The sequence below is a fragment of the Pyrus communis genome, chromosome 7 (genome assembly GCF_041283825.1).
Source record: "Pyrus communis isolate YQ-2024b chromosome 7, ASM4128382v1, whole genome shotgun sequence".
NCBI classification, from domain to species: Eukaryota; Viridiplantae; Streptophyta; class Magnoliopsida; order Rosales; family Rosaceae; genus Pyrus; species Pyrus communis.
The window spans coordinates 21,555,676-21,677,635 of record NC_142571.1 but is presented as its reverse complement, the minus strand read 5'-3'; the positions used below and the strand labels follow the sequence as shown (position 1 = coordinate 21,677,635).

The following is a 121,960-nucleotide window of genomic DNA, read 5'->3' as shown; positions in this document are numbered from 1 at the left end:
TTTCAGTGTTTGTGTGTGGGCGCATTGTTATATCTAGCCAATAGATTCACAGCGAAGGAGATGTCGGGTCTAGTGCATTGAGTCAAGTACAAGAAAGCCCTAATTGCACTTAGGTAAGGAAGTTCGGGTTCCAAAATCTCTTCATCATCTTCCTTTAGATGGAAGGGATCTCGTTTATCATCTAGAGTCCGAACGACCATGGGTGTACTCGAAGGCTTCGCTTTATCCTCATTAAAACGACGTAACATCTTTTGGGTGTAGTTCGATTGATGTACCAGGATTCCATCCGAACAATGCTCGATCTCTAGGCTGAGACAATATCGAGTTTTCCCAAGATCCTTCATCTCAAATTCCGATTTCAGGTGTGCAGCAATTTCCTCAAGCTCTGTGGAAGTTCCAATGAGGTTCATATCATCGACATAAACTGCAACGATTGCAAATCCGGAATGTGGCTTCTTTATAAACATGCATGGGCATAGTTCATTGTTCACATAACCTTGACTTGTCAAATATTGACTCAGACGGTTATACCACATTCACCCAGGTTATTTCAATCCGTAGAGTGACGTCCTCAACCTAATTAATAGAAAGTTCCGTGGTCTATAACTATTTGAGCCAGTCAATGGAAGTCATTCTGGAACTTTCATATAGATTTTCGTATCTAGATCCCCATAGAGATACGTAGTTACCATGTCCATAAGTTGCATATTCAGTTTTTCAGAAACTACCAAACTAATTAGGTAGTGGAACGTTATAACGTCCATTACGGGGGAATACGTCTCCTCGTAATCAATCTCAGGGCGTTGAGAGAAGCCTTGCGCTACGAGGCATGCTTTGTATCGCACTATTTCATTCTTCTCATTACGCTTCCTCATGAAAACCCATTTGTAGCCAATAGGCTTTACGCGTGGTGATGTAGGGACGATAGGTCTAAACACTTTACATTTCACGAGCGAATCGAGTTCGACCTAGATTGCTTGTTTCCAATTTGACCAATCGGTTCTACGTCGGCACTCATCGACGGAACGTGGTTCAATGTCATCGCTAAGCATGATGTCAGTAGCTACTGAGTATGAGAATGCATCGTCGACGATCATCTCATTCCTATTCCAAACCTCATCTAATACTGTGTAGTGGACCGAAATCACATGATTTTTTGGAGGTCGGCATGTTTCTTTTGAAGCATCACCGTAATCTAGAATAACCTCATGCGTTGGAACAAATAAGTGAATGATGGTCGGATTCAAACTAGGGTTACTAGTTTGTGCCATTTTCCTCTTCCGGGGTTGTGAATTCTTTGAACCAAGGGGTCTCCCACGCTTCAGGGTTGGAGCAGATGATTGGCTAGTCGCCAATATACCTTACCGCGTGGAAGGTGTGGCCTCCCCACCTTCGGGGATGGTCCAGCCTTCCCAGGCAGGTTGTTGACGTACGCGGGGTATATCTATCCTTGCATGTGTGTTTGCAGCGAGTATATGTGATCTTGTCACCTTTGCTAGATTATTAAAAGCATCCGGCATGCTTTGAACAATGCTCTAAAGATCTATAATTCATCGTACCTCAGTTTCATACTGGGCAGTGCGGGGATCTAAATGAGACATAATGGGAGCATAACACGACAATTCACAGCGTTCTACGAGAACGTTAGCATGCTTATCTCCCCCTAACAATAGGAAGACTGTCTCATCAAAGTGACAATCCGCAAAACGTATGGTAAAGAGATCTCCTGTCAAGGGTTCTAAGTATCGAACAATTGATGACGTATCATAACCGACATAGATTCCCATTTTTCTCTGAGTACCCATTTTGGTACGTAAACACCCTTATACCCGTAAATGCGCACCCAAACACCCGTAAATGCGAGACGTCAAGCTTGTATCCAGTGACCAACTGTAACGGTGAATGTGGTTGGGTAGCGGTGGGCTTCAGGCGGACTAACATAGCTGCGTGCAATATTGCATAACCCCAAGCAGATACCGGCAGTTTGGTTCTTAAAACCAAAGTCCGAGCTATCAATTGAATGCACTTTATGAAAGGTTCTGCCAGGCCGTTTTGGGTGTGAACATGGGGCACATGATGTTCCACATTAATCCCTACTGACATGCAATAATCGTCAAAATTCTGTGATGTAAACTCTCCGGAGTTATCCAGTCGAATCGACTTAATCGGATAATCAGGATGGTGAGCCCTTAGCTAAATGATTTGAGCCAGGAGTTTAGCAAATACAACATTACCTATGGACAACAAGCAAACATGTGACCATCTTGTCGATGCATCAACCAACACCATAAAATATTTAAATGGCTCGCAGGTTGGTTAGATAGGTCCACAAATGTCCCCTTGAATGCTCTAAAGAAATTTAGGGGGGTCGTGAATAATCTTTGTATGGGAGGGTTGAATATTCAACTTCCCTAAAGAACACACTTTGCATGGCGGAACTCCAACATAGGGATGTAACTTATACCCGTGAGAATATTTGAGGATACGACGCATTATGTCACGTCCAGGATGTCCCAAACGGTCATGCCAAAGCAACAAAGTGTCCTGGAACTCAGGCATAGGGCCGACCACACTGTGGGCTTCTATGCCGCGAATGGTTGTGATGTACAACCCACTTGGCAATCATTCCAACTTCTCGTGAATATGCTTCTAGCCATATTTGTATGAAGTGATACAAAGAAATTATGAACCATGATCTTCAGTGGTTTGAAAATGATATTTATTATCTCGAATATCTCTAAAAATCAGCAATGTGCTTCCAAAACGTGGAGAATATAGTGCCTCCTTAATGGTCAGAATTATACCATTAGACAACATGATACGTGCCTTTTCGTATCATTCAATCAGGTTGGATGAGCCTGAGAGAGTTGTCAAATAGCTTTCTTGGGTATTAAGTTAGTAAAATAGTGTCGTTCACGCAAAATGGTGTGTGTAATTGCACTATCTGCCAGACAACTAACTTCCCCACTAGACATACCTAGAAATAAATTGATTGAATTTGTCACATGCATAAGTATAAGTCTATTCATTCAATTAAGCAATTCGAGAGAATAATATCCATTCAAATAACAATCCATAATTCAAAACAAACCAAAACCAAACAAATTATTCCAAATACTTAGAAAAGTTGTTCAAAATTAAACCATAAACCTAGCAAATTAGGGAGGTAGGGCTGGCCACTCCTAGTGGGTTTAGCCACTAGGGGTAAACACCCTAAAAACATGTCTAATTTATTCATCCATAGGCGATAATGCCTCCTGAAAGTCCAATATCTCCATGGATATAGTTGCATCTTCCGGATGATCCACATGTGCAAAGTTAGACTCGCGACGGGAATGATACTTGGCAATGGCCTCAGGGGAAGTTCGGCATACGCGTGACCAATAATCCTTTGATCCACAACGATAGCACATGTCCAGTTCAGTAGAAGCAACCTGAACGGGAGCTTTGCCCATGTTCTTGAAGTTCGGGACCTTAGGGGCAAGTGGTGGACGCTGCTAGGTCGCAATTATTCCCTTAAGTGTGGCACTTTGTTGACCTTGGGCCCGTGGTTGGGCTTGCCGCCCATTGCCACGGCCACGATGGTTCTTTCGTTGTTTATGGCTGTTAGAATTGGTCATATGCGCTTTAGGTGCAGCGTTCAAGCCACTAGGTCAAGCTTGATGATTCTTCATCAAAAGCTGGTTCTGCTTTTTAGCAAGAAGTAAAACAGATATTAAATCCAAAAACTTGGTGAATTTATGTGCCCTATATTGTTGTTGCAGGACAATATTGGTGGCATGGAGGGTCAAATAGGTTTTCTCTAAGAGATCTGATTCGGTGAGTTCCACTTTGCAAAATTTTAACAAAGAACGGATTTTACAAACTTCAGAGTTGTATTCATTCACGGACTTAAAGTCTTGGAAGCGAAGATATTGCCAGTCGTGTCTTGCTTTAGGCAAGTATATGTCTTTCTGGTGATCGAAACGATCGACCAGAGCAAGCCAGAAGGTGTGTGGATTCTCCTCAGCGAGATACTCAGTCTGCAGTGCATCATGGATGTGTCTTTAAATGAAGATCATTGCAGTAGCATTCTGAGATTTGTTAACAGGTTTGTCGGCGATAGGTGTCTTGATGGTGGCTTTAATGCCCTTTGCAGTGAGATGGAGCTTCACGTCTTGAACCCACTTCAGATAGTTTCTTCCGGATACTTCTAGAGCGAAGAAATCGAGCTTGTTCAAGTTCGACATGTCCTTAAAATGGAGGGAGAAAACATGATTAGTCATATGGTAAGTCATAGACATATATCGTAGAATATATAGGTTCTATAGACATGTAGTGGTTTAATTTATGCATGAAAACTACGGGTTTCATGTGGTATTTTTTGAATGAAAATTTCAAGTTTCAAAGGCACTAAATTTGAAACTATAGGTTCAATTTAGTTTTTATGAACAATTAGTTCATAATGAGAGGTTCCTGCAAGAAACACAGAATGCAATATGCTGATTTAAGTATAGTGGATTTGAGTTTCTTTAGGAACTCAATTGTGAGAGTTTTGTTACTACGAAAGTATGTGATGGTTCAAAGTATAAAAATAAATTATTGAATCATTAATGTCCAAAAGTGATCTTCAGGTCAATAATTTTGGATTCATTATTAGATTAATGGATTGCAGGTCACTTGTAATTAATTCAATAAATCTGGCCATACAGGGTCGATTGTAGAAGCTAAATAATATTAAAATAATATTATTGGATCGAAAGTAGAGCCCTAAAAATAATATGGGCTTAGTGCCGTGGGTAATGGGGCACGGGTTGGGTGCCTTAAATATAAGGCAAGGTCCAAAAATAGGACCTTGGCGTGGTTTGCAGGCCACGGTGAAGGGAAGAAACCCCAGCCGCAAGCTGGGTTTCGAAATTGGACCGTGAGGGGGGCATGGAAATAAGCCCAGCACACACTGGCTTGTGGGTGAGCACGTGGAAAGGCCCAGCGAAGGCTGGGACCTGGGTCTTGGGCACGGGAAGCTAAGCCCAACGCATGGGCTGGCTGCTGATGATGAAGGCCGTGACACAGGGGGCCCATCAAGCTAGACTTACGGGCTGTGGACCAGAAACTAAGGCTGCAGCCCGTGGTTGTGAAGCAACAAGCCTTACAGGGGCTGCGCAGGTAGTCCAAGGGCATCAAGGTGATGCCATCCCACGGTGAGAGTAAAAACATACCCAATTTTCAAACCTAGGGTTTCAAAAAAACCCAAATTTGCTTCTAATTTAATTTTATATTTTGACTCACAAATTCCACATAACAATTTAATTGTGCGATGCATGAAACAAATATATATATTGGAAAATATATGAACATATACAATATATTTATCGAAAGGAAAAATATAAACATAGAGGGGTTTATGCCTTATGGGGAATGTTTTCATGCTTCGTGGACGTTTCAAATATCTTCCCTTATTTTAAGCGTACCTGATTAGCAGAAAACTAATAAGCCTTTGAATGTGGTGGATGATAGTCTCCTCCTATGATGCGTCAATTCCTTAGCTTCTGGCAAGAACGTGCTGATAACGTGTTGTAGGCCTATTTGATTGAGCGATCTATGGTTAGAGAGAGAGGGGTGCGGTAAGCTTTAGGGAGAAGAGAGATTGATTTAATTGTGAAGTGTGTTTAATTCATCCCATTGTGCCTTTATTTATAGTAGTAGAAAGGGTAAAACCTTTCCCTTTAGGATTACAACATTTAATAGGTAATCTAATCCTAATAGGAATATAAGATACATTCCCAGATTCCCCAGGATTTACACAATCACATTCTTATTCTAAATATGATTGCAACACTATTTTATATTTTACATATTTATTCAAAATTTTATATTATTATATCTTTATTTTAATATTTATTATTTTAATAATTTATTTTGGCCCTTGGGGTCCACACATTACAAACCCTCCACTCCTCCATTGCCGTGTGTTCTTTCTCATACTCCCTATTCTCTCGAACTCTTTCTTCCCTTAGCACTCTCATCTCTCTCTCATTTCTCGTTTTCCCTTGCTACAACGCTGCATCATCTCCAACCTTACTCGTCGTCCCAGCGAGCAACTTCGCCAACCATCACTACCTTAAGACCCTCCCTGTCATAATCTCAGACCAAGCTGAGGCCTTTCCCCTTCCTTCTCTCTGTAAGCAGTGGTACCCCCTCCCCCAACTGTTTCAAGTTTTGCTCCAGCAAGTTCTCGCCGTCTCCGACGAGATAAGTTCAAAAACAACTCCAAATCTTTGTAGATCGTGTTTTGGGACTATGGTTAGGTTGTTTTTGAGACAGTTTGATGGTGTTTAGATGCAGAAACAACTCGGGAAATATTATCCCCAGTTTTCTGGCAAACTAGCGAGGTTTTTTTTGGCCATGGCTGAGAACCAAAATGGTATAATTCAAATCCTTACTCTCTTAGCTTCATGTTAGTATTTAAATGGCGAATTTTGGGTGAGTTTCAAAGCTAAAAGGAGCCGGGGAAGTTTCCCTGCCACAATTCTGGTGTTCTTCTTCACTGGGTTCGGTAAGTGTAACCTGAGAGGTTCCCAGGTTGACCCACCCCAGTTAAAAAAAAGGGCCTAAGCCTAAACCCAGTCCAAACCATTGGGCCATTATTCCAACTTAGCCCAATTCTGAAATGGGCTTAAGAATATTCCTTGTGTTAACTTTTTCGAAATTTTCTCGGAAACCTCATAGGCTAATTTGACGTTCTGAGTCCATTTTTGACATTCATTTAGTGAAAATTCCAAAGTTTTAACGTATTAACTGGCTCGGCATCTCGGTTAAGTTTTTCGGGTTATCCGTTAACTTTTTTATAAAATTTGCCCGGGACCATTCTTAACGTATTTCGACGCACCGATTCTGAATCCGTCGTTCGTTTCTCCAAATTCAAACATTTTAATTAAGTTTTACTAATGGGTCTCTATTATGCTTAGATACAATTAGCATCGAAGATCCGTATTTACTTGTCCGAACGACTACGACTTCGCAAGTATCTGTGAATGGGTCTTTTCTTTTTATATAGTATCTATATTATTTGAGTTTCCATACATTGATTAATAATGCATTTTATAAGTGATGCCATAATTAAATTGACGTTATTAGAATTGTCGCGATGATGAAAATTGTGATATTATTATGAATCCCATGGGATGCACATGTATGCATATTATTATGAGATACCTTATTTATATTTACAGCAGTGAATAGTATTATGTCGACGTAAATTATTGATTTACCGATGTTATGATTTTATTTACGTTATCTACTCATCGTTGTTGCACCGGTGTTAGTACTTGCCCAGGTCAGGACCAGTCTTTCTCGTGTATGTTCACATCGCACCGTACGCTGACTTTGGATCCATTGTAGGTGCCAGTCATGTCCTAGATTGTCATAGGCAATTAGGACTTGTATGTGATGCGCATAACGCTAGTCTTCACGTGATTGTAGAACTACATGGTATATCATTATCACACCCAGCCCTGTTCATGTCAGAATATCTCTGCATGAACTCGTGTGTCAACATATGTTGATGAGCACTCGATATGATATGTTGTTTATGTGAGATTATGTGATTACCGGACGTTAGATGTTTATTTACGAAATATTGTGATGCATTGGATTCTTGAGATATTGGAGGCTACGATAAGTATTTTCTTACTATACGTAGTATATATATTTGGAAACTATACTTATTTTATGGTGAGGGGTTATACGTTTTGAAAAGGTTTTACAAAACTTTATTTTCAGGACCACTCACGCTTATTTTTTGCCCTTCTAGGTTTTATTAGCAAAGCTTTCACGTCGGCGAGGACATTTTGGCAAAACATTGTTATGGAAATACTCTTGACGGTATAAATCTTATCCTACCTTACTGTAATTTACTTATGCTCTGACATCACGTGAGAAATGGGTTCATTCTCGCTCACATGTGCACATTATGGCTTCGTCACCTTCCGGTGTTGGCCAATACAACTCGATTTGGAGTCTAAGTGGACATTTCAAGTTGGGATGTGTCAGTCCAACTTGATACCTTCAATTAAGCAGAGGGCCCATGCATTTATACGATAATTTATTTAGCGGGCCTATTTGGAAATATTTGTATGTACCACTTTTAGTCATGATGTAGCATTTCATTTCACCCAAAGCGTGTCACATATTATACAATTATTTATTTAGATGACCCATTTGGAAATACTTCTTTAAAAAGCACTTATACTTAGGAGCGGTTTCTATATATTTGGAGTACATTAAAATTTTTAAGAAAAATACAAGTACTTCTTGAAGAAAGTACATAACAACTCTTCCTCTTTAGAAAGAACTTCAAGTATTTTTTTCAACACAAAAGCACCTTCAACTTTTTTTTTACCAAATGCTATTAGAAGCACTTTTGGTGAATACAAAAGCATTTTTAGTTGTTTTAAAAATACTTCCAAACTCGTACAATTATAATATCATAGAATATTAACTCTATAATTAATTTCCGCGTGGTACTTAAGTGGAGTGATAATGTTATACCGTTGTTAAATGCGGTAAATAAAATTGGAGTCCTTGTACTATACATTAATGTTCCGTCTACATTGCCTTTTAAATTCAACCGACATCTGATTGTTAAATTCAGCACTAGCACTGTATGCATGTGCTCTAGAATTTCTTATGAAGTCTGTTTTGGAAAAAAAAAAAAGAACTCTAGCCAGTGGCTCCAAATTTATATTCACACATAAGCACCTTACCATTTGGTTTAACGACGGCATTCAAAATCTTATGAATTACATGAGAAAAAATAAAATTCCCGATATATATGCATATAGGAAAGCATATATAAGTGACAAATTCAGGTAAAGAAAAACATACACAATTTCACTAATTCTTCACTAGTAGTTATTTTGACATGTGATATGAGGACCTCTTGCACTAGCTGGGTAGATAGCCCATTAAAACCCAGCTACGATTACTGCTTAAATGGTATTTTAATGTTACATTGCTACTAAATACATGTGGATCCCAAATGGATGAGAAAAGTGTATGTTATGATGATTCTAATGAAAATAGAGCCTAGGACTCTGGTGTAAGAACTTAATTAAAGTAAGCAGCACCTGTAAGGAATAAGATCAAAACATGGAAGATTGCCACATGCTGAATGTCAAACTTTTAAAGAGAGAGTTCATCGAATCACTACTAATGGGACAACGCGTTGTCCTTAACTTAATCATCACGTTGTCCTTAACTTAATCATCTGCTACATATGCCAGCACGTGTGAGGTAATTTTATCAACAAAAGAAAAAGACTTCAGTGCAATTACAAGTAAAACCACTCCGTCAAGTGTTCGATGTGGACTTTTTATGTTCTTCAACATATAAGGAACTAGGGTAAGAAGTTAATTTAAAAAGGTAAGGAAAACTAATGAAAATGACTTGAAAATTTTGAGTTTTAACGATAAGGACAAAATAAAGGGTAAAGTGAATAGTACTAGGATTGACTTTTTAGTGTAAAAATATGAATTTTCGTTAAAATGAACAATACTGAAAACTTTTCGTTAAAATTCCCTTTAAAGTAACTAGCACATGTAGGGAACAAGATCAGAATATGGAAGATCACCACCTGCTCGATCATATTCCTCACAAAGCTAGTCACTAATTAGCATTTCTTTAAAAACACAAACACCTTAAAGGTTGATTTTTGAGTACTCGAATTGCAGATGGAAAGGGAAACTCAATTTGTATACTTGCTGGTTGTGACTGTTATTTGTGCATGTGGGAACGAAAGCGTGATCCACATGCAGCAGGGAATTTTGAAAAGTGGGTTGGGAAGGGGTGTTTGGTGGAAGCCTTTGGCAGTACGTAATAAATAATGCGTACTTAATTTGCACCAAAGTCGACTTCTCATTGCATCTCCAAGTTCCTTTTGAACCAGAAATTAAACCCAAGTAAGTAGAAACCGGAATAGGGTTCCAAAACCACCGACCAATGTATACCCAACTTCTGTTTTTCTTCTCTTTGTATCATTTTTTTTGGGTATGTTTGCTTGCCCTTTAGACGAAATATTTAATAAATGTAATTTAAAAATAAAAACTTGGGCACAGACGGTGGAATCGGCTCTACACTTGGATAGGCTCTAACTCAGTGCAAATGTTTAACATGCTAATCTCATTATTATCAATAAATTTGGTAGAGGAGGGACGGCCGGAGGATTTTTGGGTGTAATGGTCTTTAACCCTCCGGATGAGAGCAGGTGCCTCACACACGACCATTTCTGAAGCGCTAATTCGCCTAATCTTTCTTCATTTGACCGGATGAGAGCAGGTGCCTCACACACGACCATTTCTGAAGCGCTAATTCGCCTAATCTTTCTTCATTTGAGAAAAAAAAAAAAAAAAAAAGCTAATATGATCGTACAAAAATGAAAATGATAGCTTGCCATTGGAGCAACCGCTATTCAAACACTCATCACTTGTCAGGAAAAGCTTTTCTCATTACTGAGGGTGCCAAAGAAATATAGATATTGGGTCTTTTAGGCATTGTTTGGCAGCTCAGATTGTATTGACTATTTCAGTCAGATAAGATAAATAGTCACCAGATAATACTGACTAAATTAGTCGGGCATTTGGTGTAATATCGAACTAAATACTAACTATTTAATACTGTGTTTGATATTGTACCAGATAAAGGGGAAAAGAAATTGATAGAATAATTCTCAGAAGAGGTCGTTTTGAACCTTGTTTGTGCAGATTTCGCCATAATTGAAAACCCAGATTTCGATTGGCTGTTCTTCCTTCTTGGGCTCCTCTGTCACCGGAGCCTTTGCTGGCGGTTGGGATGCAGGGAGGGAGAAAGAGCGGCAATACCTTGGTTGTGGTTGATAACGAGCTCATAGTGCGTTGGAGCCCAGGGGGTTGGTGAAAAGTGAAAGCCCGACTAATTATCCCAACCTATAGGAGAGGATAACTAAGCGGGTATAGGCTGTATTAAATTGGTGGGACTAAATTGTTTTATCTGGTGACTCTTTAATACAAATAGACACCAAACACTGTATTCCGTATTATTAGTACTATCCAGTGCCTTATACGGTGTGCCAAACGAGGTCTAAGACTTGGAAGAAATGAAAAGAAAAGAAAATGTAGGGGTGGTGGAAACTTGGAAGAAATGAAAAGAAAATGAGAAAAAGTAGGGGTGCGAAAATCATTCCTAATAAGACTTTTTGTTGTTGCGTTACCCTTTTCTTAATACCCTTATTCTCCTTTCATTTGGAGCTGGCCTAACTTGGGCTCATCATTCGAGTGTGTTTTCATCTTGTCTTGTTTACATAAAGTTTGTGAAAACAAAAGTACCTTAATGTTCATAGAGAAATATGTGGAGGGCCTCCTCTAATGCACATGCCTATATACACATTTAAATTAGAACCGTTAGTTTGATCTAGACGGTTATTATATAGAACAGTGGTTAATTTACAACCGATTAGATCCAATTGAAAAATAAAAATCCGAGAGTTACCTTTAATCTCTATTCGACTCAAACTTAGGCATAGTTTTCAAAATAAACACCCGGTTAGTTTTCAAAATAAACACCCGGTTGTAACTCAATCATTCATTCTTCTATTGACCGTCTAGATTGATCCAACGATTTCTATTCAAATGTGCATGCAGGCATGTGCACCACAGAAAAATGGGTAATATGTGTAAGATTACATTTATATTTCATGTTAGGCCCATTACCGAAACACTTAGCAAAGGGCTTAGGAAATAGTTTTCTTCTCAAAAGAAAATTTTTAGGGCCAGTCCATATAGCTATTAGCCGACCCATGTGAATAGACTGGTGTTCTTTTTCTTTTTCTCTTTGGTTGTTGTTGTTGTGGTAAATTATGTGAATAGGGTGAATGGAGAAAGCATTGTGTGTAGTGTACCAATAACCATGAGGAATAAGCGTATTTTTGCTCATCATTATGAGAGATTTTTCAGTGTGACCAGCACACGAGATGGTACATCACGTGTCATTATATAAATGGTGAGATATGTGTGTTAAAAAGTTAATAACTTATAAGGTAAATTTCCCACCACTTACATAAAAACTCGTGGTGTACCACATATGTTCCCATCACAATAAAAATTTCTCCATCACTATAGTTATGGTGTATGGTGTACGTTCACCATACATTTAAAAACAGAGGTCCTTTTTAAAAGTTATAATAATTTTAGTCATCTAATGAAATTTTAAAGGTTCGGATCACTTGATCCGGTGACCTTAGTGGAAGAGATCCGGAAATGATATCTTTCCTTCCCTTGATTGCACATAATTAGATTTTATCAGTTGTTTAATAACCATTCAATTTGAGTTGTTTTTATTTTTAGTTTTTAACCAAAAAAATCAAAGTTATTTTTTTGAGTTCTCAAAATTTAGAACTGAAAACTAAAAAATAAAAATAAAATATCAAACGAGTACTTATTTAGTTTAAGCTAATCAATCTACTCCTCCACATCAAACATTGACTAGAAAATACCATCAAGCACCATATGCATCCAAAAGAAAACCTCAGTAACGACAAGTCTCATTTGGAGGCCCCACAATTCCAAATCTGATCAAATAAAATATCAACCTGATCTCGCCCATTACTCCCATCTCGTTCACTGTCTCCGATCCGACGTTCGGGAGGTCCCGTTGACTTCGCGACGAACAATGCGGTTGCTCTGTCATTCCCCCCTAGATCACCGGGTGGGATTCCACAATCCACAGGGACTCCACACTCAAACAGCCTATCGGAAAGTACAAAGCCAGTGGAAATGAAGGTTGTCCGAAATCCGAATGTTGTTGTCCTACAATTTGTCACGTTCAAACAGTGTTAAAAATCGCCAACGAAATCAGAAAAAGGTCCAACGCCCTATGGGCTGAGGCTGATTGGCACTTTACATAATCCTGTCATGTAGCTTTACTGTTTTAGGCTATAATATGCGTTTATGTTATTTTATTTCTATACTTATCACTTAGTATTACTGTTTAGTGATATTTCTTTTTGTTTGTGATAAGAGGTCTTACGTTCGAATATTACCAAAGACGAATTTAAATCACATTATTGCTAACTCATTGTGCAATTTAGCCCACCCCATTTCTAATGTAAATAATGTCGTTTTTCAAAATAAATAAAGTAATATTTTAAGGGTGCGTTTGATATGTAGAAAATATTCTCCTAAAATTTTGTAATTAATGTCAAGGTCTGCAAGAAATGATGGAATATAGGGAGACATGTAAACCTTCCATCCATTGAAAGAGTTTTCAATGTGCTCTGAATACGACTCGGCACATCAAGTGTCACAATATAAATAGTTGAATACTTGAAGTTTTTTTTTAACCGTTTATATTATAATACTTAGTGTATCAGACCGTGTTTTCGACACACTGAGATATTTTTTCCATCTATCATAGATTTGGTATAATTACCTTATTTTCCGACGGTAATTACATATTTATTAATATTTCTTTTTTTAAACTTAATTTATCAAACATAGGAAAGGAAGTGATTTTCCATCTCGAAACTTCTTTTCTCGCACTCAACACAGCCTGAAAGTGTAATATATCATTCGTTTGTATTATAAGACATAGAATACTAACGTGTAGTTTGGATGTATCGAAAAATCTCAAGAGGGGCAAAAGAGGGAATTTATCAACATGGATAAAAAAGGGGAAAATGGTAGAAAGGGAATGTCAAAAGTATGATACGGGAAAGGTATCAGAGTTTTTGCCCTTCTCCCTCTCTCCTCTCTCCTCTCTCCTCTCACTGCCCTGTTTCTCTCTCTAAAAATCTGAAAGCAGAGAGCAAGGGAATCAAGAGTGAGAGAGCACGGAGGAAGCAGTGTGGGTCCGGTCACAGAAGAAGAAGAAGAGAGATAGAGAGCAGAATAGGCGTAGATAGACCGTGGGATTCTCAGAAAAAAGAAATAAAATCTCAAAAAATAAGAAAAAAAAAAAGGAAGAAAAGTTATGGTCTTTAATTAGGGTATCTTCTTGAAAGACCACCATTGTTCTTCAATCATTCATTCATTCTGCGTATCCGTACGGTCTATCCACTCCTCTCTTTCTCTCTCTCTCTCTCTAACACTCTTCGCCTTTCGTTTTCGATTTAATTATTGTTGTTGTTTGGTTGGATTCAGCTGAATTTTAGATTTTTATACAATTATTTTAGTTATATAGATTGTTATACATATTATTTATAAAGATATAGTCTGAAATATATACTGGAGTTTAGCAATGGAGGAGGCTAGGGTTTCAGGGTACACTGGGAATGGTGCTCCCAGTGAGGGGGCTGTTCGGCCCTCGTACTGGTTGGATGCTTGTGAGGACATACCGTGTGATGTAATTGGTGATTTCGTGGAGTTCTGTGAACCTCCAGTTTGTGGTCCTCCTCCTGTGGTGGCGGCGGCCAATGGCAATGGCTGCAGCCAGGAGGAGGATGGGTTGGTGGGCGATTTTTTCGGGGGGATTGATCACTTTCTCGACAGTTTCAAGAGTGGAGCTGGCCTCCCTGGTGTGACTGATCCGAACTTGGATGTGAATGCCAATGGTGTTATTGGCAATGCTGCTGTTGAGGGTTGTGCTAAGATTGAGCCACCTGTGGTTGTGCAGTGGGGGAATGTTGATGACACGGTTGGACACAATGTTTGGAGTGGAGGGAGGAATTTGGAGGGTGATAATGGAGAGAGTAAGGATGATCGGAGTGGTTATCACAGGTATGAGAAGAGGAAGTGCAATGGGGTTGTGAGGAAGAGAGATATGGATGGTGAGGAGAGGTTCTTTAAGAGGGTTGCTTTGGATAATGGTAGGAATGAGAGGTATAGTTCCGGTAGAGGGCAATATAACATGAGGGACAAAAGTTTTAGTAGGAAGAGGCCTCGTGATTCTGAGGATATTGATTGGAGGGATAGAGATAGAGATAGAGATCGGATTAGGAGAAGAGAGAATTATGGTAGTTATAATAGGAGGGAGTTTGGTAGAGATAGGGAGGCAAAGGGTTATTGGGAGAGGGATAAGTTGGGAACCAATGAGCTTGTTTTCCGATTAGGAACTTACAAACCTGATCATAACAAAGAGGGTAGGATAGCCGATGTCAAAAACAAGGAATGCAATGGGAAGGCTGACAAGAAACCCGAAGAGGTTAAAGAAAAACCTCCCGAGGAACAAGTCAGAAAGTATCAATTGGATGTGCTCGAACAGGCAAAGAAGAGAAATACAATAGCTTTTCTTGAAACTGGGGCCGGAAAGACACTCATTGCTGTTCTCCTCATGCAAAGTGTTTGCAATGATATGCAGCAAAAGCAGAACAAAAAGATGCTCTCTGTATTTCTCGTTCCTAAAGTTCCCCTTGTTTATCAGGTAATGCATGCACAAGTTTAAGTGCTTGTTTTTTGCTTAGAAGTACTTTATGTGGCGTCCATCCATTGCAATTTGCACCTTTAGAGTTTATGATACGTTTGTCTTGTTCATATTCAGCAAGCAGAAGTTATTCGTGAGCGAACTGGTTTCCAAGTGGGCCATTATTGTGGTGAGATGGGCCAAGATTTCTGGGACGCCCGAAGATGGCAGCATGAATTCGACACAAAACAGGTAGGTCTTACCATTTTAGTTATTAGAACATATCCTGTATATTTTGTTACTCGTCTTATGTTCTGAGCACTTTTACTTTCAAATGATATTTTTCTGTAAAACATTGTGGTATCATTTCATTCACTATTACTTTGGTCTGTTTCGCTTATGAATTTTTAATGTATATTTATTTGTTGTACGCTGTTCGTAGTGTTGGCTTTCGTCATCTAATTTCCGTCCGCATAGTTGCCCCTCTAATGTGTCTAGTGCACATTAGCAATTAAGTGATAGTATTATAGGGGGAAAAGTGAGAAAGAGTGCAAAAAGTACACTGGCAGTGTACACTAACAAACTTAATTTTGAAAATACAAGGAAATGAAATCTAAACCGAAAAGGGAGAAGAGCAAGAATTTATCCAGAAGAATAACTATCCCTGAAGTGTAGCATTAATTTCTAAAACTGAATGCTCTGTTCCCTTGAAGAATCCTATGGGTTTTTAGCTAAAACTTTTTGCATCCAATGGCAATACATTACTGTATCAAGAATAGAATGTCGCTAGCTCCACTCCCATCATTGATTCTGTAGCTTAAGATGGTTCCTGCTCGGTCCTTGGTTCCTTGATTACAATTTGACATTTTCCCCTGCAGGTTCTGTTAATGACAGCTCAAATTCTGTTGAACATTCTGAGGCACAGCATCATAAAAATGGAAGCAATCAATCTCTTGATTCTGGATGAGTGTCATCACGCTGTGAAGAAACATCCATATTCTTTAGTGATGTCTGAGTTCTATCATACAACCCCAAAGGAGAAAAGGCCGTCTGTATTTGGAATGACTGCTTCTCCTGTTAATTTAAAAGGTACTTTTGTTTTGTCGAGTTACGACATCAAAAATTCAACTCTTGTTTTTTCATTGCAATGTTTTAAATCACTGTATATTGATGCTTCTTATAACTATGTCCCATTCAGGTGTTTCCAGCCAAATAGATTGTGCAATAAAGATTCGTAATCTTGAAAGTAAACTAGATTCCATAGTTTGTACCATAAAGGACCGCAAGGAGCTTGAAAAGCATGTTCCAATGCCCTCCGAAACAGTGGTGCAGTATGATAAAGGAGCTAGCTTATGGTCCCTTCATGAGCAGCTAAAAAAAATGGAAGCGGAAGTTGAAGAAGCTGCAAAGTTCAGCTCTAGGAAAAGTAAATGGCAGTTTATGGGAGCCAGAGATGCTGGGGCTAAGGAAGAGCTGCGCCAAGTGTATGGTGTTTCCGAAAGAACAGAAAGTGATGGGGCTGTTAACTTAACTCAAAAGTTGAGGGCTATTAATTATGCGCTCGGTGAACTGGGTCAGTGGTGTGCTTACAAGGTACAAATTAATAATTTTTCTGCCTAAGTCAGTTATATAATCATTTTATGAAACTATTGCTCATTCGGTTTCTTTCCTAGGTTGCACAATCTTTCTTGACAGCTTTACAGAATGACGAGAGGGTGAGCTACCAGCTTGATGTCAGGTTTCAGGAATCCTACCTGAGCAAAGTTGTAAATCTCTTACAATGTCAACTATCAGAGGGAGCTGTTTTGGACAAGGAAAAGAAAGTAGCAGATTCAGAGAATGGTGTTTCTTGTGATGGAAATGATCCTGATGAGATGGAGGAAGGAGAGCTACTTGATACTCATGGTTAGTTGGGTGGTTTACTTTTTCGAGCATGCATTCATTCCCTGAGTTAATGTGTCCATTTGATCGACATTTTTTCTAAAGTTATATCTTTGTGATGTGTAGTTGCCTCTGGTGGGGAGCATGTAGATGTGATAATAGGAGCTGCTGTAGCTGATGGGAAGGTGACTCCAAAAGTGCAGTCACTGGTAAAGGTACTTCTCAAGTATCAGCATACAAAAGATTTTCGCGCAATCATCTTTGTGGAGCGAGTTGTGTCTGCTTTAGTCCTTCCCAAGGTTGTATTTGTTAATAGATATTGTTCTTTTCGAAAAAAAATAATGCATAGATATTATTTGCCTTTTTTGATTATTTCTTGTTTCTGAGTTCCTCACCCAATAATGTTCTTCCAAACATGCAGGTCTTAAAGGAACTTCCTTCTTTAGGTTTTATAGAGTGTGCTAGCCTTATTGGCCACAACAATAGTCAGGAATTGAGAAGCTGCCAAATGCAGGACACTATTGCCAAATTCAAGGATGGCCGTGTATGTATAAACACCATGCTTTTGTACTAAAGTTGAATAGAGGACGGTCTTCATGATTCAATCTTCTCCGGTCTAAAACTTTCTTTTACTTCTTTGTAGGTGACATTGTTAGTTGCAACTAGTGTTGCCGAGGAAGGACTTGATATTCGGCAGTGCAATGTTGTCATTCGGTTTGACCTTGCAAAAACTGTTTTGGCTTACATACAGTCCAGGGGTCGTGCTAGAAAACCCGGGTCTGATTACATCTTGATGGTGGAGAGGTACTTAGTTGCCTGGGTTCCATATTACCATTAATATCAGTAATGGTCACCACTATAGTTTTTCACATAACAATGGCTAATATTACTTGAACTCAAGTGTTTTCTCTTTTCTGTGTGAACAATTTGTCACTTTGTAATTTAATCTGGTCATTATCTTTTTTGTATGATAACTGACATCAAATTCTCTCTTCTTCTTTCGGGTGCCCTGTAGAGGAAATCTGGCACATGAAGCATTCTTAAGGAATGCCAGGAAAAGCGAGGAGACTTTACGGAAGGAAGCAATAGAGAGAACTGACCTGAGTCATCTGAAGGATAGTGCTAGGTTAATTTCAGCGGATACAACGCCAGAGACAGTGTACCAGGTGGAGTCAACTGGTGCTGTTGTGAGCTTAAATTCTGCTGTTGGACTCACCCATTTCTACTGCTCTCAGCTTCCCAGCGACAGGTTCTTCTTTCATCAGAGTAATTTTTTTGCCACAACAACTATAATAGGTCCATATTACTGATTTTGCCTTAAATCTGTTGTTCAGGTACTCAATTCTTCGTCCTGAGTTTGTTATGGTGAGGCATGAGAAGCAAGGAGGTCACACTGAATATTCATGCAAACTTCAACTCCCATGTAACGCACCATTTGAGGCACTTGAGGGTCCTCTGTCCAGTTCAATGCACCTTGCACGGCAGGCATACTTTTGTTTTTTACGATCATGATGCCTTTGCTTCACATTATCCAAGGATTTGGCTTATCTTTTCCTTATCATGCAGGCTGTTTGCTTGGCTGCTTGCAAGAAACTCCATGAGATGGGAGCATTTACCGACATGCTCTTGCCAGACAAGGGAGTTGGGGAAGAAAAAGAGCAGGTTGACCAGAATGATGGCGGAGATCCACTTCCTGGAACTGCTAGGCACAGAGAGTTCTATCCCGAAGGTGTAGCTAATATCCTCAAGGTAAGTTCATCCTGCATGTCATATGCTTTAGATTTATCTTTGCTGATATTTGGTTGAAGGTTCGTGCTTCTTACATAGATTTGTAACAGAATTCATAGTTTACTCTCTGGCATTTCAGGGAGAATGGATCTTATCTGGAAGAGATTTGGGTCGTGACTTGGAATTAATTCATGTTTACATGTATGGCGTGAAGTATGTATACTCTGGCTCTTCAAAAGATCCTTTCTTGACTCAAGTTTCGGATTTTGCAGTTCTAGTAGGAAATGAACTGGATGCAGAGGTACCTTATTGCCGTTTTAGGTGTGATGGTATCTGTTTTTAATTCCCCGTTCTTTGCTAACTCGTTTTCTGTTAATAGGTGTTATCGATGTCGGTGGATCTATTTATCGCTCGAACCATGACTATAGATGCATCCCTTGTTTTCAGGGGTTCAATATATATTACTGAAAGTCAGGTTAATAGTTTACTACCCTACTTGAATGTGATTAATTTTGAAACGATTAACTGTTTAGATATTAGCTACAGACTTTTAATCAAATTTTCAATTTCTTGTGTACAGTTGGTGTCCCTTAAAAGTTTTCATGTAAGATTAATGAGTATTGTACTGGACGTGGATGTCGAACCTTCCACCACCCCTTGGGACCATGCAAAGGCTTATTTATTTGTCCCTGTGGTTAGCGATAAGTTGGTGGATCCTATGAAAGAAATAGATTGGGATCTGGTTGAAAATATAAATGGTGCAGAGGCTTGGGACAATCCCCTTCAAAGAGCTCGACCTGATGTTTGCCTTGGCACAAATGAGCGTACGCTAGGTGGAGACAGAAGGGAGTATGGTTTCACGAAATTGCGTCATGGCATGGCCTTTGGGCAAAAATCCCATCCAACCTATGGTATCAGAGGAGCCGTGGCACAGTTTGATGTTGTTAAAGCTTCTGGATTGATTCCTGATCGGAATGCCCTAGAAATTAGAAAGAAGGTGGATTTGCCCAAAGACAAGTTATTTATGGCAGATACTACATGTGTCAGTGTCGAAGGCTTGGTCGGGAAGATTGTGACAGCTGCTCACTCAGGGAAGAGGTTTTATGTGGATTCAATATGCTATGATATGACGGCAAAAAACTCTTTCCCCCGGAAAGAAGGCTACCTTGGCCCTGTGGAGTACAGCTCATATGCTGATTATTACAAGCAAAAGTATGATACACTTTTCCATTCCAGATTGTCTGATATTGTTTTAGTTATTTTAATATGCCTTTTTAGATTTATTATGGTAACCTAGAAATGAGTCGATTCCTAATGGATGGCTGATGTGCCCGAGTTTACGTGCTTGAAGAAGAGGAAAGCTAGGTGGTGCTTGGTTCCTGAGTAGCATTTTGTTTTTAGAAATGTTAGAAAGTGAATGAAAACATATTCTTTTTCACTTGCTGGGGTAATGAAAATTGTTTTCATGTTTCATGAACCAAACACCACCCAATTTTAATCTGGAAGGAAGTAGCTAATTATTGTCGGATGGAAATTTGTTGGATTCATCAATGGAATGTTCCAATAAATTTTCCAGTGCCAATAGTTGCAAATCCTTACAGATCGGAGAAGCTTTCTTCTTTCTTCTTGCACAATAAAGGGCGCATTTGGCTTTTTGATCTTTCTTTAAATAGGTATGGAGTTGAATTGGTCTATAAGCAACAACCTCTAATAAGAGGGCGCGGTGTCTCATATTGCAAGAATCTCCTCTCCCCACGATTTGAACACGCGGAAGGTATGCTTCGCTTATTACCCTCAAATTAATTTACATTTCACCTTTTTTTTTCTTTTTCGAGTTAATGGACGTTTTATGCAGAACAAGATGGTGAATCAGAAGAAATTCTTGACAAAACGTACTATGTTTTCCTCCCTCCCGAGCTGTGTTTAGTACATCCATTGCCTGGATCACTTGTCCGTGGTGCCCAGAGACTACCATCAATAATGAGAAGGGTTGAAAGCATGCTGCTTGCAGTCGAACTTAAAGATATGATAAACCATCCTGTCCCTGCTTCAAAGGTATTTTATCATCTCAAGTGCTTATTTTAACTCGCTATTAATTACTTGGTTAACGTGTGTTACCTGCCTGTCTACAGATCTTGGAAGCCCTGACAGCCGCTTCGTGCCAGGAGACATTTTGCTACGAAAGAGCAGAGCTTCTGGGTGATGCTTACCTGAAATGGGTTGTTAGTAGATTTCTATTTCTTAAATACCCTCAGAAACACGAGGGTCAGCTTACTAGGATGAGGCAACAAATGGTTAGCAACATGGTTTTGTACCAGTATGCATTGAAAAAAGGACTTCAGTCATATATTCAATCAGATCGCTTTTCTCCATCTCAGTGGGCTGCTCCTGGGGTGTTACCCGTCTTTGATGAGTATACGAATGACGGAGAATCATCCTTGTTTGACGAGGATAATCCTGTAGGGAAAATGGATCGCACTGGTGATGTATATGAGGATGATGAGCTGGAGGATGGGGAGCTTGAAGGTGATTCGAGTTCTTATAGAGTCCTCTCTAGCAAGACCCTTGCAGATGTTGTCGAAGCACTTATCGGGGTTTATTATGTTGAAGGTGGGAAAAATGCTGCTAACCATCTCATGAAATGGATTGGAATTGAGATAGAGCTTGATCCTGATGGGCTCGAGTGCATACCCAAGCCATCTAGCTTTCCAGAGAGCGTACTTAGGAGTGTCAACTTTGATGCCTTAGAAGGTGCTTTGAATTTTAAATTTAATGATAGGGGCTTTTTGATAGAAGCCATGAGTCATGCTTCTCGACCATCTGCTGGAGTATGCTGCTATCAGCGGCTGGAGTTTGTTGGTGATGCCATCTTAGATCATCTCATTACAAGGCACTTGTTCTTCACCTACACAATTCTACCTCCAGGCAGGTTGACTGACCTGCGAGCTGCTGCTGTTAACAATGAAAACTTCGCACATGTTGCTGTGAAACATAATCTCCATGTGCACCTTCGGCATGGGTCGAGTGCCCTTGGAAAACAGGTACTCAAGTCCCTCTCTTACCCTTGAAACTTTCGGACTTGAATGGGGAGCTGATGGTCTGCCGTAATTATCTTTTTTTTTTAACGGATTAGGCAGGTTAGCTGCCAGCAGAGCCTAAATCCTAATTTAGTGTTTTTGGATTCTGTTTACAGATTAATGACTTTGTGAAAGAAGTCGGAAATGAATTATCAAAGCCAGGTTTCAACTCCTTTGGTTTGGGAGATTGCAAAGCTCCAAAGGTTCTTGGTGACATTTTTGAATCTATAGCGGGTGCCATTTTTCTTGACAGTGGACGTAATACCACAGCTGTTTGGAAGGTAGATCTCACTCAAGGCACGTAGCTTATCTGCATTTTTACTTTTCAATGTTCTTTGGTGATGAGTTTGGGAAACTAATCCATGAATTTCTGGTCTTTCCGTCTCTGTGGCCATAGGTCTTTCAACCTCTGTTGCAACCAATGGTTACTCCAGAGACACTGCCAATGCATCCTGTGCGTGAGCTGCAAGAAAGATGCCAGCAACAGGCTGAAGGCTTGGAATACAAAGCCACTCGAAGTGGAAATGTGGCTACAGTCGAAGTCTTCATTGACGGCATCCAGATGGCAATTGCTCAGAATCTGCAAAAGAAGATGGCACAGAAACTGGCTGCTAGGAATGCACTTGCTGCATTGAAAGATAAGGAAACAGCTGAAGCAAAAGAGAAGGAAGAGAATGGGAAGAAGAAGAATGGTAGTCAAACATTTACCCGACAAACCTTGAATGACATATGCTTGCGTAAAAATTGGCCCATGCCATCCTACCGGTAAGAAGTTCTGAACACATCATCAACACTTACTATCACTAAAGAAGTACGGGGAATTGAAGATAAATTTGGAACTTGTAGTTTTGTAGGGATTCAAGCTGAAGATTTTGAGCTCTTATTCCATTTTAAATTTAGCTGGTTTTCTATTGTTTCAAAACGTTTGATATGTTTGTATTTTTAGGTGTGTAAATGAGGGTGGCCCTGCACATGCAAAGAAGTTCACATTTGCCGTACGTGTGAATACCTCAGACGGGGGATGGACAGACGAATGTGTTGGGGAGCCTATGCCCAGTGTTAAGAAGGCCAGGGACTCGGCAGCAGTTCTTCTCTTGGAGCTTTTAAATAAGTTGTACTCGTGATGGCATGACGGGTGTCGGTGTTTGCAACTCTATTTTTCTGGTTGTGAATGCCTCAGCATTGCTGTTTACCAAGAACAAGCTGTAATTTACCTGAAGTGTTCAAAATGTACTGCTTATCGAATTGAATAAAAGTAGAAAATGCAAGCAGGAAATTATTTTAACAAAGTTTCATTTAGCTGGTTATGATTGGGGTCCAATATATAATGTGGTTTTACCTATTCGAAATCACGAATATATGCACATGATCATTTGGTTTAGTGGCATTCAATCTCTGCTTTATCGGATTAAGTCACAAGTTCTAGTCTTGTGAACCAAAAGTTTGAAACTTCAGCTTCTCACACAAGCAATACGATGGAAGAGAAGATTTGGTGTTAGCTATCATGCTCCTTGTACTTTCTCCGTTTGTTTTCCTATTCTCAGTAGTCCGTTATTCTTCGGACTTATCAAAAAAGTCAATCAAATCGAAAACAATTTAGACGTTTGATCAACAAAGTGATAATTCGTTGTTCAACCAAGCACTAGATACGTCTATTTATATGGTACTAGTTGGATGAGCGAAATGTTTCCAATTTGAATGATTTTTTGCAAATATGATCGTTAAAAAGTGGTCTAAAAGATGAGATGTAGTTCCTTTCATCAAACTTAATTGTAGGTCTAAAAGATGAGATGCAGTTCCTTTCATCAAACCGAATTGCAGGATGGGAACAGAGCGAGAGGAGGTAGAAGGGGAAGGAAGGTAACAACTTCTTCCTACTGTTGTATGTATTTACTCATTGTCAAAATTTGCTTGGCCCCTTGTTTACTAGGTTTCAATGTCGATGATGTTGCTAGCAGAGGTGGATTTTCTAAATCCAATCTTTTGAATTCTCATGTCCAAATTGAAAATAAATCATTGTTTTAAAGGATTGGAACACATTCTTCATTCCAACTGGATAAATAAAATAAGCAAATTAACAAAGTAAATTTGTGATAATTGTGGACACAAGTTATAAATCCGAGAATATTTGAAGATGATAATTTTTTCCACTTTAAAGTCCAAGAATGCCAAGGGAAAGAGTCAAACTCTTGTCGTGAATACAGGGGGTGAGGATGCTCTACCACTGAAGCTATAAGCCCCAAACTCGATGATGATACCGCATTGAAGGTGAAATGGAAAACAACATTCTCTAATGATTTCGTTCAACTTAATCAACCAAACAATCACCAATCATTAACCAGAACAGAAAAGGTAAAACTGGGGAAGTTCTGCATGGAATCTTCCTTCTGCCGTTGACAAAATGACTTATTTGTAATTAGTGGAATGTTGTAGCTTGTGTGTTTACCGCCTTAAGGTGTGGAGTATGTACTCAGCGTAAAGATCCCTGCACCAAAACATACAAGTTAGACACTGCATCAATTTATAATCTCTTTCTTAAGCAACAAGAAACATTAGAGCTTCGACTGCCATGTCTCGGATGCTTGTGGTTCCTAAAGATAAAACTTACATTGAGTACTGGATAGCTTCAAGAGCAGTGCTAACGGGCAAAAAGGCGTTTACTGCAACCTCTTTGTTCTCATTCTTCTTGTCTATACAGTATGTTAAGAAAAATGGTGCAACATCTAAAGTGATGCATTAAGTTTTAAAGTATGATTGTGAACTGAAGGATACAGTCTTCAAAGAAGCAACGAATCTCTGAAAGGCGATGAGGGGGTAGGTCATTGAGCTCAGTGAAATGTCTGTACTCTGGATCATCGGCGCAGACTGCGATGATCTTATCATCTTTCTCTCCCTGGATTAAAAACATGAATCAGTAATTGTGAAAGTTCATGCACAAAGCTGAACAGTTATAGAAAGAAGTAGTAGAGGCTCAACCTGATCAATCATGGGCATTACTCCAATGGCTCGGGCTCGCAGAAAGCAACCCGGAAGTACAGGTTCCTGTTTATTCATCGATTTATATAAATACTCATCAATACTTCATTACTTATACTCATTATTTTGCAACGTTCTAATGGAATTTTGTTAACGAAATTTCTTTGAAATGATGACTTAAAAAAATCTGATAAATCACCTGCATGAGAACTAAAACATCCAGTGGATCATTGTCTTCGCACAGGGTGCGAGGGATGAAACCGTAATTGTGAGGGTACACTACCGACGAATATAAAATCCGATCAACCTGAGAATTTATGTAAAACATTTTAGGACCATCTGAACTTAGATACTTGAAATATGCAGAAAGTAATTCTCAAGGTAATTCAGAGCTGTGAATTTTAATTTCACACCTTAATCAGTCCTGTCTTCTTGTCAAGTTCATATTTGACTTTGCTTCCCTTTGTTATCTCAATAACCTGAACCAATCCAACAAAAAATTCAATTAATTAGCAACATTTTATTAACAGCATTTATGATTTCCTCTAGTCGCTTGCTTTGGCTCAAGTTATTTGATACGGAGCAGATACATACAACGTTGAAAACATTGGGTGCACTAGGTCCTGCAGACAAAGATTTTGCATCATGATCAGTTTCTTCCATTAAAAAACAACCGAAACGAAAGAATAAATGAAAAGAGCTAGTGAGTTTAATGCTCATTCTCTAGCCTCCTGCACTTCCGTGAGTGCGTAAAAAAAATGTAAATTATTCAATTTGGAGTGCATGACTAAAAAGGCGTGTCAAAATTGCTACCAAAAAGAAAGATAAAAGCAAAAGTTAGAGATCTATTTTAGGGTCAAACTGTAGGTACCAATTTCAAGATCATGCCAAGGATGTGCAGCAACTGATCTCCTTGACAGAGATGAAAGAATCCTCTCATTCAATTTGGGAGCTTTTTGGGTTTTAGTTACTTCTTCCTTTCCTTCAGACATCTCTAACCATATGCAGGTAAAAAGTAAAAGGGTGAGGTAAAACATCACATGCAGCTAGCAGTAAAAAAAGAACATTCAAACAACAAATAGGATATTGATGAGTAAACAATGAACAGACTTGAATAAATCATTGCCTGGGAGGACCAAATTACGAATCCAAATATTGAGGTAAATATAACAGGATTATAATGGGTGATTAATATGGTGAATAAATCATTGCCTGGGAGGACCAAATTACGAATCCAAATATTGAGGTAAATATAACAGGATTATAATGGGTGATTAATATGGTGATTTACCCTTAATCAAAGACACGTTTTTTCTGTAAAAAAAAAGAAGTGATGAACAAGAACTACCCCATAAAAGACAAGATCGTTAATTACAAGATTAGGAAGCCTAAACAAAGATCTAAAGCAAAACAAAACAAGGGTTTTGGTAATAATCATGGTTTATTTACGATAAAACAAATTACAGAATCATGAGTTGAAGCAAAAATATGATGTACGCACTTAGAAGTGCACAAAGGGACTGGTTAAGGCTCCCGGTGTTTGTTGATGTGGAAACTTGAAATTAAGATAAAAAGGATTGAAGAGCAAATGTGCTTGTAACTTGTAAGGATGGAGTGACTGGATGAATATACAAAATGTTTATATATTAGGTGGGGAGGGAATGGAGGAAAGAAATGAGGGGGTTGGTCAAAACTTTGAGGGATTACGTCGTGTCTGCCTATGAGAGAATGTAGCTAACCTGCAGACACACCCCTTACGTTGAACCTTCGAAGTTGGTTAATTTTCTACTTTTTTATTTTTGAATTTATTATTTATGTTAAATTATGAAAATAGATTAAAAAGATGAAATGAAATTCGGTTCAACATACAAGGGCTTAAACTTCGTTTGTTAAGAGCATTTATTTTTTTGCACTCGAAATTACGTTTGACTCTTACTTTCCTATTCCAGTTCTTGAGGAATGACGTGTCTTTTCTCAATCTTCTAGATCTACATAAACTTATTAAACTTGTAAAAATAATTTAACAAATTCCTTTAAATAAATAAAGTCCCCATTGTGGATGCAAATTTTCGCCTTTTATTGATTGACAAATCTGTACCTACAAAATAATAACACCTAAGAGTAAGGCCAAAAGCCTCACATGCCCACGATGAATTTTTTTTGGGGGGGGGGGGGGGGAGGGGGCTTTGGCTGAAGAATCTCCGATGCCAAAGTTAGAATTTTGTAAAGAATGTGTTTGAGTGTTTATGAGAAGCAAAAAGCCTCTTTAGGGGTAGCTTAAGCTTCTCTGAATTTTGGAGATAAATGGAGTATTTATAGGAGAAAAGGGAGGAGATGGGTCGGCCCTCTAGGGTTTAGAGGTGGCGGGACCTAGGGTGGAATTTGGGTGAGAATATTCTAAGATATTTGCGTAAATAAATATCTTAGAATAATTAGGTAAATATTCTAAATAAATGGGATTATGACAACTTACTTGAAAGATGTCTTCTCTGATTAGAAATGTATTTATGATAAGAATAAGGGATTATTCTATTATAAATACGTTTGACTTTTCCTATGTGCAAGGGTTCCTTGAGCAGTTGTTGATCTTTGTCTGCTCTACCTCAGCTACGCGTGGTGAATGAGGCTGCTCCCTGCTCATTTAATAGGGGCAGTCTTGTCTTTCTTGAGAAATAATCCATGTGTCAGCTCCATGATTTTTGGGATTATCCCCACATCTGCTGGGCTGCTCGCAGGAAAGGGCAGGAGGTGTAGGAATCCAAAACTGTAATGGAGTTTGTATCTCAATTTGATGTAGATTTTCTTTTTGACTTGGAATTTAAATTCTTCTATGTAAGGGAATGTGTAATTGCCACCAAAACCTATTTAAGTCTATGTCAAGCAAGGGGTTAAATAAATTTAGAGTGCAATTAAAACCCCACAAGAAAGAGAGAAAGCCAGAGGATATTTGTTCCCCCTCCCCTAGCAATCTTCTGCACTTGCACGTGTAAAGAATTGTATTTTGTTACTTTTCTTCTTTTCCAAGGTAAGAAAAAAAATTAATTTTCTCCTTTTTCTTGATTTTTTGGAGCCTCGGGGCTTGAATTTTTGGCTTGACAGGGGTTGAAAAGTAGTGAAAAATGGTAATCGTGGGGCTGTTGTGCTGCTGCTGTGGTAGTCATATTGCTGCAGGAGGCTTAGCTTGGCAAGAAGCTAAGGGGCTGGTATGACACGACTCGAGATGGGCCACTAGGGGCGAGTCTATGTGGCTGAATGGGCTACTGGGCTTGGGCATGTACATTATGAGAGAGATGCGAGAGAGAAGGAGGCGTGGGGGAGCCAGCCCTCCTTCCATTTGAATTGGGCCGTGAAGGCTTGTTGGGCCACGAGGGGAAGAGAGGCAGCGTTGGGGCGCCTGTCCCCTGCCATGTAATCTGGGCTAAGGAAAAGAGACTAGGTCGTGGGGCCTGGTGCTGTTACTGGGCTCCTGCGGTCTTGATCTTGATTTTTTTTTTCTTTGAGCAGCATTTTAATAATTTCTCCTTGCGCCATTGTAGGATTTTCGAACATGTCTTCCTGGAGCCATAAGAACGATGAATTCATTCTGTCGTTGTATCATCAGGGCGGATCTGCAAGTAAGCTGGGCTACTTTTGAGCTACTCATGTCAAGGTAGGTTCCAATAAGCAATTCATAGACTTCTTTGAGATGTTTAAACACGCAATTCCATCTAGGGTTCCCGTGAAATGGGCCAAGGATGGTAGTAGCCGTGAGCCGTGCAGTTCTAGAAAAGCTATCGAGTTTAACCCTACTACTTCGTGTTGGGGTTCACCTTTTCCATGCCTTGATTCTTCCAAAAGGTGATCTGCTCCATGAAGTGTGCTATTGCTCAGTGCTCTTCGAACACAGTCCGCGTGATGGTGGGGTTCCACAACTTGAGTATGTTCTTTGACTTAGACCTGACTGCCAACTAGTTTTGGTACTTTTTTGACATAGGTCACATCGATGGTGTCGGGCAGTTAAGGACTTGTTATAGGCTCCTCGATCACTCGAGCAAAAGGGATTATGACTGGTCTAGGGAGACCCTTGAGTTCAACGGAGAGTGGAAATCCGACTCCTCGCTTGGGCTGCGCGTTTCGACTGCCTTCATCAATGGTAAGTAAGGTACTTTGTCTCTAAGCTTCTTTATACTATTGTTAAGTTGCCTTCTGATTTGTCCTCCTCTGTTTATGTAGATTCGGAATTTGGTTCAATGCTCAAGATTTCTCCAAACATGAAGAATGTGCATATCGCTTTGGGGATCCCTGCTGAATACCATGAATGACGTTGGCTACTCAGTCATCTTCATAGGGAGAAAGGTGAGATGCCCTTATTAGAAGAGATTAAGAGGATCAAGGGTGAGGCATTTGCTCGTTCGATCACCATTTTGGAGCCTACTGCAAACGAAGGTGGGGAGAAAGAGATCTTTGTCACCTGCTTGAGAGTTGTCAGTGAAGAAAAAGCTGAAAACTTCCTCTGCTACTTGCGAGGGTTTACCCACTGTTGAGAGGCTCGTGATTGACTTAACTTCTTCCAAGGGGAAGAAAGAGGTTGTTGGATATGAGGTAGAGGATGCTCATTTTGGGCTTAGTCATGAATTAACACTTCGCCTAGAAGGTTGCTCATGTTGATTATAGGAGTGTGGCCCCAATCGTGAGTGTATGCTCATCTGGGGGCCTAATTGAGGGTGCACACTCCTCCACGTCCTAAGACTATACGCTATTTCGGGGGTCCAATCGGAAGTGTAGACTACACGAACACTCGGTCCGTGGCTGGTCGAGGGGCTGCTTGTTGGGACGTTGCTGGAGAGGTTTGTCGTCTGCCCTTGTCTTACTTCAGGACACCTCGTCTGAGGCACGTTGCAAGAGTTGATTCACCAAGGTCGTTTGTTGCGTGAGGGCGCTTGTCAAGTCTATGACTTGTCGAGACAAGTGTTGTTCGCCATTTGGGTTGGAAGAGCTTGGACGGTATGCATCTTCTTAAGTAGTGGAAGTGTAATGAACCCCAGGTACGAGATTTGAGTTGGGAAATATCAAATATGCGGAGAAATGGGGTGAAAATGCCCCTGGTTCAATTATCAGTCCAAAAATCTGAAGCGGGGACAGTTGAACCGGTCTTGGACCAATTTGGGTTACTGGAAGGGCCATGAGAGTGAGCTGGATCTCGGATTGGGCTGTGAGAGCGGGTCGGGTCGCCAAAGTGGGTCGGGCCACTAGAGTGGGCTATCTAGCGTGCGGCGCATGTGGGTGTTAGGCCTGGGCTCAGCTCGAGAGCGTGCTGGGCTCGCAAGTGTTGGGTCGGTTCTCCTACCGCAACTACTTGGTTTTGGGCTTGCTTAAGTTGGGTCGTGCTAGGCTCTCTTGTGGTGCAGGCCTGGGCTTATTGTTACAAGGTGGTGTGGGCCTGGGCTTGTGGTTGCAAGGTGACTCCTTCACCATGGGCTTGGGCTTCGCCAAAGGCCGCTACCAAGGTGGTGCCTCATAGGGGTGATGTCGTTCCCCTCGTCGTTGCGTTGAGCCTCTTGGATTGTCGTGGTCCAAATCCTTGAACGTAGGAAGTTCCGTTCGTTGTGGTTTCTGATTTCTACTCATTGTACTTTTCTTTTACGTTTATTCAAAGAATTTTATAAAAAATTCTAAGAATAAGAACGTATGAAAAGTCTACAAATGAACAAGAAATGAGAAACTTTGAATGCGAGAGTCTTCTTCGAGCATGTGAATCAAGACTCTCAATGAAAGCACCAATTTGTGGATGCAAATTTCTGTCATCTTCTCATTTGACGAAAATGCACCTACAAAATAATAACACCTAAGATTACGGCCAAAAGCCTCATGCGCCCACGATGAATGGGGGGAGCTTTGACCGAAGAATCTCTGATGCCAAAGTTAAAATTTGAAAGAGAATGTGTTTGGGAATTTTTGGTAGAGAATGATTAGCATTTTAGTGGGAGAATATAGCTATTTATAGGGGAGTGACCGACCCTATTCGGAGAATAGGGGTTGGCCACATATGGTCAAATTATGAGTAAAATTGCAAGATATTATGTGAAATAATATCTTCCAATTAATCTTGGCACTTAATCCTAAATTGAATAGGAAAATTGGGAGTTACCTTTTGAGTGAGAATTTGATGAGAAGTGATGAGAGAGATTTGAATAAATACCATTTTGATCACCTTTGACTCTTCCTTGATTGAGCCGTTATTGGCGATTGCATGCGCGTGGGAATCCCGGTGTGCTTCGAGAGTAATTTTGTCATTTTCACCCAAAAGTATACGTGTCACCTCCATAATTTTCTTGATTGGTTTTTGCTCCACACAGTTGATCAGTTTTTGCCTGCTCCCATTGCTGCTGAAGCTATCCAGTACTCTGTGTAAGTATTTGCATCTAAACACAATATCAAACCACTTACATGAGGATCGTAGCTCGCGTGAATAAGAGTATTTACCACTATAGCCGAGTTCTTGTATTTCGTTCCCCCTCCCCAAATATTGCTCGCATATAAAAAATAAAATAAAATCATCCAATCCCGTCGAATAACAAAACAAGCATCAAAAGAACACCACATTTCACTCCCCTAACTTGTAATTTGGTTGGTGCAGGGACCTTTATGCAGAGTGCATAATCCTCATCTTAAGGCGATAAAGTTACAAACCGGCTACAATATTTACAATAAGTCATTTTACCAATCAAATCTTCATGTTTTTTACTTTTTTCTATTTCGGATTACCGTTAACCTTGTTCGGTTGATTAATCAAATCACTAGAGAATGTTTATTATACATCAAGTGTTTAAAAGTTTGATTGTATTCACTTTTCTTTCCCCAGTAATCTACTTCAATCCTGAAGGGATTTGTAGTTCAGCTGCAGCATTCTCTCTTGCATCATAGGTCCCGAGTTTGATTCTCCTCTTCTGGTTTGAAGTTCACCATTCTAATTTACAATGGTGTTTTATTATCAATTTAGATATGAGAGGAAATGTCGACTTGCTTTATAAAAATGCGTCTCGACTGGTTACATCAATTATTTAGGGGATTAGCATATTTGAAAACAAACATACACAAATAAAGCAATAAAAATCCAATATATAATGACCATAAAAAGATTATAGGCATCTTCACCGTTATCAATTGATTTTGTATCAGAAGTTCACTTTCTAACATCGTTGAGGCAACAAGTAGTGTTGCAAACATCAATCCCTCAATGACATTATTTGGCCTTAATAACACTTTGTCATAAACCTTCGATAAATTACTATATGTAAATAGAATTAGATATGATCGAGATATATCTCTGTTGATACTCAAATTTTTCTCGTCTAAGAGGACATAAAAAATCAACCCTTCTCTGGTATAGTTGGTGGTCCACAACCTCTTAAAATGATGTAAAAACAACTAAAACCTCCAAATTTATGGTCATTTCCATGTGTTGAACTCTCTAGTGATAGATAATAGATAGTACTAAACCATAAACACAAAATAACATGTACCAAATCATGGATAGTAATGCCAAAGTAATGGGATTATATTATTATATGACAGAGATTGATGTTGAGTAGTTAGTTGAGATTGCCCAAATAATCCAATCTGAAATTGTATTATCCACTGAGATCCACCTATTTTGTACGTGGTATGATAGATTGAAATTCTCTTTATGTTTGACTTAATCAGTTCTTCCTTTTTATTATTTAAATAACTGCAACGGTTGGGAAAGGAGGGGTTCAGAGTCCAAACACATGATCTCAAAGGGGGGCGGAAAATTTAATTAAGGCATTTAAAAAAATTTATTCTCTTTTTTGTTTTGCGACAAATTAAGATAGTTTTACTACTTTATCTACGTTTGATGCAGGTCTTGATCCGTTGCTTTTTCTCAAGAAATGCTAGGAAAATCACATTTTTGTATGATTTGATGTGGTTAGTGATGTTTACCTATCACATCAATTATGAATTTATCTCATTAAATATTAGTTGTATGCATCACATGCCACATAAGATGGTACACTAGTGTGGTACAGATACGTGGTCTCACTAAAAAAAATTAGATAAAGAAAGGGGAAGGGTGTGGAGCCAAAAATAATTCTAAAAATCATGGAGCTAACACGAGAATTATTTCCCAAGAAAGACAAAATTGCCCCTTCTAAATGAGCAGGTAGCAGCCTCATTCACCACGCACAGCTGAGGTAGAGCAGGCAGAGATCAACGACTGCCCAAGGCACCCTTGCCCGTATGAAAAGTCAAAGGTATTTATGATAGAATTATCCCTTATTCTTATCATAAATACATTCCAAATCAAGGAAGACCTCTTTCAAGTAAGTTATCCTAATCCCATTTAGGATATTTACCTAATTATTCTAAGATATTTATTTACACAATCCCATTTATTTAGGATATTTACCTAATTATTCTAAGATATTTATTTACACAAATTGACACACTCCGACCCGGAATGTCTACTAGGATTTCGAATTGAGCTGTGCTGGCCGACACCTGGAAGGTGATGAAGCCATAAAGTGTACTGATATGGAAAATGTAAATAAATTTAAATCTAAAAGTACCTAAAGACAAGAGTGCGTTGTGAGCGGGAATGAACCTATTTCACATACGACATCAGAGCATAAGTAAAATATAATAGTGTGGGTAAGCAACCAAATACTGTACTATCCTAGAGCGCACCAAACCAGCTACTAGAAATGTTTCGACGTTCACATTCCCACAACAATAAGACCCTGTAGTGAAACAGGAGAAATATACGTAGAGACAAACACATATGGCGAAAAGCATTATTCGTGACTAATCACTAGAGTTGCTTTCCAAATCGAAACGTATAAGATCTGCAAATTTAAATTAGAGAAATCACATCTCTGACGACATTTTTCGAATGACAATTGCAGTTCCGAGCCACACTTGAAAATTAATGTCACAACCACCAAGCTCAAAACCTATGTTCATACCTTCACCAATATCATGTTGAATTACTACTCAATCCTCAAAGCGGCTTGGAATTCTTTTTGGTAAATCTGGTAAACTCGCAAGAGGATTATACTCCAATGGTTCTTGCTAGCATCGATATGAAACTGAAGCACACATTTTTCGAGTCGACCTATCGTGAATTCCTCACTGATTGAGCGAGAAACTATGTTGAGAAGGCTAAAAGAATACTTAAGAATTTGAGGGTCAAAACAAGTCTATGAAATCTAGAGTACAAGATATCTGGATTGAATATACAATTTCGATGTTTGAACACATGTAAATATTTAACTTAATCGTGCGCTAGCAACGAAAAGGTTGGAATATAACTCAACTTGAACAATAGTTTAAGGAGGGTTGACGGATGGAAACTTAGATTTTTCCTTGACTCAAAATTCACAATAGTTGTTACAACAATAGCTCTAGGAATAAAAAATCACCAATGGTGACAATTTGCTCGATAGAATGTTGATTGGGTGGTTTAAGGACTGATGGTCTAAACTGAAAGTTTCGACGTCTAAGTGGTCCTCCTGGACAGTCTATCAACATCAGAAATGATATGGGGAACAGACAAGTGACCCAAAAGCAACTAAATACCTTTAATACTAGGAGATGAAACTGAGGGTACGAACAGAGCTGATGCGGACTAAAACATCAAAGAGTCAGAAAATTTAAAAAATAATGAATTATGCCAAAAGACTAAACAATTATGTGGTTGTCTTAGGCCAAAAGTAGAAAGATCAAATTTAAGAATGAGCTAACAAGGTTTCTTGATGATAACAAAGTAACATCACAAAAGTATTAGAGCTATCAGGGACCAAAAGTGATTTTCCCAAGATGTTTTTTCGTCGAGTGCTACCACTTTAGCACCACCATCACATGAGACATTTCTAGAGTCTTAGCAAAAGTAGACTTCGTAGGAATTCTAATATGTGGTATTCTAACAGATATTGCCAAGGAATCAAAACTATTTCGGATATCCAATCTCGAAAGGTTTAACACTGATGGCTGGAGGATAAGGATATAATTGGTTGGTAAAGTCTCCAATGATACACAATTACCAATACCTTAGCCTTACTTTAGGCCATCAACTTGCCTCAAATCTACATCTTTCCTAGGCAGGGAATTTCTTCGCTTTAAGTCTAAAGGTATTTGCCAAAGTGCACTTCTAAGACGTCGACAAGTCAACAAAACTACCTAAAACTTAGGAAAAGCTAACACATTTTTTTGTATTCAACGAGGTGGCAAGATTCGACATTTAGGTTCAAGAACCAAGAATGCTTTCATCACACCTGTGATGAATGCAATACTGCCCAACTTATGCTCTGATACCAAACTGACACACCCCGACCCAGAATGTCCATTAGGACTCCGAATCGAGTTATGCTGGCCGACACCTGAAAGGTGATGAAGCCATAAAGTGTAGTGATTTGGAAAATGTGAATAAATTTAAACCTAAAAGTACCTAAAGACAAGAGTGCGTTGTGAGGGGGAATGAACCTATTTCACACGCGAACGGTTTGAAGATGCAGAAAAGTGGGGGCAGAGATATTAGATCGCTTTAAAGCGCGAGCTCAGACTCCAACCTCTTGATTTTCTCAGCAGAGGAATATGCTTCAACTGCCATATTCTTTGCTATTTCCTTGGCAGCCTTGATATTCTCTTGATCAAGGAACATAAACTTGGCTGCCAGAATCGCTGTTTTCTGCACTATAGCAAGCAGGGCAGTCATTTTATATTGGGTTGTATGCTTCGAAAAGGAACTTGGGCAAACAACCCTTCTAATGCCATCAACAAGCTTGGCACACACATCCATGTTTTCAAGCATATCTGGTTTCAAGAGCGCACGAATCTCAATAACCTCCCCATAAACAGGTTTGGTAGGTTTCTCACAACTGACCACGCGAGTAGTCTTATCTTTCTCAGCAAGCGAATCAGTCTCAAAAGCAAGGGGAGTGGGTCTTGGCACCACTTTAGCAGTAAAATCCTCCTTATCGCTCTTCATAATAGTTAGCCTCTCCAAATATGAACCGAATTTAGCCCCTAACGAACGTCTTGTCATAAATTTTGGTACTGGGGGCACGATAGAACCTCTACGTTGAGCAATTCTATTAGCAATCATACTAGCCACCTTTGGCATGACAGGTGTTACCAGCTCAAATTTAGCAACTTCATCTTTTTTCCCCTTGGAATAAGTCAAGTCAATCACAAGCCTATCGGCAGTAGGCAGACCCTCACGAGCAACGGAGGAAGTCTTCGGCTTTTTCTCAAACGACATTCCTAAGCAGGTGAGGAAGACTTCTTATTTCCACCTTTGTTCACAGCAAGCTCCACGATAATAATCGGACGAGTTAATGCCTCCGCCTTGATCTGCTTTATCTTCTTTCTTGGGGGCAGCCCACATTTCTCTCAGCAAATAGGACTAAGCAACCAATGCCATTCACGGTACTCAGCAAGGATACCTAAAGCAACGTATAACTTCTTCATATCTGGAGAAGTCTTGGGAGTTGAGCCAAATTCCGAATCTACATAAGTAGAGGAGGACAATCAACAAATCATATAGTAGCTCAGCAAAAATACAAAGCAGCCTAAAGGCTAAGCAGTCTACTTACCAGTGATCAAAATTGTTGCAATGTGTAGCTCGAGGGAAGAATCAGACTCCTGCTCTCAACTTATCTCTAAAGTCTCCTTGGCCTAGTCATGATCTTCTCTGCTCGAATTATTAAAGAACTTATGGTGGGATTGCAGCTGCCCAACTCCATCAATGTGGCCTATGTCAAAGAAATACCAAAATTCATTGATGGTCAGATCCAAGTCAAAGAATTGGCTTAGATTGAGGAATTCCACCATCACACATACAGTATTTGGAAAACATTGAGCGGGGGCACACTTCATAGAGCAAAGCACTTTTTGGAAGAAACACAACATTAGAAAAGTAAATCCTAACACAAAGTAGTAGGGGTGAAACTTAATGGACCTCCGAACCTCGTTACATGGCTTACGGCTGCTACCTTTCTTGACACGCTTCACATGCACCCTGATGGAAAGGCATGCCTATACACCTCAAGGAAATCTTTGAACGAGTCATCGAAGCCAATTTTGAAGTGAGCAACCTTGAAGTAGCCCGCCTTACTCAAACACTCGCCTTGGCGATACAACGACTACACACCAGCGTCATTCTTATGGCTTGAAGAAGACATACTCGAAGAAATTCTACAAAGAAATAAGGAGGAATCATTAGACGGATGCAAAATTTTAAAATAATAAAAAAAAAAACATCGAGAGCCTAACCCGCACTAACTCTCATTCCTCTCTCTTGGCCTAACACCCTCTCGGCCCAAAGGCCTCACGGCCTGCTTCCCTCTCTTTCTTTCTTTCTCCGCATACGGGTCCAAGCCCAAAAAGGAAGGAGAAACACACCTCCTTGGTATGGTCCTGCGCCCTAGAGCCTTATCAGCTTAGCCTAAGCCGAGCCGTACCTAGCCCAGCCATCCGCCGCTTCACCAAGCTACCCATAGCAGCAACCATGCCGCGGTTTTCCAGCCATTTTTCACACATCCTCGACCCCCGTCGAGCCAAATTTCAACCCCCGAGGCTCCTAAAAGTTACGAAGACAAGGACATTTAATTTTTTCTTATCTTGGTGCGACATGAAGACGAAGAAAGCAACGAAATATGGTCCTTTGCACGGGAAAGTGTAGAAGATAGCTAGGGGAGGGGGAACAAATGTCCTCTAGCTTTCTCTCTTGTAGGGTAGAATAAATTGCTCTCTGAAGTTGATTTAATTATCTACTTAAGTTAGACTTAAATAGACTTCAGAAGTGATTTATTTCTTTTTCCTAGAAGGATCTAATTTCCAATTAATGTGGGAATCCGCATCAAAATAGGAAACAATCTTATGTTTCCTAAAGCAAGGGAAGATCTTTATACTTGCTGCCTTTTTCTGTGAGCAACCTAACAGGTGTGGGGGCATTTGTAGAGCAAAAAATACTCAAGAAAATTATGGAGGTGGCACATGTACTTTTAGGTAAAAAAGAACATTCATATATATATATATATATATATATATATATCTGAAGTAATACATTAAGTTTGAAAGTAAAATTGTAAAGGATGCCATCTTCAAAGAACCTACGAATCTCAGAGAGGCGATGAAGGGGAAGCTCTTTGATGTCAGTGTAATGGTTATATGCAGGATCATCGACGCAGACTGCAATGATCTAATCATCTTTCTATGCCTGATTAAAAGTATGAATCAATAAAAGTCAGCGAAGAAAATAAAATCAGAAAGTAGTGGTAGAGTTTCAATTTGCTAAGGAGCTATGGAGGCGTACTTGGTCAATCATAGGCATTAGTCCAATATCTTTGGCTTGTAGAAAACAGCCTGGATGAACATGTTCCTGTTTAACTTCACCGATTTGGATAAATATTTATGGATCAACTTGCTAATATGAAATTATGAATAAACTAATTGGCTAATGAGACATAATAGAAACTTGTTACTCAATGCTCAAGGTACATGTAGCACTTTGGTTATATTATGCTGTCTTTTTGCCTTTTTGGCAATCTATTCTAATTTCCATTACCCCTTGATGTAATTTAGCAGATGATATTTTGCAGAATAGATGGATATATATGAAGCAAACAAGTACCTGCATGAGAACCAACACATCCAGGGGATCATTGTCTTCACATAATGTGCGAGAGATGAAACCGTAGTTGTAAGGATAGACCACTGATGGATACAAAATCCGATCAACTTGAAAAATAGCTCAAACAGTAAGAACGATCTTAACATATAAATAGATAAGTATATAACTACTGGTATTTAAAAGTTTACTAACGCAGTACCAAAAGATGTGGGTGATAAGTTTAGTAACTCTATCACACCTCTCACTTCACTCACTTTGAAACTGGACCAACAGAAAGAAAAGAAGCAACTAAGCTTTGAGAAAATACTCTGAAATATTGGAAGAGTTTGCAACTCTTATGGTTGGAATGGGATATGTGGAACATACGTACATGTATCTCTATTATAGAGATTTTACAAGACAACATAAAACATAGCATTGAATGCTATCAAAGTAAAAGTCAAGTACAACTGTTGTTTGAAAAACAAGGCAGCTACAGAAACTTAAAAAACATGCTAGCTAAAAAGATAGTTGTGCAGCCAACAATTTCAACTATTGGCATTTATTCCTATTCCTATTGGCATTGATTTTGCTTTCAACTTCCAACACACCCCTTCAAAATCAAAATGCCTTCATGCCTAGCGTTTCACACAGCAACTTGAATGGTTTAACTGGCAGTGGCTTTGTGAAGATGCCAGCTACTTGTTCCTTGGTGTGACAATAGACAAGCTCAATTGTTTTTTGCTTCACAAGGTCCCTCAGAAAATGGAACTTGGTATCAATGTGCTTGCTCATTCCCTGTTGAACATGATTATTTGCAAGCTTGATTGCTGATTTGTTATCCACATGTATCATATAATATATTTCACTTATGGATGACATAAAGATTTCGATAGATTTCTTAACCAAATTGCCTCACACACTGTTAAAACTGCAACAATGTACTCAGCTTCACACGACGACAAAGCAACAATTGATTGCTTTTTTGAAGCCTATTAGAAAGCTATTAATCCTAAAAAAACACATAGCCATTTGTGCTTTCCCTTCATCTTGGTCACCTCCCCATTCACTATCTGAATAACCAAATCATTTTGCATCTCCACCAAAGTTATAAAACATAACATAGTTTAGACTACATATTATGTACCTTAAACTTCTCTAAGCAACCAACCAATGAGACTCTCTTGGTGTTTCCATGTACTGACTCACGAGTCCAACACCATAAACTATATTTGATCTTGTGATTGTAAGGTACCTCAGGCTTTCAACGAGACTTTTGTACACAGTTGAGTTTACAAACTCACCTTCTCCTTCCTTGGACAACTTAAATCCAGTTTCTACTGGAGTGTTGATATGATTGCACCTGTCCATATTGAACTTCTCCAATATGTCTCTTATGTACTTCTATTAAGAGATGTATGTACCATCACTTTCATGCTTCACCTCTACGCCAAGAAAGTATCACATTAATCCATTGTCAGTCATCTCAAATTCATTGAACATGGATTGCTTGAACTCACAGAACATTGCTTCATTGTTTCCTGTAAACAACAAGTCATCTACATAGAGGCAAAGAATTAAGAACTCCCTTTTTGCACCATTATTCATGTAAACTGAATGCTCATATATGGACATTTCTGAAATCCATTTTGATGAAGGTAGTTATCAATCTTTGAGTTCCAAGCTTGTTGTGCTTGCTTGAGGCCAAACAAAGCTTTCAACTGACAACTTTAAGGAGTCACCAAGACTCACAAATCCATAGGCCCCATCTTTGAGTTCGGCAAAGAACTCCTTCTTTCCACACATGTGGTCGCTTGCACCAGAATCCAAATACCAAACATCTTGTTAGCTACTGGAATCATGGTGTCTAGTAAGACCGTAAGTTCCTCACCAGCATTTGCACTTGATTCTGCCATGTTGACATGCTCACCATTTTTATATGAACATTCATTGGCATAATATCCATATTCCTTGCAGTTGTGACACTGGATATGCACCTTTCCTCGAGCAGTTCTCCACTCTTGAGATTGACCTCGGTTGTTCGTATAGCCTTGACTACTATTCTCGACTACTTGTAATTGTGAACCAAATATAAAGGAACGACAAGAAGCTTGATGATGTTCGTGTCATGGAGAAAATCCTTCGGTCCCTCACATCCAATTTTGAGCATGTGACAACACATTCAAAAGAATGCAAGCCCCACAACATTACAGCAAGCTTTAGAGTCAAATTTGAATATTGACAAACCAAATGGAGATCCGACTTCCAACAAAAACATAGGGAGAGATGTACCAATTTCAAGATCATGCCAAGGATGTGCAACAACTGATTTCCTTGAAAGAGAAGAAAGAATCCTCTCATTTAATTTAGGAGCTTTTTTGTGTCGTTTTATGGCGGCTTTAGCTTCTTCACGGTGATCTTCAGAAGCCATCTACTTAACCATAGGCAGAAAACATGCATTCAGTCTTAAAACATGCAAACAGCTAAGATGTAACGACAAATGTTGGGCATATCCCCCTATGCGGGCCCTCATAATTTATGCATTTCGGTACAATACTCCAGTTTATAATCTTCAATATAGCTTCCCTTAATCAGCGACTCGTTGAGATAAGAAAAGGTTTTAAACAATGATCGAACTTTGAAAGTTTAAAGAGTCAGAAAGTGACTCAACATTGTATATCAAGCTAACACCCTTTCTCACGAACAAACTTATCAACAAAAAAATCGGAATTGAGGATTGGAGTTATCAACCCGAAGACAAGATCATGATTTACAAGATTAGGTCGAAGCATACGCACCTTAAGGACGTTTGGGGGTTGAGATAGAAACTAGAAAGAAAGAAGATGAATAAGAAATAAGTGCAAGAATTTTGCCTTTGGATGATATTCATATTTTATAGTAGGTTAATCGGGAGGGGAAAGGAGAAAGATAGACAGAGAAAGGCTGGGATTGGTCAAAACTTTGAGGCAGTGCCACGTGTTAGCCTCTAAGAGGAGTTAGCAGCAGACTCCATCTGTAACGTTTAACCCTGGAAGTTGGATTTATAACATTCTAGCTTATAATTTTCTCAGACTCATGGTGATGAAGCCTCTATTGTTGCTGGTTTTAGCCGATATGTTGAGCAATATTTTGGATGAAATTTGGGTGCATGAACAGGAGGATTAACAATTTAAATTGCATCGTTGGACAATCCACAAATGTATCCTAAATTAATTAGCATGTCCAAATTCATTGCATCTAAGACTCAGAAGGCTATCTTAATCAACCTCCACGTGATGTTACTAATTGAATTCTATTGTGATGTGATTGTCACACTCAAAAATTTCTCTGCTGTGGAGGAAGATACACAGTTTACCATAACCTATGTCAAGTATTTTGAATTGCACAAATTTTTTCACCATGTGGGGTTTTAACAATTATAATTTGCATCAGATTCAAAAACTACTCATCATGGAAAGAGAGTTTATAACATGAGGGTTACTATATTTTTTCAACTCTCGATCAAACAATGAGAGTTTCGTTTGATGCACTTAGGCAGGCAGGCTGGCAGGCAGGCAGGCAGGTTTGATATATAAGAGATGCAAGTTTTGATCTCTTTGAATTCCCTTCTGATCAGCTGGTGTACAACACATAGAAGCAGCAAAGAAATACATGTAAAACCTCTATGGAAAGTGAAATGAACTGCAAATTTTGTTGAGCTCCAGTCACATTTTTTTTACCAATTATAACAAATTCAAGGCACATATTTCGAATCAGGAGACATTGAAATCATCTGAAGCAGGCTTGAGTTCGAAAATGTTTCCTCTAGTCCAGGCCCTCTCTTGCTCCCTCCATCACTGCTGTCCCTTCTAATATGTACTAATTCGCGCGCAACATCATACATTCCCAGCTTCCCATCTCCACCAAACAACAGGCACCTCATGGCAAGGTCTGCAACCACCTCTATCTGCTCACGCCTGTGCGAAGGTTGCTCATGATAGTAGAGAAGTGGATCCACAATCTCTTCCACCTTCCCACTCCTTATCTTTTGCAGGGCTACTGCCGGCAAGTCCAAGCAATTTGAGCCTGCAATCATCTCAAATAGCATGACACCAAAAGCGTAAACATCATTGCGCTGAAAATGCGAACCTTCGTGATTGTGTGACTGAGAACTATCTCCAGGACTGGAATTCAGTAACCCAAATCCGGCAACTTTGCTAGAAAAGTTAGCGTCAATGAAGATGTAGGCAGATTTGAGATCACAGTGGAAAATGGGAGGAGAAATTTCGTATTGCAAAAAGGCAAGAACACTTGCTGTTTCAGCAGCAATGCTCAGCCTCTTGTACCAGTCAAGAGCAACATTTTGTCCTCCGTTTTGATGCAAATGATCCTCGAGGGTACCATTCGCTGGATGTTCATATACCAGCAGTGGAGTATAGGCCAAGTCAATGCAGCACCCAATAAATCGCGCGATATTTCGGTGCAAAACAGAAGATAAAACCTCGACTTGTGATAGGACTTGAATTAGGTCTTTTTCATTCTCACAATCTACCTTGTGCACCGCAATATGCGATCCATCACCAAGAACCCCAGCAAAGATTGTGCCATTGTTTCCATCTGCAAGTTTCTGACACACCTCATACCCTTTGGTAGCTTCCTCTAGCTCATGGTATGTGAATAACCGCGTCCTACTAGCTTTTCGGAATGACATGGTGCTGTGAAAATGGACTTTCCGAGCAGGATCAAATGTTCTGGGTTTAGCAGGCCGCTTTAATATATACAAAAGTGAAATCAAGGAGGCTATGATGAAAGCTGGAGCTAGAATTCCTGCAGTTCAACATGTCATGAAATTATTCCATAACAATGAATAGGAAGCTTTAATGGAGAGATTGGTTTATTTTGTTTATTCTTTCATCACTTACCGGCTAAAATTGCAAGTTTTCGGCCACCATGCTTTATCTTTAAGCAATCATTGCCATATGCTTCCTTTCTGTCCTTGATGCATGCTGCCAAAGGCATGTCACATATATAAGTAATGCCATTGTTATACTAGTGTTGACCTTATAATTTTCAGCAACACAAACAATGTGAAAGAATAAAAGGGCTTTTGACATAGAAGCCTCTGATAACATTACACTGTACAAAAAACATTTCATGTCTAATACTTCATAAAAGAAATAAAAAAAACCGTAGCGACATTTCAACGGAAGTCGGGCACTGAAGGAATTTTGAACCTAAGAATAAGTGAGAACATGACAAGTTTTCAGTCGAAGAATTGTTTTCTTCAATTGAACAATCTGACATAGTTGTCAAGAGTGTTTTTCTAATTTACTAAAAAAATGTACAATTTTCTTCAAAGGCATGCAATGGATTAAAGAACATCAAACCGCTGTATCTTTATGAAGGGACATGTTAGAATAGCAATAGACCACATAAAGTAAAAAAATGAATAAACCTGCAGAAAGAAGAAAATGAATTCTTTTTTCCAATAGTTTAGAGTTGCCTTGAAAACGGAATTGATTATCAGACGAACCCTCAAAATACACTAATATTGACTCGACGATCTCTGAAGTACGTACTCGGTAATTCAATCTTAGAGGCAATTAATACTCAAAATGTGATTTTTAAAGTGAAAAATGTACAAAATAATTTCAATATACTCACATTTCAAGCATCCTGCACCAGCTGCAAAGCCATCACCAAGAAACCCATCTGGACACATGCATCTCACCCCTCCTTCAACTACTGTTGCATTAGTAATATAAGCACTGCTATCACAAACTCCCTTGGATGAGTTCTTTGACACTGCCCATTCCAATTTTACCCCTCTCTTCCCCAAGTTAGACCCTCTTTGTACAACCCAACTGGAAAAGCCCCTGCATCCAAACTTGGCAAAAACTGAAAACTTGTCACCAAGATGCCACACGCTATGATCAGAGAGAGGGTAGCAGCAAGCAGGAGAGCTGTTCTCATTGCCATCACAACCAGGCAAGTCATTTGTTTCACAATCTGTCTTGCACAAAGAAGAGTCCTCACAATCATATAAGCCAACCACATTTTCAACCGCGACTCCGAAATAGTCATTTCCCAAGAAATCGAAGGAGTTCAAGTCGTTGTACTGGCGGCACGAAGAGGAGCCCGGAAAGTCCACTAGTAGGCCATCAGAGAAGAATTCTAGCACCCGGTAGCTTTCGGAACCAATGTTGAGGAAAAGGGTTGTTGAGTTTTGGCAAGAGAGGTGGAAAGCATCAGAAACTGAACTGCAAGACTTGTTCAAGTGAAATGGGAAGGGTAGTTGAAGTTGTCCGCATTTTTCATTGCAAAGCTGGTTGGGAGGCAAAGTGGGTTGTTCTAGTTTTTGTTGTTGGCCATGGAGGGAATGAGAAAATGGTAAGGAATTAAGGAGTCCAAGGAGAAGAAGGGAAGGTAGAAATAGAGGTAACATTGCCAGTACTGAAACTGCTGATAACTGCAGAGAATATTTGGAAAGAAGTGTATACTAAAGGAAGAAGAAAGAGTGCAGGTTTGATGAGACTGCCTAGCAAGTACTTAGTATTTTTGTTGCCTATGCTTATATGCTAGTGGTAAATAGAATACTGAGAGAGAATTTTGTTATTTTTTTTATTTTTTATTTTTTATTTTTTATTTTTGGGAGCAAGTGAAAGAGAGTTTTAGTAGTGTAATATGATTCATACATGGGTTCCATACAAAGTGAAGTTCATGAAATGCCATGTCAAATAGGAGAAATGTTTGTGTGAGGATACTATTTTATCCGTGACACTGTTATATGGTATAACTGTCTAATTGAACAATTGTATTCGTTTATATTTAACAATAATCATCATGCCATTCAACATTGTCATCTTTATAGTTTATACAAAATCAGTTGGTTTAACAGCATACGGTCTTTATATTAATTAGTTTAGTTGGAGAGTATCTTAAATTTGACTCACATGAATGCAAAAATGATATTTACATGTCTGTGGTGTGTTCAACATTAAGTTGTGGCTTATTATGTTTTGTTGTAGGTGAGTTCACGATCCATGGTGATTAACATCTTTGCAACTCTCCTATCATTTCTCTAAACATTGTCCTCTTTAGCATTTCAATTAAAGAATACGGCTGAAAACATGACTGTTTTTAACTAATTAATGTCACCTAACACTGTCACTTACCAAGTGCTTCAATTTCCTCTCCCTATATGCTCCAATGATCGTCAATCATCATCATACCACGAGAACTGAGTATACTATGAACTGGTATTCTAGAACCACACAATAAGATTTTCTCGTATGGAGGTGGGGCCACGATGGTGTAGAGCTGGGTGACTAGCAAGGTGGGGAATGTACTTGGATGTTGAAAGAGGGTTGCTTGGGAGTTTGCAAAAGAGGGGAGGATTTATGGTCTGTGGAATGGCCTACATTTCGTACCGTATATTCATATGGAATGCCGTGCATGCTGTGGGCGTGGCCCAAGTGTGAGCTTTTCGATTCACGTATATATTATTTATTTTGCATGGGCTTCGAGATTTGGTATTTATAATGGAATAACGTACGATTAAGTTATGAAGTTTGAGAACTACGGAATGTTAGATCTACGCAAATATTATAAGTTTATAACACACGAAATTATGTTATATTTGCTCTTAAAAAGATGGTTAATGCATTCTGGTTTTAACTTTTCAACTATTTTTCTTATCCTATAATATTTAATGAGAATCGGAATCATCTGTTTTTTAGGAAACATTTTATGAAATAACTCTACAAAAGAATTTAATCAAATAAAAAATCGTTTAATCATTTTATTAATGTTGTCAAAATTTCATTGTTTTAATTGAAAGAACATAGTTCGTCTATTTATTGAATAATAGTTTTAAATAACTTATTCGAATTTGGTTTATTTTTAGCAAAACTGATATTGGAAGGAGTCATCTAAAAATAAACGTATTAAGTCATCATACCATATTACAAAACAAATAAGTACAACAAAAATATTACTAACAATCCTCGATATATAGTCTGCTGCTGGACTATGCAACCAAGTGGTTCTCTATCCCCGACGCCACGCTTGGTGGGGTTTTCATACCCGCGTTTGTTGCAACAAGGCTGTGATATTTGTAATATATTTTACAGTTGAGTTGAGTTCACTCTCCCCCTAATTTCAAATTTTGGTCAAATGAAATGAAAATTTTAATTTAGATTTTCGGGTTTAGCAATCTTGGTAATGTTACCGTGTGAGTTGTGACCTAACTCTATGTGTTGGGATGCCAAATTTGGCCTGGGTTGCGTGGCTCAATCTTACATGTTCCCAGCTCAGATATGTTTAGGGTTTAGCAAATAATCAGAGTTTTGGGGGCTGCTGAAATTAGTACTTGTAATTGGAGTCTTGAGGCTTTTTTGAGACATGTACATGCAGACAAGTTCGATAACTCTTTAGGGCTGGTTTGGTATTGCTATGCTTTGAAAAAAAGCTGCTTCAGCTGTGCTGTGAGAATAAGCAGCTGTGAAATAAAGCAGCAGAGTGTTTGGTAAACTTTTTGTAAAAGTGCTTTTGAAAAAAAAAAAAAAAGCAATATTATAGTGTTTGGTAAACTTTTTGTAAAAGTGCTTTTGAAAAAAAAAAAACAATATTATAGTGTTTGGTAAACTTTTATGTAAAACAGATGTGAAAAAAAGCCAGTTTTTCAAAGCTGGGTTTTGCAGCTTCTTGTTTTTGACTTTTTTTCACTCAAAACTGTGAAAAAAAGCTGAAGCTGAATGTTTACCAAACACAAAAATAGCTCCCAGCTTTTTTTTATACCAGCTTTTTTCAGAATCACCTCAGTACCAAACTAGGCCTTAGTTTGTTTCTTTAAGAGAAATTCTTGAGTATAGTTGCCCTATATGACAACATACTTATAAAATAGAGGAATTGTGTAAGTATAACATATTTTGTAATTGTTTATAGCATAAGGACAACCCTCTCTGAGAAGAGAAATTCTTGAGTAGAGGACAACACACTCATAAACTAGGAGAATTGCGTTAAGTCCAACATATTTTGTAATTGTTTATGGCATAAGGACAACCCTATCTGAGGCTCTCTCTTGATCGTTTGCCCTTAAACTTTGCAGGAAGAGAAAACAATATGTGAATACCTAGACAAAACTTGTATACTAAACAATAATGAGATCTTTATCACCAAAATTCATGCTTAATACAGCCAGGCCATGAAGCTTATCAATGCTAATGCAGCTTCTGTGTCTTTCTTGGTCTACTAAAATCCTTTTGGGCCGGGGTGGGTGTTGTGCTGCGTGATGAAGGTTGATCATATTTGGGCTGCTGAACATGTCAAATTTCTGGCCGCTCGAGAAAAAGGATGGCAGTTGGGGCAAAGTTGGGTTTCACAATTGTAATATGAGGAGGAGAGCAATCTGCGTGCTATTTGTAGTGAAGGACTGTACTTCCTCTGTGTGATGAATGTTTGACAATCTAATTGTATTTAATTGATATTTAAGCCTATGTTTGGTCTACTAGTGTTCATCTTTATTTGTAAGTGAGAGGTTTTAGAATCAATTCTCACCAAAGGCAATTTTGAATCACATTATTACTAGTTCATTGTAAGACTAAGTCCACCCTCATTTCCCTTAGCATAAATAATATCGTTTGTTGCAAAGGAAAAAAAAGAAAAAAAAAACCGAGGCTAAATAAGGAAGAAACAAAACGTGCTGGAGCACGTTCATCTTCTACAATTTGGGTTCGGGTTTGTATAAGGATTTGATTTTAGGATATTAACCCCAATATATGATTTCTTTTTTTTTTCAAAGGCCTATAAACGAAGGGCAAGTTTGAAGTTTTGTGAATGTTTAATCATAAGGCTTTTTGCCTTAATAGGATCGTTTGGAATTACTTTTAAAATAGTTGAAAGTTTTTTTTGTGAAAATATTTTTGAAACTAAGCTTTATTAGAAATGCAAGTGAATCCTGAAAAAAACACTTGAAGTGCTTCTTACAAAAACCACACAACTAGTGTTTTTTCTAGAAAGCACATAGCTGGTGCTTCTTGGAAAAAAAAAAAAAAAAAAAACACTGTAAGTGCTTTGGGAACACAAAAAAAAAATTTCTAAAAACATTTTCAGTCATTTTAAAAATATTTCCGAACGAGCCCATACATAAATAAACAACTGCTTAAAACAAATGAAATTAATTTATTATACAATGATATTCTTTTATAGGCATTAAACCAAATTTCAACAAAAAAAACAAAAAAACAAGGCTTATTTTTAGCTACGCTGACACACCCCGACCGAGATCAGGGAGTGCTGGCCGTCACACGAAGGTGACGTAGCCATGTGCGGGTGCGGAAGCTATTAAGATAGTAATATAAAAGTACGAATAATTAAAAACTAGCATACAAAGTACTAAAACAAGTGCTAGCGTATGTGAGACACAATTTCAGAGCAAGTCTACAGTAGTCAAAAAGGAAAGATGCGACATATATACACCCGAAGGTGACCCTACAATGGTGAGTGTCTGTCAGAAATACCGGGACGCCCTCTGGGAAAAACCACCGAACCTGCTAGACCACTAGAACCTGGAGGGGCGCAAAAACAAAAGCGTGAGTGGGCAAAAACAAGGCTCTTTGAAAACTCTTTAGCAAAATACATTCTAACCCCTCGCCGTAAAACCTGTATACTTCCCAGAAAATGAACATATATACGTATGTATAGATATGCCAATCATGCTCCAAAATATGCCATTCATGCTCGAGAATATGCCACATCAGAATCTCATAATCAAATGTAAATGCTCAAGCGTAAATCACATCAATAACATATAATCTGGCAGCCGGGAGTCACCTAACGTGACCTGTACGGCTGCATATAGAGCTCCATTCTCAACTCAATAACTGAATCTGCACACGAGTCGGAACCACCTAACGTGGTCTGTACGACAAGACTGGGTGTATCATATATACGCTCTAGTGCTACGATCACGTGAAGACTGTGCGAATAATCGCGGGTCACCTACGAGTCGGAACCACCTAATGTGGTCTGTACGACAAGCCTATGCACCTAACTTGGATCCAAGCTGAGCGTGTGGTGCGGGTGAACATCACGTGAAGGATTATGCCCTGGCCCCGGGCGGGAGCACTAACACCAGGGTGCAGATTATGAGCTCTCTAAGCATCTCAAGCTATTATTGAATACAAACATGAATACCACTTACCTGGCACTTACCTGTGCGTCCACAGCACCAAATACACATATATAAATGTATGCCGCTACTAATGCATGTGATGATGCATAAGCGATAATAATAAAGTGCATGGCATAAATCAATTAACTCTTTTTAATCTATTTCTGGGAATTTAAATGTATATAGGTATATACGGAAAACAAAAGCCCACTCACTGATAAGTGGAAGGGTCGTAGCCCCCCTGCCTCGAGTGTGTACGCTCGTCCTCGGAATACGAATCACCTATACGCGAAAAAGCTACGAAAACGTTAATTTAAAAGCACTTAACCAACTTCTCGTAATAACTTCTCAGACATTGCTCAAAATGGACAATTGAATATACCAACGTGCTCTACACAACCTCAGGATCACACCCATATTTTTAAAATAATTTTTTGGACCCCGCACGCGCCCCCACGCGCCGTCCAAGGTACGGACCTACGCGCCCCCCACGCGCGGCCACGTGCCATGCACACTGACGGCGTCAACTGACGCCGTCAGGAATATTCCGTTAAACTGACGGAATATTCTGTTAAACTTAACTGACGCCGTCACTGCCGTTAGGAATATTCCGTTAAAACTTAACGGAATATTCTCCTTTCTTCTCCGGTGAGACTCCGGCGCCGGAAAACTGGGAAAATTTCAAACTTAGTTTTCTCCTTCGTTTTTCAACCATTTTTCACGATCTTTATACCAAAATGAAGCTTAGGACTAGTAGAATCACGTTAGACTACTTTTAAGGCCTAAAAATTAAGGAATTATACCTGCAACAACGATCCAAGTTCGGTCAACTTTGAACAGGACGATCCCGACGTCCAAACTCGTCCAATGAAACACTCCCAAGCTCCTGGGAACCTCACAAACACAACTATAAACTTAAAAAGTCCAAAAACCTGCTAGATTAGGTTTGCATGAACAGTGTTCAAAACGGATTACTTCGAATTTACGTGAAAACGGCTACATCCTTACCTGAAAATGGTACCACTGGACTCCTCTCAGCCCCACGAGCACGAGGGTGGTCTTGGTTTCTTGATTTGTGAAGGTTTGAGTATGTTTGTGTGTGGTCCGTATGTTGAAGAAGGAAGAAGAAGAACTCGGGGAGAGAGAGAGAGAGAGAGAGGGAGAGAGACAGAGAAACAAAGAGTGAGGGAATCCCGGGAGAGAAAGAGAGGGTATGAGTGTGTGTGGTCCTACAACACCACACAACACAAAACTACACGTAAAGTAACGAACTAGGGGGTAAAATCGTAAATTCATACGTACGTTTCGTTAGTTTCGAGACGGGATGTTACATACGCCCTCTGTAACTCGACTTTAATCTTACTTTGCTTCGTGTAATTCAAAAGTCAACACTTTGCTCGCTGAAACTCATATTTCGCTCCACTTTGTCTCTTGGAACTCGAAATGGAGTTTCAGGAAGTAAAGTGATGACTTTTGAGTTATAGAGGCAAAGTGAGATTAAAATAGAGTTACAGGGGACGTAGCTAAAAATAAACCAAAAAACAACTAAAAGTAAAGGTTGATGCTATATACACTAAATTGGTGCACAAAAATTAGCCCCAAATGATGTGGCACACTCTATACCACATAAATTTTAACTACAATTATTAATCAAATTTCAACTTGAGTCAAAATACAAATTTGATTGGTGACAAATCATTTATTACACATTTTTAGTGCACAAATTTGGTGTGGTAAAGGAGCCTAAATGTATATATTGTTTATTATTTCCCCAATAAATGAGTAAATAAATATAATACATCAGAATTCAGGTTCTTGGGTCTGGTTTAGGACGGAAAGGCCTCAACCAACCCAACCCAAAAACATTGGATTGAGTTCGACTGGGTTCTAGAGGTTTTGACCTAATTCTACTAGTGAATTTGGGTGGAAGTTGTGTGGATTTACGGTTGTGCCAACTCAACTTGCACTCAATCGTATTGCTATGTGAAAAAGTCATGTAATAACGTGTGATTGATTTAAGACGCAAATTCATTTGGACATGAATCCAACAAAAATAGTCACTAATGATTTGCAATTTGTTCTATTTTCTTCTTCTCATAAAATAAGTATTTTGATTACAATGTATAATCATCCGGTTGTAATCTATGTACCATTAGAACTATGGAGCTTTAACAAAAAGGGCTTCCTCAAACTTTTTCTTAACCAAACACCACATAATAATTTTATTTAATAAAACGGCTTAAATTTTAATGAAATAAACTTAAACTTTAGTGGAAATGACAAAATTTTACAATAATAAGAGAAAAACAAAAACAAAAGAGAGAAGAGATATGTGTGAGGAAGGGTGGAAGAGAGAGGAAAGTGGGCGGACATGCGATTCACCCATTATCATCACATCTCTCTTCATCCATTACCATCATCTCTCTCCTTTTTCACTCATCAATATCATCTCTTCCTTGTTTTACCTGTCACCATTTTCTCTCTCCCCTTTTAACTACAACCATCATCTCTGTCTCATCTTTCACTTATCACTATCATCTATCTTATCTCCCCCTCATGTCCCTCCTTCCTCGACTCCCTTTTGTTTTTTATTTTTTGTTATATCAACAATTATTAATAAAAAGCACTTACTAAAATTTTATTAATAAGCAATATTGCTCTTAAAAATAATATATTTCCATGAAAACTATTGACAATTCAAGCCGTTAGTCAGCTTTTTTAGTCTTTTTAATTTTTTAAATTTCTTTAGAAATGGTACTACTATTTCTAGAAGCGGTGACACCATTTCTAGAAACGGTGACACAATTTCTAGAAACAGTGACACTATTTCTATTATTTCTAAAAACAGTGATACTATTTCTAGAAACAGTGTGAATATCTTTAGATACAACGTTCACTATTTCTAAAAACGTTCACTATTTATAAAAACAATGACCACTACTTCTAGACTCTTTTAAGTTGTAAAGGGAAACACTTAAAAAAAAAAAAAGTGAAGGCACCTATTCGACTTAACCAAACACGTTTACCGCTTTGAATTAAAAAAAAAAAATTAAAAAAACGAAAATCATATACAGTTACAAAAAGAAAAAGAAAAAGAAAAAAATCAATATATGACATTCATCCTAATCTTTAAGGATGATGTCAACAAAAGTTATATACAATTACAAAAAGTACAAGGAAAATTATATATAATTACAAAAAAGAACAAAAACAGTGGTCCCAAGTATAAAGAAACAAAAACAGCGGTCCTAAGGTTTTGTTAGGAATATAAAAACAGTGGTCTCAATTCACAAAACATGGTTGACGTTTATGCACGCATCCTAATTTGTTTATTTTTTTTCTTTATCGTTTGTCTTTATCATTAAATAAAATTAATAGATTATTTTTTTCTTTTGTTTGTTAAGACTTAAAGTTTTGAACCTCTTTGTCATTAGTTTTTCGTTAGAACTATGCTCGTTAATTTTCAACAATCCTCTTTTCTGGGGTTTTTTCATTTAGTTGTATTAATGCATTGCCCTACTGCCAAAACAAAAGAGTGTCCAGATTCATTTCCACTTCAAATCATGCCCAACATTCAATATTCAATACTACTATGTTTGGGACACTACACAAACCAAACTTGAAGTTCATTTTCAAACCTCAGTCATTTGTGGGTGGGCCTTTGAGTTTGTTGTTTGTAATTGTCTAATATTGGGCAAGTGCAGTAAGTCCACATCAAATAAAAGCCTTTTTTTTTTTTGGGTAATGCTTATGATCAAAAGATTTCTAATTTGGGCCAGGGTTCTAATCCCATCTGCATAAGGACTGGACCATTATTAATTTGGGTTTTTAGGCAATGATCTCTCTTATAATATTCTACGTTAATATAGAACGCAGTAAGTTGCACAATAAAACTATAACAATCAAGATAATCTACTATTTACACATAAAAAACAAGGTAATTAAATTTCTAAATTATATAGTACTGATTAGGTAAATCTTAAATGCATGCATAAAGTTTTTTGACAAAATATTTAAATATGTGGTTCAGAAGGATAATTTAACAATGTAATATGCTAGATCATCAATGTATGTGTGTATGTATGTATGTGTGTGTGTGTGTGTGTGTGTGTGTAAGTATGTCTGTATATATGTGTGTATTTATGTATCCTAACGATGTCATCACTGTCATGTGGAGGTTTGAGGTTTTAAAATCTTGTGAATTTTAATCTAGCAATAATTGCAAAAATTGGATGTATGTATGCTAATGACTATCACGTGAAGGTTTAAGTTCTAAAATCTTGTAAATTTTAATCTAGGCATAATTGCTCAAATAGGATGAACAAAATCAAATTAAAAACATAAAAATCAGAACATGTACTACACCATACATAGTACATACGAATCAAGGAAGAAACAATTGTTTTTTGTTTTGTTTTTTATTTTTTTTTATTTTTTATGCTTGTGTTCTCTGCTTCCACTCAACCTCTTTCTCTCTCTCTCTCAGCAAAAAGTGTTTGCTTTAGGACTCTCTCTCTCTCTCTCTCTCTCTTTCTGATTTAGCATTGACAATCGGCGTCGATTTTCCACACACACAAGAAAAATGTAATTAAAGTCTCACACTTTGTTTAGTTTTGTTTCCAAATTCCGATATGACCATTGTCCTCTTTTTTATTATCCTCACAAAAACAATACCACCACTCCCACTTCCGCAATAACCACCGTCAACCTCCTCCCCCCAAACCCACACTCAAGTTCACAGCTTTAGTCAACACCCAAATTAAAAAAATTGACCCATGATCTTCTCCCGCAGCGACGATTAGAGTTTCGACCCACCACCACGGCGGCGGCGGACATGGATCACCGCGACCCCAACCAGTCCCGCCTCATCGGAGACTACATACTTGGCCCCAGAGTCGGGTCTGGTTCCTTCGCGGTTGTTTGGCGCTCACGCCACCGACAACTCGGTATTGAAGTTGCCGTCAAAGAAATTGACAAGACGCAGCTCAGCCCAAAAGTCAGCGACAACCTACTCAAAGAAATTTCCATTCTCAGCACCATCAACCACCCCAACATCACTCGCCTTTTCGAGGCCATCCAGGTATTGTTTTTGCTTATTCCGAGGTTGTTTTGTTTCCTTATCTTTCTGAGTTATTTATGTATGTGCAATGTTGGTGGTTTGGGGGTTTTGGCAGACCAAGGACAGAATCTACCTTGTGCTGGAGTACTGTGACGGCGGCGACCTGGCGGCGTATATTCACCGACAGGGGAAGGTCTCAGAAACTGTTGCCAGGCACTTTATGAGGCAATTGGGTATTTTTTTTTTTTTTTTTTATAATTTTTTTTGTAATCACTTCTGATTTTAATTCAAGTTTTTAATGAAAGTTCATATTTTGGGGGGATTTGGATAATTGGGTTTGCCCCCAACACTTTTCGGATTGAATTCTGGCTCGTTAGATGGATAGAAGTTCAATCTCTTTTAAATGGTAGGCCAGTTTGGTTTGTGTTATGTGTTAGAAATAGAAATAATTTTTGGATGATTAGGCTAATTAGGCTGGTGGGAATGTTCTTAATTTGATAGTTTAGCTGTTTTCTTCCTTTTTTGCTACTGGGAATTTTGACATGTTTGATTTTGATTCTCCTGAACAGCTGCAGGATTGCAAGTGCTTCAAGAAAAGCACCTCATTCATCGGGATTTAAAGCCACAGGTATTGCGCAATTTTGTTTTGTCGCGAGTCATGATTCGTGAGACGTGTGATATGTTTATGACATTCGATACATTGTCGATTACTGTTGAAAAATTTGGTTTTTGTTTTTCTTGTCTCTTAACTTGTTGATTTCCGGCCAAAATTGTAGAACTTACTCTTGTCAACAACGGTTGAAGATACCCCACTATTGAAGATAGGGGATTTTGGTTTTGCAAGGTAAACTACTAAGATCTTTTTCGACACTTCCCCTTCCACATTGTTTGTGAATTCGAAGCTGCAACCCAAGTGAATAAGTTTACATATTTAGCTTTGTGGTGCTTTTATGATATCATGCTTTAACACATTCAACCAATACCAATTCAGCACTATCCCAATTATTTAGCTTTCTGATAAGCAGGATAAAAGATTTCTTTTGTCGTTTACTTTAATTATTGTGATCGGATTATCCAAAAGCTTTTACTATTGTATGACCTTCAACTTGGCCGTGTGCTAAGGAGGATTTTTTTTGTTGAACGTCAGAGTCTGTGTTCCCTCTGTTAACCAAATCTTCCATTCATAACCTGTGGTTTATGAAATTGACATCTACTGCTGAGAGATGCTATATATTGTAGTTTGTGGAAATTTGAGATGGCATGAACTGTTTCGATGGTATGTAGAGGTTTATTAAATTTTTCAACACCTCCTCTCTAAAGAAACACTCAATATTTTAAAATGATCCGAAGCAACCTCAGCTGGCAATATATGGAAGTAAAATATTGTTGACAAGTATTTCTATATGTATTTTGCACTTGATCATTGTCCTGACATTCCTGTTTGCAGATCCCTCACGCCCCAAGGCTTGGCTGACACACTATGTGGTTCACCACTGTACATGGCTCCAGAGATTATTCGGAACCAAAAGTATGATGCAAAGGTGATAGGATGTGAATCTGACATCACTGACAAAGTTTTTGGTACCTCTACCCTTTTTATTCATCTTTAATTTGTTATATGGTCTTTGCAGGCTGATTTGTGGAGTGTTGGAGCAATTTTGTTTCAGCTGGTGACCGGGAAGCCACCATTTGATGGGAATAGTCAATTGCAGGTCTGATGAAATCTTAATACATATATTCTTTTTTGGTCATAAGATTTTAGGATTTGAATCACATACTCTACCCAGAAAGTCTTATCTTGTGTATTTAATGGTTAATACAATATGCAGCTTTTCGAAAATATCCTGACATCGACTGAACTGAGGTTTCCACAAGGTGCTTTGGAAGAATTGCATCCACATTGCATAGATCTCTGCAGAAGCCTGTTACGTCAAAATCCAGGTCATGATTGATATATTATTAAGTATCTGGTGTTATGCTTGCCTGTGTAATTTGATTAAATTACATTTCAGAGCTGAATAATGTGTGATTTACTACTAGTGACATGTGAATATCAAGAGTTTCCTCAACCAAGCTACCATGTAAAAAATAATACTTCGATTTGCAGTTGAGCGACTATCATTTATGGAGTTCTTCAATCACAAGTTCCTCAGAGATTCTAGGTAAAGCATTTAGTTTCATAGCTTTCAAACCGCATGGATTTTAGCTATAGTACATTTGACATTTTGTACAAATTAGATACCAGTAAGTAAGAATACTACCTATACCTACCTATACGTATGCAGTCATTACAATTGTTTCTTATTTATAATATATAGGTATCAAGTGGATGTTGATTATCCTTCAGTACTTCCATCACTTAAATCAACGGTCGAACAGCCTAGTTCTTCTGTCTCTGACAAGATACTGCAAATGCGTTCCAGGCAAACCACCAACTCATCTAGTAGAGATCTGAGTTCAGATTTTCCATCTGCACATGACCAAAAATTGTTACAAAGAAATTATGGCAGTACATCCCGCACTAGGAGTGTTCAAAGGCAGGTGCAAGATATTGCGTCTCATAGGATGAGGAAATCTATTACCCGAGATCCAAACTTGCCGGATCAGCATCGAGGTCTGTTTTTGTGTTTGGGATTCCCTAATTATGCTTGTGCTTTGTTGAATTATTTATTTTGGTTTGCCTTGCCTTTCCAGTTTCTGATTCAATGGAGTCCATCGAGAAAGACTATGTTATGGTCAATTCTTTCTCGTATTACCTTGAATCTTCCCTGCAACATCATTCCACAACGAGAGCTTCTATCAGTGCGTCAAAGCAGCACCATCATGATAAAACAGTTCTAATGAAAACAGAAGAGCAGGCAGCTAGTTCTGTTAGTGCGGAAAGTTCACAAACCAGCGGATCAGCTACATTACCAGCATCTTGTGAATCAACACTGTTACTGGAAGTGCAAGGACTATCTATACTGCAGCCATCTACTAGGGTCCATCTGTTACATCAGTATGCTCAGGTTCTTGCAGATCTGTCACAGGAGAAGGTGCGTCAGTTACAGTTCTACATCGTGGAATGTGCTCATCTAATTTTTATTGCACTAGACTTAGTTCAGTATCATAATATGTTTTATTTACAAGAGTGTATCAAGGAACTTAACTATATTAGCATGGTTAGACAACTCCTCTCGACTTTTTTGGGGGTCTGTATTAAGGTAATTGTTACTTTTGGTTGCAGTACAACGCAGGACTAGTTCTAGACTCATTTTCGGTTCAACTTGTCGTTTTGGCCATATGGAAGAAATCTCTTCAAATTTGCAGCACTTGGCTGGCATCATCTAAAGAGGATGAATCACCTGAAGGCAGCTCAGCAAATGAATCCTCACTTGTGCAGGGAGGTGCTGCCTCATCAACAAATGCCTCAGAAAATGTAGATTTTAGCCGGCCTTCATCTGTTTCGGTGTGGGCAGAGCAAAGGTTTATTGTTGCATTTGATCGAGCAGAGAAGCTATCCTATCATATCCAAGATATGGATGGTTAGTCTGTCAATAAACTGTCTGATCGCACTTTTTAAGTTTTCTGCTTATATTCTGCTGATTATGTGGTATACATTGCAGATGCTGCTGAATTGCCAGATGCCATGGAAATTATCTACCAAAAAGCACTAGAAGTTGGGACAAGGGGTGCTGTAAGTAAACTTACTTGCACAAGTGCCGCCATCTTACTTTTTCGAATTACATTTCTAATCCTGCTTTCAGATTGCACAATCTTTGACCAATTAGATTCTGACTTATGTTTTTCCAGGTAGACGAGTACATGGAGAACAAGGCTAGTGCCAAAGCATTGTACTCCAAGGCTATGCTTCTCCTTTCTTTTATTACAGGAGAAGCAACGTCTCTGCCACTAAACCCTCCGTTTTCCCTAACTCCTGCCAACAAGAAGCGAATTCAACAATACATTCTGCACTTGGAGTCCCGTCGGATCAATTTTCTCAAATCACAGCCTGCTCCTGTGCAAACCCCTGGCTCCTCGGCTAAGTAAATATGACTGCCTCTGTACAGCCATTACTGACAAACTGGCTTTTTCTGTGCATATTACTGGTATGCGGGTAAATCGTGGTCAGATCGGCAGGAAGTTTTGAACTCTGGGGATGATAGCAAGAAATGGCCCTATCACATGACTGGATAGGGGACGGTATATAATAGCCTCAGCAGGGAAGGCAAATGTGGAAGGAACCAGATGGCCTTGATTGCATGAGTTTATATGGAAACAAAACAACTGTAAATATGAATGGTGGTAACTTCTCCCTTGTGAAGGGTGGCTATCACAGTAAATGCCAAATTCACGCTGTTTAGTTTTTACCACTATTTCTTCCTTTTCTTTCCTCTTTACTAAAAATATAAGGATTAACTACGTTCTACACCTTTTTAAGTTTGGAGAGACTTCGAAAATAGGGTACGAAGTTTTTATCTTTTTCATATTACATCATAAGGTATTGAAATTGCATTGATATTATATCAATGCATGCTTTTGGTCTAATGTATTATTTGATCTTTATTAAATTGATGACAAGGTGAGGGTTGAATTCTTAATTGGGCTGACATGTAAGTTACATTTGTACATTAACAAAAGAAACTCGTCAATCTAAAGAAAGATTGGACGTTCAAACAGGTAAAATGTATAAATTAATACAATTCTAAAACCTTGTGCAATGTAAGAAAATTGGAATTGCATAACTCATTGTGAAAACCAGGTCAACATGTATTAATCTTAAAAATAACAATAGTATAAAATATATTGTACTTTTACTTACAAGGGGATTGAACTTAACATGTAAACCCATAACCCATTTTATATAAACAGGCTCTATAAAATAAGCTGAAGAAACACACAAGGGGCAAAGCGATCTAAAGTTAGGGTTAGGGGATTAGCATAGAGACTTGAAGGGGTTATAGTTACTATTGGCTCCATAGTCCATCGAACAAAAGGAAAATGTTTATGCTATGAAAACATGTATATGTGCAAAAGCTTCTCATCACATCACATTGTCTCCTGTAAAACTCGCAAGAACACAAGGGTTTCTGGGCAATTCTGCAGGCTGTATTTAATAGCCACGATGAGTAAAAATCGTCAAAACAAGCATCTATAGACTCTTCGGGCCTTTCTCTTCCCAGCGGCTGCTGGCATTGGTCACTACGTTCTCGTTGGCCTCTACAAAGCACCTCGTGTAAGGCTTGAATCCCGTTTGACGAGCCTTGAGTTTCCCTTGGCCAAGTCCTAGTCTCAGCAGCCCCTATGTGTTGCTGTCTCGTGCTGGTGATACATTTTTCTCCATTTCTGGAGGACATCCATGTCTTTCTATTCAGGTCAAACTGTGATGTTGATGCATCTCTCATCTTTCTCATCAGCTTTTTTATTTGCTTATTCTGTAGCATGCTGATGCCCATTAACCTTGAGGCGTATGAAGGTGGTGAAAAACTCAGCAACAATACCTCTCGCGAATAGCGGTTGAAAGGCCATCCACCCTCAACGAAGGTAGTTAACATGATAAGAGACTAATTGATTCAAAAGACAGATTGATCAAAATCAATCGATGCGCATATATGTTCAACTACCTCTTCAGAAACCTCTTTCCACGGATCATTGATGTTGCCGATACTTCTACTACGACGATAACTAGAATAAGAAGCTAGGAGATTTAGATCAGGTTCTTTTGGTTCTTCTGATCCTTCTGTCCCTTTCTTTCTCATGCCTCTCTAATGCATCTGTCTCTATTTCGCTGCTTGAAGGTATGTTAGTACCACACGAAGAACAATCAACGTGACATTTATTTATTATTTAATAAGAAAGACATGTTTTATTGAAGGGTAATGCTAGGGAAACTAAATTTGTAGACAAAATCTTTCAAACTAAATGACATGGAACACTATTATTCAATATTATAGGAAGAATGGCTTGTGCTTTCATTGTGCAGATAAATATACTCTTGGTCATTCTTGTGAGAAAAAACAACTTATATTGATTGATGTGTATGATTCTATGAATGAAGTTGCTAATCATGGCAAAGACAATTTTGAACTTGAAGTTACAGTTTGTGCAGTTTATGGGACTCCTAAACCTCTATCAATTCGAACCATGAAAATTTATGGTTTAACCAAGAATGGTTTAGTAGTGTTCATTATTGATTCTAGTAGTTCCCACAATTTTGTGGATGTTTCTTTGGTTAAGAGGTTGAAGGGTCAGTTGGACACTACTCACACCTTTAACGTAAAGATTGCTGATGGGGAAAGTTAGAAAGCAAAGGGTGTTTCTCTCAAGTTCCTATCAAGATTCATAACTACCAATGCATTACTGATTTCTACGATATTCCCTTGGGAGGATGTGATCGTATTGGGTGTACAATGGTTGAGAACTCTTGGTCACATTGCATTTCCAGTCCTCAGTCTAAAGAGTCTCAGGCAGTCACTCATCTTTAGATGGATAAACTTCAACCAAAATGAGGACTGCAGGGGCAATTTTATTCATGATCTAGGAGGATAGCTATTTAGTTTCACAAGATTATTCCTTATCTTTATCCCAATATATTGAATCGAAAGAACTTTTGAAATTTTTTTGGCAATCTTTCAGACCCTTACTACATTGCCTCTATGAAGATCACATGACCACAAAACTTCCTTATTACTAGGACGCAAGCTGCCTAGTGCTAGGCCTTATAAATATGACCGTTTCAGAAGTCAGAAAATCAAAGTGTAAAGGAACTCTTGGCTTCTGGTTTTAAGGGCTAGCAACAATCCCTTCTCTTCTCTAGTCCTCCAGGTGAAGGAAAAAGAAGGCTTCAGAGATTATGCATCGAGTACAGAGCACTGAATCAGCTGACAATTAAAGATAAATATCCAATACATGTCATTGATGAATTGTTGGATGATTTATATTGTGCTCAATTTTTTTTTTTTCTAATTTGGATTTTAGGGTTGGTTATCACCAAATTAGTATACATGAAGATGATATTGAAAAAATAGTCTTTAGAACCCATGATGGCCATTATGAATTTTAGTTATACCATTTGGTTTAATCAATGCTCATGCCTCTTTCCATAGGCTCATAAATGAAATTTTTTGACCCCTTTTGGGAAAATTTATATTGGTCTTCTTTGATGATATATTGATCTATAGTCCAACTTGTGACTTACAAGTGGAGCATTTGAGACAAGTTTTTATAGATATTACAACAACATCAATTGTTCATGAAGCAATTTAAATGTGTTGTCGATAAAACAAAAATAAAGTATTCGATCCATATAGTTTCTAGAGGAGTTGCTGTAGATCTACCTAAACTTCAAGTCATTGCAAATTGGCCTATGCTTACTAATTTCAAAGCTCTCAGAAGATTTATGGGATTGATAGAAATTTTTTCCCCTACTTTGACAAGATTTAGCCTTTTAACTGTTCTCACTAAGAAAGACTACTTCGAATAGACTGAGGATGCTACAACTGCCTTATCCTTGCCTAAAAAGGCCATGTCATCACCTAAGGTTCTCTCCTTATTTGATTTCTCCAAACCTTTTACCATCAAAACTGATGCTTCAGGGGTTGGTATTGGTGTAGTTGTTCAACAAGATGGGAGACCGATTCCGTTCATGAGTAAAGCTTTGGAGCCTAGAAACCATTTTATTGAAGTAGATGTTTTATGTGCTGTGAAGAAATGGCAATCATATTTGGCTAGAAACCATTTTATCATCAAGATAGATTATCATAGTTTGAAGTATTTCTTCCAAAATAAAGCTCATATGCCTTTTCAACAAAAGTGGGTGTCTAAGTTGCTAGGTTTTGATCATGAAATTGTTTACAGAGAGGTTAGAAATCAAATGGCAGATGCTTTTTGAAGAATCCCTTCTTCTACTACCCCGCCTACTTCCCTGGATTCTCAAGAACATTAGTCAATGGAAGGTGCAATTTGTACTATCTCTTATCCTTACTTTTCTTGGTTGGATGAATTGCACAGACACATTGAAGATGATGAATGGATTGTTGAGGAAACTAAATATGTGTTATCAGAATCAGAGTCTGCTCACTCCCGCTCATTAACAAACGTTGTTCCCGCTCTCCATCTCTCTGCCTAAACTCTGAGCCTGCAAAATTTTCAAGTTCACCTTTGCCGAGCCCTCCAATTCCCCTTAATCAACTCAGCTTCTTCTCAAGATTTCATCCTCAATAACCGAAACCGCTTTCACATTACCATCAAAATCTAGAGCAAAATAAAAAATATGGCCCGAACCAATATCCCAGTACTTAGTATCCCTCTCATGCTACTTCATCCAACTCTCTGATTTACTCAACAAAACCAAATCCCCATGAAGTTTCAGATTAGATTCTTCCACATTACTCATTTCAACTACATTATCATAAACAACCACATTACCATATTCGCTCTCTTTCACATTATCATCAGAAAGCAAATTACCAAATTGACCATGAGAATCAACAATATTTCCAGTGGAAAACTGAAAGAAACTCAGAACTTGGGTTTAAAGGAGCGGAATTCTGGTTCACCTTTTGGTCGTCAGTGAGCTTCTTCCTAAGCAAGTTTGTGCAACTGGTGGGCCCACCAAATTGCTCAAAAGCTCAAAGCTTTCTGCTGTTGCAGGAGAGTAAATGGATGGAAAATGATGGGTTTTTGCGAAAATTGGGGTTAGGAATGTTGTTCCATGAGGTTTTCTAATTTGCGGGAAAGGTGAAGTGAGAGAGAGAACCTCCATGGATGAAGATTTTGGATCATTTTTTCAGTATTTCGTTCGTCGGTGGATGGTTGTTGATACTATACTATACACATGTCGTTTACAAAGAACGACATGTGACAATATGTCGTATGAACTAGAAACTTCAAAAGCTATATAGCGTTTTTTGGGTAAACAATATAATATGCCATAATTGGAGAGTAGAACTAATTATACGTCGGTGGAATATTATTGTAGCGATATTTTAAGTTGATAACTTATTATTATGTATTTATATGATTGGTTTGAAATATTGCTATAATGACATTCTGTTGCATGTAAATTTTTTTTGTAAAATTTATGCATGTAGCTCTCACAATGCAAAAACGTTAAATTTTCTTATTCGCATGGCCATCACAAAACAGTTTAATCATTTTTAAACTTGTCTTACCATTTAGAATCTTAAGAATACAAAGTAAATATTTTCCTTGTATGGTAATTGCATAACAATTCAACCATATATGGACCAACGCCAAAAAACATATAAAAAAATACCAATTTCTGTCATGATCACCATGGCCTCAACTCCTTCATTTTACTAATTTTTGTCATCATCACCATTTCTCCATCGGCGATTTCTTCTACGAAGGTCATTTCCAACTGAAAGGGCCATGTTTAGCCCTCGTCCAGATATAGTCCTAGAAGAAATTATGTTTTAATGGACATTGTCAGGCCATATTTATATACTATCTCCAATCGAGCGGTCCAAAGGGTCATAGGCCAAAACATAGCGATTTTGACAAAAAATCATCTCCAACCAAAGAGGGCTATTTTTTAACCCCTCAATAATTTATTATTTTAATTGAATAATATAGTTAATTGAATTAAACTACCATATTAAAATAAGGTTTTCGGACATATATTTAGTGTCACTTGTTGCTAAATGAATAAGCTTCCGGATTTCTTATCTTTATATAATCTCAATAATATTTTGGATAAGATTTCGAGTGACATGTGTCGCTAAAGTGAGTAATTCTCCATATTTCTTATCTTTATGTAATCTTAATAATTTTTTGGATAGAATTTTGAGTGCCACATGCCGAGATGTAATTGGTTATGCAAATTTTAGATAGGATTCTTATCTACATGGCACTTCTTATCTTCAACCTTCAATGTTAATAAATTGGCTAGATATTGGGGTAGGATTCATACACCTTCATCTTTGCCCTCTCCAATATTTCTTTCAATTCAAGTTTGCAATGAATTCCAACTTTGGATCCTCTTTGCATTCCAACTTGGGTCCTCATCCAAATCTGAATTGGAGGATAAATGGGTGGAGCGGAGATGAGAAGATGAGGAGTCCGATGAAGAAGATGAAGCATGGTGCAACACAACATTTATGGCATCCATGGGTGAGGCCATGGTGTGTGATCAAACTTAAGAACAACCTCAATGGGGTGGCTCTGTTGTTGGTCACTCTTACAAACCACAAAAAAAAAAAAGAGATCGCACATGAGACTCTGATGAACAACTACTTCAACTCCAATATGGTGTACCCAGGAGAGGATTTCAGACGTCGCTTCCAGATGAGGCGTAATGTCTTTGAGTGTTTGCTTTATCATGTCCAACATGTCAATCCCTACTTTCGGCAGAAAGTTGATAGAGCAGGCAGCCCTGGTTTCTCACCTCACCAAAAAGTTACTATTGCACTCCAAGTGCTGGCCTATGCCTCTCCAGCTGATGCGATGAATGATACATATGGTATGTCGGAGTCTACATTCCTTGATAATCTTGCTCAATTTTGTCACACAATTGTTTAGATTTACAAAGAAAAGTACCTCCGTGAACCAAATTAAGCAGATCTTGCCCGGCTCATTCACAAAGCTAAAAATATGGCATTCTGAGCATGATACGGTTATTAGATTGCTTACATTGGCAGTGGAAGAACTGTCCCATTAGATGGCAAGGAGGATTTAGCAGAAGATCAAGAAAGCCAACTATTGTGTTAGAGGCGGTTGCCTCGTTTGACACATGAATCTAGCATGCTTTCTTCGGAGTCCCCAGGATCCCAAAATGACATTACAGTACTCGGCCATTCACTCCTCTTTAATAACCTAACAGAGGGTAAATCACCTCAACTTGACTACTACATCAATGGGTGTCAATACAATATAGGGTATTACCTAGCAGATGGCATCTACCCAAAATGGATGACACTTGTCCAAGAAATTGCAAATCCTATGGATGACTCCGAAAGGTGGTTTACCTTACACTAACAGGTGTACCTAAAAGATGTTGAGAGAGCTTTCAGTATTCTACAAGCATAGTGGAAAATCATTAAGGAACCAACAAGAGGGTGGAGTCAAGATAAATTGAACTCCATCATGATGTCGTGCATCATATTACATAGCATTATTATGGAGAATGAACGAGATGACTATATTGATGGAGAGTTTGATGACGACTAAGATGATCCAAATAAGTCAAGGAGGGTTCGTGCGAGAATATATGATGGGTCTAATTTACTTCTGGATCCAAGAACTGGTAACATCTATTTAAATGAGTACATGAGGTGTCGTAGGATGATACGTTCGCGTACTACAAACAAGTACCTACAACATGATCTTGTTGCACATCTTTGGGCCAAAAGAATAATGGAGTAGGCATAATGGACCAAATGTTGTTTAATTAAGTTTCAATAACTCTCCCAAGTACTAGTAGGGTGGAGATTGTGTGTTATTTGTTAAATGCTGTTTAAGTTTCATGTTGTTAAATATTGTTTAAGTTCAATTTAAAGACTACACCAACTTAAATATTAAAGAGTACAACAACTTAAATATTAAAACTAAAACAACTTAAATTTCAAGACTACAACTTAAATTTAACGACTATAAACAACTTAAATTTAAAGACTACAACTTAAATATTAAGGAGTACAAAAACTTAAATATTCAAGAGTACAACAACTTAAATTTAAAGACTATAATCATCATCTTCATCCGCCATTGTAGGAGTATAGTCAGATGTAAACAACTCCCGTAGAGACATAATTTCCCTCATTTTCCTATCAAAATATGCCTTACTCGTTGGAGTGTAATTCATAGTGTTCCTTTCCATGTTCCTATCATCCATCTCTTCTTGTATTTCTTTTGCCCGTTCTTCGTGTCTACACTTCCTTTCTTCCGCGGCAATGGCATTTTGCTCCACCATTAATCGCAATGAGGAGGACATTTCCTCTCAAAAGGCTAACTCTTCCTTTGCCTTGCCTTTTTTCCATCAATTTTCTAGCCTTGTGTCGTCACGTAGCCCTAGGTATGGAAGATTGACCTGGAGACGGATTTTCTAGCCTTCTTTCTTGAATGATAGGAGATACTTGTTCATTCCCAATTGTATTTGAGGAAACATTTCTGAACATTGGCGTAGGACCAAATCTTTCTTGAGGCAGATCTTGAAATAACACCGACCCTTTATAAATTTCTCAACAACCTTAATGAGTAAAGGGTTTTTTCATGTCATCCATATACAATTGCTCCGCTTGACATTCCTAGAAAATATAAGTACAAAAATTAAAGGAAATTAATTTATGAAATTAAATGTAATATAATTAAATATTTAAAAGAACTAGTGAAAACATTTACTTCGTCATATAGATTAGCTCCACTTTCATGTCTCCTTGCGACCCTTATCACGGCTTGATGCCATTTATTCAAACTTGGATGAAGATGTTTTTTCCATCGTGAAGAACAACGCTCGTAGTTTTTAGGGTTCGGTGGAGTGGTGCCTTCGTAGTACTCATAGTACTTTTTAGACGTACGAGTCCAAATGCCTTCACTTGTTTGAGAAATACCCTTGACACTATCTTTCGAGACCCATATATAAGCCTTGCAAAGAGCTTCATTTTCTTTTTTAGGTCCAAGCCTTTCCTTTGGTTGAAGATGTAGCCATTTGAAAATTATTGGAAAAATTAAAGGAAAAATTATTGGAAGAGGTAAGAAAATAAAATGTGAAGAATTGAAATAAAATGAGTTAAGATAGTATGTAATGGTGAGAAGGATGTGAGAAATGGTGTAGAAATGGCTTTGGTGTTTATTCAATTCCAATGGCTACATGACGTCACGTTACCATTGGTAGTGGACTGGGCCTACCCAAATCGGGTTGGTTGGTTGGCTTTTTTTGGCTAGCCCACAAGCCTTGTGGTTGTTTTATGGCCCAGTGGGGCCTCCAAGCCTTTTCCCTCAGCCCTCAGTTGGAGACGTGTTTTGTGTCAAAACAGGCTATATTTTGGCCTATAGCCCTTTGGCCGGGTCAGTGGGATATGGCCTAAGACACTAGTTCAAGGTTTCGAGGGACGTATCATTCACCGCGACTCTCCTCAATCTCAACTCCATAACCCCAAGGCCACACCTACTGATCTCTTCAGGTCAACTTGACGCAGAATTATTGCCGCTAGCCCAGGGCAACCTCCCAGGCCCTAAAGTTAAGGGGCAGCAAAATATGTTTATAAGCCCATATACATGTATAATAATAAATATAAAAAATAATTTTGTATGAGTACCACATGAACTTGCAATCATGTGAGTCAATACAATTTGAATTTTCAATTTTCAGTTTGTACCACCTAAACTCTTTTAACTGTCGGAATCTACTACCTACATTAATTTCCGTCCCTTTTACCGTTAAAACATGTCATGCACCCCTCATGTGGAGAAATATTTTTATCAATTCACTTTCTAGGAATCGCTGAAGTCCAATAGTACGAAGGCAAAAGGCATTTTTTCTGTAGCAGAGTTGGAGTCGGGTCATAAAGAGAAAGAGAGACGTTGCTTTCAGGTTTGATTTTTGACAAGGGTTGTTGAGGAATTAAAATAAAAAGTTATGCAAAAATCTAGTCTTTCATTTACAATGAGTTTTAAAGATTTTTTTTGTAGGTTGGCAAGTAGTTATGGTTCATCTTAATTTATTAAAATATTAAAATTTCAAACTCTTATAAAGAAAATTGCCGAACTGGGACTGTAGAAATACCTAATGTTGGCGCCACATTAACTCAAGCAGAATTGTTTTGGAACCAATTTGATTCTAGCCATCCTATGAAATTAATTAATGAAAATACCCCTATAGGTGACATGCTTTAACAGCAAAATTGATGGAAAGTAACGTAGGTGGTAGATTCCAACCGTTAAGAAAGTCCATGTGGTAAAAAATAAAAATAAAAATGAAAAGTTGGGATAATACTATTGCACATACTTGCAAATTCAAATGATACTTGCGAAAAGAACCGGTTAAAAAAAATGGTGTGATATCTACACACCTCTTTTTACTTCTCACACATTTTTCTAATTTTCGGCCGTCGAATCAGATGAATTAAAGAAGATTAACGGATAAAAATTAACAAATGGTGTGTGAGAAGTAAAAAGGGTTCCGCACACCCCTAGAAAAAAGATAGTTAAACTCGCACGCTGCGTCGTTGCTTTCCAAGGAGGCTAGCGGGAACAGAGAAAAACATTCCCTCCCCCAGTCAACTTCTCCAACTCTTCTTCCAATTTTCAATTTTCTCCACACCACAAAAGAAATATGAAGTAACACTAAGAAATCATCAGTCTCCTCTTTCTTCTCTTTGAAAAATCAAATTAAACGGCAAAATCATCACAAGTCTTGTGCCTGCAGTGGCACTGATTAAATGGAATTCGGATTTAGTTTATGCATTTTTGTTTTGATGGAGGAGGCACGAGGCTTTTGATTGAACCACAAAGCAAACCCAGGTTCCATTATTGACTTTACTTGTTACTGTGACATCTGTAGAAAGAATTTTTTTTTCAAATTGAAATTGTTAAAATTTTACTTGCCAACCACCAACCATGACTCAAGATAAGTCAAATAGATTAGCAATATTATAGATTGAAAAGGATAGGTTGGAAAAATACATTGACTATAAAAATATAATTGAAAAGGATAGGCACTCTAGATTATATTTTTTGTTGGAGTTCTATTGCTATTTTTATTTCGTAGGTGCATGCATGTGGTGTAGTTTTGCTTGAATCATCTTAAGGTTGGAGATGAAGCATGTAACGTTTTCTCGTTGGTTTACTCTTTTCTTTTTTTGATATAAGCTTGTACTCGTGGTCTTTTGGTGATATATATTATTAGTGGAATAAAAATTAATTTGTTGGTCAATTGTTTTTTTTTTTTTTTTTTAATAAATGATATTATTTACACTAATGGAATTAGGCTTAGCCTCACAATCAGCAACTAATTATGTGGTTCAAATTTGTTTTTGGTGAGAATCAAACTTATGACTTTCACATAAAAACAAAAAATAATACCACAAAACAATAGTACTAAATGACTAAAAAGGTCAATTCTCATGACCACATCATTTTGAAATTTTGCCCTTGGCCCTAAATCTCAGGACCTGTCTTTATTATCAAATATTTAAGAAATAAAGATCTTGCGGTCAATTTCTAATATGGTATTGACTGATCATGTAAGAAAATCGGAGCCTCTTGTACCGCTTGAGTTAATCCACAAGGGACAATCATGCTATTGGCTTGATGCAAAATGATAACTCTGATGGCTCGTTTAATCCGTAATCAAAATAAGAGGAATTGAATTGAATTGAAGAAGAATTCAATTGAGAAGAAATTGGAATGGGAATGAGTCAGAATCGAATTCCTGACAAAGTTGTTTACTATAATGTCCTAGAATCGGAGTTGAAATGATCTAAGTTGTTTATCAGTTCACCTGTATCGGAATGAAAATTAATATGATTATTAAAATACCCTTAATCTTAATAATAGAAAAAATTCATAATTTTTAATACAATTTCACACACACACACACGTATGGTTTTATTAAAATCTTAACAATTCTCATATATTTATTTTTCTGCTCTAACCTTTCTGGTCTAAATTTTTTAGCGTGAGATTATTAAAGAATAAATTTAGGCTAATTTTTTCTTTTAAAGTAATTTAAAAAAAAATGTACACTATCATAATTTAATTTTATGAACATTTTAACCTAAAAATATTTAAATTTCGATAAATATTGAAAAATCATTAAATTTGGGTGAATTTTAACTTAAATAATTTTTTAATTATTTTAGCCGTTTGATTTAAATTTGGGCCATTAGATCTTTTTTTTTTTTTTTTTTACTGTTAAATTTGATTATATTCGATCTCAGCCGTTGAATTCAATAAATCTTGAAAGACATGCCCATATGGATGGGGTCCCGTTAATGGTGCCCACACCATTTTTTGGGGTAAATCCTAGGAGGAATTTGACTTTTGTTTGGCTTTTAACTTTTAGCCCACACATTTAGCATGAGTTGGGTTGGGTTTTTTTTTTTTTGGGCGGCAGCGTTGGGGGGGGGGGGGGAAGAGAATAAACCTTAAAAAATAGCATTTAGCCCAGGGTTGGGTTTGGTCTTAAAGAGTAAAAACCTAATTCAACAAGGAAAAGAAGTAAAAAGCTCAACCAAAAAAAAAAAAATAATAATAATAATAAAGAAAGATTCGGGGTAATCGAAAAATAGCATTTGCTAGCCGCTCAATGCTTTATGTTATGCTCTTTGCAAAAACGTCTACAATCGAAATTCGATCCGCAGTGGGTAAGTGACAAGGTTTTTCTTTTATCTATACTCATCTGCATCTCTCTTTCCCCATCCGAATTTGGATATGGGGTGTCCGAAGTTTGTTTGTAGAACTGTTAGGGTGGGTTGGTGCTGGGTCTTGGCAGTCTGGGAAGTGGTGCAGTGGTCTGCGTGTGGGGATGGGTGTGCTTTGGGTGGTTGAATTGTGGGAGGCAGATGGGAGGGGCAGGGCAATTTCAGTAGAGAAGTTTGATTCCTAATGTTGGCTTTCTTCTGGAATTCAATTACCACCTTCAAGTCAGTATTTGGATTCCGAGGATATCAGGAATGCGATCACTGATTTTGGGTGAAGCCTACTAATTTTTTCATTCCCAAAATTTGGCAAACACCGGAATCATTTGGAGAGGAATTCAATTCCTTTTCTTCTATCTCCATTCCGGTTTAGTGTTTACACCCTAATAGTTATGGGCTTATTTGATTTGAGGCTGCAAGCAAATGATTGAAAATTGCATGGCCGTTGTATCAATGGGATGTGCTATCCACACACATTATGTGTGAGAAGTAAAAAGCGGTGTGTGGATATCACATCCCTATCTTATATTACTGGAAAAAGATCGCCACGTGTTAGTTGGTCATGGAGCAAGTGAGGCGAAAGGTTTTGCTACTCAACATTGAGAAAGAGTTTATGTCCAAGATACATAGTGAATGATTCACAGAACTTCATGATTATGATTGAAACATTTTATATTATAAATTGTTCTATAACGATCATCATTGTAAAAACTCAATTAAAATTACAGTCTTTTAGTCAGTTAACTATATAGTAAATGTTGGAAATTTTGAGTAGAAATTTCATTATCCCACATTGGTCATTCCCAAAAGGTTTCCTCACTTTATAAGGCTTTGTCCCTTACAGAAAGTGATTAGAGTGATAGGCCTTGAAGACTAAAATTGGGCTCACCCTTGGGGTTGGGCTTTGGGATGTACTAATTAATTGGTAATTAATATATAATTAATTATCAAAAGTTGGGCCTTGGGCCTTGGGGCTCTAATAATTAAATTAATTAATTATTTTAGGATTTAAGTAATTATTTTTAATTAATTTCGAATTTAATTAATTAATTATTTTTTTACCAAAAGACTCATCTTTTCAGATGAAGTATGAAGTGTGAAAAAACGCAGAAAGAAAGCACCCATCTGAGAAGATGTCTCCCAACAGATGCATCCCTTCCTCATAGCTGTTGCGAACAGGCATAATCATATTATATATACATCCATCTGCATAGTATTTAGAACACAAAAAAAACATTTCTTCTTCTATAATCCAAAACATTCTTACTAAGAGAACCACATAGAAATTCGCCAGAAGTCAATTTTTCCGATGTTGGAATTTTGACTTGATCGTTGAATCCTGGTGAAGCAGACGTCTATAGAACTACAAGCACTGAGTAGGGACGAAATTTCTGTTTAAAGGACATTGCGGTACGCAAGCCTCGATCTTCAATATTTCTGTTCAATATTATTTCGTTGTTCATACTCTGTTAATTTCCCATTCGCATTTATTATTTATTAGCATATATAATTTTATCACAGATTGTTGACATATATCCAACAATCTTGAAACAGAAATGGATCAATAATCTGTGATTGTGAATGGCGCTGTGCCAAAATACTTTGAAAAGGCTGAGAAGTTCAAAGGGTTGGACTTCAAGAGATGGCAACAGAAGATGTTGTTTTTCCTGTCAACCATGAATCTCACTCATGTTGTCAAGGAAGAAGCTCCGAAGTCTAATGAGAATCCAATGACGAAAGAGACTATAATGGCAATTGAAGCTTGGAATCATTTTGAGTTTTGTTGCAGAAATTATATTCTGAATAGTTTGGATGACAATCTCTACGACGTTTATTCTTTGTGCAAGACAGCGAAGAAGTTGTGGGAATCCCTAGAGAAAAAATATAAGATTGATGATGCAGGTTCAAAGAAATTTGTTATCGGTAAGTTTCTTAAATATACAATGGCGAATTCAAAATCTGTTGTCTCTCAAGTCGAAAAAATCCAGAAATTGATCTATGAACCGCACTCCGAGGGATGTAAGATCAATGACCATTTCCAAGTTGGACCAATAATCTAAAAGTTGCCAACTTCCTGGAATGACTTCAAAATTTATCTCAAGCACAATCGTCGTGGGATGAATATGGAGGATTTGATTATGAGGCTACGAGTGAAAGAATACCACAGAAAGGCAGACCATTCTGGAGGGTTTGCTGCGATTGAAGCCAATGCAAATTATGTTGAGGGAGGAAACTCCAAGGCCAAGCTGAAGAAGAATACGACTCCAAAAACTAAACAGTTTGTACAATCTGCCCTTGCTCCAAAAGGTAAGAATCTGAAGAAGATTAAGGGCGCATGCTATGTGTGTGGCAAATCTGGTCACAAGGCACAAGATCGTTATCATCACAAGGATGGAAATCATGCCAACGGAAACAATAATAACCATGCTACCATGGCAACCACCAATGAAGAATTGGTTGCTGTTGTGTCCGAAGTCAACATGGTCTCAAATGGGAGTTAATGGTTGATGGATACTGGTGCTACGAAGCACATCTGTGCTGACAGAAATCTGTTCACTGAATACTATCTTGCTACCCATGGAGAAATGTTGTATATGGACAATTCTACCTCATCTGCGATGAAGGGCAAAGGCAAAGTGGTACTCAAATTCACATCTGGAAAAGTCTCACCTTGCTGAATGTGCTACATGTTCCTGAAATGAGGAGGAACTTGGTTTCTGGACCTATTCTAATTGCTAAGGGCTTTAAACTTGTAATGGAATCCAACAAATTTGTACTTACCAAGGGTATGATGTTTGTTGGAAAGGGTTATGTGGCTGATGGCCTCGTGAAACTCAATGTAATTGCCATTGATGATGCTAATAAAATAAATGCTTCCACTTATATTGTTGAGTCTTCTAATATTTGGCATGCTAGATTAGGACATGTTAATTTTCGTTCCATGCAAAGAATGGTTAATTTAGAATTATTACCTAAATCTGAAATTAATTTTAATCATAAGTGTGAAACATGTACTAAATCGAAATTTGCTAGGCAAACGAGAAAGTCAATTCTGGAAATATCAAATGAATTACTTGGATTAATTCATAGTGATCTTTGTGACTTTAAATGCACACCAACTCATGGAGGAAAGAATTATTATGTCACTTTTATTGATGATTGCAGTAAGTATTACTATGTTTATTTGATTCATAGCAATGACGAAGCTTTGAATATGTTTAAGACATATAAAGCCGAAGTTGAAAATCAACTTGAGAGAAAAATCAAAGCACTTAGATCCGATAGAGGAGGAGAGTCTGAGTCTACTCCCTTCTCAGATTTTTGTGCTCAACATGGAATTATACATCAAACAACGGCTCCATACACACCACAACAAAATGGTGTTGCCGAAAGAAAAAATAGAACATTCAAAGATATGATTAATTTCATGTTAAATAGTTCAGGGCTTCCACACAATTTGTGGGGTGATGCTTTTCTTACTGCAAATACCACATTGAATAAGTTTCCTCTAAAGAAGATTGACGAGTCACCTTATGAACTATGGAAAGGACATAAACCCACTTACAAAACCCTCAAAGTATGGGGTTGTTTAGCAGAGGTGCAGGTTCCGTTACCAAAAAGAACGAAATTAGGACCTAAAACTATTGATTGCGTATTCATTGGATTTGCAAATAATAGTGCTGCTTATAGGTTCCTTGCTGTAAAATCATTGATTTCTGACATACATGTTAACACTATATTAGAATCAGCGGATGCAGAATTCTTTAAGGATATATTTCCTTTCAAAGACAAGGAATTTGGTTCTAATACAAAGAGGGTTCATGATCATAGTCATGATGAAGCCTCTTCTTCTGGTGTCCAAGATGTGGAACCAAGAAGAGGAAAAAGGATCAATGTTTCTAAAAACTTTGGACCAGATTTTTTTGCTTTCTTGTTTGAGAATGAACCTAGAACTTTTAAAGAAGCAATGTCTTCTTCCGAGGCTCCTTTATGGAAGGAAGCAATTAAAAGGGAAATGGAATCCATTATGGAAAATAACACATGAGAATTGGTTGATTTACCTCCCGATAGTAAACCAATTGGTCATAAATGGATTTTCAAGAAGAAATTTAAGGCGGATGGAACCATTGATAAATTCAAGGCATGTTTAGTAGCCATAGGTTATAGCCAAAAGGAAGGGTTGGATTATTTCGCACCTATTCTCCAGTTTCTCGCATAAGGTCAATTAGGATGTTAATAGCGATTGCGGCTGTATACAACTTTGATATACATCAAATGGATGTCAAAACAGTATTTTTAAATGGAGAACTAGATGAAGAAATATACATGGAACAACCTGAAGGGTTTGTGCTTAAAGGACAAGAAAGCAAAGTGTGCAAATTAGTTAAGTCATTATATGGACTTAAACAAGCACCAAAACAATGGCACAAGAAATTTGATCATACTTTGTTGACACATGGGTTCAAAATAAATGTGTCTACATTAAGAGTAATGATAAAGCTTGTGTTATTGTCTACTTGTATATGGATGATATGCTCATAATGGGAAGCGATAAAGATATAATAAACAAAACAAAGAAAATGTTGAATTCAAGTTTTGACATGAAAGACTTAGGTCAAGCCGATGTCATTTTAGGAATTCAAATTAAGAGAAATAGTGAAGGGTATGTCCTTACACAATCCCATTATGCAGAAAAAATATTACGAAGGTTTGGTCAATTTGACTGCAAACCTGCTGCAACTCCTTTTGATACTGGATGCAAGTTGGAGAAAAATAAAGGCAATGCCATATCTCAACTTGAATATTCTCAAGTAATTGGAAGTCTAATGTACTTGATGAATTCAACTAGGCCTGACTTAGCGTATGCAGTAAGTAGGCTTAGTAGATATACAAGTAATCCGGCACAAAAGCATTGGGATGCTTTAGTAAGAGTGTTAAGGTATTTGAAAAATACACTTAACTATGGATTACACTACACAAAGTATCCACCTGTTGTAGAAGGCTTCAATGATGCCAATTAGATTTCTGACACTACAGAATACAAGTCAACAAGTGGATATGTTTTTACCTTAGGAGGTGCAGTAATATCTTGGAAATCCTCTAAATAGAAATATATAGCTCGGTCCACCATGGAGTCAGAGTTTATAGCTTTAGAATTGGCTGGAGATGAAGCCGAGTGGCTCAAACATTTTTTGAAGGATATTCCAATGTGGCCAAAGCCTGTGACTGCTATATGTATACATTGTGACAGTATAGCTGTGCAATCAAAGGCCAAAAGTCATGTATACAATGGCAAGTCGCGACACATCAGGCGTCGGCATAATACTCTTAAGAAGTTGCTCTCCAATGGAATAATATCCATTGATTATGTAAAGTCAAAGGAAAATATAGTTGATCCTTTGACAAAAGGCCTACCAAGAGAGCAAATATTATTTACATCGAGAGGAATAGGTCTCAAGCCAATTCAATGAATCGAACTGGGCGGAAACCTAACCTAGCTGATTGGAGATCTCATGGTCTAGGTTCAATTGGCCAACGGGTTAAGTTTGATTCAAAAGTTGAACACACAATTTATCCATTCTTATGGTAAAATGTGTGTTGTTTGTTGAGTTTGAAGGGTTATGTTTTATACATTTAATGACATTAATATCTTGTTATCAAAAGGAATATGGCAGACTATTCTTAATTAATGTCACCTATATAGGAGTAAATGGGGCCGCATTTGTGAGAATTGAAATGGCTAAATTCTCTAAAGCTCCTACGAAATCCGGGATCTGTTCAGGGCCGAAATGAACACAACTGTATGAAGTGACGTGTGGCAGACATGATATGTGTGTAGCATATTGTCTTGATTTACTATTGCGGTGAACAGTTCAAGATCTTCCACATCCACTGCGTCACAAAGTAAACCTGATATGTTTTCACTAGGGTAAGTTCAAGTCCAAAAGACACTTCACCCGATGCATATCATGTCTATTCTCTCTCAGTTTTAGGTAGCCTAACCATACATTTGCATTTAAATGTGGGGTAGTTGTTGGAGTTTGAATGAAATTTCAACTCAAATGTGGGGTATTGTTGAAAATTTTGAGTAGAAATTTCATTGTCCCACATTGGTCATTCCCAAAAAGTTTCCTCACTTTAGAAGGCTTTGTTCCTAATAGAAAGTGATTGGAGTGACAGGCCTTGGAGACTAAAATTGGGCTTACCCTTGGGGTTGGGTTTTGGGGTGTATTAATTAATTGGTAATTAATTATAATTAATATATAATTATTTATCAAAAGATAGGCCTCAGGCCTTGGGGCTCTAATAATTAAATTAATTAATTATTTTCATATTTAAGTATTTATTTTTTATTTTTTATTTTTTATTTTTTTACCAACAGACTCATATTTTCAGACGAAGTCTGAAGTGTGAAAAAACGCAGAAAGAAAACATCCCTCTGAGAAGATGTCTCCCAACAGATGCATCCCTTCCTCATACCTGTTGCGAACAGGCATAATCATATTATATATACATACATCTACATGGCATTTAGAACACAGAAAAAAAAATTCTTCTTCTATAATTCAAAACATCATTACTGAGAGAACCAAATAGAAATTCGCCAGAAGTCAATTTTTCCAGTGCTGGAATTATGACTTGATCATTGAATCCTGGTGAAGCAGACGTTCGTAGAACTACAAACACTGAGTAAGGATGAAATTTTTGTTTCAAGGACGTTGCAGTACGCAAGCCTTGATCTTCAATATTTCTGTTCAATATTATTTCGTTGTTCATACTCTGTTAATTGCCTATTCACATTTATTATTTATTAGCATATATAATTTTAGCACAGATTGTTGACATATATCCAACAGTAAAGAGATAGATGGTTCGTAAAATTTTTGCTAGTACTAACCATTTGTTTTATATTATTCGATGACTAAATGATCTTATATTTTTTTTTCTTTTTATTTCTTGTAGAGATGATCCTTATTAATTGACCACCAGGTCTCTTAAAAATGAGTTCCCCCTCAATACTTGAGAGAGGCAAGTCTTTTCCACCAAGTGAGGGAATTAGCTTGGCTCCTTGCGATTGAGGAGGAGTTTCTCCTCAAAATACTTAGTTACAAAATTTCATAATCATGATCGAAACTGTTCATATTATTAATCACTATATAAAGATCATATATGCCAAAAATCAGTAAAAAAAATCATTAAACTGTATAAAGGCAATAGACAAATCCGGTAAAAGAATTACAAATCTAATTGTTACGGTTGATTGAGTCATTGACTAAATGACCTTATTTTATTTTAATTTTAATTTTTTTGTAAAAATAATCTTTACATAATAATTTATAATATAAACAATTCTGATTATAAACATGAGGTTTCATATTTTATCACAAATTATTTGAAGAAGAACTCCTTCTCCATCTTAAAGAGCCAAGTCATTTTCGCAAGTGAGGGGGCGGCTGTTCTAACAACTCATGCTTGCAGCCCTCTTTTCTTTATTTGGTTATATGGTTCTAAAATTGCAATAGCAGAGGCCTTGAAAAAGCAACAAACAATGGATTCCATGACTCGGTAGGAAAAGATTGTTTAAAGATATAAAAATAATTATTGTAAATAAAATGTGTGAGATTCAAATTCCGTGAAAAACGAATTTAATAATAATTTGTTTTGACTAACAATTCGTGTGCTTAATCCAGATCAAGTATTTATTTTGACTAAGGCTCACCCGTTCGTCGCATTGGTACAGATTCAGTCAAATGAAATCAATTAGTAATCAGCAATTCATCATCAGCAATTCGACAGCAACTTTAATTGACTTAGTAGTTGGAGAATTTTAGGCTGCTCAGTCAAACGTATCCGTTATTCCACAGCAACTTTAGCTGAACTAGTCGTCTGGAGAATTCTAGTCTGCTACTCAAAAAATTTATGTTTCAAGGTTGAAACCTAGGGAATAGGACCCTTGTCGGATTATTTTTTTGAGGATTTTAGAGATTTCGTGATCGGAATCGTTTATCGTATATTTTGTAGTCAATTTTCGTTAAGTACTATTTATATTTAATTTAAAATTTAAAATTTTCTGACTGCACAATATACCATTGACGATCCCCATCATGGGATCCCTTTTCGGAAACCTAGGGAGCATTTTTACTTAACTTAAATTTTGATGTATACTTACCATACACCTAATTATGTGTTACGCGTTATTTCACTTAATTTTGGTTAATTTTTTTTTTCAAAAATTAAAAAGGGAATATTTAATGTGAAAGTTAACTAGAGTTCGGTGAAAAAACACATGATAAATAATTAGGTGTACAGTGAGTATACACCTTAATTATGGTTGTGAGCAAAAATACTTCCTTAAAACCTACGTATTTATATTACCTATTAATAGAATGAGTAATACTAGAGAGACTAAATTTGGAGACTAAAATTGCAAACTAAATGATGTGTTACTAAATTTGGAGACAAAAACTCACATTCTCATATTCATATATGTATGTTGTTCGATCATATAATATTATGTAGCTCACTTAGTTATGAGCATTTATCCTTACATCTGAAGTTATAAGTTTGAAATCCTCTCTCACTAATTTAACATAGATATTTTATGGTTTGTCAAAAAAAAAAAAAAAAAATATATATATATATAAAATAGTCTCTACGCTTACTGTCATTCACAAAATTACTTCCCATTACATAATTTGATTATTCAAATTTCTTGGATCCATGCCCGCCGGCGCAGATATTTTGGTTTGATTATTCACAACTTGTTAGCTTAATATATTAAATATCAAAATAAAATATTAAAATAAATTCCAGTTAAAAATAACACAAAGAAAAAGAAAAAGAGAACATTTACCCTAATAAATCCAAGAATTTTTAGCATATAAATCAATGTAGACAGCTTAACTAGATGCACAAGCACTAATCCAATGGCTTCTCTGGAGGAACCAAAAGGCCTTCCTAAAATTCCTCTTGATGATGAAGCAAGGAGAGAAGAAGAGAGCTACTGCCATGCACTGCAGCTGGTGGTTTCTTCTGTGCTGTCTTTCTCCATGCAATCGGCAATTGAGCTTGGCGTTTTTGACATCATAGCGAAAGAGGGTCCAAATGCCAAGCTCTCTGCATCTGAGATTGCAACTCACATCGGCACCAAGACCCCTGACGGACCCATGATGCTAGATCGCCTTCTAGCTGTCCTGGCCAGCAACTCCGTCCTCGATTGCACGGTTGTTAACGGTAAAGTTGACAAGTGTTTCCGGAGGCTATACAGCCTTACCCCTGTGGCCAAGCACTTTGTGACCGATGAAGATGGTGTTTCATTAGCCCCTGTGTTGACTATGGTTCAAGATGAGGTCTTCTTAAAAAGCTGGTATGTTTTTTTGGTCAAGACTTGTTGGTTAAATTGGCAGTAAATTTAATAAGGGTCAATTCAATTTAAAAAATTGGGCATTTTCATGTATGTATAAAGTTGATCAATGCCCAATTTGCGGAATGAAAGTGTCCCAAATTTGTCGGACATACATGAATGAGTCCCATACTTGTTGAAGGATCGGATCGGAAATAAGGTTTACAATTGGAAAATTTTATTTGGATTCATATAATTTTTTTTTTTTTACACCAACTTACTTTTTACACTCATATTACTTTTAATTAAGGTAGTTTTAATGAAACACCCATATTACTGTTCACTTTTAACAAAAAATGATATTTTTACACTATTCATTCACATCTTTATTTTGTCATTTTCATTATAACTAAAGTTTTTGAGGACTTTTTGTTAGTTTTTCTTTTAATTAATCGATCAATATCTCTTTAAACCCAAATTTACTTCCTAAATTACTCTCACAAACCTAATTCAATATGTAAAGTTATCTTCACACCCATTTAAAAATACAAATCCAAAATCAAGAACTGTATAATACTTGAAATGAAGCATTACTACCAACTCCGAAGAAAATCCCAGCAATTAACATGGTCAGCCTTCGCCCTAGCCTCTTGGTAGTGTATGTTGCAAAGAAGGTCCATACCAAAGCAGCAAGGTACAGCAAAGGGGTGAACAATTGCAGGCCTTGATTGTTAAAACATAAATTGATGCCAAAGAAATTAAAATTTTATAGTATAGTCTCCATCTCCATGTTATTTGCTTCTTTTTATGTTTAAAAATACGAAAAAAAATTATCGTAAAGTGTTGGTTGTCATGATCACATTTTGATGAGAAAGGGAGTATTGACTTAAGAATTTAATCCAATTGGAGTTTTGATTTTTAATTTAAAAATTCGTGAGCTATGGTTCCGAACTTGTCATAGTAAGTAGATAAATGATATTTTTGGATAACTCAAAACTTTTGTCTCTTATTATTATTTTTTATCTCTTTTGGAACACTTTGTTTTAGCTAGAATGAACATAAGATAAAGATTGCGTGATAGTATGGTTTGATTATTAGGTGTGGGTTTATTGAAAATTTTTAGTTTCATTGTTAATTTCATCTTATACTTGATGGTAGTTATGCAATAGAGTAAATAAGATTATTCACATTTACAGTTTAAGTTGGGTGCAGAGTAAAGTTATATGGGTTCAAATAAAATGTCTTGTTTACAATTTTTATTCCAAAATTTTTGGATGAGATCGAAAATTTTAAATTCCAAAATATTCTATTACTCATAATTTTTTGGAATTGGAGTTATCTTTGAATTTTTAGAACAAAATTTGGAATTCATATATATTTGACAAGTTTTTTTATATCTCGAACTTTTTCATATATGCATATTCTTTATTCTTAATATTTGGTATACATTTTTATATACATCCAATCAATTTTGTATTATATTAATATGTTCATCATTTCTAATATATGCGTATGATTTATTATTATTTTTTAAATATTATTTGACTATGGCCATGAGTAGGGTGAAATTTCTCATAACCTCTTTGGACCTAGAAGTGATGAATAACTGTGACTTGCCATCAGTTGTCCCATTTTTTTTCAAGAAAAAAATAGCATAAAAACTATGAATAAAATGTATCCAAATTTCAAAAATAACAATGAACATAATAAAAAATTAAAGGTAGCTAGCTAACTTTAATTTTGTGAATATCAACAGGCCTAGAGTGAAAGATGCAGTTATTGAAGGAGGAATTGCATTTGACAAAGCCCATGGCATGCACCACTTTCAGTATCCAGGTGTCGACCTTCGGTTTAATAAAATGTTCAACAAGGCAATGTTCAACCATAGCACCATTGTTATGAAGAGAATTCTTCATCTCTACAAAGGTTTTGAGCACGTTAAGCAGCTTGTTGATGTTGGTGGTAATCTGGGAGGGGCAATTAGTCTAATCACTTCTAAATATCCACACATTAAGGGAATCAATTTTGACTTGCCTCATGTTATAAAACATGCCACCTCTTATCCTGGTATGACTTTACAGTTATAATGTTATGATCTACGATTTGGATTCTATATTTTTCCTTTCTAAAAGATTGTAGTGAATTTTTTTTGCAGGGGTTGAAAATGTTGGAGGAGACATGTTTGCAAGTATTCCAAATGGGGATGCCATTTTTTTGAAGGTGATTCTTAAACTCCTCATTCATGCATTATTTTTGTTTGCATAATATTTTGTTTGACCTGAGCAAAGAAATATGATAAGTTGGATTTTTGTCTCTTTATTTTATCTTTTATACTATGAGAAACCTCCTTCCATAGTGCCATAAAATCAAATGACCATTAATTGAAGCTTTTCTATTTAATTAATAATTCCATTTTCTTTTGTAGTTCATACTTCATGATTGGTTAGATGAAGACTGCATAAAATTGTTGAAAAATTGTTACAATGCAATTCCAGACGATGGAAAAGTGATTGTGGTGGAGGCACTTCTCCCAATCAAGCCAGATAATAACATATCTGTGAGGACCAACGCCCAACTGGATCTGCATATGATGACTCAAACCCCGGGAGGGATGGAGAGGAGCCAAGAAGAATTCATGGCCCTAGCAACTGGTGCTGGTTTTAGTGGCATCAGATATGAATGTTTTGCTGCTAATCTTTGGGTCATGGAATTCTACAAGTAGACAAGAGTGCTTTCAAAAATAAGTTTTGGGTTATGATCCTCATAATCCAACATGCAAATGCCTAATAATCCTATCCTTTTTTTTTTTTTTTGTTCTTCTGAAGTTTATTTTCTATCCTAAAAAATAAGAGTCTGTTTTTATGAATGTGTAACTTGACGTTTGAAGCGAAGCAATTTTATGCATTGTTTTAAGTAGTTATGTATACATATATTTTATCTTGTGACCTATCTATATATTTTTTAGTAATTGATATATTGATGCCACCCAAACCAAAACTCTTGATATGAAGTAACAAAGCATTAACATCATCGCGAAGGTAATTAAGAACCCCCGTCTGAAATATTATGGCACTACCAGATATAAATGATGAATTTTTTGGATTGTTTATATATTGTTGAATACAATCCACATACTAAATACACCTTACATTTATTTTTTCAATCAATTTTTTTTTAATAGACACTCACATACTTTTCTATACTACCCTCACACCCCCACACTTTCTACATACACTCTCAACATACATCCAACATGCCTTCCCCTCATTATTCATTCTCCCCATAACTCCAAATCAACGCTCTCACTAAACATGTAAATTATAATGGGCTCAAAATCATAATGGGATATTGTGAACATAATTTTGGCATATGTATGATTGTGTAAATCTAGTAGATTGTTTAGGATACTAGAAGATCCTTTCCCTTTATGATTGTATTACTTGGAAGGAAATTAATGCTCCTTGGTTTACTATAAATAAAGGCACAAGGATTAAGGAATAGCACACAAATTCCATGCTTGTTGAAGCTCGAGCATCTCGAGGTTGCCTCCACAAGGATTAAGAGTTCTAGTTAACCCCGGATCTAACCCGTCTGAGATCAAACTCTTCAACACCGTTTTTGGTGTTCGTGTCTGTGAACTGTAACCTGCCGTGGCTTTTCCGTCGAGGTTTCCTAGTGAAAAACTCGGCATTGTTGGGCTTGGATTTCAAAAGGCTAGCAGCCCTAATTGGGCTTGCAACTTAAACAACCCATTCAATTTTTGAATTTGGGCTTCTATATCTGTTTTTTCTTCTTTGGACTTGGAAGCCAGCAGCCTTTGCTGCTTGAACCTAGAAGCCCTTTTGTGGCCTGGACTCTTAGCCCATTTTTGCTATTATGGCCAACAGACAAGCAAACGAAAAACATATTTTTTCTTTTGGGCCCTCATTAAAAACTGCCCCATTTTATGGGAGCCATTTTTCACTTTTTCTTTCTTAGCCCAATATTTGGGCCTGGGTTCTATCAACCTAATTTCTTTCTTGCTAGCCTACTGCCTAGCGATTAAAATAATAATTTATTGAACCTGAAGCTCTATGGCCATTTCCTATACTTTCACACAAAAAGGTTCTGAAGCGACCCAATGTTATTGTGTTTGTTTTCAATTGGTCATATATATTGTCTTGTAGATACTGCATCTGTTTGCAGGTATTATGCACCTGAAGTTTTGTAAAAGTGCCATAAAAACTTAAAGTTTCTTAACATGCACCACTCATATTGAGATTAGGGCCGATCTTGTCTTTTTTGGTGCCTGGGTCGAAGGCTAAAAAAGTATCCTTTTTCAATACACCAACATATATTAAAATAATAAAAATAAAAAAAAATAAAAAAACAATTTAAGAGGGCTGGAACCCAACCAAAGTGGGGGGGACTAGGCCTTCATGTTCATATTATATTACCTATAAAAAAAAATACAAAAGGGGGGACATAGTACCTAAACCCCGACGATTAAAAGAAAAATCATATACAACCAATCCACACAAAACTCTTTGAAATTTAAACCTTTACAAAATCATCTTCTTGCATTTTTTTATTTTGAAGCAAAATCATCGATTATTGTCACATCCCGGCTCGAGGCGGATCACTTTCCGGGCTCACTCCACCACCGTAACACGAAATTGTCCGCTTTGGGCCCCGACTACATCCTCACCGTTTTGTTTCTGGGAACTCACACGAAAACTTCCCAATGGGTCACCCATTCTGGGAGTGCTCTCGTGCGCTACTCACTTAACTTTGGAGTTCCCATGGAACCCGAAGCCCGTGAGCTCCCAAAAGGTCTCGTGCTAGGTAGGGATGAGAATAAACATATAAGTATTACTCCTCTGGGCGATGTGGGACGTCACAATCCACCCCTCTTAGGGGCCCGACGTCCTCGTCGGCACACACACGGCCAGGGTTAGGCTCTAATACCAAATTGTCACATCTCACCCGGGCGGGGATGTGACAATTATATCATCATACTCCAAAGTCTTCAACCTCATCATTTTCAATGCTTAAGATTGGTAATCCATTTAGCTTATCTTAAGTCATAGTGGTCTGCAAGTAAGAGGTCAATAATTTCAATTTTGAAAAACTTATTTCTACAGATATCATAGTCGCAGGTACGGTCAACAATACACAGCAAGTAATCAACACATTTGGACACATGTCAATTTCTCTTGCTAACCCTATTATTTCCATAGATGTCCAAAGCCTATTAGAATGAAATGATTCTTCAGGTAACATCGTATACAATATCTATAATTCAGAATATAAGACAACTCGATCTACATCAATGGAATTTCCATGTTTCAAATGTGCTTCAAAATTCATGCAACATTCTTTTAGCTCTTGATCATCCAATGAAATTAACTTTGTTGTATCGAATAAGAAGTCAAAAATAGATTCAAAATCCTTCGATTGTTCAAACATGTGTTTTAGTTGAGAACATTGTTTAAAATATCAATACCTGTAGAAATATCGATAGACAAATTTGTGGAAATATCAATGAATATATCGTATATCGATATCGAAAGAAATAATAGAAATTTGCTCAAAAACATGAAAATTTAAAATTACATTTTAGGGAATGTCAAATGAAGCCACAACACATGTATGAATCAAGAATTAATTATTAGTTACTGTGTAACCAATAAGTATGTGATATGTGAGAAGAAAAACTTCCTTCTACTGACAAGTAATAAGATAAAGCATTTCACCAGAAAGAATAAATTATACATAATTTAATTGAAATTTTCTTCATGAAAGCAGTACAAGTTTTATTGAAGTAAACTAATACCATAAAGAAAGAATTTAAAAAATAAATAATACATAGGCTCATGGATATTTCCTGCAAACTTTTTGTAAATTGTCTGCAAACATTGGATATTTCCTGAAAATATCGAGGAAATTGACTGATTTCCGAAAATATCTCGTACTTCACCCCATTCTTTCCATATTTTTCCCTAAATTTTTGAATATTTCCATGAAAATATCGAGCATATCCAAGATATTTCAAACATTGGTTGTGAAAAAGCAATATCCATAATAACAAGAAAATAATTGTTCTAAATGATGCTTCAGCAGACTGTTGTTCCCTCTCACTACCAACAATTGCATCATGATCTCTTTTTCTAGTTCTATGATGTTTAGTTTGAAAAATATGGCCAATTTCTGAATCAAGTGCAATTTCTTTAGCATTACTCATGGTAGAAGCAAACCAGTTTTATGAAGTTTTCAAAAAACATAACAAGTGCTTCCAATGCCTTCACAGCAATATCAAGACGTATGTCTTTAGATTGTAATTTTTGTGCTCACCATGTTAATCTTTAACAAAATGTCATACCAAATAACCAAACTTAATACAAAGTCAAAACTTGAAAGTTCTCATGATGCTAAGCATCATGCATCCCTGCTCAATTGGAGATTCGTCGTAATTTCCACCAGCTTAAACAAAGCATCTATAATTCTGGACACTTGGGATTTAATCGCCTTAACACTTTCAATATGACTTTCCCATTGAGTAGTTAACAACGATTTCAAAGTTAAACCATCAATATGTTCAAGCAAAATATTCCAATGCTTTGTAGAGTTGGAAAACACATTATATATACATTGACACGCTCCAAAAAAATATTTTGCTTTAAGACAATAAGAACCACATGGCATATAAAAAGCTTTAGGATTTATGTCTAACAATCTTTTTTGTACACCTTGGTGTTTCCCTCTCATATTGGATCCATTATCATAACCTTGTGCCCCCACATTATCAATATCAAGATCAATAAACTTTAGTACATCTTTTGACTAATTAAAAATTCATTGTCCTGATGTATCTTCCACACTTAAAAACTCCAAAAAATACTCTCTTTTTTTTTATTTTTTATTGATCTACTTCACAAAGTCAACACATCTTAAAATTAAAGTCATTTGTTCTACATGACTTGCATCAAGAGTACAATAAAGAATGACCGAAAAAAATGTAGCCTCTTTTATTTTTTTTAATGATTTCTGTTTTGACTCTTGAAACAAAAGTAACTATCAACTCATTTTAAATTTTATGACTCAAATAGTGACGATGAATCTCTTTATTGTCAATAAGTCGGAAATACTCTTGCATTATTGAATCAAACTTCGCAATCATTTCAAGTAAATATAAGAAGTTTCCAATAGAGACTTCATACGGTCTTTGATTTGTTCCACGAAATGCTAAATTACGTATGACAAGACATTTCATAACAGTAGTAATTATAAGCATCACTTGTTTCCATTGATGTGTCTCTTTCTTGATTCACACCTGAAATTTTTGTCAATTGTTTGATTTTTTGTCAATCTAGTTTTCAGCCCAACCCAACTTTTCGAATTAGTGAGATGTTCTTTACTTTGTTCATGATGCTCAAGCTTCTCACTAATGTAACATCCCACATCGCTCAGGGGAGTGATCCTTATATGTATATTCCCATCCCTACGTAGCACGAGGCCTTTTTGGAGCTCACTGGCTTCGGGTTCCGTAGGAACTCCGAAGTTAAGCGAGAAAGGGGCTTGAGCAATCCCATGATAGGTGACCCACTGGGAAGTTGCTCGTGAGTTCCCAAAAACAAAACCGTGAGGGAATGGTAAGCCCAAAGCGGACAATATCGTGCTATGGTGGTGAAGCGGGCCCGGGAAGTGATCCACCCCGGGCCAGGATGTGACAACTAAGATGTCTCCGATCACTAATTCCATTTTTTGCTAATTCACATTTTGAGACTATTGTTTTAAACAATTTACAATGAAAGCAGAATACTCTATCCAACTCTATTGAGTACACAAGCTATTTCCTATCACAAATTTCACTTGTTAGTAATTTTCGATCATAATAGTGTGTGAAATTTTTTCTAGGGAGCTTGTCCTTGGGATAAGTGAGATTGGTTTCCCTAATTGGCCATTTTTCTACAAGTATGTCTCTCATTTCTGCGTTAAGACAATCTCAAACTCGTGGATCATAAATGTTTAAATGGAAAACATGTTATTAAGATTCAATATTTTACTCAACATTATTTGGTCAGCACCAACATTTCCCTTTACACCACCACCATTTTCATGGTCATGAGACTTATCACTAACAACTTCCTCTACATTGTCACCATTTTCATGATCACGATACTTCTCACCAACATCTTGTAACTCTTCAACATCATTTTCTACCAAAGTTTCAATCGATTCGTTCTTTTTAGAAATTTTTTTATTAAGAGATCCTCTTAAACTTTTGACAAGTTCTTTATCTTTTTTCTTTCTTCATATTACCAAAGAGTTGTTTCCTAAAAGACATGGCTAAGATAGTAAGATGGCTTCAATTAACAAAAATTCTTAGTTTAAATTATCATTCTAACATTAATTATATATTATAAAAATACTCAGACATCAGTCTAACATATATCATAAAAAAATTATCAACATACATCATACCAATTAAAATTCCAACATATATTATAAAAATTACTTACTTGCCAATTGCCACTCGAACTTTGTTGCTTTTGCGGTCCTAATACAAAAGTAACTCTAATTTGTAAAAAGCAAACTAGTTAGTGAAATTAAAACTTATTTGTGAAAAAGAAAATTAAGTTGAAAAAAATTAAGAAAATTTGAACAAAAAATAATATATAAAAATATTAAAAAAAAAAAAAAAAAACCCCGAATGAAAAGAACAGTGAGCAATGAATAGTGAATCATAAATTTAATGGGTCTGGCTTTCTGCCTCTGGGCCGTCTGACATCCCTTAGAAGTTCAGAAATGGTTTTGGGCTCATTATGTAGTAGGCTTCACCGCCTTTAGAAGTTCTGAAATGGTTTTGGGCTCAAGGTCACAAGTCCACCTCGACTCTGATTTGAAATTCTGAAATGTCGTCTGCCACGCCTAGTGTGGTGAAAAGGAACGACAGGAACTGGTGTCTGGTGAGTGGACGGACAGACGGGACGTTGTTTGGTCATCACGTCGAAGACTCAGAGGCAAACACAAGCAAGGAAATTGCTTCAAAATTCTAGAACTGGAGTCTAGAAGTTGAAGATACTTCAGTTCGGTTGAGAAATTATTTGAAAATTACTTCAATGATTCAATCCAAATTATGGGTTCTGTGAGTCATGATCCTTGAATAAATAAGAAGCTTTAGGATTGGAACTTGAAAACTTGGAATACATAATATTAAAGACCATAGCGTTTTCGAAGCGTCAATGATGAATTGAGTCTCGTACTAGAGCCGATTCATTGTATCAATTATATATATATATATATATATATATATATATATTGTATTAAAAGCCAGTTGAACCAGCACTGTTCAACAATAGTAAAAGGGCGGAAATGCCCTTGGTTTGATTGGGGTTTAGGCGTTGATGAATTGCTTTTGTACAATTAAATGTCATTTTCGCCCCCATTGGGTGTGTTGTCTTCAGCTGCCCGAAAAGTCCTGCACCTTTTTTATGTCACCTGGAAGAAAGTGAGAATTGATTATGCCACGTGTTGGTGATCATGTTGTGTATTTTTTGGGGTTTATATTGGTTGATTTTCCCTTTGTTTCCTTTGTTATTCCCGCTCCCTCTTCTCTGTCGCTCTCCCTTCGTTTTCTTTTCTTTTCTTCTCCACTGTCTACTTCCCTTTGCCGCGCTTTTTTGTTTTTGTTTTCTCCCCTGTGTTTTTTTCACTTCACTGCTATTTCCTTCGTCTGACAACTCTATGGTATATGTTTCTTTGCATTTTTATCTTTGTTTGTAGATTTTTGTGTTAGTTTACAAAACGACTTTTCTTCAGTTGTGTTTAGAGAGATATGCACTTTGTTGGTTTTTGGGTTGGTGGTTTAAATTTTGTGATGTTGTTTGTTTGGGTCAGTTTTGTGTGTTAAGCCCTAGGAGGAGTTGCAGCATGTGAGGAGAGAGATCTCGGTTTTGGTTTTTGAACTAGAGGAGAAAATAGAAAATTTAGATAGGGGTTTGTCAAAAAGTGAGAAATCAGAGAGGTTTTCAAGGCTTTTAGGTTGTATTTGTTGATGACCATGTCTTTTACTTACAATTGCCAACATCATCCATGACTGCTTGCTAGAGGTTTTCATAAAGTTTGAGTCTTAAAATTCTTCCCTTTCTTGGCCCTCATGTTAGCCGTTTTGGTTCTGTGTTTGAGTTGTTATTTTCTGTTTGTAGCTTCTGGAGCCCTTTTTTTAATCAATTTTGGGTTCATACCTTTTGTTTTGTAATTTTGGTACATATTGGTAGTTTGTCAACTCTTTGTCTCTTTCTTTCACAATATGAATAAGTAAATTCCACATCGTATATAATTTATTGTTTTTCTTTCTATGGTTTTATGAATGTGTTGTTACAATTTCTTCTTTATAGGATAAATGGAGAACATCTGTCCAACTCCTGTTAATGAATTAATACCATACACGAAGGCGAACAAAATCAAAGTACGGATATGCAGAATTTGGAAATCGACGATTCCAGGAACTGTTCAAAAGTTCGCTACCCTGCATTGTATATATTGGTTGATGAAGTGGTGAGAAATAATTGTTTGGTTAGTTTAATGAAAAGTATGGACAATGACAATTAACCCAGCAAATAATGTTTGTGTTGGAATAGTTTCTTACGTGTGGCATGGTTGAAATTAGTTGTCTTATCATTAGCGAAATGTGTGTGTTGACCACCTGTTTTCTCTCTTTGTTTTTTTTTTCCTCAATTTTTGACCTTCTTTGCTTATGTTTAACGAGTAGTTTTTTTCTGTCTCCAATTTTTCCGCAGGCTTTTTGTTTCCATCTTACCTGAAATAATTCAACTGTTCTGATTTGTTGTGTTCCGTTATGGTAACAATTTGATTGATGCAATGTGAAGCAACATGCGGTGGAGGGTTGTACATCATATGTTGATTTTGAGGTTATGACTTCCAAAATTGAAGCCGGTGGATGCTATGAAATAAGTGATTTTCAAACTATAAGAATTAGGGGACAATGTAGGGTAGTGATGCATGAAACCTAGGTTTTGTTCGGCTCAAAAATAGTATTCCGAAAATTAAGTACTGTGTTCCCCCTATCCCTTGCCATCGATTTTTTCTACAGGATTATAACACATTGTACCCTCGCTTAAACAGGGTTGACATTCTCACAGGTACTGTTAATATATATATATATATATGTGCATGTAATTGGTTAAAGTGTGTTTATAGTTCTCCAAACTGGTCTTCTAACGATCTGCCTTTGTTTGTGTTTTAAATAATAAGATGTCATTGGTCATATAAGCGTTATACAACCCCTCGAACCCAAACAGATTAATCAGAGGATTGTATACAAGTGTGATGTTCGTATCGAAATATAAGGTTATTTTTTGTTTTGTATGGATGTTGTTTGCAGTTGTTTTCAATATTTGTTGATTTGCTGCTATAAAAATGGTGATGAATTTATTTGTTGTTCCCTTTGTCAACAGGAAAGAACAATTGATGGTTATGTTGTGGGCAGACGTTGGAGAAGACTTTTCTTCTTTGTCAACATACACGTTTTCTTTGCCGGTTGTTGTTGTTTTCACAAGTTTGAAAGTGAAGCTCTACTTGGGTATTTTGTTTTTTTTTTAAAGTTATTTTTTACTCTTTATTTTGATATGGGCAAATGTTGTTTCATTTAAATTCTTTGAATGTTATATCGTTCTGCAATTTTATTATCTATCTTTGGTCCAATTTCTCATTATATGTTTTCGTTCTTCTTTGTCAGTTAATTTACAAGTAACTTAATATATTAGTCATTACTGATTGATACTAATCACTTTCTTACTTTATTTTCTTTTTTATTCAACCATGCTTGTTTAGTTCATTTGAGCATTGGTTTTTCATTAACAGTTAGAAAACAATGAATATTGTGTTACGAATGAGTTAGTTGCTTTTAAATGCACCACATCATAAAGTTCTTTGTGCATATTATTGATTATCTTTATTGTGCAATTTTTATCACAAAATGTAATCAGCTATCTTTATTAATATTTTCTCTTGTTTTGCACACCATCATTTCAACGTGCAAAAAAGATCGTTTTAAGCAGCACGGGTTCATCCCTTTTTTTTTTATTGATCCAAACATTCCCAAAGTGAATGCGTATAAGTCAGTGCGAGTGTATTTCTCATTATTAAAACAAAAAAACCTTCTGTTAGTTCTTTTTATGAAGATTGATTTTTTTTTTTTAAATTGCTAAACTCATGAAATGTTTTGATGCCTGTAGATTTGATGATTGCAAAGAACCTTTGAAAATGCTCCCCACTCTTTAAAAGAAGCAAATGAAGCTGCAGTTTTGCAAACTGCTATAAGTGACACACCCCGACCGAGATCAGGGCGTGCTGGCCGTTACACGAAGGTGACGTAACCATGTGCACGTGCGGAAGCTAAAAGAAATAGTAATATAAAAGTACGAATAATTAAAAACTAGCATACAAAGTACTAAACAAGTGCTAGCGTAAGTGAAAGACAATTTCAAAGCAGGTCTACAACAGTCCGAAAGAGAAGTTGCGACATAAGTACACCCGAAGGTGACCCTACAATGGTGAGTGTCTGTCAGAAACGCCGGAAAAAGCCCTCTGGGTAACCACTGAACCTGCTAAGCAACTAGAACCTGGAGGGGCGCAAAACAAAAGCGTGAGTGGGCAAAAACAAAGCTCTTTGAAAACCATTTAGTAAATCACAATCTAACCCCTCGCCGTAAAACCTGTATACTTCCCAGAAAATAACATATGTACATATGTACAGATATGCCAATCATGCTCGAAGATATGCCAATCATGCTCAAGAATATGCCATGTCGGAATCTCATAATAAAATGCAAGTGCTCAGGTATAAATCATAATAATAACATGTAATCTGGCAGCCGGAGTCACCTAACGTGACCTGTACGGCTGCATATAGAGCTCAAATCTCAAACTCAATAACTGAACCTGCCCACGAGTCGGAACCACCTAAAGTGGTCTGTACGACAGGCCTGGGTGTAACATATATATACGCTCTAGTGCTACGATCACGTGAAGGCTGTGCGAATAATCGCGGGTCACCTACGAGTCGGAACCACCTAATGTGGTCTGTACAACACGACTGTGCACCTAACTTGGATCCAAGCTGAGCGTGTGGTGCGGGAGGTGAACATCACGTGAAGGACTGTGCCCTACTCTGGGCGGGAGCACTAACACCGGGGGTGCAGGTTATGAGCTCTCTAAGCATCTCAAACCACTACGGAATATAAACATGTATACCACTTACCTGGCACTTACCTGTGCGTCCACAGCACCAAATATGCATATGTATATGTATACCACTACTAATGTATGCAATGATGCATAAACTAAAATAATATGGTGCATGGCATAAAACACTTAACCCTTTTTAAACAATTCTGGGAAAATAAATGTATATAGGTATATACGGAAAACAAAAGCCCACTCACTGGTAAGTGGAAGGGTCGTAGCCCCCCTGCCTCGAGTGTGCACGCTCGTCCTCGGGGTACATGTCACCTATATGCGAAAAACTATAAAAACGTTAACTTTAAAGCACATAACCAACTTCTCGTAATAACTTCTCATACAATGCTCAAATTGGACAAATGAATATACCAATGTGCTCTAGACAACCTCAGGATCACAACCATATTTTTAGAAAAATTTTCCTCCGCCGCACGCGCCCCCACGCGCAGGCACGTGCGGCGTACACGGACGGCGTCAACTGACGCCGTGAGGAATATTCCGTTATTTCTAACGGATTCCGTCAACGGCTTCAGGAATATTCCGTCAAGTCTGACGGAATATTCCGTCCTCTTCCTCGTTTAATCTCCGGTGCCGTCGTCGGCGCCGGAAAACTGGAAAACCTGCAACTTACGTTTTCTCACTCGTTTCTCAACCGTTTTCCACGATTCTTGCACCAAAATAACACCTAGAACTAGGGGAACACGACCCAACAACTTTTAAGGTCTAAAAACTACTAGATCATACCTGTCCACAAACTCCAAAACCGGCCAACTTCGAACCAGGCGATCCCGACGTCAAAACACTTCCAACGAAGCACTCCGAGGCTCCTTGGGACTTCACTAAGACACCTATGAGCTTCAAAAATCCAAAAACATGCTAAATCAATGTTTGCATGAATAGTACTCAATTCGGAAAACCTCGAATCGACGTGAAAATCGTGGTTTCCTTACCTGAAAATGGTATGGTTGCACTCGCACGAGCTTCACGAGTTCAAAAATGTACTTGGTTCCCTCGATCCGTGATGATTTGGTGTAGTTGTGTGTGTGTCCGTACGTTTAAGGTGAACGGGAAGGGAGAGGGAGATGAGAGACAAAGACAGAGAAAGGACAGAGAGAGACAGTGAGTGCATGTGTGTGTGTGGCCCAACTCATGCCACAACACACAAAACAACCAATAATGTCAAAGAAACGAACTAGGGGCAAAGTTGACAATTCACATGTACGTTTGAAATAATTTCGGGACGGGATGTCACAAGAAGGGTTACAATTGATGAATTGACATTTTTGGATCCGGAGTTGCATAAGGTATAAAATTTCACAATACAAGTTTAACATTTTCAATAGAACTAATTATGTTGTTGTTCTGACAGTTACAAAAGTGTTAAAAAAATAGTACAGGATGACACATTTCTATGCAAAGCATCCATTAAGCATTTTGACACACGCTTTGATTGGTGGAACAATGCTTGCCCAAACTGTATAAAACAAATGCACAAGGATCTAACCACTAGCCAACTCATTTGCCAAAAGCATCCCAACCAGATTCCAACACCTTGGTAATATTACATTAAATATTTAAACCAATTGGAACAAATAAAAAATTGGCTTTTTGTTGTTATCGTGTGGTTTGTTGTCGTTAACCAATTGGAAAAAATAAATACAGAGAAGATTATTGACATCTAGTACCAAATTTAGTTTCATACTTTATATAATCTTAATTTAAAAATTTTATATTTGTGGATTGTCAACCGTTTGAATAATGCATGTACATGATGGTTCATAAACATGTTGTTTGAAAAATTATTTTTACTATCATTGTCCCCTCTATGGTTTCTGTTTTTATCCCACTTAAGTCATGTAAACTTAAATCTTATAAGTTTTTTTTCCTACTGCGCCAAATGCCTTTTTGGCCCCTGTTTGTTTCCCTTTTTTTTTTTCCTCTGTTTTTTCTTATATTTGGTTGCATATAATTGTTATATTACTGGGTGTCTGTTATCTATTTTCATTCTACTTTTTTACCTAATAAGTTTAGGGTAATCTGTGATTCTCAAAAATCTTATCAGGTTCCATTTTTAAATGTAGGTACAAAGTCAATCTCATTCTCGAAGATGAAACAAATGAAATGAATGCTTTAATAATCAGTACATATAGTGATAAAGTTTTTGGCATGGCCTGCAAAGACCTGATAATGAATCAACGACTAGTGGAGCAGCGACAACTACCAAACGAGTTTCTCAGGCTTATTGGACAAAAGAAGATTTTTCACCTGCGATTTGGCAACATGAGGAATACTTTTAATTCAAACGATGTGCTCAATCACAATGTGACTGAGGATATGACCATACAACCAATAACTCCATAGCCTTTGTCAAGAGAAATCATAGTGTCGTCCACCGTTGGTTCATCTTCTACTTCAACGGCTGAAACCACTAAGAAATCATATAAACGGAAGAGGGAATCAATTAGGAGAGCTCTTTTCATCGCTGCTGAACAAAGGTTTATGCCGTAACTGCTTTTACAACTACCGATATATATATATATATATATATATATATATTCATACTATTTAACCTTGAAAACCTGTTTAAAATAGTGGAGTCCAGGAAATTTCAGACAGAACGACTTTGTCTTTCGCTTGTGAAAGTGAAACTACGAATGCCAAGCTTTCTTCTACACTCTTCGGAGCATTTTTCAGCCAACTGGTGTTTGTTAAAATAGGATGTCATTCTACAAAGACCACAACCATTTGCATGCAAATATAATTCAGGTTCTGTTAGAAAATTAGATGTTGGCCAAATGCAGTAGCAATAGAATATGACTAATAAATCGCCGAATAAATCGACATCCCAAGTAACACCCAATTCTTTATATAGTCAAAATAGGTTTTCTCTTTGGTTTTTACATGTTTGCGGGTTTGTTGGTATTTGGTTTGGGAAGGGAGACAATATTTCTTCATTTGTTTTTGTGAGTTCCATTTAACTATAGTAGTTCTACACTGTATTTTTAAGTTGGGTCCAGTGTGTATTTTTCTTTTGGGAAAATTTGTAACAGTTCTTTTCATCTTGTGGTTTGTATTTACAGGAAAGATGAAAGAAAGACTTTTAATTTTGTGTTGTCTGTTTGAATCAAGGGATGAAGTGTTTGATTAGGTTTAGATTTCGGCAGAGCCTTATGTGCTGCGGAGGGATTTGTACTTAGTCATCATACTTCTATATCATCTAACATTTGTATTTAATCAATTGTAATACGAAATTTTAATACTGATTTGCTGGTAATAGCTCTTGTTTCTTCCTATGGGCTGGTGATGATATTAATTTATGAATCATAAATATATTTTCGAAGAAATGCAAAGAATTATAAATGTGCTTGACTTTGAAAATGTGAGAATGCGTATCAACAAATTAACGGTGGAATAGAAATCGTTCTTTAATTAAAACAATTCCCAAAATGCAAAAATGACAAATGCAAATATCATTAAATAGATATATTAAAGTATGGGCCTTAATAACGAGAAATTTTTCCAAGTGCCGGGTACACCAAGTGTCATGGTGTACCCTCACTTATTAGGATTTAGTTTTATTTATTTATTGAAAAATAAGATTGAAAGATATCTAAGATGTCAAATCCTAATAGGTGAGGGTACACCATGACACTTGGTGTACCCGGCACTTGAAAAATTTCTCCTTAATAACAGGCCCTAATGTTTTTTCCACACCAGACTCGCTTATGTGGCAGAATAATTATTAGGGACAGAAATATGTACCCATTCACCCCTATTTATTAATAGTAACGCCTCTTTTAGGTGCAATTTCAACATTTGCTTTTCTTGTTATTTAGTACTACGGTCTAATGGTATTTTTCTTCACTTGTATGTGAAAGGTTTTAGGTTCGATTATCATCAAAGATAAATTTGAACCACATTATTATATGGCTAATCCATTGTGAGGCTTAGCCCACTCTATTGTGAAACATGGCATGACGATATTGGTTAAAAATCCTACAGGAAATTATAAATAAAATCATCTTTTATTATTTTATAAAACAATAATTTTTTAATACCAATAATCTAGAAAATTCAGTTTAGAGATGCAGATGCATTTGAGCAATTACTGTTCACTAAGGTAGTAATTGTCTTAGCTCAATAGCCTAGGCAGTCATTGTTTGGGCAATTTGGGAGAGGTGGAGTTGCTCTAAGCATTTTCTGAAATTTAACTTGCCATAGGCCACTCCTATTGTTTGGTCTCAAGGATGGGATTAAACTGAATAGCATATAAAGTTCAAGGTATGGTGGAGGTAAATGTGAATAAGTTTTCGTTATCAAGGGCTCAAGAGAGTTTAATTAGACACGGAAGAAACTTATCTCTTTGTAACGGAAGTTGAACTACCTTAAATATGTTAATTCATCCACGTAGCACGAAACCAGCCGTAATGTGCACCAACACGCATTGCAGGCGAAACAAATTAAAAGTGGATAGAGGGTGAACATGTATAAAAATCAAATGAAAATAGTTCTTATTTCAATAAAAATTTGGGTGGTGGTCGTCAACATCCTATCACATATTAAACATGATGGACATGTTTGAGAATTGAGACATTTTGCTAATATCTTCACTCCCTTCTCCTCTCGTAGGGAAAATTTTATTATAAGAACAGGTTTTCTGTATGTGTGAGTAAAAGAGAAGGTAATCTGACATTTGGCCCTTTCGAGGAAGATAATACAATGAAGGCTTTTCTTTGTCACAACAGAGGTCCACCTAGAGCCTCCTCTCCAATCAAACACCACAAAATGCCTATCCTGCACACTATCCTAATGAAAGAGCAATGAGTGGTTGTCCATCTCCAAATCTTTGAGAGGGCAGCATCTCCACTGTCCATTGCAAAATAATCAAACTCCTCCACAATTACAAACCCAAGAACAAGGATAACTAGTTAGATAAACTAAAACTCATCAGACTGCATCAGGTTTCTCATCCTAGTGGCCTCAGAATCTCTAGGACTTAATTAACCTGTAGGGGATCCAGTAGTCATGGCTTCCAACTCCTCCACACTTTCCATCTCCTCCTCGTCCACTCTAGTTGACGCCAAGGCTCCTCGCCATTCGGCTGCCTCATCACCACAATGTGTGACCCTCCCTTCCCTTCCTCCACCGCCAGTTCATTCTCAAAATCACGCAGGGAAGACCACTGCTTACTGTGAGCCATTCATATATGCCCCTAGTATTAGTTTGCATTATGATTAATACTACTAGGATCTATAAAGTACTAATATATATATGTATGTATGTATCGGACCAATCCAGACGGTTGGTAATATGGTGAAATCTTATTTGAACGCATGTAGTAAATATTGACAATTTGGTAACATAACATACTAGATCTCTGGAACAAGAACATTACCATGTTGCTATATACTTAAAAAAAAAATTTCAGGTCGTAAGTTTGCGCGCAATGTCATGGCCATGGCAACAGGGGAAGCACCAGCAGAAGTTGCAGTAACTGAGCTGCCAGAGATTGTGAAGACAGTTCAAGAAGCTGTAAGCCTATCCATGTTTTTAGAATTTAATTACATCTTCCTTTGTATTAGTGAGTTCAGAAACTTAAGTGACAAGAATGATTTGCTTTTGGTGTCTAGTGGGAGAAAGTGGAAGATAAATATGCAGTTTCTTCACTTGCAGTAGCTGGTGCTGTTGCACTATGGGGCTCCACTGGACTGATTTCGGTGTGTTTTCCAATAATAACTACAAATTGTTGCTCTTAAATTTGTAGAATTCAGTAACTTTTTACTCTCAGTTATTCATCACTGACCGGTTTCTGCATGACGGCTATCGATTGTAACAGGCAATTGATAGGCTTCCTTTAGTTCCTGGTGTTCTTGAGCTTGTAGGAATTGGCTACACTGGGGTAAGTTATTTATTTTGCTCTTGAATTCTTTTGGAAAATTTTCAACTTAACAGTACGCTGGAAAAGAATCAGATTCACAACTTCTTGCACATGAATAAGAACCGTTTGATCAATATAGTACAACTTGATAGGCTGCACCAATTTCTAAACACCTAGCTTTCTTTTCGATCTTTGCAGTGGTTTGCATACAAGAACCTTGTTTACAAACCAGACAGGTGAGTCTCAATTTTTCATTACCTCGACTGGAGAGTATAAATAAGTAGTTTCAATTAATTTAATTTGGTATAAAATCTTTCCAAAAAGTTTGTATAACAGGTTTTTTTTGGAATTGTAGAGAAGCTTTGACACAGAAGATTAAAGCTACATACAAAGATATAATCGGCAGCAGCTAGAACAACACGAAAAGTAATGTTGTTTAAGATAAGAACTCGTGGCCGGTTTTTGAAGCATCTGTCTGTATCCGTAAATATCCCGCAGCATTGTTCATAAGGATGTGAACATCCTTCATGTTGTTTGCATAAGCATATTCTAACCAAGGTTATTAATTAATGTCATGTACGTACTTAGTCTGCGAGATACATGTAACTAGTACTACTATAATTTGTTTCCGTCTAATTAACTCCTTGCAATTTATATCATGATGCTTCTTATCTTTTGTTTTAGAAAGGAAAGATAGAAGTAAATTAATTACAATAATCTGGCATAACTGGAAGAATGTTCGAAAATATTAGCATTTTAAGTATTTTATTATTTGGGTAGTTTTGGTATTTTCATATTAGGTTTCTTAAGTTTTGGTCTATAAAAATAGGTTGTAGTTTGCTTTGAGAGATTAAGACAGTCACAATATAGTCTCTAAGAGTAGCTGCTTTGGCAATCTCGTTTCTTTGTCTTTTCGTTAATCAAATAGCATTTGTAGTTTGTAATCCGTTTGTTTGTTTTATTTTAAAATACATGTGCTTCCACAACGATCACTTTTCTGTTAAGTGAACAAAAACTTAAAACATGTGCTTATTTCATAGGCACGAAACACCATCATGGCAGTGTATCTGTGCCATGCAAATGATTCTGTTTGATCTTGTCCAACATATTTGTTGGCATATATACAGTTACAATAAACATTTGGTTTAACCCATCATTATGTGGTTTCATTTGAACCTAATTTTTGCTTTCATTTCGTATTTGTATGACTATTTTCCCATGAGTAGTAACTATGGAATTAAATCGAAAATTCTAATTATACACAATTATTTACTTATGATAATGTATCTAAAACACCTTTTTCCTTAAAAACATTTTTTTTTTGTTGTTGTTGAAATATTACTTAACACAATTCTCTATTTATGAAAAATATTTAACATCTTCATTTACCTACAAAAAGAGATACGAAACAATTACACATATGAAAATATCGCTATCTATAACACACCCCAACCCGGAATGTCCACTAGGATTCCGAATCGAGCTGTGCTGGCCGACACCTGGAAGGTGACGAAGCCATAAAGTGTGATAGTGTATAAAATGTGAATAAATTAAAAACTAAAAGTGCAAGTACACGAGTCCCCGATGAGTGGGTCTGGACCCATTTCACATGTGATACAGAGCATAGGTATAGTACATTAAGGTAAGATAATGATTATACCATCATAAGAAGACATATGTACTGAAAAGTGCCACGAATTCTCATCGATACGGAACTCTGCTGCTAGAACCTGGAGGGGTGCAAAAATAGAAAATGTAAGTGAGCGAAACAAAACTTTTCAAATCAATTTCAATTACCAAAGGCAGTAACCCATCGCCATAACACCTGTATAATTTCTCAGAAAATAACAAGAGTGACTACAACTCAAAACCATAACCAAAATAACAGTCTCTCAGCTATGCCGTGTCAAATATCTCAACAAGAATAAGTAACCCAGGTGAAATAGATCAATATGAAATGGTATGTCACCCGAATCCACCTATTGTGGCATGTACGGCTGAACCAATAGGTCATCAACATGCTAGCCAGAGTCACCTCATGTGACCTGTACGGCTGAATTAATAGCTCCTCAACATGCTAGCCAATAGCTCATCAACATGCTAGCTGGAGTCACCTCACGTGACCTGTACGGCTGAATCAATAGCTCATCAACATGTTAGCCAATAGCTCATCAACATGCTAGCCAATAGCTCATCAACATGCTAGCCAATAGCTCAATAACATGCTAGCCAATAGCTCATGAACATGCTAGCCAATAGCTCAATAGCATGCTAGCCAATAGCTCATCAACATGCTAGCCAATAGCTCAATAACACGCTAGCCAATAGCTCATCAACATGTTAGCCAATAGCTCAATAACATGCTAACCAATAGCTCAATAACATGCTTGCCAATACCTGTGTGTCCTGCGTTCACCTTTGCACTTCAAAGCATTCACAATAATTATGTGCAGATAATATACATATGGATATGCCATGATGCAATCTAATACTCAACCATAACATAGTGTTTCCAAATACACACACACACACACACACACACACACACACACACACACACACACAACATGGCGTGAAATGTATAATCTGTAACGCCCCACTTCCAAACTATTTATTTTCGAGAATAATTATCGGTGATAAGCCCAACTAGACACTAGTTTAATTAACTATCATTATTTACGTTTCCTTACTTTAATTTCTTGATTCTTCACACATTGATTTATGACCAACATTTAACCACCAAATCATAAGGTTAAATCTCACATTTTCCACCAATGTCCCTCACATCGCTCAATTCCCCAAACAAGGCTATCGTCTTAATTATTTAGTCTCATTTATTATATGGCTACATCTAATGTCTCGTTAGACTGCCTACGTACCCTAAACAGGGATCACGCCATTCGTAGTTCGTACTAATCCTCCAAAGCATTCACAGAAATTATATGAAATATTCAATTTATAAACGTTTGTGGAGATGTCAATCTTATATATATATAGAGATATACGATAGAAGGGAAAAGACCCACTCACCTTAGGTCCGCGCTACAACTCTGAAGCACGAATATCGAGACGTCACGAACGATCCTCACCTAGAACAATTATTCAGTCACGTCTCAGAACTCTTATCCATAGAACCCAGAGTTTACATAAAACACATCCCAAAGACGTTCTAGAATGATTTGAGATCCATTGATCAAAAGTCAACCTTCGGTCAAAGATCAACGGTAGGATCCACAACCCTACGTAACTCAATCTGAAAGATCCGCATGTCGGAATTCCGATCCGAAACTTCTAAAGATCCACATTAAACTTCTAGAATATAATACTAAAGTTTCATTACGATTCAACGGTTAGATCTCCGCCAATTGCCAATTGCCAATTCAAGTGGCAGTCAACGTTTTATTTTACGCATTTACAAATCCAATTTGGGAAGATCCGTACGTTAGATTTCTAATCTGTAAGTTTCTAATATCCTCAAATATTACATACCATAATGTATTAAAATTTGGTGACGATCCAATTGTCGGATCGTCAATTCATGCAAGGACCTCTTAATGGCCAACTAGGTGGTCAACTATGAAACTATATTAAACATCATAATTTCACTATACATATGTCAAATGTGGAATCGGGGCTTCAAAATTAGCCTAGGAATGTCAGGTGGAGTCTCGGTCCAACCGCCGCCGCGCGTGGTGGCCAACCGCCACGGTTCGCTGGAAAATTCCACTATTTCTAAAAACTCTCAAATTTCACAAAAATGAAGATCTCAAAGAGATGAACAACTTTCATACCTGCCACGAAGTCCAAAAGTGGACGGAAGATGGTCAATTTTTGCCACGAAGTCCAAAAGTGGACGGAAGATGGTCAATTTTTCCCACGAAGCCGGTGGGTGCCTAAAGCTTCCCAGTGTCGATTCGTCATCTACGGTGGTCCAATGGGGTCAAGGTTGGTTGGGTTTTTCTCCTGGGATGATGGGCTACAAAGCTCAAGTGATGGCATCGGCCATCGCTTTGCCGTTTTGCCGGAAAAATCAAAAAGGGTAGCTGGAGCATCTTGAGAACTGTCAACTTTCGTGGCCTCAAACTGCCACATAGAGAGGTTAATCAAGGTGGTTCTTGGGTGGATTTTGTAGATGGGAATGAGAGCTTCAAGACGGCGGTGGTGGTGTCGAAAAATTTCACCAGAGTTGACCGAAATCGGCCTTGGAAGTTAGGTGGTCGCGATGGTGGCCGGGAAAGATGGGAGTTTTCTTCCCTATTTTTTTTTTTTGTTTTTGTCCTTTTTATTTCTTCTGATTTCTGATTGGGCTGCTGCCCTTTTTCTACCTTTTATCTAATTGGTCCTCCTTAACCAATTAACTAACTTTAAATAACCAACTTCAAACGTTCGTAACTATACCGTTATAATTCGGACTCGCAAATGGCTTTCACCTGTGTGTTCATACCAACGAATACTACTTAAATATGCTAAAATAATAAGTCATACGTTTCTCTAAACGATGGTTAACGGAAGTCAAAGTCCTTGCCTTTAGGGCATTTTCGTCAATTCTCTTGATTAAAATAAATAAAAACGTAAAAGTAGGGACGGGTTGTCACAATCTACCCCCTTAAGAAAATTTCGTCCCCGAAATTTAAAATCATTTGCTTCACAAACTTCGAAAATAGGAAGAATAAAATATATGTACGTAACGAAGAAATTAAGTTAGAACGGTTACATCAAAAAAAGAAAATGCCGCTCCGTCGCGATTCAGAGTGCATTAATTCTTTTTCATGCCTCCAACTCACACATTCTTTCTATATAATAGTGTAATACCCGTATAAATAAAACAATGTAGTAAGAAAAATATTTGCATGACACAAATCAAAGTCCAAAACGAAAATGGACCTCGCCAAACATTTGTCATGTCACGAATTCCACTAATGAGTCCGAACCATAGCTAACTAGTAAATGTTGCCGAAAATGAGCGATCTTGCCCACTTGCTTAGTGAACCTAACAATTCGACCACTGACATTTAAATCTGCAGCCCGTAACACCGATAACTTATCGTTATCCCAACAACTAGTGAGAAGTTCTCGAGGATACCAAAATATCATTTTGTTCCTCCTGTGCGAATATGCCTAAATTGTCTGACTCACAACTCAATCACGATACCATATTATCCCAAGGTGCACCAATTTGGCTGCAAAATGTGTTTCGGCGTTCATGTTCCCACAACTCAAAGTTGTTTAGAATTCTTTTTGGTAAGTTTGGTAAACTCGCAATAAGATTATATTTCAATGGTTCCTGCTAGCATCGATATGAAAGTGGCGCAAGCACCCGCCAAATCAATCTATCATGAATTCTCACTAACCGAGCGAGAAACCATGTCGAGAAGGTTAAAAGAACACTCAAGAATTTGAGGGTCAAAACAAGTTCATGAAATCTAGAGTACAAGATATCTGGACTAAATGTACAATTTCAATGTCTAAGTGGTCCTCCTGGACGGTTTGTCCCAATCCAAAATGATATAGGAAACAAACTGGTGACTCAAAATCAACCCAATTACCTTTAATATCAGGAGGTGAAGTTGAGAGTACGAACAGAGCTGATGCAGACTAGTATCAAAAAGTCGAACAATTTCAAAAGTGATGAATTATGATAAAAAAAAACCTAAACAATTCCCACGTTGTCCCAAGCCAAAAATAGAGAGATAAAATTTAAGAATAATCTAACAAGATTTCTTGATGAATGAAAAGTAACATCACAAAATATTAAACTACCAGGGACCAAAAGTAATTTCCCAACATGTTCTTCAGCCGAGTGTTACCACTTTAGCACCACATTGCCACATGAGACATTTCTAGAGTCTTAACAAAAGTAGACTTCGCAAAAATTCTAGTAGATGATATTCTAACAATACTATCAAGAAATGAAAACTAGTTGAGATTTCCAATCTCAAAATGATCAATTCTAACAACGGAAGAATGATGATGGAATTGGTTGGTAAAATCTCCGATGATACACGGTTATCAATACATTAACTTAGTCCATCAACTTCCCTCAAATCTACATATTTCTTCCAGAAGGAATAACTTCGTTTTAATTCTAAGGACAAACGCCAAAATGATTTTCTTAAAAGTCGTCAAGACCACAAAACTGCCCAAAATTGAAGAAAAGCTAACATATTTTTCTGTATTCGACGAGGTGTCAAGATTCGAACATTAGACACAAAACCAAGAATGCTCACATCACGCGTGTGATGAACATAATACTGCCCAATTTATACTCTGATACCAAATTGTCACATCCCAGCCCGGGCCCCACCACATCCCGGGCTCGACTCCACCGTAGCACGATATTGTCCACTTTGGGCCCCGACCATGCCCTCATAGTTTTGTTTCTGGGAACTCACACGAGAACTTCCCAGTGGGTCACTCATCATGGGATTGCTTTCGCACGAACTCACTTAACTTCGGAGTTCCGATGGAACCCGAAGCCAGTGAGCTCCCAAAAGACCTCGTGCTAGGTAGAGATGGGAATATACATATAAGGCAGAAGATCCACTTACATCCCACATCGCCCAGAGGATTGGATCATCTAAGCCTTATATGTATATTCCCATCTCTACCTAGCACGAGGCATTTTGGGAGCTCATTGGCTTCGGATTCCATTGGAACTTTGAAGTTAAGTGAGTTCATGCGAGAGCAATCCCATGATGGGTGACCCATTGGGAAGTTCTCGTGTGAGTTCCCAGAAACAAAAATGTGAGAGCGTTGTCGGGGCCTAAAGCGGACAATATCGTGCTACGATGGAGTCGAGCCCGGGATGTGGTGGGGGCCCAGGCTGGGATGTGATAATTTGGTATCATAGCCAATCCCTGGCCGAAAGTGTGCCGACGAGGATGTCGGACCCTAAGGGGGTGGATTATTACATCCCACATCGCCCAGGGGAGTGGATCCTCCAAGCCTTATATGTATATTCCCATCTCTACCTAGCACGAGGCCTTTTGGGAGCTAACTGGCTTCGGGTTCCATCAGAACTTCGAAGTTAAGCGAGTTCGTGCAAGAGCAATCCCATGATGGGTGACCCAATGGGAAGTTCTCATGTGAGTTCCCAGAAACAAAACCGTGAGGGCGTGGTCGGGGCCTAAAGCGGACAATATCGTACTACGCTGGAGTCAAGCCCGGAATGTGGTGGGGGCCCGACTTGGGATGTGACAATCTACTTCAATAAAGATACAAAAACAATTATAAACGCAGATCCTTTGACCAAGGCATTGCCAGTTGACATATTTAAATTGCAAGTGTACCGGATGAGATTGCAAGGATCTCTTGATGAGTGGGAGTGATTTTGTTAGTTCGAGAATTTGGAGTTGTAGCTAGTGCAATAGTGAGGCTTTAGTCATCAGGTTTGCTGCTGCTGCAATGAAGTTTAAAAGGTTGGTGGTGCAAAAATGATTAAGTTAAGTTTTATTTAGTTTTTCTTCCAGCTGGTATTTGTTGTTAGCTAGTTCGGTTTTAATTTTTATTTAAGCAGTTCAATCTTTTCAAACTTTTGTGAATGATTGTTCTTAAGATAAAGTTAATTCAGTTTGATTCTTTGAGGATGAGTTTGTCATTTTACTCGGGCAATTGTTTGAATTAAAGTTGTGTTATTCTTTATATTGGAATGAACTCCAGATTTGATTGTTATGCAATATATGTGTTGTACTTATTTTATTAAGGTAAGTTAGTGAATAGGGGGAGACAGTTTACGTTCTCCTTATACAGTTTGATCATATTGTTATAAACATATTCAATATATGTGATCTTAGAATGACAATTACGTTGTGGATTGTAGTTATACATTTCTTGGTTCTATATTTTGAAATGCATAGGTAGATTGTTTATGATGAATTCTCAAAGTAAAGACTATGAGCACGAGTATGAAGTCTAAGGAACCGGTTATTAGTGTCAAGTTTGAATAGAAAGTTTTATTGAGAATGGATTACTAATCCATGTTGTTATTGGATTAACAAAGAAACTGATTCACTATTGGACAAAGAAACATGTTTAGTCTTATAGGGAAGTCCTTTATTTGTTTTGGCTAGGATTATGTTCTATATATAATGGCATTTACTCTCACAGATAAACGCTCAATCTTGAACTAAGACCTATTATTAGTTTCAGCCCCTTGTATTCTGGAGAGGAGAAGGCTTACTGTTATTTGCTTGCTGGTATCGATTATGGTATGATCGTCAACTGGAGCATCAGCATGTTAGTTCTTTAACTATGCAATTCAATATGAATTTTTGTCTATATTATGATGGTTGTGACTCTTATAGCATGGTCTTGGTTTTATGTTTATTCTAACATCTCCACTTGGAACATTTGCGATCATATCACCTCCTACATGTTCCACGCCTGGAAAACAAATAGACAACTACAATTGTATGTATTGCATGGCTTAAATGTTACATACATAGTAATCAAAAACTTAATTAATTACGAAATAAGAACTAGCATGTTTTATGATGTGAAGTTGTAATTGATACCGGCCCTAATATATATGAGGATATTTATAAATTATTAGATCAAGATCACCAGTGACACCCAAATCACCACCACCATCAACAAGTTGGTTAAGGTTCTCAGAACCCTTATAAAAATGAAGAATAAATCCTCTTCATTACTATAGTATTAAATTGATTAAACCTGGGGTCCAACCTTGGATACTCGAACTGTTCATGCCATGGACTTATTAATGTAATTCCTTCTTCAACCATTGCACCTTTCAATAGATTTGTCATAATGATGTGTGAAACAACATCATTTTAATTTTTTACGATAAAAAATTATGGACTGTTGATCAAAAAATCTAATAGACCAGAAAGTGCCATGTGCACTAGCTGTTGGATTCGAATTCAAATTTCTTTTACCGTTGGAAATCCGATGATACAAATATAGCTGCTAAAATCGAACAGCTCAGGAAGATCCTTGTCGCCCTTTTCATGGCTGGGTTGAGTGCGCCTGCAGTGTGGGGCCCAACCCTATTTTCTTGTCAAGAAACTCGTCATTTTTCTCGTGTGTAATTCATGCGCTAGGTGAAAAAAAAAATGATGGCTAACGCTAGGCTAACGTCAGATCCACTCAAGACTATTCTAGCCTGTGTGGTAAGTCAGGCACCCCTTGAGCCCAATTGATTTGTAATTAAGGCTAGAGTGGTTATGGGGAGCTGGGGGATTGGATAGCGTAATAGCCAAAGCAATTTTCTTAGGGTGGAGTTGCTCTTATGGTTGAACCAAACATATTTGGGTGGCATTATCTGACACAACACAAACTCCAGAAGAATTGTAGTAAGCTGCTTAATAACTCAACACTAGGGGAACAAGACACGAAACAACCTTTTTTTATATCACAAGGATTAAAAATGACAAATGTTAACCACATATCCTTTTTATTTTTCTTGCACACCTATATTTAACCATGTTCATTATATTCATTTGAATTACTCATTCCGATGATCCAAAGATGAGAAATAAAATGGAATCCATCAAATAATAACATGGATCAAATTTCAAACTCCTTTATGGGCAGGCCACCTTGTTTATAATAAAATGGGCCAGGGCCTACCGATTTAGCTCAATCCAATATTTTCATCAAGGCTTCCCTTAGTATAACTGTAAAGAGCTAGATTTGATTAGAAGTTTTAATGGTTTGATTAAAAAAAAAAAAAAGAAAAAAAAAAAGAAAAGGAAAAAGAAAAGAAAAATAGAAGTTTTGATGGGTTGTAATGACTAAGGGCTTGAACCTAAGTCTTAGGTAAAGCCCACAAAGGAAAGGCACTCCATGCTACATAACTGCGATCGCAATGTTGCAAAGATTGATAGGGGCATCAATGACTTGCCAATTAAGCTGCTTGATTTTTGGGTAGCTTATTATTTAAATTATAATAACTTGATATTCGATTGATATTGCAGTGCTTATATTACTCGTGTAATAAAGTCTTAACTCTGATTAACTAATAACGTAATCTTTGTTTGGTAAAACTTAATATATTAAGACATAAAATATATAATTGTGATTATGAGTATTTCTCAATTAATAATAGGCTTGATTGAGAAATATCCTAACGGCTATATAAGGATTGTCCCTGCTCTCACAATACATGCTTTTGATGCTAAACTCTATTCACTAGCAAGAGCATTTAGATTGCAGAGAGTAGAAGACATTCTTGAGCATCTGCCGACTCTCTTTCTACAAATAAGTTCATGATAATTGATTTATTATATATTGATTTAGTCAATTCATGATCTTCTTCTTCTTTTTTTTTTTTTTTGGTGATATATATACATAATATGTTTTACAAATGGAACCCATTTTTAGCAGAGCGCAACTTATTAGACCTACTCCAAACCCTCTCAAATTTTAGGTTCTAAGTTTACCCCAACTTGCTCCAACTCTTGAGGCAAATATGAGTTTTAACGCAAAACTCATTTATAGGGCAAATTTAGGTCAGGATTCCCTTCTGGTTAGTGGGGCTGGCCCACATATACGCGTATTTTTTTAGTTTTATATTTACAAATTTATTGAATCCAACAACTAAGATCTAATATGATCAAATTAAATGATTAAAAAAAAAGATCTATTGGTCTAAATTTAAATCCAACAGCTAAAGCACTTAAAAATTCTTCTATGTGTTTCATATTCTTTTGTAGTGTTCCACAAGTTTTATAGTATCGGTTTAGTGATTTTTCAATATTTATTGGAATCCAAATATTTTTAGGTTGAAATGTTCATAAAATTAGATTATGATAGTCTACAAATTTTTTTTTTTTTTAAAGTTACTTTAAGGAAAAAAAAATCTTAAATTCATTCTTTTATAATCTCGGGCTAAAAACTATTTCTAGATTAAAAGTTTTAGGTTTTAACCCAAGGGTTGGAGATGGTCTTAGGAGTGACACCTTATTTTCCTTCGTTTTATAAAAGGAAAACTAATGAAAATAGCTTGAAAACTTTGAGTTTTAACGATAATGACAAAATAAAGGGTAAAGTGAATAGTACCAGAATTGACTTTTTAGTCTAAAAATGTGGTTTTTCGTTAAAGTGAACAGTACCGAGAGCTTTTTGTTAAAGTCCCTTTTATATTTATAAAAGGGATAGCACTTGAAGCTTTACAACTAAAGCAACCCCTACAATCGTCTCCTTAAGTTTGCACGACATATTTGCATCTATAAGAAAAGCTGAAAATATGACTTTAGCCCCTGAAATTTAATTTTCTTCACATAAAATCCGTCATAAGTTTTTTACTCAAATAAAACCCATTAACTAGATTCCACATTAGCAAATTCATTAATTATATTTGACTTTACACATTTAAAAATTTTCGATGCCCAAAACACCCCTATTTGTTTGATGTACACAATTAGTTCCATATAGATTGTAAGAGAGAATTAATGATTTTATGAAAATAATAAATTTATTGCCTAATATATAATAACAACAAAACATGCCTAATATATGTAATAATACATGCTTAGTTAAGTCAACAAATTATATTTTTACATATAAATGTAGGAAAATTATTTCACACACATATATATAACAAAAAAAAAAAAAACAAAAAAAAAACAAAACACAAACAAAAGCCTAGTATATGTAAAATTCATGCAAAATAATTTACCTACAAAAAATGTTATTTGATTCAGTGCACCTATTATTCGAATTTTAAAATGTTGGATTGCTTAAAAAAAGCAAAATAATTTCCCCATTATATGTAAAATACAGACAAGATAAACCCAATGTATGCAAAATACATGCAAAATAATGTGCCTACATAAAAAAAAAAAAGTTATTATTTTATTCAATACTATTTTACCTATTCTTTTTTACACATAAATTTACATATATATAGATATTAATTAATATAATATGTTTGATCATATATGTAGTACTGTGCATATACATATATACATATATACATATACATACATATATATATATATATATATATATATATATATTGAGCTTATGGTAGTACTATATACATTTGAACGTATATGTGTGTGTGTGTGTGTGTTAGGGGTAATAATATGCAATAAATTATTTATTCATTGTAATTAAGGTGAGTAATAATATTTATTGATTTATTTTGAATATTGTGGTACAAGTTGTAAATATTTTGTATCAATAGGTCAATTACTTTCCTACATGGCAATCACTTTTAAATTTAGGTTTTATTTGGGTGTTTATAATTAGATGGGTTTTTATATAGGAAATAAAAATTGTAAGGGTCTATACAACTGATAGTATCATTACAGTTATTATTATGAGCCTATTTTGAAAACCATCAATGGAAGATTATACAACTGAGTTTAACACGTGGCATGTAGCTAGTGTTGGGACGCATGGGGGAGGAGGAGACTTGGTTTCTTTCCTTTGATACAACATATGCCACTTCCCGAGTAAATCTAATGTTCTTGTGGTGCCTTTTTACGCTACGGTTAAAAGGTAAAAACTAAAAACCCTAGTTGATAACAGTTAAAATAATTGAAGGGAGTTGATTTCGAGGTGAATAATTTGCTGGTAAGAAAGGGATGGACGGACAACCAAGCATAAGCTTTGTTTCTTGGATCAGAACCCGAAACAAACTTATGTTGCCCCCAGTCCCACACGCATTCGACTGCCCTAGTCCCCACAGTATGATTCATTTGTCTTCTTTGCCAACTTCATTCAATGAAATATGAGATTTCATGCATTCGCTCCACCACCTGTTTGGTAAAATAACTCGAAGTGGCATTTCACACTTTTCACCTTTTATATGTACCTCAACCATCCATGCGATGATGAACTGAGTTCCATATATCTAACCCATTCTCCTTTGCTTTTCTTAGTGATTTATTTTTACCAACCATCGGTTACATACAGTTATATGGTTATCATTTGTTAAGACTTGTCACTTTATAATCTTCGTGAGAAATAATGTCATATCATCGGCTATACACAACTAGTGAATGTGTTTATTCTGGTCATCAATGCTTTTAGGTTACGTTATTTGATTTAACGTACTTTTTAGTGTTTACATATCCAAAACTTTTTAGTGTTCACATATCCAAAATTCATGAATGAAAAACTCAAATAGCAAGAGGCCTACTTGAATTTACAATTGGAACGTCCACCTAATATTTCTCTGAAATGATAGATCGTCTTTTGGGTCAAGTTTTAAGTTTTAACACTCAACTACATTTTTTTTTCTTCTTTCAATTATCGACTGTATACAATTATATGTTTATCTCTTACGATATATAAAGTATATATTTTCACTCTAATTACACATGATACAAATAATATCTCTACAATTAATTAATGTTAGGGATAGTCACACAAATCAATTATAAATAGTGGATAGGGAAATAAGTTCCTACATCACCACATACAGTAGCTCTCTAACCCTAAGTTTTAACAAAAAACTTCTGGTACTATTCATTTTAACAAAAAACTATATTTTTACACTAAAAAAATCGATCATGGTACTATTCACTTTACTCTTTATTTTATCTTTATCATTAAAACTCGAAATTTTTAAATTTTTTTCATTAATTTTCCTATAAAAATAAGGGAGATAGAAAGCTAATAAGAAGAGAGGTACTTGAGCAAGAAGAAAAGGCCTCGTTTCACGGTGTTTGACAAAAAAGAAAAAGCCACAGTATAGGGACAAGTGAGAGAAGCCGAAAGCTACAAGCCTGCAGCAACAAAAAGCAATAGATTATAGGCCTTTCTGCCGATCAACAAAGCCTTTTCCCAACTTCTTTCGTGCAACCCTGCAATCATGGAGCAAAAGTAAAACGATCGATTAAAAAAGTTTTGGCTGCGTAACACTGTGTGTGTGTGCAGAAGCAGGAACACAAGCGCAGTTTGTCGAAGAGGAAGCGTGATTGACTGGATAAACAAAACCCTAAATTTTACTTTGACCTTTTCGAATAAGAGAATTTTAATAAAAAAATTTTGGTATTATTTATTTTAATAAAAAATTATATTTTTACATTAAAATGTTAATTCTGATACTATTTATTTTATTCTTTATTTTATTTTTATAGTTAAAACTTAAAATTTTTAAATTATTTTTATTAATTTTTCATTTGAATAATTTTGATTCGGTTCACTGTATAGTTGACTTGAAAAACTAAAAAAAAGGAAAAATGGATTTCCGAGGAGCTGAATCCGATTGATGAAGAATGGGGTGATTGACCATCAGTCAAATCGTAGCTGGTGAAAAACCTAGGGTTAGGATTCTGACTTTTCTGATTCGCTTTGCTTTAGTTAAAAACTTGGTAGGCAGGGATCTGGAAATTTTCGAGATGAAGGGGGCCCACAGAAAAATTTACAGTCTCTCTGAGGAGATTTCTGGGCACTCTGTTAAGATTTGGATGCCCCACGATGTCGAATCTATCTTCCCTCTGACCCAAAACACTCCCAAACCCATCAGATCTACTCAGCAAAATATTAATAAAAAGTTTTTTATTGGCAATGTTAAGAAAAAAAGTACATGACACTGATGACAGCCTCATATGGACAAAACCCAGTTACCCAGGTTCAGACTCAACATGAAAACACAGAAAATGAGAAAATTAGAAGGTTTGGTTTGGTTTCGATAGTGAGTATTTGGGGTGTTTTAATTTTAATTTGGGATTAGGGCCATTTTTTGTATTCCATGACGGACAGTTTCAGAGCCTAAGCCAGGCATGCAGTCAGATTTGTCATTAGAGAGACCGATAGGTTCTCTTTGGAATTTGTAGTGCGTGAAGACTCTGGCTGTAGTAGTAGTAAGTGTAGTACATTGTATCGCAGTATCTGAATCACAATTTTTATTTATTTTTTTAATTCAACAACCCAATTTCTGTCTTTGGAACTTGATGATCTTTGTAGTAAAAGTTGGAAGTGGAAGTTTTGTGCTTAAATAAGAACAAATTAAGATAAACACTGAAGCCTGCTTGAAATTTCTTACTGTTCTTGATTAAGGGTTTATGTCATAAACGATTCTTGAAATTAACTCAACTTATTATTTTTAATTTTTAATTTTTTTTCTCTTTCTTTGTGTGTGGATTGTAGAGTTTTGACGAGTAATAAAGGAGTAATTCGGGCTGGGTTCGGTTGGCAAACTGTGCCAAATTCCTTGTGCCACCTGCCAGCCACATATACATAATTACCGAAAATCAGTTACCGCTAGCCAACTGTCTTCTTACAATTGCCAAAAATCGGTTCAGCCAAAATTATTGGAAGGTTCGGTTGGTAAATGGCACAACCGGTGGTTTCCATTTCTTCCTCGTTATCTTCCAGTTCCAAGGGCTCAATTAGATTTTCAGATTGGGGTGCTTGTTCGGTTTCATTGTGTGGTTCATTTTGGGTTAATCCATGTTCGGTTTCATTGTGTGGTTCATTTTGGGTTAATCCATGTTGTGCACTAGCGGTTGATTGACTAGACTCCATCATCCTAAACATAAGCAACACATATACATTCAAAATCATATATATATGTACGTGTATAGATAGTATCATTAATCATCATGCTATCAATTTTGTTAACAATATTTTCTATATTTATTATGGCACAAATCATATACATATACGTATATTTTTTAAACCCTAAAACTAAGGAGTCATTTATTTTCTAAACCTTAAAACTAAGGAGTGAAGCATGAAAAAAATACCTAAAATATCTAAATAGAAAATATATATATATATATATATATATATATATATATATATATATATATATTGGTAGGTATGGCATACCGCCGGCATACATAACAAATTACCAAAGCCATGCCATTAATTGTTGGTTCGGTAAAATGCCAACCAATTATGAAAAAATGCCAAAACTATACCATACCATTATGAGCCGACCGGTATGGTTCGATCGGTAAATCGGTTTATGGAAAAATTTCCCACCCCTTGGAGTAATCAATATGAATCTCAGAAGAGAGGGGTGGTTGCCATGGCAGGCAGTGGGAAGCATGGTGGTGGTTAGGTCAGCCCAGAGCGAGTCTTTGCGAACACTCTCCTTTAATTATTTTTAACGTCTTATTTTTTTCTAATAAGTTTTTACCTTTATTTTCTTTTGCCAATCAATTTTGGGTATGGGTTGGCAAATGGGCCCTGGACCCGTAGGTCAAGGCAAGTTCATGTGGCTCGAGATGAGTATATGGTGGGGTTTAAAATTTTTTTAACACTAAACGGGGCGGGGTGGTTCCAAATAATTAACGGGCCATGTGGGTCCAAAAATCTGAGGAAACAAGCCCCCAAGTCGGACCCTTTCCCCTCTCAGACTTACTCCTATGTATCTCATCTCTTCCTTTCATTAATTCAATCACAACTCATAACCATCACCAATTCACAAACTCAACTCCGTATTTTTCTCCCTCTATTTCACAACTTGCGAGTTATGACCACCATCTTCACCATCGTCTCCTCCTAAGCCTTCTAATCTTGACCACCCTCATCACTACCATTAAGGTCGTCGAACACTACCATTGTGTATAGTTAGTGCCTACGACCAGGAGTAGGCTGGCCTGAGGCCACCAATATCCTGGGATAGACCTCAAATTACTATCAGAGAAGAAAACTCTGGTCCAGTTCGGATGGCGCTTTCTCCTCGATGGGGTTGCTAGGTTATGACCAGAACGGGAGTGGTAGGAAAGTACCGTCAGTGATGATTTCTTGAACTTTAATGACGACAAGGGCATTCCTAGCATGGTGGTCCTTAATACAGTCAAGGAATAGCAAGCATAAGGAGGAAGACGATGTGAACGCCGTTTAAAGTTAGTTCATTAAATTCTCCAATTTTGAGAACATTGAATTGAGGGGTATTTTTGTTATTTCAAATTCTACTATACCTTTTTGGTCAACTCTTGAGTTGGTTAGGTAGAGCTTGGTCCCATTAGTGCATAGGCGCAAACAGAGATCAATTCTGAGTTAGAACGAAGAAGCTAAAAGTGTTTTAAGTTGGAAGGCATCTTCGTAATTTGGCTAGAGTGTTATAAATGGAAGGATAGTTTCAAAAAGTTCTAGAAGCTTCTAGAAAATGGAAGCCTGATTGCAGATTCGTTTAGGGGGCGATCGGGTCGCCGACCCTATCGTTTCTCCTCTATTCGTCCTCGTTTTGGGTGATCTTGGTGTTTATGGGTGATCTTAGGTTTCCAAATTTCTCACCCACTTTTTTAGGTCGAAGTTGCAAAGTTCCGGTGATTCCGGTAACCATTTCCATCGAGCAAGGTATGAAACTTCATCTACACTTCATGATCTTCAAGTTGGTATGCTTTATTCATGCATTGGTAGTTGTTTTAGAGTTGGGTATTTAGAACCCTAGAAATTCAGTTTTTCCAGTGGTTTTGAGGTTTTTGGCTAGAATTAGTCATCGGGCTAGTTAGAAAAGTTATTCCAGTTATCGAGGTCTATCTATTATGTGAATTTGAGCTCATTTGGTTAAGGTTCAAAATTCATATTTCCTAAACCCTTCACCTCAGCTTCGACTAAGCATGGCAGTGTGTGTAGTCCAATCATGAGTTTCTCTAAGTATCAGAGACCTTCTAGTAACCTTGTGAACCTGTGTCTAGCTCGGTTTCCCAAGATTCAATTGTTTGGTGTGTTGATCAAATTGGATGTCACTCATTTGCATGATTGGCGGAGATCCAACTGTTGGATCGTTGTCATTTTGTACTATGTTGTTGGGAATGCATATTAAGGCTCTTAGGAATTTACAGATTAAAAATTTGATATGCAAATTTTCTGGATTGAATTACTAGGGTTGTGGACCCTATCATTGACCTTTGATCGACAATTGACTTTTTAGTCAACATGACCCGAATGATTCTAGTGTGTCGTTCTCTTTTAGAATGTTATTGAATCTTGATAGAGCTTAGTTGGCTCATCATAATGACATGTCATTCTCGGTTGACATGCGTCTCAAATTACGTGCAAGTAGCACTATCCTCATTTTGTGTGTTGGTCTTGCTAAGTTTTCCTAAGTAGGGTATTGTGTGTTGTGTTAGTTTTCTTGGAGTGATGTTGGTGAATCTCAATGTTTGAACGACCTAGGTGAGTGACTTTAATATTATGTGATATGGTTATTACCCATGAAACTTCCTTGTTATATACTATGTGGATATAACATGGGTTTACAAATGATTTTATGGAAATGTGTGCTACTATGCTATGTTTACTAGATGTTATTGAAAATATATCTTTGCTATGTTTCAAATGATTGGGAACTTTGAGGGGCTAGTAAAGGACTACTAACATAGTATCATAAGGTGATATGACATCAAATTGGAATATGCACCATGTCGTAGTGGTACATGATGATCTCGCCTAGTTAATCCACATTGGGTGTTCATGGCCTATCAGTGTTCATAGGAGTGACTTTGCTTGATTAATCCACATTGGAGGTCATTTCCTATTCAGTTGCTTATTGTAGGCTTTGGTTGAACTGTGTTTCTCTATAACTCTAGTGTTCATTACATATATGAAAGAAGAGATTGAAGACTTGTGTGGCTTAATCCCTCAATCTAGAAATAGACGATTGAATCAAATGGTTTACTTGATAGTGTATCTAAAGTGAACAGATTCAGATGTTACTCATTCATGTTTAATACAAAAGCGATGCAATGATGAAAGAGATACTAATCTCATTTCTACATGTGATTTTATTGTTGATGGTGTGTCATTCCTACATAACTTCGGGTTGTGTGATGACAGCTTGTTATCTCAAAAGACGTGTGGTGAGATTCGGACTTAAGAACCATTCCTCTACGTATAATGAGACCTATGATGGTTAAATCATGAAATATGTGGCAGTTGGATCCTTGTGACCATTAAAAAAAAGATGAAAGGCGAGTGGTGAGTTATAATTCAAAGTGAATGATGGAATGATGACGACAGTGATCAGAATGAAAAATTGATCCAATATTCAGAGGAAAATCCTATGTGGATACAACCATTACTTTTACATTTAATCATTTGATCTTACTTATATTCATAAATGTATTATTGTCACTCACACGACCTTTGAAGCTTATCCAGGTTTTGCTTCGTCCAATAAGTCATTCTCACGGTGTAGGGTTGTTTTGCAAAGTAACAGGTAGCAGTTAGAGAAAAGAATTTCAAGTGGTCACTGGAGATTAGGTATTGTCACCCCTTATTGTTAAGTTATTTCCACTGAAGCTCTAATGTATATTGTATGTATAAGTCTTAATGATTCTATGTATTATACGATGTATCGCTACTGTCCTATTGTCATGTGTTGATTCTAAGTGTATCTCAGAATTGGGGCACGACAGGTTTCCACTAAGAAATAAAAAGATGTAAAACAAAAATGACTCGTGTACCTGTAGGAACCAGTTAGTTCGGTTTTGTTTTTAAAAAATTAGAATATGTCCCACCCCGTTTCATTTTCAAACAGATCCGGTTTAATCCCTCTAATTTGGGGCCCGACTCGGCCCACTCATACCTCTAATTTTGGGTAACACTCACATATTACTGTTAATTGAATAAACTAGTAACTTTATTTGAATTGACAATTTACTAGCATGCACAAAGGGTTTGGGTGGAGCTTTCTTAGTCAGTACATAACGAGTTGATGTGATAAAAACACGACTTTTAGAGCACTTTCACTCATCATATTTTGCCATGGCAAGGTACCAAAACCACTCCAAAACACTCTCTACCCATTATTGTGAGTCTTGGCATAGCAGGAGCCATGAAAATTCTAGACTCAAGTCCAGCCATGATAGAATCACGTTAGTCTTTGCCACATGGTACGATTCTGACATTCCAATTCGAACATATAAAAAATTGGTATATTCGTTTGATTTGAGTTCATATATTGCGATATCATAAGTTGTACAAGTTTAATTTGGATTTTAGAAGAATAAGTTTTCAGAACGGAAACTAAAAAAGAAAATAGAAGTGCATTTCCTATCAAACAAAGGGTTGATAGAGGATTTCATTGGTTCGAACAAACACATACAATGTACATATACGAACTATCAGATGGGAACATTGTGTAGAGGGCAGTGAGGGGGAGGAGAGCTAGGAGAAGGTAGGAGAAAGGCAACCGCCAACCTTAAACCCATGCAGGGGGCCGACGCCAGCAGTTGGGAGCTTTCAGATTTAGGGTTTTTTTTTTTAACAAATGGTAAACGCGAGTCACTTAAAAATTCCAACTGTTCTAGTATTGGAAGAGAACCAAAAAAAAGAAAAAAACAAAGGAATAGTTGACTAAAGGGGATCGAATTTGTATCTGATCAGTCCAGTTTCTCAAAGCTAGCACTTCAAGTCTCTCGAAGGCCTGGTATCGGTGGAAGACCAAGTTATGGTCCAGGATATCCCTATTGGTGAGGACGGAAGGCATAACTATCTAATTTGATTGGCTAATAGAAGGGGGAATTATGGTGTGCATTCCAGATACCATTAGGTGCACAAGAATGCTCAACGGACTCGAATCCACTGACGATCCTCCTCTATGACAATCTGCCCTTTGGTGTGGAAATGTATATGGAGTTTGGAATCCCTTCCAAAAATAAGAAATTCTATGGAGGGTTCTAAACCGTGCAGCGGCTACAAAATTGGAGCTGTTTCAACAGCGGTTCGGCTTCTCCCTTCTCTGCCCTCTTTGAAGGGATCAGGAGGAATCCATTAAGCATGTGTTGCTTCTGTGTCCGTGGGTGGAGGGTGTGTGGTTTGGAGGTCAGTTGGGGTACCGCATTGATTGGAGCTTCATTACCACTTTCCATGCCTGGCTTAAAAGCATTCTGATGGCGATACTTGAGAACAAGTCCGAACGTCTGCAAATCCTAGGGCATATTGCATTTTCTTGTTAGCACATTTGGAAAGATCGATGCGATGCCATTTTCAATGCCTAATTACCGTCACCAGCTTGGACCATTCATGCTATATCATGTGCGTCTGCTTCTTTTTTGAATGCAAGGTCCTTGGGCTCTCAGACGAGTATTGCGCGCAGGCCAGCTGTGATTCACCCTGATGGCTGGTCTCCCCCGTTGGCAGACACGGTTAAGATTAATGTTGATGCCTGTTGGAGGGCTAGTAGTGATGCTAGTTCGATCGGTGTTGTGGTGCAAAATTCTGATGTCGTGTGTCTAGTTATTTGAATGAGGGTGATCCGAGCTCAGTCATGCTTGGCGGCAGAGGCTATGGGTGTGTTGGAAGGATGCACCCTTGCTCTCCAATTTTTGAATGTCATTATCGAATCCGACTCGAAGGAAGTGATCTCGTGGGTGAATGGATGCATTGATAATGGCAACTGTGAGACGTTTCCTACTTTATGCAAAATTCAACGAGTGGAACACTCTTTTCCATGCATGTTCTGGTCTTGGGTCCTAAGATCGGCAAATGAAGCGACGGATTTCGTGGCTTCGCATGTGGGAGCGAAGATGCGTGACTTAGTCTGGGTCGACAGACCCTCATCGCACTTTGGAATTCTGAACAAAGATGGGCTTCCAAGCCCTCCAACCTAGTGTAGGTTGTTTTAGTTGTAAGGGAGTGTCGTGGTTCTGTCTGTTCCCACACCTATCTTGCTCCCTTACTGCTATTTTTGTTTCCTAATGTTGTTAGCCTGTTTTGGCTTTCCTTGTTTTTCTCTGGCTTTGGCCCTAGCAATGAATATTCCCAGTTTCCAGAAAAAAAAGGGGGATCGAATTCGAATCAAACCCTACCTAAATAATTTGCATGAAACTATAGGAAAACCTACTTAAACAGCTGGCGGCGTCTACTTTGGCAATAGTACCAACCACATTGAGACTTGCAATTTTCTCTGCGAATGCAAAATTTGCAAAGAATGAGAGATGTGATTAAAATAAAGCTAACATGATTAGAATAATGATAAGTATTAGTCTGTAAATGTAAGATTTGTATTGTATTGTCTTACAATGTTGCTCATTGTCCTTGTAAAATTATATATAGAATTCAGGCTCGGGTTTCCAAATAAAACAAACACTTACTTCCATAATCTTAGACAAATGTTGCTTTTGGGTGCATTTTATTGAATATAGAGTTGCCCGAGGTTGCTTAACCCACTTCAATTAATAAATTCGGTTTAAGATTAGTGACTTTATTTATTTTCTTTTTTAAATATTAAGGACTACTTGGTAGTACCACAGTTGACACACTCCAACTGGAATCAAGGCGTGCTGGCCGTCACATGAAGGTGATGTAACCAAAGGTGCAAATGATGTAAGAAAAATGTGAATAAATTAAAACTGAAACTAGAACTTAATTAACTAATAAGGTGAGTGCGCAATAGTGTTTACAACCCAAAAACTACAAATATTCAGAG

The 121,960-nt window shown here is 37.2% G+C and overlaps 6 protein-coding genes and 3 pseudogenes across 8 annotated transcripts; 4 read left to right on the top strand and 5 right to left on the bottom strand.

Moving 5' to 3' along the window:
• Positions 1-3,497: 3,497 nt before the first annotated feature.
• LOC148695883 (uncharacterized) lies at positions 3,498-4,229 on the bottom strand (annotated as a pseudogene).
• Positions 4,230-14,108: 9,879 nt separating this feature from the next.
• Positions 14,109-23,323, top strand: LOC137735569 (endoribonuclease Dicer homolog 1-like). 2 transcript variants are annotated; one of them, XR_015964027.1, is made up of 20 exons: positions 14,109-15,369; positions 15,487-15,600; positions 16,227-16,437; positions 16,547-16,941; positions 17,022-17,253; positions 17,356-17,528; positions 17,651-17,773; positions 17,873-18,033; positions 18,245-18,478; positions 18,564-18,714; positions 18,796-18,978; positions 19,097-19,258; positions 19,337-19,432; positions 19,538-20,169; positions 20,631-20,731; positions 20,813-21,012; positions 21,090-21,998; positions 22,151-22,331; positions 22,432-22,799; positions 22,981-23,323. XR_015964027.1 is itself a non-coding variant. In XM_088696528.1 (20 exons), exons 1-20 carry the CDS (start codon positions 14,248-14,250, stop codon positions 23,156-23,158), a joined length of 5,910 nt encoding a protein of 1,969 aa, XP_088552654.1. In that variant the 5' UTR covers positions 14,109-14,247; the 3' UTR covers positions 23,159-23,323. The 2 variants fall into 2 exon arrangements, 1 of the variants encoding a protein (XP_088552654.1); XM_088696528.1 differs by having other exon boundaries at positions 22,151-22,315.
• An 821-nt stretch (positions 23,324-24,144) lies between these two features.
• LOC137735739 (soluble inorganic pyrophosphatase 1-like) lies at positions 24,145-26,615 on the bottom strand. The gene is made up of 9 exons (XM_068475181.2): positions 26,512-26,615; positions 25,882-26,004; positions 25,605-25,633; positions 25,424-25,489; positions 25,210-25,317; positions 25,011-25,076; positions 24,807-24,927; positions 24,643-24,724; positions 24,145-24,519 (listed from the first exon to the last, which is right to left on the bottom strand). Exons 2-9 carry the CDS (start codon positions 26,000-26,002, stop codon positions 24,477-24,479), a joined length of 636 nt encoding a protein of 211 aa, XP_068331282.1. The 5' UTR covers positions 26,003-26,004; positions 26,512-26,615; the 3' UTR covers positions 24,145-24,476.
• Positions 26,616-36,398: 9,783 nt separating this feature from the next.
• On the bottom strand, positions 36,399-41,050 carry LOC148695882 (soluble inorganic pyrophosphatase 1-like; annotated as a pseudogene).
• A 1,154-nt stretch (positions 41,051-42,204) lies between these two features.
• Positions 42,205-45,145, bottom strand: LOC137733413 (probably inactive receptor-like protein kinase At2g46850). Its single transcript, XM_068472564.2, has 3 exons — positions 44,263-45,145; positions 43,521-43,604; positions 42,205-43,425 (listed from the first exon to the last, which is right to left on the bottom strand). Exons 1-3 carry the CDS (start codon positions 45,041-45,043, stop codon positions 42,353-42,355), a joined length of 1,938 nt encoding a protein of 645 aa, XP_068328665.2. The 5' UTR covers positions 45,044-45,145; the 3' UTR covers positions 42,205-42,352.
• A 9,129-nt stretch (positions 45,146-54,274) lies between these two features.
• LOC137735001 (serine/threonine-protein kinase ATG1a) lies at positions 54,275-59,357 on the top strand. The gene is made up of 13 exons (XM_068474351.2): positions 54,275-54,851; positions 54,946-55,063; positions 55,400-55,458; positions 55,607-55,674; positions 56,278-56,371; positions 56,462-56,542; positions 56,660-56,771; positions 56,938-56,992; positions 57,149-57,444; positions 57,525-57,865; positions 58,057-58,354; positions 58,436-58,506; positions 58,623-59,357. Exons 1-13 carry the CDS (start codon positions 54,606-54,608, stop codon positions 58,857-58,859), a joined length of 2,076 nt encoding a protein of 691 aa, XP_068330452.2. The 5' UTR covers positions 54,275-54,605; the 3' UTR covers positions 58,860-59,357.
• A 282-nt stretch (positions 59,358-59,639) lies between these two features.
• On the bottom strand, positions 59,640-63,582 carry LOC148695881 (protein LATE ELONGATED HYPOCOTYL-like; annotated as a pseudogene). The gene is made up of 3 exons (XR_015964441.1): positions 60,392-63,582; positions 60,262-60,343; positions 59,640-60,176 (listed from the first exon to the last, which is right to left on the bottom strand). The product of XR_015964441.1 is annotated as a protein LATE ELONGATED HYPOCOTYL-like (transcript).
• A 16,277-nt stretch (positions 63,583-79,859) lies between these two features.
• LOC137735295 (isoflavone 3'-O-methyltransferase 4-like) lies at positions 79,860-83,480 on the top strand. Its single transcript, XM_068474709.2, has 4 exons — positions 79,860-80,555; positions 82,288-82,598; positions 82,687-82,751; positions 82,957-83,480. Exons 1-4 carry the CDS (start codon positions 80,116-80,118, stop codon positions 83,251-83,253), a joined length of 1,113 nt encoding a protein of 370 aa, XP_068330810.2. The 5' UTR covers positions 79,860-80,115; the 3' UTR covers positions 83,254-83,480.
• A 14,935-nt stretch (positions 83,481-98,415) lies between these two features.
• LOC137733726 (protein CURVATURE THYLAKOID 1B, chloroplastic) lies at positions 98,416-100,325 on the top strand. Its single transcript, XM_068472889.2, has 6 exons — positions 98,416-98,967; positions 99,205-99,308; positions 99,407-99,493; positions 99,613-99,675; positions 99,853-99,890; positions 100,010-100,325. Exons 1-6 carry the CDS (start codon positions 98,802-98,804, stop codon positions 100,065-100,067), a joined length of 516 nt encoding a protein of 171 aa, XP_068328990.1. The 5' UTR covers positions 98,416-98,801; the 3' UTR covers positions 100,068-100,325.
• Positions 100,326-121,960: the final 21,635 nt, after the last annotated feature.

Bases quoted from the DNA above. Each gene is read 5' to 3' on its own strand.
- LOC137735569 (XM_088696528.1), top strand. From the start codon at position 14,248: ATGGAGGAGGCTAGGGTTTCAGGGTACACTGGGAATGGTGCTCCCAGT. The intron at 15,370-15,486 runs GTAATGCATGCA...GTTCATATTCAG, and splicing joins AAGTTCCCCTTGTTTATCAG to CAAGCAGAAGTTATTCGTGA. The intron at 18,479-18,563 runs GTTCTTCTTTCA...TCTGTTGTTCAG, and splicing joins TCTCAGCTTCCCAGCGACAG to GTACTCAATTCTTCGTCCTG.
- LOC137735739 (XM_068475181.2), bottom strand. From the start codon at position 26,002: ATGTCTGAAGGAAAGGAAGAAGTAACTAAAACCCAAAAAGCTCCCAAA. The intron at 25,318-25,423 runs GTGTGAAATTAA...ATAAATTCTCAG, and splicing joins AGAAGACAGGACTGATTAAG to GTTGATCGGATTTTATATTC. The intron at 25,077-25,209 runs GTGATTTATCAG...ATGAATAAACAG, and splicing joins ATGTTTTAGTTCTCATGCAG to GAACCTGTACTTCCGGGTTG.
- LOC137733413 (XM_068472564.2), bottom strand. From the start codon at position 45,043: ATGTTACCTCTATTTCTACCTTCCCTTCTTCTCCTTGGACTCCTTAAT. The intron at 43,605-44,262 runs GTGAGTATATTG...TGCCTTTGGCAG, and splicing joins TGGTGCAGGATGCTTGAAAT to CATGCATCAAGGACAGAAAG. The intron at 43,426-43,520 runs GTAAGTGATGAA...GTTGAACTGCAG, and splicing joins AAAACTTGCAATTTTAGCCG to GAATTCTAGCTCCAGCTTTC.
- LOC137735001 (XM_068474351.2), top strand. From the start codon at position 54,606: ATGGATCACCGCGACCCCAACCAGTCCCGCCTCATCGGAGACTACATA. The intron at 56,772-56,937 runs GTCATGATTGAT...TTCGATTTGCAG, and splicing joins CCTGTTACGTCAAAATCCAG to TTGAGCGACTATCATTTATG. The intron at 56,993-57,148 runs GTAAAGCATTTA...TATAATATATAG, and splicing joins AAGTTCCTCAGAGATTCTAG to GTATCAAGTGGATGTTGATT.
- LOC137735295 (XM_068474709.2), top strand. From the start codon at position 80,116: ATGGCTTCTCTGGAGGAACCAAAAGGCCTTCCTAAAATTCCTCTTGAT. The intron at 80,556-82,287 runs GTATGTTTTTTT...GAATATCAACAG, and splicing joins GAGGTCTTCTTAAAAAGCTG to GCCTAGAGTGAAAGATGCAG. The intron at 82,599-82,686 runs GTATGACTTTAC...TTTTTTTTGCAG, and splicing joins ACATGCCACCTCTTATCCTG to GGGTTGAAAATGTTGGAGGA.
- LOC137733726 (XM_068472889.2), top strand. From the start codon at position 98,802: ATGGCTTCCAACTCCTCCACACTTTCCATCTCCTCCTCGTCCACTCTA. The intron at 98,968-99,204 runs GTGAGCCATTCA...AAAAAATTTCAG, and splicing joins AGGGAAGACCACTGCTTACT to GTCGTAAGTTTGCGCGCAAT. The intron at 99,309-99,406 runs GTAAGCCTATCC...TTTGGTGTCTAG, and splicing joins TGAAGACAGTTCAAGAAGCT to TGGGAGAAAGTGGAAGATAA.